The sequence below is a fragment of the Rhinolophus sinicus genome, linkage group LG06 (genome assembly GCF_036562045.2).
Source record: "Rhinolophus sinicus isolate RSC01 linkage group LG06, ASM3656204v1, whole genome shotgun sequence".
Taxonomy (NCBI): domain Eukaryota; kingdom Metazoa; phylum Chordata; class Mammalia; order Chiroptera; family Rhinolophidae; genus Rhinolophus; species Rhinolophus sinicus.
The window spans coordinates 75,830,096-75,974,274 of NC_133756.1; the positions used below are offsets into that span (position 1 = coordinate 75,830,096).

The 144,179-nt window shown below is 39.1% G+C and overlaps 1 protein-coding gene and 1 non-coding gene across 11 annotated transcripts; one reads left to right on the plus strand and one right to left on the minus strand.

Annotated features, from left to right (window-relative positions):
- Window positions 1–5,251: 5,251 nt before the first annotated feature.
- On the plus strand, window positions 5,252–112,070 carry MYLK4 (myosin light chain kinase family member 4). 10 transcript variants are annotated; one of them, XM_019752391.2, is made up of 15 exons: window positions 5,252–5,437; window positions 6,637–6,907; window positions 85,316–85,394; window positions 85,751–86,201; window positions 87,425–87,726; window positions 88,939–89,044; window positions 92,074–92,167; window positions 92,239–92,348; window positions 93,286–93,427; window positions 96,230–96,300; window positions 97,094–97,222; window positions 97,891–98,043; window positions 101,303–101,381; window positions 105,189–105,260; window positions 107,832–112,070. In XM_019752391.2, the coding sequence occupies exons 2-14, from the start codon at window positions 6,749–6,751 to the stop codon at window positions 105,234–105,236; spliced, it is 1,923 nt and encodes a 640-aa protein (XP_019607950.2). In that variant the 5' UTR covers window positions 5,252–5,437; window positions 6,637–6,748; the 3' UTR covers window positions 105,237–105,260; window positions 107,832–112,070. The 10 variants fall into 10 exon arrangements, with proteins under 10 accessions (XP_019607950.2, XP_019607952.2, XP_019607958.2 ...); XM_019752393.2 differs by having other exon boundaries at window positions 105,192–105,260; XM_074335308.1 differs by lacking the exons at window positions 5,252–5,437; window positions 6,637–6,907 and adding exons at window positions 11,062–11,358; window positions 47,135–47,215.
- LOC141572636 (U6 spliceosomal RNA) lies at window positions 17,192–17,295 on the minus strand. Its single transcript, XR_012497944.1, has one exon. It is a non-coding gene; the product is annotated as a U6 spliceosomal RNA (small nuclear RNA).
- Window positions 112,071–144,179: the final 32,109 nt, after the last annotated feature.

The following is a 144,179-nucleotide window of genomic DNA, read 5'->3' on the forward strand; positions in this document are numbered from 1 at the left end:
AAATTTGTATCTTAATTGCATATAACAGAAGGAAGGCTGAAAACCCAATAAAGACTTTTTAAAAACAGAAAATTGTGGGCCAGTCTCATTTAATAACCATAGATGTAAAAATCCTAAAAATAAAATATTAACAAACCAAAAAAATATTAATAAACCTCATCCTGTAATATATGAAAAGGGTAATAGATAATAACCAAGTTGAATTATCCAAGAAGCTCAAGGTTGATTTTGCATTAGTCAGTAATATAACTCACCACATTAACAGATTAAAGGAGAAAATCAGACAATCATTTCAAAAAATGAAAAAAAATAAAAGCATTTAATAAAATTTAACGTCCATTTATGATTTAAAAACTCTTAGGAAACTAGGAGTAAAAGGGAGGGAACATTTTAATATGATAATGAGTATTCATGAAAATCTTAGGGCAAGCATTACTTTTTTTATTAAATCTATTGGGGGTGACATTGGTTAACAGAATTATGTAGGTTTCAAGTATACAATTCTATGACACATCATCTGTATATTGCATTGCATATTCACCCCCCGAAGTCTAAATCTCCTTCTGTCACTCTTTACCCTTTTCTATCTCCCCTCGTCCCCCTTTCCCTCTGGTAATCACTATACTGTTGTTTGTGTCTGTACGTTCTTGGCAAACATTAGTCTTAATAGTGAAATAGTAAAAGCTTTCCTTTTGAAATCAGGAACAGAAGCAGCATGCATGCTATCACCATTTCTATTCAACATTGTGTGAGAAGCCCTATAAAGTAAGAAAAAGAAAGAAAGGGCAGAAGGATTACAAAGGAAGAAGAGAACTATCTTTATTTGTAGATTATATGATTGTAATGCAGAAAATAAAATTATGTGCAGATAAACTTTTGAACTGATAACAGTTTAGCAAGCTTTCTGAATGTACAGTCAATTAAAACATTCAATATTATTCTCATAAACAGGAACAGACATAAAATAAAATTTTAAAATAAAACATCAACATCAAAACTATGAAGTACATAATAATATATCTAATACAAGATGTGAAAGAGCTCTACAGAGAAAGAAAATTATAAAATCTTGTTGAGAGAAAGTAAACAAGATTGGAACACTCAATAGCATTAAAATGTAAGTTCTTTCTGTGCTCATTTATAGATTCAATGCAATCCCAATCTATGTCCCACAGGTGGTGTGAGTGTGTGTGTGTGTGTAACTTGACAAGTTGATTTAAAAATATTTTGTAATCTATCAAGAATAGCCAAGACACTCCTGAAGAATAATAGGTGAAAAGACTTGTTTTGCTAAATGGGAAGACTTAGCAGAAAGACAATAGAAATCAAGATGGTAAGATGTCAGCGTAGGGATCAGCAAATAGACATTGGAACAGAATAGACAACTCAGAAACATAGATATTTGATATATGACAGAGATAGCTCTGAAAATTACAGAAGGATAGACTTTTCACTAAATGATTCTGTGACAATGTTAAAATATAAAATTGGATCTACTTTATACCATAATAAAATCATCTCCTAAATATGACAGGCAAACTAAAAAAGTTTTTATAATATGGAAATTATACTTCAATAAAGTAATTAAGAAAAAAGAAAACCCAATAATACCATTAGTAAAAAAACATGTGTTAATAGAAGGGGGAAAAAAGCACTGCTGAATAGTTTATGGAATGTACAATTTGGCAATGTTTTAGGAAACTTAATGAGTTGTACAATCGTCACCACAGTACAGATTTTTAACATTTCCATAACGCCAATAAGATTTTATTTACAGTTAATCCCTGTTTCTACTAGCTTCAGGCTAATCTACTTTGTGTCTATAGATTTGCCTTTTCTGGGCATTTCATACAAATGGAACCTTACAGTATATAGTCTTTGTTCCTGGCTTTTTTTCACTTAACAGAATGTTTCTATTCATCCAAGTTCTAGATATCAGTACTTCATTATTTTTTATTGTCGAGTAGTATTCTATTTAAATGGGTATATCACATTGTCTTTTTCAATTCATCAAACCAATTGATGGACATTTTGATTATTTCCAATTTTTGGCTTTTGTGAATAATGCTACTGTGAATATTCATGTGCAAGGCTTTGTGTGTTCATATGAATTCATTTCTCTTGGAGATACCTAGGAGAAGGATTTTTAGGTTATATGGGAAATAACTTTAAGAAACTGCCCAACTGTTTTCCAAACAGCTGCACAATTTTACATTTTACATCACCAAATGTATGATGAGAGTTGTAGGAACGACATCCTTGCCAAGGTTTGCTTTTGTCTGTCCTTTTTATTATAGCTTTTCTAGTAGATGTGAAGTGCTATTTCACTGTGATTTTCATTTGCGTCTCCCTCGTGACTGTTTTTGGGCATTTTTCACGTGCTTATTAATCAATGCATTTGTGTATCTTCTTTGGTGAGATGTCTTTCAAATCTATTGTCCATTTTTTAAATTGGGTTGTCATCATATTGTTGATTTGTAAGAATTTGTTGTGTATTCAGAATATAAGTCCTTTATCAAATATATGATTTCACAATATTTTCTCCAAGTCTGTAGCTTGTCTTTTCATTTTCCTGTGGTGTCTTTCAAAGAGAAAGCGTATTGAATTTTAATGAAATGCAATTTAGTTTTGCTTTTATGGGTCATACTCAGTGGTGCTTTTTGAAAGGAGGAAAATTCAATAGTTATGTAGAAAACAGGGATATGTCTTTCATCTGAATTTTGGTATTTGTGAAGATTGCTCCACTTTTGTGAGGATTTGTTGTTCTGGAAACACTCAAAATGCTGTGTACAAGTAGAAGCTTAATAGCATTATCCAGCCTGGTTTGAATGCCAAGAGTGTAAAGGGTCATTGGCAATGCATAATCCTTTGACAGCACAGTCTTTTACTAGTTAACGGAAATGTCCCTTGAAAAGTATCCCAATTTTGATGGTTCTGTGGAATGCTGCTTTCCTGAGGTTAGTATTTTTTTCTTTTCTTTTTTTTTTTTTTTTAAGATCTTTAACTCCAAAATATCTGTGAAATCTGGGAAAAGCATCACTGAGCCTGCTCTTAGTCTCAGGGTGAACTTTTCCAAGCATAAGGGCATCTTTAAGACATTCCGAATATTTTATGGCTGTGGACTTAGGGTGTTGAGGCTAGGTGAAGGTAGACCATAATGAGTATGCATGCATTACTTGTTTATTTTTTTTTTCTTTGGTGGTCAAGTATTGTACCAGGCAACTTGTCCTCTGTGCTATCAAAAGCTGGAAATAGTATAACAGCAGAATTGGACTACTATCATCTACTTAGAACACAGGCAGTGTGGGGTTTTTTAATAATAGTTGATTCTTCTTTTTTTAAAGCAAACAGACACAATTAAAAATCTTCTCTCTAATAATTAATCAACAAATATTTATTGAGTGTATATTGTGCATAGAACAATCTATATGTGATGACTTCCAAATTTATATCTCCAACCTGGACCTCGTCCCTGAAGTGTAGATTTCTCTCTCTACAAGCTATTCAACTTGAAGTTCTAATTGACTTTTCAAAAACTGAGCTCCTGATCTTTCCTCCCAAATTTGCTCCTCCCATGGACTTTTCCATCTCAGTTAATGTCAACTCTCCCCTTCAAGTGCTCAGGAAATAATGTGGAAAGTCATCCTTGTCTACCTTCTTTCTTTGTACCCCATGTCTAATCCACCAAAAATCCTATTGGTTTTAAATGGAATATGAAATCCTGGATGGGATTCAGGAACAGAAAAGGAACATTTGGGAAAAACATAGGATCTCAATAAAGTATGGAGTTTAGTTAATACTAATGGATCAGCATCAGTTCATTAATTATGACAAGTATACCATATCAATGTAAGATGTCAAAAACAGGGGAAGTTGAGTGTGGGGCATAAGGGAACTCTCTGTGCTACCTTTTTACTTTTCACCTCTTCTGTGGATCTAAAAATGTTCTAAAATTATATATATATATATGAAGAATAAAAAACAAAACAGATTCTGCTGGTTTCTTGCTCACTGGAACCTGTGGCTGGTTTGCTGGAGCTGAGGGATGGAAATTCTGATTCTGCTGTTTGGACAGTCTGGTTAGAGGGTATGGTCAAATTGTCAGAAGGCCATACACACTGTATTATTCTTTCTGCGGGGGTATTTGTCACCTTATGAGCACTATTTTCACACTTCATTATGCCAAGAAAAATTAGTAACCTCAAATCAGTTCAGTCTTTTCATAGCAATGTTGTTGAATAATTTATCTCTAACAAACACATAGTTTTGCTTAGTTATTCTTCCTGAAGAACAAAGTTCTCTAATTCTAGAAAAATACCAAAAGTTCTGCTTTTTAAAGATTTTGCTATAATCTTTATATACTATCCAAATAGAAACATGTATTTTTCCTTTATATAGACAACATCATTTATCTGAATTAAAAATAAGAACCATTCTTTTTTGAAAACCAAGACAGCACTATAAGCTGGTGCTAAGGTTGGGAGTGAAGGGATCAGCAAAAGCTCCAGACAAGAGGGAAACATTTTCCAGGCCCTGAAGTATTGTAGGATTGTCTATATTACTAGTTTTGCTTTCTAAGCAACCCAGGTTTTATGCCACTTAAATAAATCTAGGGATATGCCACTGTTAGAATCAGGCAGCTGGGCTGTTTTCCTGGATTTTTTCTTGGCCTGCGATGGAAATTGAAGGGGAAAGGCACAGTGTTGCCTGTAAGGAGAATTTATGAAAATTCGTCCCTGTTCTTTTTGACTTTCTGCCTGCTTGTGCCTTTGATCTTTCCCTAGAGCTGTAAATAGTGGGAGATGTTGCAAATAATTTTAAGGACTGAGAAAATTAAAATTTGCTATGTCCTTTCAGAAGATCTCTTGTGCTCCAGTTGGATATGTTCAAAGTATAAGATGGGCTAACGAAGGTGGCTGTGGGGTTCCCTCACCCAGGCTCCTCCCTGCTGAGAATGAGCCCTTGTATAATCATGTGTATGGAAGGGGCAGAAGGGATGGGCATGTGACTGCCAAAGACAAATGCCACTTTGTAATCCTGAGAGTTGCCACACGGATGAGAGGAAAAGGTGAAGGTGATATTTCATCCTGCTCTGTTTGTCCTTTCCTTACCTGACCTCTGAAATGGAGCCACTGGCCTTGAAAAGCCTGGTGTCTAAAATTAATATTCTTTCCCATCTGACTAAGAAGGCAACAGCTGAGCAACATGAGATCGAGGACCATTTTAGCTTAAACAGGGGCTCAAAGCGGCATTTGAGAGGATGCCACTTCCTTTCATAGTGGAGACTTGCCTTTTCAGAAGACTTACACTGACTGAGAGTAAAGACATACCAAAGAATTGTGTAGTCATTTTGAACTCTGAAAAACTTCCCTTTCTCTGCCGGAACTTACAGTCTGCACTTGGAGTGGTCACAACCCTAGGATGTCCTCCATAAATGGTAATTACTCTAGTTTTAAAAAATTGTTATAACCTCTCAAATCTCTTCTCTTTCACTCTAGGTTGCTTTAAATGACAAGTTATACCAAACTCCAGGTAGAGCTTAACATTTAGTTTTTCTTTAAAAATCATACCTTGGACTTAAGCTTTTGTTTTAATGTTAATTTTTTTGTGGCTTTCTGATCCAAGTTGAGTACCAACTGCAATTACATGTTATATTTTAGTAACAGTTTGCCTTAGAAACAGTCATGCATTTTTCTCTTTATTTTAATAATGATTTTATTTTTCAGGGCAATTTGAAAGAATGCTAATAATGGCCTATAATGTATCTGAGAGAGCTCTGGTTGATACTATTTACATTTTAGTGTGTTTGAATGTAAGATCCTTATGTGACTAAGTGGAATTTTATAGAGCATTGGATTTTAAATAATTTGAAACTCAAATTATTTTGCTATATGAATTGAGAAAATGAAAGATGAAGTTTTGTGGAGATAATTATGGATGATTTTAAATTGAGAAAAAGCTGGAAGAAGCAATTTTCAGAAAATCTCCAGCAGGGGGCCTCAGAAGTTGGCGGAGGGAACCGGCCCCAAATTCAAACCCCCCTCCCATGTACTCGAGTGATGTCTAGATCCATATATGCTGCACATAGATCTCTAGTATCAGAGCAGCATTACGTGTATTACCTAATTTGTAAGGAAAGCATTTCAAGGAAAGCACAAGGATTTGAACTCTTTGGTACTGGGCTGTTAATGATGATGAAAAGAAAGGTACCTGGATATCTTAGGTATGTAAGAGGGCCGTAAGGAAACAATTTTTTTTTTTTTTAAATAAATACCAAACATTTTAAGGTGTAGGCAGAGAAGTGCTCTGGAAAGGACTAGTTTGGTGGAGACCACTCCTCAGAGAGGAGCAAAATTCCCAGGGGAAGCATGAGAGACCCATTATACAGGAAACTCTTCCTTCTGGGGATGGGAGGAACAAAACCTGCAATCCCAATTAAATCCAAAGAAACTTTATATTCTATATTTAAACTGGCCACTTTCATCCCATCGCTAATTAATATTAGCATTTCTCTTCCTATTTTTGGATCCTCTCTCCAGTTTAAATTAGAAGAGACTTCAAAATTCTCACTGCTCATTTTCCCAAAAAGTCAAATATGTGAGTAAGTGATGAGAACTTTGTTTCCTTTCTTTATAGTCAAGAGGAAGGCAAACTCAAAAGTCATGATTGCGTCTTGACTTACAAATCAGGGACAGAGGGAGATGAAAACTACACTTCAGATAGTAACTTGACAGGACTCACCACCAAGATGTTAAAAGTGAAGAGGCTGGAAGAAATCAACACGTGTTACAATAGTAAACACCTGGAGAAAATGGCCTTTTTTCAGTGCATGGAAGAGATTGAGAAAGTGAAATGTTTTCTGGAAGAAAGTTCTAGTGAACAGGATTCAAAATCTGGAAAGAATGAGGTAATTATGTGCTAATTTAGACTACTGAAAAGTATTAATCAATTCTACCTTATCATTTCTAACACACATCAAAGGTAGCTATTTATCAGATCCTTTTCAAATTATATTTTGTCACATGTGTGTATGATTAAGGAGTGGTGATGAACAGACAAACTTTAATTTTGTTTTCCTGAGGATTGTGCATTGTAAACGATACAGTTGAGTTTGGTAAGTAATTAGAAGGCCTTTGAATATGTACCTCTACCTGCAGGCTACTCCACATTGTGGTTAGTGGCTTCAAAGTTAACAAAAGTGAATTTATGGAAACACCATTTCTTAAGAAGGATCATTTAAAAGGATGGATTTGGGCATGAAATTCTGAGAAGCACTGAGAGAGGTACAATTGTTCCGTAGAAGAGGTTTCAAATTTCCTCAAGACCTTACGCTCCTCACAGGGTTGGTGGCAGGACTGTTGGCTGTGATGGTCAGAGACAGGGCTAAGCCAGCCTGGCCAGACGGACAGTGCGCCTGTGTCCTCATTCGTGCAGTACAAGGGCCTGAGCCTGACTGTGGCAGCTTGATCTTTGGCAAGTTACTAAACTTAACCAAGGGGCTGCCTCACCTAGATAATGGGATGATAGCTGATGTGAAAATTAAGTGTGATAATGTATAAAAAGCACTCAGCACAGTTATCTGTCACCATGGTAAGCACTCATGTCAGCCAGCAGCAGTCCCCTCTCCTACCCCAGCTTAGTCGATTCCCACTGATGGATCCATAGAAGAGCAGTTCCTGGCCTAGCATGGCCTCTCAGCATTTCGCCCATGCCTTTATTCTAGCACATGCAATTATTTTGAATGTGTTTGTCACCTCTCTCTAGTATCACTCCTCAAGATCAGGACCTCACATCGCTCATCCTTGCATTCTTAGTTGCTTTCCTGGTAACCGGCATGTAATAGGCTCCAAAAATGTTTGTGGGAGGAACAGATCTATTTAAGTGAACTCTGCATTCTGGTTCAGGGCTGGGAGTCATTGTTTTTAATAATCAGGGCAACTGATTCTTACTGGCTGGTTTGGGAGACACCTTTCTTTGTCCAGCTACTGTTCTGCAAAACACCATTCAGACAGGCAGGGCATTTCTAACAGCAACAGACAATGGAATAGAGCTATTAGGGTATGAAGGGCAGAGGAGTCTTTTTATTGTAAGTGAATAAGAAATGATAAAATGTACTAGAGAGATGAAATGAGCTAGGTTGAAACTTAGGTTTTTTGAGACCTCCACTTTCCCTAAGAGTTAATATCTTGTTCAGTATACACCAAGGAGAAATTTCCACAGGCAAAATTTTAGTCAGGTATGAAGGGCTTCCTTATTAGGGCTGTTTATAATGCAAACAAATAAACAGAAAGATTTCTTCTCCTGTTCATTAATTTTTGTAGGCTAGAGAAGACAAAATATTCTTCTTGTGTAACTTTGCAATAACCAACTATCTGTTTAGTTCATATGAATTTGATTATTTTTACAGTACTGTTTTTCTCCAGATTCTGTGATATAATTTTTATAAGTAAGCAATATCTTTGAAGAGTGAAATGGTGCTAAGCTGGAACATAAACATTTTTTGGAAGAATTGTTTTTGTGATGAACTGCTTCAGAATATAAGAAATCAAAAGATTTGGTGGTTAAATATTTGAGGGTATTTTTGAGGGACAGACTGAGAATGTCATTCCTCAGAAACCCTGAAAGAACATCCTTCGCAGTTAGTCTGATATCCTTTGTGTAACCTGGGCTTCCTTACGGTCGGCTGACGCTATGCAGAAGCTGGGAAGGAAGGACTAATAGCTTCATATGCCCCATTCAGTTTCTTCTTTGTAAATGGCGAAGGGCCCAGAGATGTCGGCAATAAATTTTCCTGTCTCTCTCTTGCCTTGTGGAGGACGGATGGGCACACAAGTGGGAGGCACAGAGCTCTTCTCCTTTCTGAGGCTGCCAAGGCCCCCGTGCTGGAGGCTCTTATGTGCCCAGTGAGGGAGTGCCGGGGTAGCCAGCGGGCCCTGGCAGTAGAGGGGTGGAGAAGGGCATTCCAGCAGCTCAGATATCTTTAGGAATGTAGATAGAGCTAGACTGACACGTCTCCATCTTCTGCTGGGACCACAGTAAATGCCACTCTTTTCTCTCGAGGGATTATTAAGAAAAAAAAAAAAAAGAAGCTTGCCATAATCTTCTCCACTTATTCACCTTTCTCTTTTATCCCCTCTCTCTTTGAGAAGATTAGCACTATTAATTATAGTAGAAACCTTCACTGTGGTGCACCAGAAAGAATTTACTCTGACTTTCAGACACTTAGTGATATGGGAGCTCCTACAGCAGGTTCAAAAGAAGGCTTGAAATGAAATTCTTTCTAGAAAAGTCTTTGCTCTCAAGTCCCAACAGTGAAAATTATCTATAAATTTAACAACTTATATTTGTTAACATGGTTTGGTAAAGCTCAAAAAGTTTTTTCCTGCTCTTAACCAGGTTTTTCTACTTCATTAATTTTTCCTCTCAGGGATTAATTTTTAGCTATCTTCTTTCTTTTCCTTTATTTTATCTTTTGTCGAATTTATTAAATACCACACATTCTACTTTTCTAGCATGTTCTGTTCATTTCATTTTTCTACTTTACTTTTTATCCTGTTTTCTAGTTACTTTTCACATTCTATTATTTTTAAAGGGTGTTCAAAATCACCTAAATAGTGTAGAACTCTAAAAGCTTTCAGCAGATATGCCATAATAAACTAGATTTAAACCTACATAATATGCTATTGAAATCAAACAAAACCTAAAAGAAATTAATCTGCCACATATGAATGATGAACTTAATAACTACTGTGTATATAACATGAATTCATAAGTGATAACTTTCATAACTATAATTAGTATTACTTTTATTTATTTTTTATTTTTTTAATTTTTTTTAGATTTTTATTGGGGAAGGGGAACAGGACTTTACTGGAGAACAGTGTGTATTTTTCCAGGATTTTTTCCAAGTTGTTGTCCTTTCAATCTTAGTTGTGGAGGGTGCAGCTCAGCTCCAGGTCCAGTTACCATTGCTAGTTGTAGGGGGCGCAGCCCACCATCCCTTGTGGGAGTTGAACCAGCAACCTTGTGGTTGAGAGCCCACTGGTCCATGTAGGAATCGAACCGGCAGCCTTCGGAGTTAGGAGCACGGAGCTCCAACCGCCTGAGCCACCAGGCCGGCCCAGTATTACTTTTATACAATCAAACCCAGGGCTTGTTTTGTTAGTTCTCTTATTTCCTATATGAATAGCCCCCATTCTGCATTTCCCTCAGATCTAATTTACTGTTTAATACAAACACACACACACTCTGTTTGCTTAATGAAAGACAAAAGAGCCAGGTAATTTTCTCAGGCAACCGGAGTTCCATTCTCCCATTTGCTTGTGTCTGCTTCCCTCTGCTTCCCCCATTTGCTACACATATCCCTACATTTTATACCCAACATTATCTATGCTCATCTCCTTGTCCTTTGGTTTTCCCCACCGTCCTATACATCCCAAGTTACCTATCCTCCATCCAAAGGCATGGTCCTACCCAGGGGAGTGGGGTGGAGCTGTAGGGGTAGAAAATAAGGATGACCCTAACAGAAGTGGGACCTCGCAGCCCCTGGGATGTTTAAATCCCTGGTACAAATGCTACGAAGATCAAACAAAACAAAATATTTGTTAACAGGATATGAATAGGACAGAGTGGGTTGGAGCAAAGCCTGGATCTCCCTATTTTGATTGCAGTTGGTGTATTTAACAGCAGGTGGCATTTCCTGACTAACTGCTATGAAATTGTACCGCTAGTGATGTTCATAAAGATTATAACTTACATCTCAAAATAACAGTTGAGGGTGGGGGTTTTGTGATTTTTAAAGTTACATTTCCCCACCCCCACCTCTTTGTGCCTCACCCCTTGGGGCAGGAGAAAGCTGCCTGGCGGTGGCCCAGCTATCCAGGCAGATGCCAGTTTCTGTTGAGCTAATCGTCCTTGAACCAGGGACAAGCGCATTCGCGTTGGTGTTAATTGTCGCCAGCAGGTCTCTTTCTGACCCTGCACCTGTTTCAGATCTGTCATAGACCATCATATTTTTCCTTTTAAAGAGGCAGATTATCTGTGGGTCGGGTAACTAGAAGCATCTATTGCAGGACCCGGAAAGAACCCTCTAGGATCCTGCCCCGCCTGCTCCTCAGAACGGAGCACGTAACAAGCGCAGGCCTGCAAACGTGCTTGTGGTAGGTCGGGAGAGGGAAGGAGCGTATAAGCAGTGATTTCTATAGCTGCTTCCAGAGAATGGATTTGTCACTTAGAAAGAAAGACATCTGGATTGTAGGCAGTGTGTGCCTCATCTCGTCTTCCTTACTCTGGCGTGTGTTCCGGTCCGTGATGACACGGGGAGGTCACAGACAGGCTCCTGCTCTTGAGGACACACAGGTAGTAACACAACTTTTAACTAAAACAGATTCACTTTACTGTTCTATTTGAATGTTTCCAGCTAGGGAGTGGTGCTTGCCAAAGGAGAGGGGATGTCATGCCCCATCTTGCTCCTTGCCCAAAACTACCGTCTTAGCAGGCATTGCGCTAATAATAGAGACGTGGCACGTTTCAACATTTCAAACACTTGCACCAAGTCTGGGGAACCTCTAAGCAGCCTTCCTGATGCATATTAAAGTTGGCAATCTATTTTTGTTTGTGAGAGTTAAAAATAATGACAACATCTCTTCATTCTCCTTCTTATATGATTTAATTAGGAAAATAAAATAATACAAAAGCAAAACTTCCTTTCCCCTTATAAAGAAGTCTATGGCAAAAACTGTATCTGAAGAGTGATGACCTCTGCTGAGAAAGCCGCCTAAGCTTTTTCCTTTGAACTGTTGCCTGATAATGCCTTTCACTGGATACCAAAGCTATTCCAGGAATGGAATTCAGCCAGGAAAATAATAGGATTCTGAAAGAAGAAAAATGATTCAGATTCTAAGGATTTTAGCATTTTCCAAGAGAGGGTATTTGGATCTGGGAAAACAGCTCCTTCCACATATTTAATTCTTTTATCAATTAACATAGAATAAATTATTTTTAAAACAATTTAAGACAGTTTAGAAAATGCTACAGAAAACAGTCTGAATCACTGCTCCTATAGCAAGTGGATTTACAGTGGAATTCCTCAACTTTTTTCCATTATCATCTATGCCACTTCCAGAGAATTTTGGCTTTTTCTCATAGTTGAACACCTCCTATAAAATCTTAATACCACAGTTGGACTGTATATCTGTTTATGTATTAAAGATTTATCTATGCTTTCTACATAAAAAGGTAAGCTTTTTTTTCACTCCTAAAGATCAATTTTCACCCCCTTGGAGGTGATGTCACCGTCATTGAAAATGTATGATTTAGAGTTAAAAATTTTTTCTCTGTGGGAGTTGGGCACTATATCTCTATGTCTGTATATAGATGCCTTATTTTTGTCTTATTAAATAAGAAACCGCCAACTCAGCATCTTGGTGGTGTTTAGAGGACTGAGAGCTCTGGGAGTCAAGCTTTCCTAATGGCTCTGAGCCTTTCCAGGGGACCCTGACACAGTAAGTATTTCCAGGACCATTAATTTCATTTTTAGAGGAATTGCCAAGCTTGGAATGATTTATCATCTGATCTATCTTGCTTGAGGACAAGGTAAAGGAGATGGGAGAATGATGGATAGACTAGAACAGACTTTTTTTTTTTTTAATAAGACATCATAAAACATTGTAAGTCTCTTTAGGTCTGACTTAATATCACAGTTAGGCCTGCATTTTCAGACTTGGTCGCTGTTGCCCAAGCATTCATCCTTTTTGGCTGTTTAATGTATCTCCTATGGGAAACACTAGGCGGGTTTTAGTCTTCCAAATGGAAAAGAATCAGTTATTTACCCAAGCTATGAGAATATAGCTCTCATAATATTTCCCAATGAAAAGGTCAATAAGATATATGAGCTAATTAGGAGTGTTGTTGGTGTATATTCTTAAAAGCTTTTGCAACTTTTTTTTTTAGATTAAAGTTTATTGGGGTGACAATTGTTAGTAAAGTTACATAGATTTCAGGTGTACAATTCTGTATTACATCATCTATATCTCACACTGTGTGTTCACCACCCAGAGTCTGTTCTCTTTTCATCATCACATATTGGATCTCCTTTACCCTCATCTACCACCCTTCTCCCCCTTACCCTCTGGTAACCACTAAACTATTGTCTGTGTGTATGAGGTTTTGTTTCTTCATTTGTTTGTCTTGTTCTTTTGTTGTTTTCAGTTTTACATACTACATATCAGTGAAATCATATGGTTCTCGACTTTTTCTGACTTATTCGCTTGACATGATAATTTCAAGATCCATCCATGTTGTCGCAAATGGTACCATTTCATCTTTTCTTGTGGCAGAATAGTATTCCATTGTGTATAGATAACACAACTTCTTTATCCATTCATCTTTCAAAGGACACTGGTTGTTTCCATGTCTTGGCCACAATAAGTAATGCTGAAATGAATATTGGAGCACATATGTCTTTATGGATAAATATTTTCATATTTTTTGGGTAGAAACTCAGGAGAGGGATTGCTGGGTCATATGGTAATTCTATTTGTAGTTTTTTGAGGAACCTCCACACTGCCTTCCATAACGGCTGCACCAGTCTGCATTCCCACCAGCAGTGTGTGAGGGTTCCTTTTTCTCCACAGCCTCTCCAACACTTGTTACTATTTGTCTTGTTGATGATAGCCATTCTGACCGGGGTGAGGTGATATCTCATTGTGGTTTTCATTTGCATTTCTCTGATGATTAGTGATGTTGAGCATTTTTTCATATGTCTATTGGCTATTCGTATGCCCTCTTTGGAGAAATGTCTCTTCAGGTCCTCTGCTCATTTTTCAATTGGATTTTTTGTTGTTGTTGTTGTTGAGTTATATAATTTCCTCATACATTTTGGATATTAGCCCTTTATCGGAGGTGTAGTTTGCAAAAATCTTCTCCCATTTGTTGGGTGCATCTTTATTTTGTCGATGGTTTCTTTTGCTGTGCAGAAGCTTTTAAGTTTCGTATAGTCCCATTCATTTATTTTAGCTTTTACTTCCCTTGACTTTGGAGTCAAATTCATAAAATGCTCTTTGAACCCAACGTCTGTAAGTTCAGTACTTATGTTTTCTTCTATGCAGTTTATTGTTTCAGGTTTTATGTTTAGGTTTTTGATCCATTTTGAGTTAATTTTGGTACATGGTGACAGATAGCAGTCTAGTTTCATTCTTTTGCACGTGGCTATCCAATTCTCCCAGCACCATTTATTAAAGAGGCTGTCTTTTCTCCATTGTATGTTTTTGGCTTCTTTGTCAAAAATCATCTGTCCATATTTATGTGGGTTTATTTCTGCGTTCTCTATTCTATTCCATTGGTCTATGTGTCTGTTTTTCTGCCAATACCGTGCTGTTTTGATTATTGTAACCCTGTATTACAAGCTAAAGTCAGGAAGTGTGATACCTCCATTATTGTTCTTTTTTCTTAGGATTGCTTTGGCTCTTCGGGGTCTTTTGTGGTTCCAAACAAATCTGATGGTTTTTTGTTCTATTTCTTTTAAAAAAGCCATTGGGATTTTGATGGGAATGGCATTAAATCTGTATATTGCTTTGGGTAATATGGCCTTTTTAACTATGTTGATTCTTCCAATCCATGAACATGGAGTGTCTTTCCATTTTTTTGTGACTTCTTCAGTTTCTTTTAAAAATGTCTTACAGTTTTTAGTATATAGTCTTTCATATCCTTGGTTAAGTTTATTCTTAGGTATTTTATTCTTTTTGCTGCAATTGCAAAAGGAATTGTGTGGTTTTTTTTATTTCTTTTTCTCAGATTTCATTGTTAGTATATAGGAATGCAATGGACTTTTTTATGTTGATTTTGTAGCTGGCCACTTGACTATATTTGTTTATTATTTCTAATAACTTTTTGGTGGAGTCTTTAGTGTTTTCTATATGTAGCCTCACGTCATCTGCAAAAAGTGACAATTTGACTTCTTCATTCCCAATTCGGATGCCTTTTATTTCTCTGTTTTGCTTGATTGCTCTTGCAAGGACTTCCAACACTATGTTGAAAAGCAGAGGTGATAGGGGACAGCCCTGTCATGTTCCTGAACGTAGAGCAAAGGGCTTCAGTTTTTCACCATTAATTATGAGATTAGCTGAGGGCTTGTCATATATGGTCTTTATTATGTTAAGGTATTTTCCTTCTATCCCTATTTTATTAAGTGTTTTATACATAAATGTATGCTGTATCTTGTCAAATGCTTTTTCTGCATCTATTGGTATAATCATATGTCTTTTTTCCTTTATTTTGTTTATGTGGCATATCACATTGATCGATTTGCATATATTGAACCATCCTAGTGCTCCTGGGATGAACTCCACTTGGTCGTGATGTATAATCTTTTTAATGTATTGTTGCATTCAATTTGCTAGAATTTTGTTTAGGATTTTTACATCTGTATTCATCAGAGATATTGGTCTGTAATTTTCTTTTTTTGTGTTATCCTTACTAGGTTTTGGTATCAGGGTAATGTTGGCCTCATAAAATGAGTTGGGGAGTACTGTCTCTTCTTCAATTTTTTGGAAGAGTTTGAGTAAGACAGGTATTAGATCCCCTTTGAAGGTTTGGTAGAATTCACTAGTGAAGTCATCTGGCCCCAGACTTTTGCTTTAGGGAAGATTTCAGATGACCAATTCAATTTCCTTACTGGTGACTGGTCTGTTTAGATTTTCCGATTCTTCATGATTCAGCCTTGGCAAGCTATATGTTTCTAAGAACTTGTCCATTTCTTCTAGGTTATTGAATTTGGTGGCATATAGTACTTCATAGTATTCTTGGATGATCCTTTGTATTTCTGTGGTGTCCGTGATAACTTCCCCTTTTTCATTTCTGATTTTATGTCTTTTCTTTTTTTATCTTAGTGAATCTAGCCAAGGGTTTGTCAATTTTGTTAATATTTTCAAAGTACCAACTCTTTGTTGCATTAATTTTGTCTATTGTTTTTTGTTCTTTATTTCATTTAGTTCTGCTCTGATTTTTATTATGTCCTTCTTTTTGCTGACTTTGGGTTTCATTTGTTCTTCTTTTTCTAGTTCTTCAAGGTGTAACGTGAGGTTATTTATCTGGGATTTTTCTTTTCTTGAGATAGGCCTGTAATGATATAAATTTCCCACTTAAAATTGCTTTCGCTGCATCCCCAAAATTTTGGTAGGATGTATTTTCATTCTAATTTGTTTCTATGTATCTTTTTACCTCTCTTCTTATTTCTTCTTAACCCAGTCATTCTTTATTAATATGTTGTTTAATCTCCACATATTTGTAGTTTTTTCCTGCTGTTTTCCTGCAGTTGACATCCAGTTTCCTGCAGTTGATATCCAATTTTGTGATCAGAGAATATGCTTGGTATGATTTCAATCTTCTTAAATTTGCTGATTTTAGTTTTATGTCCCAACATATGGTTTATTCTTGAGAATGTTCCATGTACACTAGAAAATAATGTATAGTCTGATGTTCTAGCATGAAGTGCTCTATAAATGTGAATTATGTCCCTTTCATCTAGTGTGTCATTTAGCACTGGTATTTCTTTATTTATTTTCTGTTTAGATCATTTTTTATGATCTAGCCATAGCTGTCAATGATGTATTTAGGTCCCCTCCTATAATTGTGTTTTGGTCGATTTCTCCCTTTAGTTCTGTTAGTAGTTACTTGGTATATTACAGTGCTCCATGATTGGGGGCACAAATATTGATGACTGTTATGTCTTCTTGTATAGTCCCCTTTATCATTATGAGATGTCCCTCTTTGTCTCTTGTTACCTTTTTTATCCTGAAGTTTGTTTCATCTGATATCAGTATGGCTACGTTTGATTTTATCTGGATACCATTTACTTGGAGTGTCAATTTCCACCCTTTCAGTTTGAGTCTATATTTGTCCTTGTAGCTGAGATGTGTCTGTTGGAGGCAGCATATAGCTGGGTTTAGTTTTTTGATCCAATGAGCTACTCTGTGCCTTTTTATTGGTGAGTTCAGTCCATGTACATTTAGGGTGATTATTGATATGTGAGGATATTCTATCATTCTGTCTTTGGTTTTCTGGTAGGACTGTGTATCGTTTCTTTGTCTTGTTGTTGCTATCTATTATTTCAATGTGGTTGTATTCTATGATTTTTCCCTCCATTTCTTCTTTTATTATGTTATATGTTTCAGTTCAGGATTTTTTTTTTTTTTTTAATATGGAACACTTCACAAATGTGCGTGTCATCCTTGTGCAGGGGCCATGCTAATCTCTGTATCACTCCAATTTTAGTATATGTGCTGCCGAAGTGAGCACAGGATTTTTTTTTTGAGTGGTTACCATTACGTTTATATAAAAGGAAGTTTTATATTTAAAGTATTCCATTTTCTTCAGCATGCTTATTTTCTCCATTCTCTTATGCCACGTCAGACCTTTACTCTCTCCCCTTTTAGGTTTTATTTTTTGTCACTAATTATCCCTAGTTGTACTGGTTGAATAGCCTCCTTCAGTATTTAGTAAAGTCAGTGCAGGTTGTATATTAGTAAATTCCCTCAGCTTCTGTATGTTTAGAAAGGTCTTTATTCCTCCTTCATATCTAAAGGATATTTTTGCTGGAAATATTATTCCTGGCTCCTAATTTCTTTCTTTGAGTAGTTTGAATATTTGCGTCCACTCTCCCCTGGCTTGTAGAGTTTCTGCTGAAAAATCTGATGATCAACTAATGGGCTTTCCTTTGTAGGGTTACTGTCTTCTTTTCCCTGGCTGCCACGAGGATTCTTTCTTTGTTGTCAATTTTTGACAGCTTCAATACAATGTGCCTTGGAGAAGGTCTGTTGGGGTTGAGGTAATTAGGTGTTCTATTTACTTCTTAGATTCGAATGTTTGGGAAATTCTCATTGACTCTTTGTTTGAATATATCTCTGTTCCCTCCTCCCTTTCTTCTCCTGGTGGCATGACCATTATTCTTACATTGCTCTTTCGTATGGAGTCAGAAAGTTCTTGTAGAGTTCTTTCATTTCTTTTAACTCTCAGGTCTCTCTTTTCTTTGGTCTGTGTCATTTCCAGATTTCTATCTTCGATCTCATTGATTCTTTCCTCCATCTGGTCAGCTCTATTACCTAAGCTGGCTATTTCATTCTTCATTTCTTTTGAGTTCTTAATCTCCAGAAATTCTATTTGGTTCTTTTTAAAAATTTTAATCTCTTTGGGAAAATGTTCATTTTGTTTTTTGATTGTGTTTCTGAGTTAATTAAACTGCCTATCTGTGTTTTCCTGCATCTCGTTGAGTTTTTTCAGAGCACCAATCTTGAATTTTCTGTCATTTAAGTCACACATTTCCATGTCTTTAAGATCATTTTCAGGAGATTTTTCATTTTCTCTCTGAGCTGCCTTGTTAACTTGGCTATTCCTGGCAATTAGTGAATTATTTTTTCTCTTCCTGGGAATTTACAGGAGTGGATTCTGCTACAGGTTGGGAGGAAGAGGTCTTTCCTTAGCTTTCCAGTAAGTGTTGGTAGAATGTTTTATTTTCTTTCCAAGTGCAGCCTTTAATTCTCTCTAACACTGTAGTGTTATATTTTCTCTGACTGTTCCAGCTTCTCACACAGTGGGAGAGTCCCTGGAAGATGGGCTTCTCCTCTGTGAGCACGTCGCTTGGGTCTCAGGGCACAGCATCTGTTGGGGGATGTGGAAAACTTTTGAAGTTCCGGAGTTCTTCCTGCACCTGTGTGTTTCAGAGTCTGTGTGTTTCAGTGGCTCTGTTTACCCCTCAGGGATCTGCCCAGGTAAATCGGGACAGGGGCTGGGTGAGTTGTGAGAGGTGGCCCAGAGCAATGGCGGCGACCACCACCACAACCGGTCCTGCTTCCACAGCTCCCTCCCCTTTGCCGGAACTAGTTGGGCTGTGAATCTGTGTCTGCGGACCACAGTTCTCAGAACTGCAAATATTCTGTTCTTTTGATCTGACACTGCTACTGTTCCGTTTCTAGCACCGGGCAGGTGGGGGCGGGGCGAGCTCTGGGAAGGGAGGGAGGGGGCGGCTAGTCTCAGTGCCTAAGGCTCCGTTCTCTGCTCGGCAGTGCGGGCTTAAACCTCCATTGTCACCCTTCTTCCCTAAGTCTATGCTCCGAGGTCTCTGCCGTGAGCGTTGGGTTCAGCCGTGTTATATGCTGTCCCCTCAGCCCTGTGGGCCATAAACAGGCTATTTTATGCGAGTTCTTCCCTCTCCCTCAGCTGCAGTAGCCCCAGAATGCAGGGAGCTCCCAGCTCCAGCGCTCTCACCTTGTGTCTCCACAATTCCCACTTTCCTCCTCCCCCGCTCCCCCAATTTGCCCTCCTTATATGATTTCAGTCTCTTAGTCTTGCCTGTCTGCTGTGCAGGGAGTCCTTTGTGGAATTATAGCTGTTCAATTTGTTGTAAATTCTTGGGGAGATTTCAAGAGGCTCACCTCACACCGCCATTTCTATGACGTCATTTCTTTTTTTTTTTTTGAAACTTCTTACTGTAAAGAAAATGTCTCTTAAATCAGATTCTACAACATATCCTCTTACTTTTTTCCCATTGCTAATGATTATTTAGAAATGTGAGCTTAGAAATTTCTATAAGCACAGCAATTTTAGGAACAGTCTTCATAGGGGTATCAGAGAATCCTATTTGTGATATTAATGTGCTCTGTATCCATTCAGGACATAAAACAATTGAACGGCCTTTCCAATACACTGGGTACAGGTACCTGCCTATATAGTTTTGGGTGTTTTGTACAAACACACAGATGAGTCATAGTATTATGTTTGTGCCATTTCAGGTTCTCAGAATAATTAAAATTCTGATAGTTCTGTGTTAGTTGGGATATTTTGAGAAAAATATCTTATTTTCTCTCTCTGAAACTTAAAGCAATGTAGTAAAAAATATAAATATTGCAAAACAAGTCTGTGTTCCTAAGTAAGAAAATGCATAACATGTTTGATAATGGAATTCCTAAATATAATTGGGCAAACTATGTCCTTATCCACTTACCTAAAACATTATGGTTGTAAAAAGCACATTTATCTATTATTGTTTTCCAGACTTCAATTTTTCACATTTCCACCTTCATGATTTTTTGCTATATCTGCATACTACTTTTACCCTTATTAATTAGTATTTTCATATATTAAGTCATTTAAAAATATTAGCAGAAGCAGTAACAGAGTTTTGATTTGCTTATTCTACATTTTCAAAAATGTGTACCCCCCCACACACAAACACACACACACACACACACACACACACACACACACACACACACATTTTTTAGATGATTTGTTAATTAATCCAAAATCCCTAGCAATGAGGTTATCCCACGTCAGCTTGTGGACACCTGGACATGGGAAGCTATTTCCAGGTCTCCATCCTGTGCCATTTGGCACTTTCAATTCCATTTCTCATTTTCTGCCTGCCATGTAGTGACAATAACAAATACCAGAGAAACTGGTGATAGCAGACAGCAATGGAGAGAAGAGAGATCTGAAGTCTCCCCTCTAGATTGCATATATACGGAAATCGATAACAGGTAACGTTTACTTAGTGCTTCTTATGTGCCTAGACCTGTGTTCTCCATGTTGTCCCTCCTGAGGTCTCATCAGAAAGCAGAGCTGAGACAGGAGCATGTGTGTCAAAGGTTTGTTTTGGGAACTGACTTCAGGGCATAGGAGCGGGGGCCTGGGGAGTGTGAAAAAGGGAAGGAGAGAAGCCCCAACAAGGTCACATTGCCAAGCTGACCACTGTTGGTGGTGACCTCAGAGCTGCTCACCTGTAGGACTAAGGAGGTTCTATCCACCGGTGACATTCCTACTGGTTAAGGCCTACGGGAGGGTGACTAACCCCATGGAATTTTCAGTAGCATATGGGTGAATGCTGGTTCCCATGGGGGTCCCAGACAGCACTTCTATTTCATTTACAACTTTTCATTAGGGAAAAGCATTTGATTTGCTAATCCTTTGATTGTATAAAAATTATCCCAGCACAAACTTGCGGTACAAGCCATGGCTCATTTCTTCATCCACTCAGGGATTCTGATGAGTGCAGGGTATTGTGGCATTTCTATAATGAATAGATAATAGATACTGAAGGCCTGTGTTCTCAGAAATTAGGGACATCAGAAGCACAGCTCTTGCGGGAACTTGGAGGTCAGCTTATCCAAATCCTTCTTTGAAGAGGGAGCCAAAGTCCAAGAGAGGTAAAATGGACTTGTCCAAGATTCGTGACATTGAGGGACTATGCTTTCCTAAAAGCAGAATTTTCTTGCAACCCTAGCTCCTGTGTTGCTTTTCCACATTTTGTTTAGTCAGAGCCAGCCTTCTTCACAGAGTGAGTGGGTGGGCAGCACTTGGCATGGTCGCTGTCAAGGTTCCCTGTTGGCCTTTCCCCACGTGAGCGCAGCTCACCAGTGACCAGGGCAGGCTTGGGGTCAGCAGTGGCCTCGCAGGGTGGCTGACCAGCAGCCGGGCCTTCTGGCCTCTTGCCTTAGTGCCACCTCTTTCTAGGTAGGAGCATCCTGCTTCTTCACTCCTACGTTTCAGCCTCCTCCTCTGAGAACAAATCCCCCAAGGCCTCAGTCTGGGAGCTGGGAAGACTCAGATTTAATGCTCTGTCAGTGGCCAGGTGTCAGGAAATCTAATAAAAAGGCAATGATGAGGCTAGAAATGAGGGGAGATTGTCTAGTTGACCTTTAGCTTCTAGTATTTGGATTCCAAATGTGAGCAGTGAACAAGGATGTAAAGTTTTCCTCTTCTTATATATGTTATACTGTTTAGGGTTTATCTGAACTAAATTAGGATAGGGATTAAGTATACAAATGAATTATAAAGGCAAGGTTTTAAGTCATGATGCATTTTTTCCTGTGTGCTTGAGAAAGGACTAAACCTTCTGTACAATGTAAATATTTTATAACAGCATTTTCTCACTTCTGGCCATACAACTCAAGGTGGAGTTCCCACTCCACTGTCTTTGGTATACCAGTGTGTGTTGCGTCTGGCGCAACATGGGCAGTGAGAGAACGAGAAGGGGCGGTGGAGGGTTAAGAAAGAAACAGAAATCAAGAAAGTTGGAAACAGGGGCCAAGGGTCTCACAGCCTCAAAGGACTGAGAGCCCCAAATCGGGCCACCTTGTGGGTTTTATTGATGCACATACAAGGAAGTAGCATTGTTTTTTCTAGGGTCTGTGAGTCTCATACATTATACCAGAAAGCTGGTTCAAACCAACCACCCTTGCCTGTCGAAAGTCCCATGATGTATTAGTAATTGTTGTTTGTACCTCCCCAGGGGACAAAACATTTATGCTGAAACTTGCTGAGACAGAGAACTGATGTTATCACATCTAGAATCACTTGCCAAGCAGTTTGTGGGAAGGAATACAGCCACAGAGGCAGAAGCTCTCCTTAGTCGGGGGATAAAGAGGGGCTGTGCCCACCTGTATCAACCCCGTGAGTTCTCCTGGTGGTCCCCACGTGACTGTGCCTGTCTTAGGTCGTTCCTCTCTTGAGGAATCTTACCCGTCATTGACTAACCAGCCATCTTTTGGGGCCAAACAGGAGACATAAGGTGTAAGCACAAAGGTGAAGCAAAGTCCCTGAAAGGATCCGTCTCACAGACTCTCCTTTCTTTTTAGGGGTAGGCATGAGGGACAGACGGGCAGGCAGCTGCGTGACAAGTGTGCAGGCATGGACCTGGCATTTTTAACGGCAGAGTTCTGACTAACAGAGTTCTAACGGCAGAATAATCACCCTCTGGCAAGTGTTGCTCTGTCAGCCTGGGCCTGCACCAGAGCGTCTGTCTTTTCTAGCGGCCCACTTCCACCTTGCATATCTTTGAGTCTAGCATATATTTAGTCTTCAGGGTGCTTTTGGATTCTGAAAGTGGTTTTGAGTTCCCTCAAACATCTAGGGGATAGGAGAGGAGGAAATGGCAGGAAGTGAAGATTTTATTTGGAGCTTCTAAATCTCCCAGTATCTGCCAAAGGCCTTGACACCCTCCTGAATCACTCAAGCCCCTTCAGTTCTCTGGGAGAGCTTCAGAGAGCCTCGTGAGTGTGACCTCAGAAAACGCTCATCACCCACTCCAGCCAGAACCCTAAGGAAGCTCCCAGCAGCTCTTGGTGTTTTCCCAAAGTGCCCAAGCAAGGAGAGGCTGGAACAGGCAAGAGGAACACAGGATGAATCTAATTTTCCAGCACTGCCTTTCACTAGACCATCATCCACTGGACCAGCAGTCCTCAAACTGAGGTCCCCAGACACCCTGGGGGAACATAAGACTCTTTCAGGGGTCTGCAATGTCAAAACTATTTTCAGAATAATTCTAATATTTTTGCTTTCTTCACTGCCTTCACATTTGCACTAATGAAGAACAGGCAGTGGGGGGTAAAACTGCTAGCACCTCAGCACAAAATAAGGCAATGGCACCAAATTGTGCTAGTAATCACAGCATTTTTTTCACATCTAGACCCTCAAACTTTTTGTTTTTGTTTTCAAAGAGCCAGTTTTCCTTAAGAATGTACTTGATGAAACAAGAACATAAATGTGTTTAATCAGCCTATGTCAATATAGATTCTATATTAACTTAATAAAGAATTACTGAGTCCTTCTACTGCATGACAGACACAGGCTTGGGTTTGCTGGGAGTCTCCCACAACTGATGCCAGATACGGCTGTGGCTTAGAGGGAAGATTCTTGAAACTCAAAGATGCAAGAAGTTTCATTTACTGACGGTCTCAAAAAGAGGCAGAATCTGATGAAACAAGATCATTTATTTAATGAGTAAACACAGGATACATGTTTGGGTTGCAAATGGCTCTTTCCTTTCAGCCTGCAGCTCAGCATATTTATATAGAGATGTTTTACGTTAGGGTCTTCCCTTAGACTACTTCCCTTAGACTACTCTCTAGGCATTTAGAAACTTAAAAATGGGTAATGACAAGTGTTAGGTCTCATTTATTCCTAACCTTCTAGAATGGGCATGTTGAATTGACATGATAATATGGATAAGTCTCTACATTCTAAAGGCTGTATTTGCATTCTACTTATTTATGCCTTTAACTTGGGTCTGTTTACTTATTTAACAAACATGTAAATGGTCCTCACTGTGCTCCAGACCCTGTGCTCAGCACTTTGCAAATGTGAACTCATTTAAACCTTGCAGGCACTACCCTGCTGAGCCCTGTGGATGGTAAGAGAGATTGCTAACAGTTATGTTGTGTTTATTGTGATCCAGGAGCTGAGATATGCGCTTTTCCTACCGGGTGTGAGCTAATCTTCACAATGGCCTTATGAATTTGGTATAATTATTACCTCATATAAGTGAACTGAGGCTAAGTGAGATCAGGAACTTGCCCAAAGTTATGCAACCATATACCATGATATTTCTTTTTGAATGATGAGCTGGCCCAACACATGAAACATGTGATGTGGTTTATTTATAGAAAATTTAACTAGAATTTATTTTTCCAAAGTAAATGTTAAATATTTGAAAACAAATCATCTCTAATGAATTTTTAAAGGGCAGTTTGTATTATCTTCACATTATCTGAAATATAGTTCACATTTGATGATTGTTTTGGTTATTTGTTCTAACTCTTTATTGAGTAAATTAACATTGGATCTAGGTACAAAGATATAAACACAACCAGACTGGATAGTTCCCTTTTCAGGGCAAATAGGCTTGTCTCTGGGACTGCAGTGTCACAGTGACCTCCAGTGGGCAGAAGTTGCAGCAGTTACTGCGGCGGCGCCACCAAGTGGGAGCCCGTCAGGCGAGTCCTTCTCATGGTTGAGATCAGTGCCCTCTGGCTGGAGTCGGCCGTTCTCAGCCGTGGGTTCCTGAACACAGGAAGAATACATTGGAACTAAGGATGATTTCAAGTACATAACAAGGTTGGAAAATAATACATTACATGCTGTTTGTCAGCACGCTGTAAAATTATTTTGTTATACATACAATAGTTTCTTCCCCCCCCATTTTTTATTAATTATAATGACGTCTCAACTATTGAATGAAATTGACTTTTCACTACAGATAGATCAGGAAGGTGGTTAATCCAAACTAAACTAATCGTGTTTAGTTTTTTTATAGTATTACTAGGTATTTTTTCAGGTTTGCGTACACACGTTTTACCTAAATAATGAGAAGTTACGAGATATTTTTTACTGTGTAATGTAGTTCATAAGACCACAATCTTGAATTTCATTTCTGCCTCTTGCTGCCTTTATGACACCGAACATATGATTTAACCTCTTTCAGCCCATTTCCTCATCTGGGGTTAATAATACCAACCCCCCCACCCCAGGGTTGTTGTATAACACAGTTAACAGAGTGCTTGGCATGGAGAAAGTTCTCCATAAGCAAAACAGTAAGCTTTGACTACTGATGGCAGCTAAACCTTTACACAACAGACTTAGTTTCCTGAGGGACTTTTCTCCTCTCATGTCTTTCCACCCCACACTTCCTTCCATGTTTCCCAGCAATTGCGTTGGAAACCTTAGGGATCCTGATACCTCTCTGTCCTGCCCTGTTGCCCCTCCCTTCTGTCACATCCTACCAGACACCAAAGTCTGTATGTGGCTTCTTGAAAGGTTCCTTACACCTCTCCTTTTTGTTCCCACTGGAATGAAGGCAAAATGGGTTAGTATTTCTCCCACTGTCACTGAAGGATGTGTAGAGATGAGTTATCTTCTCTTAGGAGGGAAAAAGCACTCCATCCAGTCCGCTGTAAATTCTCTTTCAAGATGCCCAACTATTAACAGGATCACAATGGGAAAGTGACTTGAAAAATAAAAAGATTAATGGTGGGATCATATTATTTGATATACAGAAGGATTTAGCCATATGGGCTTAAAAGAACATGAGAAAAGGCACATACTATTATTTTATTGAACACATTACCCAATATGCCATGGGAACTGGGCAATGAGCGGTTAGTTCAAGCCTGATGCAGATACAATTTACAAAGATTCATAGACTCAGAAATTACAACAATTGCTATTACCGATATGACAAAGGGAGCAGGAGAGATTCTATTGGTGTCCTGTCCAGAGCCTTTGTCTCTTGATATTTCAAATGATGAACAGTCAGACCTGACTTATCTAGCTGTTAGACACAACAGAGTAAGCAGCATTTACCATCTCCCAACTTTCTGTCCTTGTTCCCTGAAAACCATCCCTAGTCCTAAACTCAGAAGGCCACACACAATTTATTACAGATCTGTATATTCTAATAAAATTAACTGGGAATATAGGGAAGAATGGAAAGCTACCAGGCATAATTTCTAACACTTAAGCTTGTCCACCAGAAGATAATGAATTATAATTGAAGCCTGTCAATCTATTTCCAATTATTCTATTTTAATATTATGTGTTTGCGTGATTATTCTCCAACACATAACATTGGAAATTCTCATCGCACATTAATTTATTAAAGGCTCTGAGAGGTCCCCATGTTAAAACAACAGCAAAACTGTTTTTAACCAGGCACATGAGAAGCAGTCAATAAACATTAACTCATATCTGAAACATTATTAGCATTATTATTTAACCATCCCTAGAGCTTTCAAAATTTATTTGAGCACTGAACTCTTCTGTCTCCTAACTAATTTTCACATCTCGGGGCACCATTAAGATGTGCCTTAGGGAATGCTGGTTTACAGAGGACTGATTATTGACTTTGGTGTCAAATAGACCCAGATTCAAATCCCCATGGGACCAGCTGTGTGACCTTGGTCATTTAACTTGAGACGTGGTCCTGGGTTGATCAAAATGGTGTAATAACTCCAACCTTGCAGGATAATTGGAAAGATTGAATCTGTCTGTTAGCAAGTGGCTTGGTGCCTGGCACAGAGATGTGATCCCCAACATTTAATTTCTGTTCCCACTTTTTTACTTTTCACCACACCTTTCCCCATTCTCTCTCCTGTTCTGTGCCTTTTGAAACCCTTCCTGTCCTTCAAGCCAGGTTCAAATCTCACCAGAATTGATCGTAATCTGACCTCCCCAGTCTGCAGTGAGTACGTCATCATCTTTCTTTCTTTTTTTTTTTAGATTTTATTAGGGAAGGGGAACAGGACTTTACTGGGGAACAGTGTGTACTTCCAGGATTTTTTCCAAGTCAAGTTGTTGTCCTTTCAGTCTTAGTTGTGGAGGGTGCTGTTCAGCTTCAAGTTGTTGTCCTTTCAATCTTAGTTGTGGAGGGCACAGCTCAGCTCCAGGTCCAGTTGCCCTTGTTAGTTGCAGGTGGCGCAACCCACCATCCCTTGTGGGAGTCGAACTGGCAACCTTGTGGTTGAGAGACCACTGGCCCATGTGGGAATTGAACCAGCAGCCTTCGACATTAGGAACACGGAGCTCCAACCGGCTGAGCCACCAGGCTGGTCCAGAGTACATCATCATTTAAGTACCCCGTTTAACTACCCTGTGCCATTTCTGTGGATAGCTTTGGTGTCCTTTCTGGTAATTATTATTTCATGGGTTGGGCCTCCAGTCCTAAAAAGTTGGGGTTCCTCCCCTGTGGGGCTCATTCCCATACATTTCTTTGTATATTTCATAGCAACTGTGTTATGCATGTCCATTTTCATTTGTGTTCTAGTTATTACTAACAATTTTAGGAACAATTTCATATTTTAAATCTTAGAAGTGAGGATAATTATTAAATACTTATTTCAAATATTTAAACAAAGTAACAAATAGGGCCAGCCTCCAAACAGCAAAATACTGTATTTGGAATAGTGTTGACACTGGACATCTTTCCCAAGAATTCCAAGAGAATGTACTTGAGTGAAATTCTAATCATTTCTAGACTGGCAAAATCAGTTTTGAGAGGTGTGATCTGATGTATCCCAGCTTTCTTCATTTACTCACAGATCAGAGTATCCTCTATAAGAGAATACCTGTACTTCTGGGTGCTGTCTGCCCCTTTCTGCAGAATAAGGCAGTTTGCTACCTCTTTCTTTCAAGTCGAAATTTACCTATCAACTTGCACTCTGAAATGGCTCTAATAAAATTGAATGAAAATTGTTTATAATTATAGCCAAGACACATTGCATAGATTCTGAAGTCCCTTTTAGAATTAATAATCTAAGAAAGGGTAAGTTAATTTGAACACAATTTTAATGTATTTGTTTGTTTCTTTTATATGTTCTACTCTTTGAAAGTTACTATTTTATGTGTAGTCATTCATCACAAACCAGAATCTTACTACTCTGAGTGAGGTCCATGACTCCTCACATCACCTGGTCCCATCCAGGACGACTAAGTAGAAATCTGCTTTTTCACAAGGTCCCTGGACAATTAATGTACACATTAAGGTTTGAGAAGTGCTAGCACATTCATTATCTTCTGCAACTGAAAAATGAAGGATCAATTAAAGTGTACTGTGAAAAAATTGCTGAAATAAAAATAAACATTTACTACTGCAGTTCTGGCTATGTTTACCTAAGTATGTATGTATATTACATATATACACACACATCCAGAATGTGTGTGTGTGTGTGTGTGTGTGTGTGTGTGTATTCACCCAGGAGTCTCTCAGACTGTTCCTTGGGAACCAGGCAATATCCTTTCTTGAACATTTTAAGAGCATTTTTTTCTTGGTAAAATAAATATGTCTAATAATAGTTCTTTCATTAGATTTCACAGGCAGACAAAATACAAAACTTGAACTGTGACCAGTTAGATGAGCTGGGCTGAGAGAACATGTGAAGAGCCATGCCTGGAGGTCACACTGGTCCTCTCAGATGCGGGTCTGTTCATGCAGATCCTCGCCTATAGGTGAGGTGGTCGGTTGCCCTGTGCTGAGATGCTGTGTTGTGGAAATTCCCTGGTCTGCCCTTGTTGGCAAAGCAGGAGGCAGTTTACTTGAAGCCGCATATGAGCTGAGAAAAAGAAATAATCTGTTTTGTAACTCAGTTACTTCTGCGGGTGCTTTCTAGCATATAACTGTGAGCACGTGTGGTACGGAGTGGCTGAAGCCCTTCTACCTTTGCTGGCTTTAGGACGGCTTTTGGTTCAGAAACTCCCAGAGTCAAGCGGAAAAATCACTGGTATCTGGAGGTAGTGGGCTTTGCCACTCACATTAGTTAGATAAATGACCTTGACTTTGAGCAAGTTATGTGATTCTGATATTTCTTTATCTGGGATGAGAATCACTGATTTAAGGCAGCATTTCTCAAACTCTCCTGAAGATGCGAATCACCAAGGATGCTTGGTGAATATTCAGATCCCCAGTAGCCCTCCCCCGCCTCCAAAAAACCCCCCAAACTACTGAAGCAGAATCTCCATGAGTGAAGCTTGGGAATGTGTTTTTAATAACCATCCAGGGGATTCATTTTTTAATTTATTTTTCAATTACAGTTGACGTACAGTATTATATTAGTGTCAGGTGTATAGCATAGTGATAGACATTGATACAACTTATGAAGTGATCACCCCAATAAGTCTAGAACCCATCTGAAACATACACATTTATTACAATGTTACTGACTGTATTCTCTATGCTATACTTTACATCCCATGACCATTTATATGTCCTTCTTCTTCTTTTTTCTTTTATAATGAGAAACATTCTTTTTCTTTTTTTGAACTTCTATTTATTTAAGTGTGTTTTTCCAGGAACCATTAGCTCCAAGTAAAGTAGTTGTTACAATCTAGTTGTGAAGGGCAAGGCTCACAGTGGCCCATGAGGGGTTCGAACCAGCAACCTTGTTAAGAGCACTGCGCTCTAACCAACTGAGCTAACTGGCCGCCCCCAATTTGTACTTCTTCATTTTGTGTTTTTTTTAATTAAAGTTTTTTGGGTGACAATTGTTAGTAAAGTTACATAGATTTGTACACCTGAAATCAATTTGTACTTCTCAATACCTTCACCTTTTTTCACCCAGCCCCCAATCCCCCCTCCCATCTGGCAAATGTCAAAATGTTCACTGTACCTAGGAGGTTGTTTCTGTTTTATTTGTTTGTTTATTTTTTGAGGGGTAATGATAGCTTTTATTTTCTTTTTTACATTTTATTTTATTAGTTTCAGGTGTGCAAAACAACGTAATAGTTGGACATTTAAACCACTCATAAAGTGATAACCCACGCCAAAGCTACTACCCCTCTGACATCTTATATAGCTGTTACGATACCATTGACTATCTTCCCTATATTGAACTCCACATCCCGTGACTATATGTACCTATGTATTTAGTTATAGTTGACATTCAATATTATTCTACTTCAGCTTCAGGTGTATAGTGCATTGGTCAGGCATCTACACAGTCTATGACGTGATCCCCCTGATAAGTACAGTGCCCATCTGGCACCTTACATGATCTTTACAACATTGTTGATTCTATTCTCCCTATTGTATTAACTATCAATTTGTATTTCTTAATACCATCACCTTTTTCACCCTGCCCCCAACCCCATTCCTTTCTATCACCCTGATAGATCTAGTACCTATCTGGCACCTTACCTAGTTATTACAATATTATTGACTATATTCCTTAGGCTATATTCTACATCCCCATGACTGCTATGTAACAATGTATTTGTACTTAATCTCTTCCTCTTTCACCCATCCTTAACTACCCTCCCATCTTGAAGAAATCCCTCTAAGAGTCTTTGTAATACTGGTTTGGTGGTGATGAACTCCTTCAGCTTTTTCTTTTCTGGGAAGCTCCTTATCTGTCCTTCAATTCTAAATGACAACATTGCTGGGTAGAATAGTCTTGGTTGTATGTTGTTGCTTTTCATCACTTGGAATATTTCCTGCTGCTCCCTTCTTATCTGCAAAGTTTCTGTTGAGAGATCAGCTGCCAGTTGCATGGGGGCTCCCATGTAGGTAACCAACTGCTTTTCTCTTGCTGCTTTTAAGATTCTCTCTTTGTCTTTAACCTTTGGCATCTTAATTATGATGTGTCTCAGTGTTTATCTTGTTTGGGACTCTGCGCTTTCTGGGCTTGCATGTCCATTTCCTTCACGAGGTTAGGGAAGTTTTCTGTCATTATTTCTTCAAATAGGTTTTCAATTCCTTGCTCTGTTTCTTCTCCTTCTGGAATCCCTATAATGCAAATGTTGCTATGCCTGCTGTCATCCCAGAGGCCTCTTAAACTCTCCTCCATTTTTTTGTATTCTTTTTTCTTTTTGCTATTCTGGTTTGGTGTTTTCTGCTACCTTATCTTCTACATCACTGGTTGGATCCTCTACTTCATCTAGTCTACTGTTGATTCCCTGTAATATATTCTTCATTTCTGTTATTATATCCTTTATTTCTGACTGGTTCTTTTTCATGGTTTTCATCTCCACTTTTATGCTTCCCATCTCTCTGTTGAAGTTCTCCCTGAGACCATTGAGCATTCTTATAACCAGTGTTTGGAACTCTGTGTCGGATAGATTGCTTATCTCTGTTTCACTTAGTTCTTTTTTCTGGAGCTTTGTTCTGTTCTTTTATTTGGGACATGTTTCTTCTTTTTTTAATTAAAGTTATTGGGGTGACAATTGTTAGTAAAGTTACATAGATTTCAGGTGTACAATTCTGTAATACATCATCTATATATCACATTGTGTGTTTACCACCTAGAGTCTGTTCTCTTTCCATCACCATATATTTGATTCCCTTTACCCTCATCTACTTCCCCCTATCCCCCTTACCCTGGGACATGTTTCTTTATCTCCTCATTTTGGCTGCATCCCTGTGTTTGTTTCTATGTATTAGGTAGAGCTGCTATGTCTTCTGGTCTTAGTAGAGTGGCCTTACGTAGTAGGTGTGCTGTGGGGTTCAGTGGCACACTCTTTCTGCTCACCTGAGCCACAGACTCCAGGTGTGTCCCTTGTGTGGATTATGTGTGCCCTCCTCTTTAGTTGAGCCTTTGTTGATAATTGCACATCAATGGGAGGGTCTGACCCTTGGGCTCACTGGTTGTGAGGACTGGCCTTGACTACAGATGAAGAATGGTTGTGCAGGGGCTGATCCTACAGAGCAGTATCTGCCTCAGCAGGACTCTGTTGCCTGCCCAATCCGCTCCTTGGGTGTGTCATATTTGGAGGCGGCTCATTTTGAAGCTGGCCACCTTGGAGGGGATCTGCTGTAGGTCAAATTCAGCCACAGCCTGTGCCCTACCAGGGCCACCTGGCAGGAGCCACAAAGAAATCCACAAATGGCTGCCGCCCATGCTCTTCTTGGAAGGACCTTGAGAGCCCAAGCCATGAACAAAGGCTGGCTGCCGCTAGTGCCACGCTTAGGGCTGCTCAGCCAGAGGTACCAGACATGCTCAAGTCAGATGCTGCTTGTCTGGGTTCCACAAACATTTGAGAGACCTTAGGAAAGTCTGTAGCCTGAGCCAAGGCAGGTGGCTGGAAGTGGCGTGGGTGTGCCCGAAAGTTGGGTGGTGCAGGGTCTTGAATCACTAGGGTTTGGCAAGCGAGCGAAGGGGGTGCAGATTCAGATATGGCTGCCACCTATGTCCGCACCCGGGAAAGGGGGAGGGCTCAGTGAAGAAAAATTGGCCTCTACCAGCTCCCCCGTCCAGGAGAAAGCCTTCTCTCCAGCCCCTGTCCCAAGCCAGACAACTCAATGTCCCACCATATGTCCATGCCGCCTCTCCAGCTGCTGCCTCAGTGCTGGAGCTCACAGTGAGTGATTCCGTTGGTGGGTAAGTCCATGCTTAGTCCTTTTAAGAGGAGCACCTGGGAGTGCAGCCACACTCAGTCTCACTCAGTCACAATCTGCGCTGGTTTTCACAACTAGAAATTATGGGGACTTCTCTCCCTGGCACTGGAACCCTGGACTGGGCTGGGGCTGGGATCTCTTGCTCCTCTGGGGGATTGGAGGACCCCCACAACTGAAATATCCCTCTTAATCTTTAATGGTCATATGCGGGTGTGGGACCAGCCCATTCCATGTCTCTGCCCTTCCTACCAGTCTGGAGGTGGCTTCTTCTGCACATTGTTAGTTGAAAGGCTTCAGTACAGCTTGATTTTAAGCGATTCTCAATAATGGTTGTTTTGTAGATTAGTTGTAATTTTGATGTGGTTGTGAGAGAAGGTAAGCACAGCATTTACCTACTGTACCATCTTGGTTGTAATCCCTTATTTTTATTTTTCAATTACAGCTGACATTCAATATTATATTAGTTTCAGGTGTACAGCATAGTGGTTAGACATTTATATAACATTTATACATCTATGAGTTTGTTTCTGTTTGTTTGTTTTGTTTTTTAGACTCTACATATAGATGAATCCATATAGTATTTCTCTTTCTCTGTCTGACTTATTTCACTTAGCATAATACCCTTTAGGTCCAAATAGTAAGATTTCGTGTTTTTATTTTATTTTATGGCTGAGTAATATTCCATTGTATATATGTACCACTTCTGCTTTATACATTTGTCTTTTGACTGGAGCACCTAATCCATTTATATTTAAAGTAATTTTTTTTTTTATTTAAAGATTTTTTCTTTTCTTTAATGGGGAAGGGGAACAGGACTTTACTGGGGAACAGTGTGTACTTCCAGGCCTTTTCTTCCAAGTCAAGTTGTTGTCCTTTCAATCTTAGTTGTGGAGGGTGCCCTTCAGCTCAAGTTGTTGTCCTTTCAATCTTAGTTGTGAGGGCACAGCTCAGCTCCAGGTCCAGTTGCTATTGCTAGTTGCAGGGGGCATAGCCCACCATCCCTTGCAGGAGCCGAACCGGCAACCTTATGGTTGAGAGGACGCGCTCCAACCAACTGAGCCATCTGGGAGGTAGCGCAGCTCAAGATGCCGTGTTCAATCTTAGTTGCAGGGAGCGGAGCCCACCATCCCTTGTGGGACTCGAGGAGTTGAACCGGCAACCTTGTGGTTGAGAGCCCACTGGCCCATGTGGGAATCGAACCGGCAGCCTTAGGAGTCAGGAGCATGGAGCTCTAACCACCTGAGCCACTGGGCCGGCCCTAAAGTAATTTTTAAAAAAAGATTTTATTAGGGAAGGGGAACAGGATTTTATTGGGGAACAGTGTGTACTTCTGGGACTTCTCCAAGTCATGTTGTTGTCCTTTCAATCTTAGTTGTGGGGGGTGCAGCTCAGCTCCAGGTCCAGTTGCTGTTGCTAGTTGTTAGTTGCCGGGGGTGCAGCCCATCATCCCTTGCGGGAGTAGAGGAGTCGCACCGGCAACCTTGTGGTTGAGAGCCACAATCAACTGAGCCATCTGGCCACCTGGGAGCTGAGTGGCAGCTCATTGACTTCATTCTAGTTGTGGAGGGCACAGCTCGCTGGCCCATGTGGGAATCGAACCAGCCACCCTGTTGCCCAGAGCTTGTGCTCTAACCAACTGAGCCACCCATCCGCCTCTAAAGTAATTATTGATAGATATGTAGTTATTGCCATTTTATTAATTGTTTTCTGATTGTTTGTGTTGTTCTTCTCTGTTCCTTTCCTATCTTGCTCTCTTCTCTTGTATGTTGGTGACTTTCTGTAGTGCTGTGTTTGGATATCCTTCTCTTTATTTCTTATATATGTTGTAGATTTTGGGTTTGTGGCTATGATATGCTTCATATATACCAAGCTATGTTTGTACCAGTCTATTTTAAGTAAATGATCACTTAATTTTGAATACAGTCTAGAATCACTACCATTTTTACTCCCTCCCTTCACAGTTATGTTTCTGTCATTATTTTTTTACTACTTTTGTGTGTGTGTTTGTGTGTATCCCTAAATTTACTGTTGTGATTACACATGATTTTCCTACTTTTGCCTTTTAACCTTTGCACTAGCTTTAGTGTTAGTTGATCCACTGTTTACATTATGTGTTTGCCCTAGTCAGTGAGAATTTTTTTTTGCAATATTTTCTTACTCATATTTTTTATTATTTTCTTCTTTTTAGAGAAGTACCTTTAACATTTCTTGTAATACTGGTTTGGTGGTTATGAACTCTTTTAGCTTTTTGTTGTTGGGAAGCTCTTTATCTCTTCTTCAGTTCTAAATGATAGCTTTGCTGGGTAGAGTAGTCTTGATTGTATGTCCTTGCTCTTCATCACTGAATATTTTCTGCCAATCCCTTCTGACGTGAAAAGTTTCTGTTGAGTAATCAGCTGACAGTCTTATGGGAGCTCCCTTGTAGGTAACTAACTGCTTTTCTCTTGCTGCTCTTAAGATTCTCTCTTTGTCTTTAAACTTTGTCATTTTAATTATAATGTGTCTTGGTTGTGGGCCTCTTTGAGTTCATCTTATTTGAGACTCTCTGTACTTCCTGGTCTTGTGTGTCAATTTCCTTTGCCAGGTTAGGGAAAATTTCCATCATTATTTCTTCAAATATGTTCTCATTCTCTTGCTCTGTTTCTTCTTCTTCTGGTACCCCTATGATGTGAATGTTGCTGTGCTTGATGTTGTCCCAGAGGTGCCTTAAGCTATTCTCATTTTTTAATTTAATTTAATTTTTTGTTGTTCTGATTGGGTGTTTTTCACGACCTTGTCTTCCAAATTGCTGTTTCAGTCCTCTGCTTCATCTAATCAACAGTTAAGTCTTTGTAATGTATTCTTTATTTCAGTTATTATAGTCTTCATTTCTGACTTAAAAAAATGTTTTCTATCTCCGTGTTTCCTATCTCTCAGTTCTCACTGAGATAATCTCTTCATGCCCTATGTTCACTGAGCATCTGAATTAACAGTGTTTTGCGCTCTGGTAGATTGCTTCTCTTTATTTTATTTAATTATTTTCTCATGTTTTGTCCTGATCTTTCATTTTTGTTCTGCTCATTTGGCTCACTCCCTGTGTTTGTTTCTATGTGTTATGTACATCTGTTATATTTCCCAGTGTTGGCAGAGTGGCCTTATAAAGTTGGTGTCCTGTGGGGTCCAGTGGCACTGGCTCTTTGGTTACCTTAGCCAGGTGCTCTATGGGTGTCCCTTGTGTGCATTGTGTGCCCTTTTGCTGTAGTTGAGCCTTGGTTACTGTTGCAATGTCATGTGAGTGGTTGACTGTCAGGCTAACTGGCTGTGAGGAATGGCTGTGACTACAATGTGTAAGCTATTGTGCAGGGGCTGACCTCACTGAGTGGGATTTGCTTTAGCAGGGCTGTGGTGCTTAGTGTGTCTGCCCTTTGGGTGTGTTGTTTGTGGAGCTCATTGGGTGGTGTTTTGGTATGATCGGATGCTGGTCACCAGGTATGTTGGTTTTGGGGCTTCTTGGGAAGGGCTCTGGACTGGTCAACGTCAGCTGCTGCTTGTATCCAGCCCAGAGCCTGATAAGAACTACAAATTGATAGTTGCCACCTGTGGCGCTTGGAGGCATATGGGAGAGGCTAAGTTACGAACTGAAGCTGGCTGCCACTAGTGCCTGGCTTGGGTCCACTTAGCAAGAGGCATGCCCAGGCCAGATGCTGCTTGTTGGCGTTTGTGAACCTTTGAAAGATTTAAGGAATATCCACAGCTTGAGTCCAGACAGGTTGTTTGTGTGCAAAAGCCACTAGAAGGTGTTTTGGCTGTACATGCAAATTGGGTGGTGTGAGATCTCAGGGAACTACCAGGGTGGGATGAATGTTGTTATAGCCAGATTAATAAAACATTCAGATTTAGCACCCATCTGTGCCTGCATGCTGGGTAGGGGAAGGGTTCAACAAAGGAACAATGGCTTTTGGGAGCAGTTCTGTCCCCAGAGTGAGCTACCCTGACTCCTTCCCCTGTAGCCCTTGCCTTGAAGCTAGTCAGTTCAGCTCTTTCCCATATGTTCCTGATGCTTTTTGAACTGCTGCCCCAGGGGTGGAGCTAAGAGCAAGTGAGTTCCTGAGCAAATAAATCTGTGTGTGGGTCCTTTAAGAGGAATGCCTGGGACTCTAAGCTGCATTCCTTGCTGGCTTTCATAGCCAGATGTTATGGAGACTTCTCTTACTGGCACTGGAGTCCTGGGCTGGGGAACCCTGTGTGGGGCTAGGACCCCTCACTCCTCTGGGGTACCTCTGCATCCAACCTATTCCACCAGTTCTTAATCACCACACCGTTGGTGTGGAGCCTGCCCATTTCACATCTCCTCCTCTCCTACCAGTCTCAAAGTAGCTTCTTTATATCTTTAGTAATAGGATGTCTGTTCAGCTAGTCTTCAAGCAGTTCTCTATAATGGTTGTTCTGTAATTTAATTGTAATTTTGATGAGGTCATGGAAGGAGGTGAACACAGTTTACCTACTCTGCCATCTCGACTGGAAGTCTCTAGGGATTCTTATCAGAACTGTGAGTAGCACTGTTCTAGAGAAGCCATTTGATTACTGTCTAGCCAACTTTCCTTTTTATGTCCCTAAATTTGCTCATATCAAGAGTTGCAAATTGGCAACTAAGAAGATGATATTATGTCAGTGCTGAGGTTGTTTAGATTATAAAAATTACACTAAACTTTGAAATATTTGCTCTCTTCAGAGGATGAGTACTCATTACCATTTCCTCCTATAGTTAAGTTAGTCTTGTGACCACTCAAATTTCCTTATTTGTAGAATAAGACTAATAATAATACATACATATTAGCTGATTCTTTGTTCTGAGCCAATGCTACATAAATCAGCTGATATTATTGAGTTTCTTGTTCCTTCTATTGCTTGTTTTTATCTCTGAGGTCTCGTAGCCTCTAGAGATCATGAATTCATGGAAAAATGATGGGAACTCTAATTATTATGTACGAGATATGACAATTGAGTTCACAAACACATCCAAAAAAAGAAGTGCCACATACCTCATTGCTGAATATCACTACGGTCACCTTTGAAGTACTCCCTTTGGGAAGGTGTGTACCGATACCAGTGCCTAGTCCACCCTTTAAAGCAATTTTGGAACTCTTTTTCTGGAATGGCCATCAGAGCTGCCATCATATAACCCTTGATGTCCTGAATGTCATCAAAATTTCAATGTTTTCTTTATCTTTGGGTAAAGAAACAAGTCATTGGGGGCCAGATCAGGTAAGTAGGGAGGGTGTTCCAATGCAGTTATTTGTTTACTGGCTAAAAACTCCCTCACACGGCAGTGTCTTGTGAACTGGTGTGTTGTCACGATGCAAGAGCCATGAATTGTTGGTGAAAAGTTCAGGTCGTCTAACTTTTTCATGCAGTCTTTTCAGCATTTCCAGATAGTAAACTTGGTTAACTGTCCAGTTAGTAAAAATTCATAATGAATAATCCCTCTGATATCAAAAAAGGTTAGCAACATGGTTGCAACAAGTTCACGAACGTAATTGTCAGACCTCATATATATTTCCATTTCTGCCATTACTCTACTATATTTACATCAGTTGCATCAAGACCAAAACAAGAAATGTTTAGTGGGATTAAAAATTTGGTTCTCTCATACTCAATAGACTCAGAAACGTTTCTCTGAGTGAAGACTGGCTTCTTTCACAGTTTGATAGAAGAGAAATGATATGTAGTAGAGGTAGCCAAATAGAATTCATGCAGGATATAACTAACACATTAAAATAATGTTAGAAGAAGGATATAATGCAAAGGTTTAAAGAAGAATTGAGTGGAGAATCATTTTGAACTATGTGCAAGCACGTAGAAGGGCCTGTCTCTGAATAATTATAATATAGTAAACGTTGCTTGAATCTACTTGTGAAATGGAGTGAAATCCTACCCCAGTGTTGTTAGCCCTAAATGTATCCACAAATAGATGGGGACAGAGGGTCAAGGAAGGTTGTACATGAAAGAATGTTTGAGAGGAACAGCTAAGAGTAGGTGGAGCGAAGCCCAAACTTTCTGCAATATGAGTTTACTCTCAGCAGAAATGAAACACCAGTGCAGTCCCTTTGGCCATTCTTGCAAAAGCCTCTAGAGTTTCAGTTTTATGGCATTAGTGGAAGACTCAGCTAACCTCCCAGAAGGCTGATTCCATACTCTTCCTAGGCTCCAGCAGCTTCAAGATTCAGTCAGCACAACCTGGCACAGCACAGCATTCCCAGAGGCCACTGAGGAGCTGGCCAATAAACTCTGTCAAGACCAGGGTCTTGCTCCAACAACTTGGGCTGTACATGTGGGCCAAGGTGGGAACTACTGTGACCAGAAATACGAGGACGTCTATCGTTCTGCTCAGGCCAAGTGGAAAGGATTTATTAAATGTTTCCTGAGTGCCCAGATACCTGGTAAGAGCTAGGGAGGTGGCCAAAGAAATGGAATTTACAATGTCCATCATGATTAGCTGTTGGACCTCTATCAATTCATGTAGCTTGCTGAATAGGTTTTTGAATGATGAGGTTGATAATGTTGCTGTCATGTGGGCTGCTATGCAGAATACATAGAGATTGTATATAAAATACTCAACACTATACCTGGCACACAGTACGCACTCAATAAATGGTAGCTACTATTATTATTAAATTACTGCTACTGTTACTCTAGAAGCTTATCATTTAGTCGAGGTTAAAATGTCTGATTACTTGAATCAGGAAGAAAGCAAGACTGGGCAAATTCAAGCATGTTTTGGGGGGGCTATAATTCCCCTAGTGCAACCAGCAGCCTGGTCCAAGCTGACTTCTTGGGGCAGGCCTGCAGAAGACACTGTTTAGGGCTTTCTCTACTCTCACTGAGGTTTATGCAGAAATGGAGTCATCCACAGGCCATCAACCAGAATGCTTCTTGAAAACCTCACTACCTTGTAGAAGGGATAATGTATGACCATCTATTTCAGTGTTTACCCTCTCCTTGCTGCCACTTTCTCTTCTTTACCAATCCCCTTAAAACTCTAATTTTGGAGTCGAATCTCCAAGTCCTTTAAGAGTAAAAGATAAAATAGGCATATGATACTGGAATCACAGAGTCTGGCATTTATTCACTTCACCAGTATGCATTGAGCACCCAATGGGTAGGTGTTGGGTGGGTAAGTGGGAGAAGTTGGATACAGTGGTGAGTAAAAGACAGTCTCTCTCTGTCCCCAAAATCTTACAGAGAAGTCAGGCCATTGAGGGGGGTGCTGATGGTTAAAAGAAGAGCAGATGCAGGGGTTATTTTACCTAATCTGTAGGGACTGAGGAAGGCCTCTTTGAACAAGTGGGGTTTCGGTTTGCACCTGAAGGATGAGCAGGAGTAGAGCCAGAGCAGCAGAGAGGAGGCGCAAGCTCGATAAAGGTCCAGTCAGCTGGGGAGTAAAGGAAGGAGGCAAGGTAGAGAGAGAGAGTGAAGGGCGAGCGGTCAGGGGCTGCCGCTTCGTGGCTGCATGCCATTTCAGACATGACTAGCTAGAATCCAGAGAGAGTGGCACCTCTTAGCTGGCCCCAGAGATACAGAAGGGCAGGCTGCTTCCATCCCTTTGACAGGTCTGATTTCCTGCTAATATTCCTACCTTAATTTTGTCACCCCAAAAGTTAATTCTGGTGGTTCCAGGGCTCATTCCTGGGACTTCTTAGAAATGAAATTATACTTGGTGCCATTTCCTTTCCTTCTGAAATTACTATCGCTATATTTTCAGTATGTTTCAGGAGAGTAAAAAGCATTACTTACCTCTAGTTTTCCATATAACCACTTCTGATGACTACCCCTTTTAAATACTTCTTTTTTTCAGGCTATCCAGCCTGAATTAACTTTTCTGTAAGAAAAGGTCTTTTGTGGTTTATAAATTTTAATGCAGGATGCTAACTGCCAGGATATTTTTGGACCACAACCAGGGATTTAAACAGCCTCCCTTAAGAGATGCAATGAGGCAAGCCTGCACTGCACCTGGACACAGTGGCTCTTTCATCATTCACTTTCAAAGTCATGACACCTCCTGGTTTTAACCTCAGGACGTCAAGAATTTTCTTTTAAAACCTGTTTCCTGGAAATAGGTCTTTGCTGTGCTAATGAATAATTTTTCACTTTGTATTTTTTCAAGGTGCATAAATTCTATTTTTTTCTTCTTGCAAAAAACAAAAACAAAAACAAAAAAAACAGGGTGTGGGGGACCAGGGTAAGTGTCTTCTCTGTATTAAATGGTACAGGCCATCCCTGTCCTGGATTTTTAAATATTTCATTAGCAACAGGGGATTCTTACACTGCCCTATTCATTCCCTCTTCCTCCTCAGACACTGGACTGATTATTTTGATGAAAAGTGCTGAGTAAGAGAATGTGGCCTAAAAATTAGCCTCTTAAGTGAACGCCAGAGCCTTTAAACACATCGGGATCTCTCTGGTGGTTACTTAGAGTCCTTTATTTAGTGCTGCCATTAAGGAAACTGGTTTTTTGAGACTTGACTCCTACCTAGGTTTTCCCATCCTTTCTTCCCCTTAACTGGACAATTCTCCTAGAATTAGAGGGTTACTCCAAGCTAGCAAAGTACCGTTGTGCAAAATTTTAAAAAGTGTTTTCTCTACGGCAGTGGGTTTACAGGGCAACCTTCTGAATGCCCAGTGGGTTGACATCTTGGCCAGCTGACAACACTCATGGGAAAAGAAAAAGACATCCTTTCCTTGGGCTTAGCCCAGGGAGCACAACTGGCTTTTGGCTCATTTGTCTCCTCGAAGGGCAGTTTTGTTCAGTGTGTGGACAACCCATCAAATGTGGATGTCTTGCTGGAATGCAAAAATGTACAACTTTGTTCTTAGCTGGCTGTCCATTCATTCTTCCTGAACCACTGACAGTTTATTCAGAAGACTGCAAATAATACGTTGGAGAGAGCAGAGCAGTGAGTTTCCCAGCAAGGCAGTACTTTAGGGAGGAGAAAAGCTAGCATTTGAAGATTGCCAACTGTGTCTCCATCTGGATGGAGACAGAAAGTTGTCTTGGGCACAGTGGTCCTGCTGGGAGGAATTGCTTGAGTGATACTTCTGGATTATGTAAATGAGAAATATCACAGAAACCATTGCTTCCAGGATAGGTTTTAACATGGTCTTTTGTAGTTTGTCAAAAACTCCTTTCCCAATGGTCTTGGTGTGTAAACATTGAAAAAGGCCCCTGAGGAAGACTCTCCCAGAAAGACAAAAAATGAGGCCTTCACCTTCTCCCCAGTGAGGTTCAAAGTTATTGAACACATCTGATCTACTGAAGTCTACAGTCTGGAAAGTATCCCAAAAGACTTAAACAGAGACCCTCCTTGAAGGAGTCTGCAGGTGGCGGCTAGGGGAGAGGCACCAAATAAAGTTAAGGAACCCCAGTGAAATTTGAATTGCAGATAAATAATATATCATTTTTAGTATAAATATGTCCATGTAATATTTGGGACATACATATAACCAAAAAGTTGTTTGTTGCTTATCTGATTCAAATTTCATTGGGCATCCTGTATTTTTATTTGTGCAGAAACAGAGCATGGTCTGGAAGTTACTGTGCATGAGGTGTTTTGTGTGAGCTCGAGTGCTGGGACCTTGGGAGCCCACATGTGAGTGCAGTTGGACTGTATCACAGTATTGCTCGAGCACTCCAATAGGGACCTGCAAAGACGTCATTGCAAGAGCAATGACAGACTGGACACTGCAAGAGCCCAAGGGGGAGGCAGTAACAGAAGGCAGAGCTGCAGAGGCCCAGGACTCATGGCACTGTGGATGTTTTCCTGGTCCCTCTCCTAGAGACTGAGGGTGGGAAGGTGGAGGAAGCCAGAGTCTGATTGGGAGATGAGAGTTTGATGGATTGATTTGAAAATCAAGAAAAAGCAGATGTGAATTTATTGCATGTCTACATTGGGGAAGAAAAGCCTGCCAGATACAGAGGACTTTTGGTCACTGTGATAATGAGAAGATTAAGAGAATGCATTCCTTGGACCCCCAGTTTGTTCCCGGTCTCAGCCTCAGCTGGAGTCCCAGTCTAACCAGGCATGTCAGGAAGGGAGGAGCTAGTGGGGTGAGGGGACAGCAGGGCCCATTAGGCAGAGAGTAAAACAGGAAGTGGCAGAAAGTGAGAATGGAAAGGTAAGTAGGCTCAAGGCCACCACGAGTCTGATAAAAGAGTTTGAATCTCCTGAAGGGGGGTGGGGAATGCAGTATCAAACTTTTTTAAAAAAGATTTTCTTCAAACAGTACACGATGAGTTCAATAGAAGACATAAACATGGCCCTCCCGAGGGGTGAGTTGCCAACCTCCCATTCTGCAGTAAGGTTTCACAGCACTGCCTGTTCTGCTACTCAATGTCTGATGCCACTTGTTGGGACTTTGGTTTTCAATCTGTGGTACCTGGGCTACCTGTAAAAATCAGTACATCAGCTCTGCTACTTACCACTCAAGTGACAATGGACTCATTACTTAACTTTTCTGTGCCTTGTCTTACTTGTGTGTAGAATGGAGGGAAAAAGAGCACTTATACGATTGAGGTGGATTAAATAAGGGTGGTGCCAGATCATAAATCTTCAGTTAATACTAATGCTAATACTACTACTACTACTAATAATAATGTATGAACCCACCATGTTACTATTTATTTGATTTCTGAGCCCTACTCCAGACCTATGCAATCAAATTTCTGGTCCTCATGTTTAATTACAACCCCCAGTGATTCTTAGGTTTCCTAAAATTTTAGAAACACTGACTTTTGTTTTCTGTGAAAGAACAGCCATCCTTGGGGGACTTACTTCCTACTTATAGGGGAGGTTGTACCCCTGAGACTCTGGAGGGCAAAGGCGAGAGCTTTCTAGTGTCCCTGCCTCAGCTGCGAGCAGTCCTCTTTCCTGGTATGCTTCCTACCCTTCTCAACATGCATTTTTACCCCAAAAGCCTTGTGGGGTTTTCCAGTGTCTTGCTCCTTCCTTGTGGCCAGAATCTTAGAGTAGTAGCATCCAAACGTTTTGTGTTTGAGGTAGAGCAGTGGTTCCATTTTGTTTTAAAGGGTAGCAGCCTTCGACTTTGATTTAGTTAATGGAGCCAGTTCTTCAAAATTCATGAAGATTGACAAAGAGACCAGAAAAAAGCCAATTCTCAGTGTTCTTAGGGTTCTGCCCATCTGCCTGCATCTGTGCTCTCTGAAATGGCATAGTGGACTTTGCTAGGACCACATTTCAGGTAATAACAGAATTGGACATATTTACCATTCCAGAGTATTACGTATCACAAAATTGGTCTTTCTTGCTGTAAAGTAATAATCCAGTTTTAAGATATTTATGCAGAAATTTGCTTCAGCCTGAGTTACACTATCTGACTATAGTATATAGTTACACTACATAACTACTACTTAGTTATATAGTAACTAAGCTAAAAATCTGGGGGCATCTTGCCCTGGGTTTCCTTTGAGCCACTTCTACTTTTCACTGTGCTTTCTCATCTCTTGCAACGGCCTAATGATTCGGAGCATAGCTTTGTCTCCTCCAAGATGGAGTGAATAATTTTCTCAATGGCTAAAAGGAGTGCATATCGAGGATGGGATTTACTTAAGCAGACACCTCACACTGAGGTCTGGTTTCACTCAAATCCCTCACCTACAGTCTCAAAACACATAAAACCATTTCCTGGCAAATGGCTAGGCTTTGTGTGCTCAGACCTCCTTCCTTCCTCTCACCTACTACATCTTCTCTGCTCTCTTACATGTGTTTGTAACTTGAAATATTTTCCTTTTTTTGCAATTCTGCAGTTACAGTCTCAGTACCATCTTGGGACTTTTATAAGCAGTATACATTTCTGAAATACATTGGAGATGCTGATTATTTCATAGCATTTTTAGAAATGTTTTAATACTCCTTAACTCAGATGTTAGGAAATTCATGCAACTGATAATGAGAGAAGTCAGTGAAGAGAAGGGACGGCTCAGGGCCATTGGCCACTCCTTACTCCTGGGTAAACTCCGCAAATTCAGTGCTTTAAGAGACCAGAAGTGCTAACCTTCATAAATAAGAACAGACCTTCCAAGTACTGAGGAGATTCTGTATTGGAACAGGCTCATGTAGTCATCATAAGCTTAAAGCTGGCCATTCCTGACCGTTTGTCAGGAATACCATAAAAGGGGATTGAACGAGATGCACTCACATGTCCCTCCAAACTGTAGACTTCTTTGATTTTTAAAAAAATGTTGAATCCTGTATATATTGAATTCTGATGTATATTTCCCCAGTACACATGGGGTTATTTTTAAAAATTCTCTGCATATCGAAATTTAGTTTAAAACATGTTAAAATTTAATTTTAATTTTAACGTGTTTAAATTATCCTACTCAGCCACACAACATATTCTTAATTATATATGGTTTTAGGGAGCTTGAGTTGTTTGCTTTATGAACTTGAACTTAGGAAATTATGTTTCTTGAGTTAATAGAATATGAGGATCGCCATAAGGCTCTTCCTGTCAGATGTTCTTTATGGTCATGAAGACATTTACTAATTTCTCATTTGTGTGATGCTGTGCTACCTACATACTTAGAAAGTTAGACCAACCAGGTTGTGCTCTGCATGTTCATCCCATCATGCTGAAACAGATTCCCTCAAGGTATCCAGTAAATAACGAGCTGTAGGTTCAAATGTTTTGGACTACTTAGCAACTGACCACAAAGGTCTAAAGAACAAATTTCTACCGTGTGATTTTTCACTTGGCCAAAAAAAAAAAAAAAAGCTTTATTCTTGCCTCCATATTTCCCCCATAGCTCTCACTGACTCTTCACACCTTCATTCATCCTGTATGAAAAGACCTCTAGATGCCTCTCTGCTTGAGTTAGGGCTTGGCTTCTCCTCAGCTGGATCTAAGTCGGAGAACCTGTTTCATAGCTCTTGGAGATCTGAAACCTCTGCAATTCCTATTGTTAGCCCCATAATATAGCCCCATCCAGAGTAAACACCTGCTGGACCCTCAGGAGCAGGAACATCAGGGTCCACGGGTTTTGGTGGTGATGACTAAGCAGCTACTGGAATGTCCTTTACGTGTCTAGCTCATCCAAACGGGTGCTGGGTGAAAAGGAGAAATGTCATTCTTCGCTACAGGGGGACTGCAGGAGGACAAGGTCATTTTAAAAATGATCAGCCATAGAACTAGCATGAAGGGTGTTAGAAAGAGACAAAATAACTTTGCGTAGAAGAACCAAGCTGTCTCAGAGCCCAGAAATAGCGAGGCTCCTATGAGTGCTAGAACCTAATGACGGGCATCTGTCTACAGAGATGCCTGGAGCCAGAGGCACCCACAGCCCAGCCACTTCCACCTGAGTTCTTACTGAGGCTGCGAACAGCCAAAACCATAACTTTATGAGGTGCTCTGACTGGGCCATGAGTGAAGAGAAAATATGGAAAATTGATTCTAAATCAAAGAGAAAATGCAGACCCTGGGGTGCCAGTGAGTGCTAGAGAGCCTCAAGATAGCCCAGTCTGAGGGCAGTCACCTCGTTTTCTTGACAGACCTTTGAATGTTTTGTACTTCCAAATATTTGAATGCTGAATTGCTTGAGCAAATTTGTTTCAACTTTAAGCTTTAAAATAACTCTTTCTAATGCTCCACAGGGATGGGAAAGGTTACATCTAAAATCTTACTTAATCATCTCAATAATTATCAGAGCTCACATAGCTTTTATTTTTTTAAGTAAAGATGTGAAAATATAAGAAGCTGGTGTATCACTGAAAAATGTGAATTATTAAGTGTAAAAGTGAATTATCACAGTGATATAATAAAGTCTCAAACTGTCCTGCTAAAAATTGAGGCAGTCAATTAGTTGACTCATAATTAAAACATTTTATATATAAAATATATGAAATATTTTTACATAATATTTTTTATATTTTTCACATAAATTTGTCATACTCATTACACATTCACATAATTTAAAGAGTCATAAAATTCAACAAAGCTTCTGGTGAGAAACAGTACTCCCTACCCTTCTTATCCCCATTTCCTCCTTGTCAGAGGTAAACATTTTCATTTGTTTTAGCTGATTCTTTTATATCCTGAGTTTTATATCCTGCATTCTGCCCCCATTCTCTCAAGGTAGTTATATTATAATTTTTGGATAAATAAAAATTCATAGTTTCAGTTATTGTGATTCTGAAAATTCTGTTCATGCCTAAGAGCAATGTAGAGCACTATTGTGAATTTTCATTTCTTGCTCAGCCTTTCCTTTCTCTGGAGTTACTGGTTGCCTTGATTAAAACAAACAAACAAACAAACAAACAAACAAACTTGCTTATTTTTAAAAAGTACTTACATTGAAACTCCACTATCTACTACTTGTCTAAATCTTGTCTACACACCTGCAGATATATTAGGTATCCTATCAATTTTATCTTCTTGGAGAAATTTTCCCCAGAGGTTTCTGATCAATCTGAATTTTATTCCTCTCCACAGTGCTTGCCCTTTAATCCTGAAGCACATCTGATATCCTAGAATTTTTACTCCCCATTGGTCTGGAGAGACCTGTCTCCTATGGTAGGTATCCTCTGTTGGATATCCTTTGTTTTTCTTTCTTGTTTTATTCCTTTGTTTAAATGGAATACATCTTCCAACAGTTTCCTGAGAAGTGATGAAGGAATGTAATATTTTTGAGACCTTTCATGTCTGAAAATGTCTTTATTTTACACATGCACTTGGATGACAGTTTATCTGGCTGTATAATTCTAGGTTGGAAATTATTTCTTTTCAGAATTTGGAAGGCATTGTACCATTGTTTTCTAGCTTTCATGTTGCTGTTGAGACGTCCAAATAAGTTTAGAATCCCGATCCTTTGTATGTGGCATATATTTTCTCTCTAGAGGCTTGTGAGACCCTCTACTTGTGCCTGATATTCTGAAATTTCACAATGATATACCTTGTACGGCTGTTTCATCTATTGTGCAAGACATTTGAAGGGCTCTCATATCCTTCAGTCTTGGAAACTTTCTTGGACAGTTTTATTTTTTCTTATTTTTGTTTTGGAACTCCTATTATTTGAGTGTTGGAGCTAGTCTAGTCTTCTAAATTTCTTATCTTTTTTATTCTATTTTTCTTTTCTATATCTGGTTGCTCTGTTTTTAGGGGAGATTTAAAAAAAGAATGTTATTAAAAATATAGTTAACATACCATAATATTATATTAGTTTCAGGAGTACACCATAATTATTCAACATTTATAGACCTAAAGACGTTATCACCGTGATAAGTCCAGCAATCATCTGACACCGTACCACACTATAACAATATTATTAACTATATTTTTTTCCCCTTACTGTACATTCCATCCTCATGACTTATTTGTTTTATACCTGGAGATTTGAAATTCTTATTTTCCTTCACCTCCCCCCTCTTTTTTAATTTTTCAATTATAGTTGACATTCAATATTATTTTATATTAATTTCAGGTGTATAGCCTAATGGGTAGACATTTATATTTATATAATTTAAGATGTGGTCCCCCCTGACTAGTCTAGTACCCACTATACATAGTTATTACCATATTATTGACTATATTCTCTATGCTTTACTTTACATCCCCATGACTACTTTGTAAAAACAAATTTGTACTTCTTAATCCCTTCCCCTTTTTCACCCTCTCCCCAATACCCTCCCATCTAACACTGCAACAAATCTAGTACCTATCTGACAACATACATAGTAATTACTATGTTATTGACTATATTCTCTATGCTTTACTTTACATCCCCATGACTACTTTGTAACAACCAATTTGTACTTCTTAATTCCTCCCCCTTTTGTCACCCACACCCCCAAACCCCCTCCCATCTGACAACCATCAAAATGTTCTCTGTATCTATGAGTTTGTTTCTGTTCTGTTTGTTAAATTTGTTCTTTAGATTCCACATATAAGCAAAATCACATTGCATCTGTCTTTGTCTGACATACTCCACTCAGCACAACACCCTCCAGGTCCATCCATGCTGCTGCAGATGGCAAGGACGTATTCCCTTCCATGGCTGAGCAATATTTTATTGTATCTATGTACCACTTCATCTTTACACATTCATCCATTGATGCACACACAGGCTGTCTCCACATCATGGCTAATGTAGCAATGCTGCAATGAACATATGGATGCACATGTCCCCTTGAAGAAGCGTTTTGTGTTTCTTTGGATAAACACCCTGAAGCGGGATTACTGGGTCCTTCGTTGTCTCTTCTTATAGCCTTTGTTTTAAAGTCTATATTATCTGGTTTAAGTATTGCTACCCCAGGTTTTGTCATTTCCATTTTCATGAAATATCTTTTTGCATTCCTTTATTTTCGGTCTGTGTGTTTCTTTCTTTTGACCTGAAGTGAGTCTTTTGTAGCAGCATATGTAAGGGTTTTGTTTTCTTATCCATTCAGCCCTCCTATGTCTTTTGATTGGAGCATTTAATCTATTTACATTGAAAGTAATTGTTGATAGATATGCAGCTATTGACATTTTATTATTCATAATTTTGATTTTTTTTTTCTGTCTTAAGGAAGTCCCTCTAACTTTCCTTGTAATTCTGGTTTGGTGGTGATGAACTCATTTAGCTTTTTCTTGTCTGGGAAGCACTTTATCTGTCCTTAGATTTTATTTTATTACATTTTAAATTAAATCAAAATTTATTATTAGTTTCAGATGTACAAAATAATATAATAATTAGACATTTACACCCCTCACAAAGTGATAACTCCACCAAATCTACTACCCCTCTGACATCATACGTAGCTATTACACAACCATTCACTATATTCCCTATGCTGTAATTTACATCCCATGACATATATATGTATATATATTTTTATTTATATTTACATATATTTAAATTCAAGTATAATTAAATACATATATGTTTAATTATACTTGACATTCAATATTATTTTATATTAGTTTCAGGTGCACAGCACAGTGGTTAGGCATTTATATAATCTATGAATTGATCCCCCCAATAAATCCAGTCCCCATCTGAAACCCTACATACTTTTTACATTATTGATTATATCCCCCATACTGTATTCCACATCCCCGTGACTATTTTGTGACTACCAATTTGTATTTTCTAGTCCTTTCACCTTCTCACCCATCCCTCACCCCTTCCCATCTAGCAACCAACAGTTTTTTCTTTGTATCTGTGAGTCTATTTCTGTTTTGTTTGCTTGTTTATTCTGTTCTTTAAATACCACATATAAGTGAGATCATATGGTATTTGTCTTTCTATGTCTGACTTATTTCATTTAGCATAATACCCTCTTGGTCCCTCCATGTTGTCACAAATGGTAAGGTTTCATTCTTTTATTGTGGCTGAGTAATTTTCCATTGTATATATGTACCACATCTTTATCCAGTCATTGTATTTATGGATACTTAGGTAGTTTCTTTATGTTGGCTATTGTAAATAATACTGCAATGAACACAGGGGTGCATAAATCTTTTTGAATTAATGTTTTGCATTTCTTTAGATAAATACCCAGATGTGGAATTGCTGGGTCATAAGGTAGTTTTATGTTTAATTTTTTTCAAGAATTTTATTTTATAATTATTATTTTAAAGATTTTATTGGGGAAGGGGAACAGGACTTTACTGGGGAACAATGTGTACTTCCAGGTCTTTTTCGAAGTCAAGTTGTTGTCCTTTCAGTCTTAGCTGTGGAGGGCGCAGCTCAGCTCCAGGTCCAGTTGCCATTGTTAGTTGCAGGGGGCATAGCCCACTATCCCTTGCAGAGTCGAGCTGGCAACCTTGTGGTTGAGAGGATGCGCTTCAACCGACTGAGCCATCTGGGAGCTCGGCAGCAGCTCAGCTCAAGGTGCTGTGTTCAATCTTAGTTGCAGGGGGCAGAGCCCACCATCCCTTGTGGGACTCGAGGAATTGAACCGGCAGCCTTGTGGTTGAGAGCCCACTGGCCTATGTGAGAATCCAACCGGCAGCCTTCGGCATTAGGAGCACGGAGCTCCAACCACCTGAGTCACCGGGCCGGCCCTATTTTTAATTTTTTGAGGAACCTTCATACTGTTTTCCATAGTGGCTGCCCCAATTTGCAATCCTACCAATAGTGCACAAAGATTCCCTTTTCTCCACATCCTCGCCAACACTTGTTTGTTGCCTTATTGATGATAGCCTTCCTGACAGGTGTAAGGTGATATCTCATTGTCATTTTAATTTGCATCTCTCTGATTAGTGATATTGAGCATCTTTTCATATATCTATTGGCCATCTGTATGTCCTCTTTGCAGAAATGTCTATTCAGGTCTTCTGCCCATTTTTTTAAGTGGATTGTTTGTTTTATTGGTGTTGAGTTGTATGAGTTCTTTACCAATTTTGGATATTAACCCCTTATCAGATGTATCATTGGCTAATATTTTCTCCCATACAGTAGGGTGTATTTTCATTTTATTGATGGTTTCCTTTGCTGTGCAAAAACATTTTAGTTTGATGTAGTCCCATTTTTTTTCTTTTCTTTTGTCTCCCTTGCCCAAGGAGTTATATTGAAAAAAATATTACTAAGGGTAATGTCTGAGAGTTTACTGCCTATGGTTTCTTCTAGGAGTTTTATTGTTTCAGGTTTTACATTTAAGTCTTTAATCCACTTTGAATTTATTCTTGTATGTGGTGTAAGAAGGTGGTCCAGTTTCATTTTTTTTGCATGTATCTGTCCAGTTTTCTTTTCTCAACATCATTTATTGAATAGACTGTCTTTACCCCATTGTATATTCTTGCCTCCTTATCATAGATTAAGTGACCATATAGGTGTGGGTTTATTTCTGGGCTCTCATTTCTGTTCTATTGATCTATTTGTCTGTTTTTATGCCAATACCATGCTGCTTTTATTACTATAGCCTTGTAGTATAGTTTGATATCAAGTAGCGTGATACCTCTAACTTTGTTCCTCTTTCTCAATATTGCTTTGGCTTTTCAGGATCTTTCGTGGTTCCATATAAATGTTAGGATTATTTGTTCTAGGTTTGTAAAAAATGCCATTTTGATAGGGATTACATTGAATCTATAGATTGTTTTGGGTAGTATGGACATTTTAACAATGTTAATTTGTCCTATCCATGAACAAGGTATATACTGATGTTTATTTTTATCTTTTTAAATTTCCTTCATCAATGTTTTGTAATTTGCCAAGTACAGGTCATTTACCTTGTTGATCAAAATTATTCCTAGATATTTTATTATTTTTTTGATGCAATTGTAAAATAAATTATTTTCTTAATTTCTATTTCTGATAGCTTGTATTTGGTGTATAAAAATGCAACCAATTTCTGAATATTAATTTGTATCCTGCTACTTTACTGAGTTCATGTATCAATTGTAATCATTTTTTGATGGACTATTTAAGGCTCTCTCTATATACTATCATGTTATCTGCAATAATGACAGTTTTCCTTTTTAATTTGAATGCCATATATATATATATGTATATGTATATATGCCATATGTATATATGGCAAATTAAAAAGGAAAAAGGAAAACTGTCATTATTGCAGATAACATGATTATATATATATATATATATATATATATATATATATATATATATATATATGATTGCTTTGACTAGGACGTTTAATACTATGTTGAATAAAAGTAGTGAAAGCGACATCCTTGTCTTGTTTCTGACTTTAAGGAAAACACTTTTAGCTTTTCCCCATGTTTTACACCATATTGAGTATGATGTTAGCTGCAGGTTTGTCATATATGGCCTATTATGTTGAGGTATGTTCCTTTTATTCCCACCTCGCTGTGAGTTTTTTTCTTTTTCCCCTTTCTTCCATCTCTCACCTCCCCCCACTCCAGTTCAAGCCATTGTTTCTCAGTCTAGTTGTGTAGGATACAACTCCCTGGCCCATGCTGGTATTATGAGCCTTGTGCTCCCGCCTCGGTTAAGGCAGTCAGTCGCCAGTCATCAGCCGGCCACTCACAGCAGTTCTTGCTGGCTACTGGCCCCTCACAATGGCTGCTGGCCACTCACACGGACTGTTGGCCACTCACGCTGGCCACCGGCCACTCATGGTAGCACTCAGCAGCCCACAGCAGCTCACGCCAACCTCCAGCTGCTCATGGCAGCCCAGCTCCAGGTCGAGCCATAGTTCACAATCTTAGCTGTAGAGAGTGCAGCTCACTGGCCCATGTGGGAATCAAACCGGTGACCTCGGCATTAGGAGCACGGCACTCCAACCACCTGAGCCACCAGGCCGGCCCGCTGAGAGTTTTTATCATAAATGAATGTTGGATTTTGTCAAATGCTTTTTCTGCATCTATTGATATAATCATATGATTCTTATCCTTCATTTTGTTTACATGGTATATTATATTAATTGATTTGTGGATAGCGAACCAACCTTGCATTCCAGGAATATATACCACTTGATTGTGGTGTATGCTCCTTTTCAGTATTGCTGAATTTGTTGCTAATATTTTGTTGAGAATTTTCACATGTTGATAAGGGATAATGGCCTATAATTTTCTTTTTCTGTAATGTCTTTGTCGGGTTTTGAAATCAGAACAATGGTGGCCCCATAAAATGAGCTTGGAAGCTTTCCCTCTTCTTGAATTTTTTGGGACAATTTGAGAAGGATAAGAATTCTTCTTCTATTGCTTGGTAATATTCACCAGTGAGGTTGTCTGGTCCAGGAATTTTATTTGTGGGGAGTTTTTTGATTACTAATTCAATTTCATTAATAGTAATTGGTCTGTTCAGATTTTTGTTTTTTCTTGATTCAGTCTTGGAAAATTGTATTTCTAGAAATTTATCCATTTATTCCAGATTGTCCAATTTGTTAGCATATAATTGTTCATAGTATTTTCTTTTAATTCTTTGTATTTCTGCGGTGTCAATTGTCACTTCTCTTCTTTCATTTCTGATTTTATGATTTTACTTATTGGGTCCTCTCTCTTTTTTTCTTGATGATTCTGGTTAAAGGTTTATCAATTTTGTTTATCTTTTCAAAGAATCAGGGTGGGAGATGAGGGTAAGAGGGATCAAATGTATGGTGATGGAAGGAGAACTGACTCTGGGTGGTGAACACACAATGGGATTTATAGATGATGTAATACAGAATTGTACACCTCACCTGAAATCTATGTAATTTTACTAACAATTGTCACCCCAATAAATTAAAAAAAAAAAAAAGAATCAGCTCTTGGTTTCGTTGATCTTTTGTATTGATTTTTTTTTTTTTGTCTCTGTTTTGTTAGTTGCCACCCTGATCTTTATTATATACTTTCTTCTACTCATTTTGGGCTTTGTTTGCTATTCTTTTATAGTTCCTTTAGGTGTCTATAGTTAGATTATTTGAGATTTTTCTTCTTTCTTGAGTAGGCCTATATTGCTATGAATTTTCCACTTAGGACTACTTTCACTTGTCTGATAGATTTTTGGTCATCATGTTTTTATTTTCATTTGTCTCAATGATTTCTTCCTTGATCTCATTGTCAACCCATTCATGATTTAGTAGCATGTTATTTAGCCTCTGTGTATTTGTGTGTTTTTCATTTTTTTTCTTGTAATTGATTTCTAGTTTCATACAATTGTGGTTGAAGAAGACTCTTGATATGATTTCAGTCTTCTTGAATTTTAAACTTCTTTTGTCACCTAACATCTGGTCTATCTTGGAAAATGTTCAACGTGCACTTGAAAAGAATGTATATTCTGCTGCTTTGGGATGAAATGCTCTAAAAATATCAATTAAATTCCTCCTATCTAATGTGTCATTTAAGGCCACTGTTTCCTTGTTCTTTTTCTGACTGGAAGATCTATCCATTAATGTCAATGGGGTGTTAATGTCCCTACTATTACTGTATTACTGTTGATCTGTCCCTTTATGTTAGTCAATATTTGCTTTATGTATTTAGGTGCATAAATATTTACAAAAGTTCTATCTTCTTGTTGGGTTGATCCCATTATCATTATTAAATGTCCTTCTTTGTCTCTTCTTATAGCCTTTGTTTTAAAGTCTATTTTGTCTGATATAATTATTGCTACCTCAGCTTTTTTTTTTCATTTGCATGAAATACATGTTTTTCCATTCCTTTATTTTCAGTCTGTGTGTCTCTTTTTGACAGCATATGTACGGGTCTTGTTTTCTTATCCATTCAGCCACCTTTATGTCTTGTGATTGGAGCATTTAATCCATTTACATTTAAAGTGATGATTGATAGGTCCCTAGCTATTGCCATTTCATTAATCATATTTATGTTCTTCCCCCCGCCCCCTTTCTTCTTTTTAAAAAAATCCCTTTAACATTTCTTGTAATACTGGTTTGATGGTGATTAGCTCCTTTAGCTTTTCCTTGTCTGGGAAACTCTTCGAACATGGGTGAAAACCTTGCTGGGTAGAGGAGTCTTGGTTGTAGGTCCTTGCCTTTAATCACAATGAATAATTCATGCCAGTCCCTGCTGACCTGAAAAGTTTCTGCTGAGAAATCAGCTGACCTTCTTATAGGAGTTTCCTTGTCTATCTTGTTGCTTTTAAGATTTTCTTTTGGTCTTTAAACTTTGACATGTTAATTATGGTTTGTCTTGGTGTGGGCCTGTTTGGGTTCATCTTGTTTTGGGACTATTTGCACTTCTAGAATTTGTATGTCAATTTCCTTCACCAGGTTATGGAAGTTTTCTGTCATTATTTTTCCAAATAAGTTTTCAATCCCTTGCTCTCTCTCTTCTCCTCTGATTCCCTGGTGATGCAAATATTATGCTTAATTTTATGCTTGATGCCCCAGAGGTCCATTAAGCTATACTCATTTAAAAAATTTATTTCTCTTTTTGATCAGTTTTTCATGAATTTGTTTTAAAAGTTTTATTTTGTCTGCATAATCTGTTTCCTCCAACTTGCTTTGTTTCACTAGTTTTAGTCTCTGTTTTTCATATTAGGGAAGGGGTCCCAAATCCTGCCTGAATCACCTGAATCACCTGAATCACCTAGTAGAATCGCTTAGGAAATCTAAAAATTCTAAAGTCCAGGCCACATGCAAGACCAATTAAACTATAATCTCTGGGAATACAATATAGGGATCTGTATTTTTTGAAGCTTTCCAAGTAAGGTTATGGAGGTTTTGTGAGGCAATTCAAGTTGCTTCTCAACATTCTCTTGTCTTAAGATTCAGCTTTTTTGGCTATGCCTAGTTGACTACTACTTACCCATCTGCCTCCAGCTTCCAAAAATTCCATTGTTATTGTCTCTTCTCTTGCTTTTTTTTTTTGACCCTGCGTGTGTGTGTGTGTGTGTGTGTGTGTGTGTTTTGTGTTTGTGTTTTTGTGTATTGGCTATTTCACAAGTCCTTTATTGTTATTTTAATGGGGCTTAAAGAAGAAGCAGAGCATGGAGTAAGAGTAGGCAGAAAAGGATACTTTGAGGTGAGTTTTGAACTTGAAGGGTCCTATTGACCTACATACAAATATAAGCAATAATTTTGACTTCACTTTGTTTATTAAAAAGGGGGCTACTAGCTTAAAGACAATCTAAATTTTCTTTAAATATGAGAGCACTAGCATCCTAGTCAGTTACCCAGTAAAACCTCATGTAGTCAAACTTTGCTAATTGATAATTAGTTTACTAGATTACAATTAGTGATAATGAACTTGGTTAATATTTATCTTTGTTCTATTTGGCAAAGAGATGATTTAATTAAAACATACTAGTATAAACAAGATTGTAGATTGGTTACCTGAGTAAAAGAATGATATTATTATAAGTTATACACAGAAAGACAAACTTGTTCTTTGGATTACAAATGCTGCTTGTTTATATGAATCTGATATGATACACATTTGAACCACACTTTATTACCTATTAATTTGTATTACTGAATTAACAGAACTGGAATAAATTTGTACTTTTTTTTTTAACAAGTTCCATACTTTTTTTTTAACAGAGTTCTCATCTACCTGAACTTGGAATTGTTGAGGGCTTACCCTAATGAAAATAACAGAAAGACAAACTGTGAAATATAACATGTCATTTATAATAAATCATTAAACACAGGCAAGAAAAATTCAAGGCCTATAAAATGTCATGCATTTTCACAGTCAGTTAATACTAAATTATTTGGCAAATTGAATTCTATATGTAAGTGGGAAATAACTATATTTAATTGCTTTCAAATTCACAATTTTACCTGTGAAATGGTGGCCCTCTTTTCACAATCTCAGGGACTATTATAAAACGTGGGGGAAATTGTACCTCAGCCTTGCAGTTCATGGGAGTGTCGTTGGTCTTCCCTTCCCTCCCTCCCTCGCACTCCCTCCCTTCCTTCTCTCTTGATTGATAAATATTCAATGTTCTGGTCTTTATGCATGAAGCTGACTGGAGTGTTTTCTCCTATTTGTGGTTGGATGTGACTCAATGATATACCCCAAGATTTAGCCGCACAGCCTGCCCCTTGAGGAAAGTTTTTTTAATGTGAAAAGTGATGGCTTTCCTTAAGAAGAGTCCCCCAGTTTTGCTCACTCCTTGCTAGTATGGTCTCTGCAACAGCAGTCCAAAGTGATCTCAGTGAGATGGTGGCAAGAGAACTGTATCATGAGTCCAGAGAACTGGCCTTAGGAAGTCACTTTAAGGATCAAATGAGACTAGTGACTTCCACCCTTATTAATGTAAAAGAAAAAAATTCACAGACTCCCTTATATTTTCAGCTACACTTCTGTTATTTCCTGCTGAAAAAATGATATGACAAAAAGCTATTTTTTATTCAGCAATTCTTTCAAATAAGTTTGAATTTTACTAACCACAACAGTATAAACAATCATTTAAGCAATAATTATACATTCGGTACATGCTAATATTTAGTCAGTGTATCACTTAGGCTTCCTGGTGGATTAAATACATAAAGATCTAGACCCTCACAATAAAGAAATCCAGAGGTGCTGGTTTAAAGCCAAGGTCTCTGACATTCTCTGACCTTTTCTTCATGGTCCCAAGATGGTTGCTGGAACTCCTGCCAAGGTGGTTGCTTCTCCTGAAGCTTGAGGAAGGATGGGCATTGAAAGGGCAAGTTTTCCTTGAAAGCTTTTTATTCTTATGTCTCAATGGCCACCTCATTTGCAACAAAAGAGTCTGAAAAATGTGGCTTTTCAGCACAGCACATTATCTAGGTGTCTGTTAAAATGGAAGGTGGGGAAGGATGTTGGATAGGCAATCTATGACATGGTCTATCTATAGACAATGCTGAGAGTACATCTGGAATAATGGGCAATGAGAGGGTTCTCAGTGTGTGGCTTGGAGACTACAGGGCTAGATGTTCAGGATTTCTCACATTGCTAACACTCTGCGATTCCATGCTTCTAACATCTGGGGTGCTGAGTTTAAGGCATTTCTCAGAGGAGACAGCATGTAATAATGAACAGAGTACTAAATGTGGAGCTAGAAGACATCGGTACAAATCCTGAACTGCTGGTCAGGAATTTGGACAAATTGCTTAACTTCTCAGAAGCTCAGCTCTCCCCTTACAATAAGGAAATATTAATATCTACCCATAAGTTCCTTGGGAGAACTGGGTGAGATGAGGTTTGTGAAATCCTCTTAGTGCAGAGTCTCAAATACATAGGTAACTTTAAGTTGAGGAACCCAAGGTCACTGTCTAACCTCACATTTGGAGACAGCCAAGGAAAAGCGTGTGCTGATGGACCCATCACAAGGTCATTTCTCAATGCCAAACAGCCTACTGTAAATAACTGAACCGCAGAAGCAGGTGTAAATTGGATTGCGAGAGGTGTGAGTCTTGCTCCATACTGCATGTCTGTCTGTGCTCTGGAGGTCTGTGTAGGTATCTGCTTTATATTTCAGGATTTTCATTTTTTTTTATACTAGCTCATTTACAGATGTTTGATCAGGTGTGAACTTCTACCAAGAAGACTATAAAAAAGCAATTTAACAAGTGAGTCTGAAATGCCATACGAAGGGTCAGACTTTACACAAATTACGTACTGGACTTTAAAAATGAACAAAGTTGCCCTTTCTTTTTCTTGAGACTCTCCTGGAAGAAAAGTTCAGAGGTTCACATTGCCTGTTGTGGGCTGCTGTCCAGGCAGTCACATCTCCCTGCCTTTTCTCATACTGTTCTCTTTTCCTGAAGTGTCCTATTTATCTTTGAAGGTCTGGCTTAAGGAGCATCTCCACTTCAAGGCTTTGATAATTCAGGACCCAGGCAGAAAAAAATTCCTCTTTTTCCTATGCTGGTGTAATACCTTTCTTGTATCTTTACTATAATAACATCAAACATTTATGGAGAGCTTACTATGTGCTAGGTATTGTTCCAAGTGCTTTACATATGTTAATTCATTTAATGCTCATAAACACTCTACAAGGTAAGATCTATTATTATCTTCATTTTACAGATATAAATTGAGGCACTGGAGGTTATTTAACTGAAAGGTTAAATAACTTGCTCAAGATTACACAACTAGAAAATGGCCAAATCAGGATTTGAACCCTGGTTCTTAAACAGCAAATACGTGATAATTATTTTAATAATGTACTTATCAGTTTGCTTTACTAGATTATAAGGTCTTATTCCTCTGAGTGTACCCAGCATTTTTAAAAAATTTATTGGGGTGACAATTGTTAGTGAAATTACATAGATTTCAGGTGTACAATTCTGTGTTACATCATCTATAAATCCCATTGTGTGTTCATCACCCAGAGTCAGTTCTCCTTCCATCACCATATATTTGATCCCCCTTACCCTCACCTCCCACCCCCTACCCCCCTAACCCTCTGGTAACTATTAAACTACTGTCTGAGTCTATGAGTTTTTGTTTCTCATTTGTTTGTCTTGTTCTTTTGCTGTTTTTGGTTTATATACCACATATCAGTGAAATCAAATGGTTCTCTGCTTTTTCTGTCTGACTTATTTCGCTCAGCATAAGATCCATCTCAAGATCCATCCATGTTATCACAAATGTTCCTATATCATCTTTTCTTACCGCCGAATAGTATTCCATTGTGTATATATACCACAACTTCTTCATCCACTCATCTATCGAAGGACATTTTGGTTGTTTCCATGTCTTGCCCACCGTAAATAAAGCTGCAGTGAACATTGGCGCACACGTGTCTTTATGGATAAATGTTTTCAGATTTTTTTGGTAGATACCCAAGAGTGGGAAAGCTGGGTAATATGGTACTTCTATTCATAATTTTTTGAGGAACCTCCACACTGCCTTCCATAACTGCTGCACCAGTCTGCATTCCCACCAAGTGTATGAGGGTTCCTTTTTCTCCACAGCCTCTTCAACACTTGTTACTACTTGTCTTGTTGATGATAGCCATTCTGACTGGGGTGAGGTGATATCTCATTGTGGTTTTGATTTGCATTTCTCTGATGATTAGTGATGTTGAACATTTTTTCATATGTCTATTTGCCATTTGTATGTCCTCTTTGGAGAAATGTCTCTCCAGGTCCTCTGCCCATTTTTCAATTGGGTTCTTTGTTTTTTTGTTGTTGAGTTTCACGAGTTCCTTGTATATTTTGGATATCAGTTGCTTATCAGAGGCACTGTTTGCAAAAATCTTCTCCCATTCAGTTGGTGGCCTCTTTATTTTGTCGATGGTTTCTTTTGCTGTGCAGAGCTTTTAAGTTTCATATAGTCCCATTCGTTTATTTTAGCTTTTACTTCCATTGCCTTTGGAGTCAAATTCATAAAATGCTCTTTGAACCCAAGGTCCATAAGTTTAGTACCTATGTTTTCTCCTATACAGTTTATTGTGTCAGGTCTTATGATTAGGTCTTTGATCCATTTTGAATTAATTTTGGTACATGGTGATAGATAGCAGTCCAGTTTCATTCTTTTGCATGTGGCTATCCAATTCTCCCAGCACCATTTAATAAAGAGGCTGTCTTTCCTCCATTGTATGTTTTTAGCTTCTTTGTCAAAAATTATCTGTCCATATTTATGTGGTTTTATTTCTGGGCTCTCAATTCTATTCCATTGGTCTATGTGTCTGTTTTTCTGCCACTACCATGCTGTTTTGATTATTGTAGCCCTGTAATACAAGCTAAAGTCAGGGAGTGTGATACCTCCAGTATTGTTCTTTTTTCTTAAGATTGCTTTGGCTATTAGGGGTCTTTTGTGGTTCCAAACAAATCTGATGATTTTTTGTTCTATTTCTTTTAAAAAATGCCATTGGGATTTTGATGGGGATTGCATTAAATCTGTATATTGCTTTGGGTAATATGGCCATTTTAACTATGTTGATTCCAATCCATGGGCATGGAATGTCTTTCCATTTCTTTGTGTCTTCTTCAATTTCTTTCAAAATGTCTTATAGTTTTCAGCATATAGGTCCTTCACATCCTTGGTTAAGTTTAATCCCATCTATTTTTTTCTTCTTGCTGCAAGTGCAAAAGGAATTGCTTTCTGTATTTATTTTCTGAGATTTCATTGTTAGTATATAGGAATGCAATGGACTTTTGTACGTTGATTTTGTAGCCAGCAACTTTACTGTATTCGTTGATTGTTTCTAATAGCTTTTTGGTGGAGTCTTTAGGGTTTTCTGTATATAGCATCATGTCATCTGCAAAGAGTGATAATTTAACTTCTTCATTCCCAATTTGGATACCTTTTATTTCTTTCTCTTGCCTGATTGCTCTGGCAAGGACTTCCAATACTATGTTGAAAAGCAGAGGTGATAGGGGACAGCCCTGTCGTGTTACTGAACGTAGAGCAAAGGGCTTCAGATTTTCACCATTAATTATGAGATTAGCTGAGGGCTTGTCATATATGGCCTTTATTATGTTAAGGTATTTTCCTTCTATACCTATTTTATTAAGTGTTTTAATCATAAATGGATGTTGTATCTTGTCAAATGCTTTTTCTGCATCAATTGGTACAATCATATGAATTTGTTCTTTATTTTGTTTATGTGATGTATCACATTGATGGATTTGCGTATGTTGAACCATCCTAGTGCCCCGGGGATGAACCCTACTTGGTTGTGATGAATAATCTTTTTAATGCATTGTTGTATTCGATTTGCTAGAATTTTGTTTAGGATTTTTGCATCTGTATTCATCAGAGATATTGGTCTGTAGTTTTCTTTTTTTGTGTTGTCCTTACCAGGTTTTGGTATCAGGGTAATGTTGGCCTCATAAAATGAGTTAGGGAGTAGTCTCTTCTTCAATTTTTTGGAAGAGTTTGAGTAGGATTGGTATTAGATACTCTTTGAAGAATTGGTAGAATTCACTAGTGAAGCCATCTGGTCCCAGACTTCTGTTTTTGGGAAGGTTTTGGATGACTGATTCAATTTCGTTACTGGTTATCGGTCTCTTTAGATTTTCCAGTTCTTCATGGTTCAGCCTTGGCAGGCTATATGTTTCTAAGAACTTGTCCATTTCTTCTAGGTTATTGAATTTGGTGGCATATAGTCCTTCATAGTATTCTTGGATGATCCTTTGTATTTTTGTGGTGTCTGTGATAACTTCCCCTTTTTCAATTCTGATTTTGTTAATTAGTGTCTTCTCTCTTTTTATCTTAGAGAGTCTTGCCAAGGGTTTGTCAATTTTGTTACTCTTTTCAAAGAAACAGCTCTTTGTCACGTTAATTTTTTCTATTGTCTTTTTGTTCTCTATTTCATTTAGTTCTGCTCTGATTTTTATTATTTCCTTTCTTCTGCTGACCTTGGGTTTTGTTTGTTTTTCTTTTTCTAGTTCTTTAAGATGTAACATGAGGTTATTTATTTGGGATTTTTCTTGTTTCTTTAGATAGGCCTGTAATGATATAAATTTCCCTCTTAAAACTGCTGTCGCTGCATGCTAAAAATTTTGGTAGGATGTATTTTCATTGTCATTTGTTTCTATGTATCTTTTGATCTCTCCTCTAATTTCTTCTTTGACCCAGTCCTTCTTTAAAAGTATGTTGTTTAATCTCCATGTATTTGTGTTTTTTCCTTCTTTCTTTTTGCAGTTGATATCCAGTTTCAAAGCCTTGTGATCAGAGAATATGCTTGGTATGATTTCAATCTTCTTAAATTTGCTGAGGCTGATTTTATGTCCCAATATATGGTCTATCCTTGAGAATGTTCCATGTACACTAGAAAAGAATGTATAGTCTGATGTTTTAGGATGAAGTGCTCTATATATGTCAATTATGTCCATTTCATCTAATGTGTCATTTAGGGCTGCTATTTCGTTATTTATTTTCTGTTTGGATGATCTATCCATAGCTGTCAATGATGTATTTAAGTCCCCTAGTATAATTGTGTTTTGGTCAATTTCTCCCTTTAGTTCTGTTAGTAGTCGCTTGGTATATTTCGATGCTCCCCGATTGGGGGCATAAATATTGATGACTGTTATGTCTTCTTGTTGTATAGTCCCTTCACCATTATGAAATGTCCATCTTTGTCTCTTGTTATCTTTTTCACCCTAAGTCTGTTTCATCTGATATCATTATGGCTACACCTGATTTTCTCTGGGTACCATTTGCTTGGAGTGTCAATTTCCACCCTTTCACTTTGAGTCTATGCTTGTCCTTGTAGCTGAGATGTGTCTCTTGGAGACAGCATATGGTTGGGTTTACTTTCTTGATCCAATCTGCTACTCTGTGTCTTTTTATTGTTGAGTTCATTCCATTTACATTTAGGGTGATTATTGATATGTGAGGATTCCCTGTCATTCTATCTTTAGTTTTCTGGTAAGGCTGTGTCTCCATTGCTTCTTTGCCTTTTTATTGTCTATTATATCTGTGTGGTGGTATTCTATGATGTTTCCCTCTGTTTCTTCTTTTATTACAGTACATATTTCAGTTTTGGATTTTTTTTGAGTGGTTACCCTTAAGTTTATGTAAAAGAAAGTTTGATATTTAGAGTATTCCATTTTCTTCAGCACGCTTACTTTCTCCATTCCCATATTCCAGTTCAGGCCTTTACTCTCCCCCTTTTCATGTTTCGGTTGCCACAAATTGTCCCTGTTGATGGTGGTCGAATAACCTCCTTTAGTGTTTCTTGTAGTGCAGGTTGTATATTAGAAAATTCCCTCAGCTTCTGTATGTCTGGAAAGGTCTTTATTCCTCCTTCTTATCTAAAGGATATCTTTGCTGGATATATTATTCTTGGCTCATAATTTCTCTCTTTCAATAGTTTGAATATTTGGTTCCACTCCCTCCTGGCTTGTAGAGTTTCTGCTGAAAAATCTGATGATAATCTAATGGGCTTTCCTTTGTAGGTTACCGTCTTCTTTTCCCTGGCTGCCTTGAGGATTCTTTCTTTGTTGTTTATTTTAGACAGCTTCAATACAATGTGCCTTGGAGAAGGCCTGTTGGGATTGAGGTAATTAGGTGTTCTATTTGCTTCTTGGATTCGAGGATCCAGTTCTGTCCACAAGTTTGGGAAGTTCTCATCGACAATTTGTTTGAATATATTCTCTGTTCCCTTCTCTCTTTCTTCTCCTTCTGGTATGCCCATTATTCTTATATTGCTCTTTCTGATGGAGTCAGAAAGTTCTTGTAGAGTTCTTTCATTTCTTTTAAGTCTCAAGTCTCTTTCTTCTTCCATCTGTGTCATTTCCAGGTTTCTATCTTCGATGTCACTGATTCTTTCCTCCATCTGGTCAACTCTACTACCTAAGCTGGTTATTTCATTCTTAATTTCTTCTATTGAGTTCTTAATCTCCAGAAATTCTGTTTGGTTCTTTTCTAAAATTTCAATCTCTTTTGTAAAATGCTCATGTAGTTCTTTGATTGTGTTTCTGAGTTCATTAAACTGGCTTTCTGTGTTTTTGCATGTCGTTGAGTTTTTTCAGAACTGCAATCTTGAATTCTCTGTCACTTAAGTCACATATTTCCATATCGTTAAGTTCCTTTTCTGGAGACTTTTAACTTTCTTTCTGAGCTGTCTTGTTGCCTTGGTTATTCATGGCAATTACTGATTTATTATTTCTCTTCCTAGACATCTACAGGAGTTGCTTCTGCAACAGGTTGATAGGAAGAGGTCTTTCTTTTGTTTTCCAGTACTTGTTGGTAGAATGTTTTATTTTCTCAGACTGCAGCCTTTTTTTCCCCACTCACATGGTAGTGCTATGTTTTCTCTGCACTATTCCTGCTTCTCACATAATGGGGGGATTCCCTGGGAGACGGGCTTCTCCTTTGTTAATAGTTCGTCTAGGTCACAGGGCGCAGTGTCCCGGTGGGTATGCGGAGAGCTTTTGAAGTTCCAAAGCTCTTCCTGCACCAGATTCAGAGCCCATGTGTTTCTGCAGTTCTGTTTACTCTTGCAGGGATCCGCCCAGATAGGTGGGGCCAGGGGCGGGGTTACTTGTGAGAGGTGGCCCAGAGCAATGGCAGCAACCATCACCACAACCGGTGCTGTTTCCACAGTTCCTGCCGCTTTGCCGGAACTAGTTGGGCTGCAAATCTGTGTCTGTGGTCCACAGTTCTCAGAACAGCAAATATTCTATTCCTTTGATCTGACACTGCTACTGCTCTGCTTCTAGCACCGGGCAGGTGGGGGCAGGTCGAGCTCTGGGAGGGGAGGGAGGGGGCGGCCAGTCTCAGTGCCTAAGGCTCCGTTCTCTGCTCAGCAGTGAGGGCTTAAACCACTGTTTTCAGCCTTCTTCCCTCAGTCTTTTCTCTGAGGTCTCTGCCGTGAGCGTTGGGTTCAGCCATGTTATATGCTGTCCCCTCAGCCCTGTGGAGCCCAGGCGGAGCCCTAGGAGTCCGAGTTCTTCCCTCTCCCGCAGCTTCGGTAGCTCCGGGAAGCAGCGAGCTCGGCGCACTGAGCCAGGTCTGCGTCCTGCGCCCCCGAGGCTCCATCTCCGCACTTCTCCCTTCCCTCCTCCCCCATTCACACGATTCCCCCACCTGTAGGTGAATTCAGTAGTCGGCCTCTTCGTCTTGCGTGTTTGCTGTGCAGGGAGTCCTTTGTGGAGTTATTGTTGTTCGATTAGTTGAAAATTCCAGGGGAACTTTACAGAGGCTCACCTCACGCCGCCATTTTGATCCGGATCCCCCAGCATTTTTTCTTGAATGAATGAATATGTATACACACATACTAGCTTGGGGTAACAAATTCAAACTGTAAAGAAAACTCTAAAACGAAGAGAGATTATGGTCCCAATTCATGTTTTTCTCTCCATAGTAAACAGTGTTAATCCTTTCTTGTGATTTCTTCTAGAAGTTTTTATGCATATACTGGCACATATGTACATGTTTTAAATGATTTATCCCAACAGGGTCACACTTAAACACACTCTGTTCCTTGCTAGTACATACAGGTCTGTTTTCAACCTATAAAAAATGCAAAATGATCCATGATATTTTGATTAACTATGATGCTTTGAAAATTCCATTGACTTTGTGTCAATCATTTAAAATTTTGATAATTAAAAATTGTTGATCATTTAAAATTATTGATCATAGCCCAAAATCCAATTTTTAAAATGTTCCAATAATATGGTAGTAACCTCAATCCTTTGGTGAAGAGGGAAAGAAGTAAGGAAAGAGATAACTATCTATCTTCACCAATGTGCTAGTCAACAGTGCTCCGAGAATCTTTTTGTTTCTGTTACTCTTCTGCACTTATAAAGAAGCACTTACTGGAATTCTTTTCAAAAAGGACCTGGGGAGCAGAGAGCTTTGAGCAGAGTGTGAAGGCTCTAAAATCCATAGCAGACCTGGGGTGGGGGTTAGGGTGCATAAGAAGCTCCTGACTAGCACAGAAAAGTTTCCGTAAATCTTGGATTTTCCAAGGGACTTCAGTTTCACACACTTTCTGAGTTCTTCTACTGTGCAAACATTTCATCTCCTTTTTTGGCAGGGAAAACACCTTCATTTTCCATATGGTGCAAAAACATACCCTTCTCAGAAATGGAGAGAGAGCAAGAATTTCTACAAAGGTGTACCTGAGAAGAACATATGTGTTCATGATTTTGATCCTCACCCCCAGACCAAACATGTGAAGCACGACCCGCTCATTCTTGGAAGTCAGCAGAAAGCTTTGATTCAGATCCCGCAGGGATGTCCTCCTTTCCCCCTTGGTAAACACAGTGTCCAGTGCCTAGGCTTCTAACGCAGCAGGGAGGCCTGAACATGGATGGCCCTTCTCCCTGCCCACAACTGTCTGGATTGGCCTACTATCTACTCCAAAAGTTTCCAAAAAGCAAAACATGAAATTAGCTTTTATTACTTTAAAAAAACTGTGTTAAAATATAAATAACATGAAATGTACCATCTTAACTATTTTTAAGTGTATAGCTTAGTGGCATTAAGTACATTCACACTGTTGTGTAGCCATCACTACCTTCCATCTCAAAAGAACTTTTTCATCTTGCAAAACTGAAACTTTGTACCCATTAATCACTAACTCCCCAATCTCCTACCCCCCTAGTCCTTGTTAACCATTCTTCTACTTTCTGCTTCTATGAATTTGACTCTTCTCGGTACCTTGAATAAGTAGAATCACACAATATTTGTTTCGTTGTGACTGGCTTCTTTCACTTAATATAATATCCTCAAGGTTCATCCATGTTGTAGCATGTATCAAAATTCCCTTCCTTTTAAAAGATGAATAATATTCAATTGTATGTATACACAACATTATGTTTATCTATCATCTGTCAATGGACACTTGGGTTGCTTCCTTCCACCTTTTGGGTATTGTGAGTAACACTACTGTGAACATGGGTGTACAAATATCTCTTTGGATTCTTGCTTTTAATTCTTTTGGGTAGAAACCCAGAAGTGGAATTGCTAGATCACATGGTGATTCTATGTTTAAATTTTTGAGGAACTGCCACACTATTTTCCACAGTGGCTACACCGTTTTACATTTCCCCCAACAGTGCACATGTGGCCCAATTTCTCCACATCTTAACCAACACTTGTTATTCTTTTAAGTTTTCATTTTTTCGATAGTAGCCATCTGATGGGTATGAGGTGGTAGCCCATTGTGGATTTGGCTTTTATTACTTTTCACTCAAGAAAAATCACTCTTCATTCTGAGTTTGGGTGGAAGTGGCCAATGACTTATTTGTGCTTTGAAGAGGAGTAGTAAAAGCAAAGTTCCTTCCTGAATGGTAGCTCAGAGATCATTTGCCAGCGTATGCTTGGGCCTAAATACGGGCTACAACCTTTAAAAGGTGCTGCCTCGGAAACCCTGCACCACCTGGCCGTGCTGATCCTCCATGACCCCGCAGGAATTCCTGACAAGTAAGCCCTGTCCTGACTGAGGGTGAAGAACACCCCGTCTCTAACATAATGCTGCTGCAGCTCTGTGCCAACTCTTGTGTAAAAGGGAGAGCTTTTCGCCAAGTGTGAGGGTCATGCATGAGCATTCTTCCTATTTCAGCAGTGGTGATAGGCTTGACACAAAGACATGGAGAACCTCTTTTGGCGGCAGAAGGAGGATTCAGAGCAGACACTGTGCAGACATTTGAAAATGCTTGTTTAAGGAAGACTAAATTGAGTTAATGTTGTTACTTTTCTTTTTCCAAAACACTTCCACATTTGTCACTGTATCTTAACTCACAATAATCTTTGGAGCCAGTGGAAAGTAAGCCCATTTGATAGAGAGAAACACAGTCTTTGAAATATTAAATGCCTCCCTCAAGGGCACAGTTGGTTAGCAGAAAAAGTACTAGAACCCAGCATCCTAACTGTAGACTAATAATCACTTTTGATGGAGAAGATCCCTTATGGGAGTTAACATTTCATGGATTTGAATAGCCTGCTTTCTTCAGGACTTTTTATGGCTTGAAACAAGGTGCACTGTTGTGCAGTGGCAGAGAGTAGCTTATGTCTGGCCCTTTCTCCATGAAGTCTTGGTGTTAAAGCCCAATGCAGGAGTACAGCTCTCAGAAGACAGGTACATCTCAGCCAGGCCTTCTTAACCTCAGTGGGTACCACTGAGTCCTCTTCAAAACCCTAGAGATTAGATTTGGTTAATTTTGCTTAGCTTCAGTTCAAAATCCACTGCTTGTGACTTTTATGATCATTAAAATAAAAACATGAGTGACATAGACTAATGAATTTTCTGGGTTTTTGTTGTTATTGCTCTGCTTAGCTTAAGTCAAAGATCAGTTGAAATTTCATATCACTGATGACATTCTTTGAATAAATGGTGGCTTCCTACTAGATTTTAAGTGGCCTGAAGTAGATACACAGGTCTAGGCAGAGCTCATCAGGCTATTTGCAAACATGCAAGCCTGTGTATAAATGGTCCATCTTCTGGAATTTGCTAATTCGAGACCTGCATGTCGTCACAGAGGGCACATGTGTGTCCATGAACACAGAGGCGAAACCGTTGATAGAGAAGAGAACCAGCTGAGATTTGTGACTTCTCTCCACAGAGGTCATTTATTGGCTCAGATGGTTTCTGCTGCATATGAGGCCCAGGACATGATGAAGCTGTTGTTACAGGGAAAGTGGTGTCGGTGCTTCGGGTGTTAGATTACAGTGAATTTTCATGAGAACATGGTGATGATTTCTTGAAATAAACAAATAAGTTAACAGCAGTCCCTCTTCTGCTTTAAAACAAAAGATAAGGAAAACATACTTCAAATGGCCAACTCTGGTAAGTATTCTGATATTTATTTATCTGCATAATGTATAACTTTTATTTTTATTATTTATATCTTTATAGAAGCACCTTTTGTCAAGGATACTATGGTTGGAGGGAAGAGCTTTAGTTACTGTGAAAAATAATTATCATTTGTAACTTGCTTTTTGGAATGATATCCTCAGAGCCTACTTTAAAATTATATACCTTAAAGTTGGCCTTATTTTTTTAAACCAAAGATGTCCAACTTTAGCATTACTGGGATATTGTTTTTAATTAGCGGATAGCATTACATATTTAGTGCCTGTCTCAGCTGCCTTTCTGAACCATCTTTGTACCTCCAGCTTCTCAGATTGTACCACCCTGTTAGAGATTATTTTTGCGCAGCCATGTTCTTTCCAGGGGGCGGACACCCACAGAAAATCTTGTGCAGGACAACCAGAAAATTTCCTGTGTCATACTAAAACAGAGTTTAGTATAAAAAGAGAAGCTTCCCCTCATTTCATCTTTACTGAGCCATAGGCAAGAGAATTTAATGAGAAAATTTGGAAGTAACTAACTGGTAGCTAAGAATATTTAGGACATGGAACCATCTAGGGGTAGAGTTAAGAAGCTGCTAACACATCAAAAACACTAACAAAAATTTGTAACTTGCGTTCATTAAGAAAATGTCATGCTAAACTCACCTTACTCCCTTTTCTCCTGGGTTACTAAACTGGCTGATGTGGGAATGCCATGATTTAGATTAATTACTGCAATTAAGTTTCTTACCATGCCTTGTGGGAAATTCAGTGGCATGTAAACTGGATAACAGACAAGCTTGGTGAAGTTGTGGTTAATTAAAGAGCCATGCTCAATACATGTTAATTAATGGACTTACAGAACCTGTGTGGCACGCATGGAGGATGACCGTTTCCATCTGGGATTTGCACTGTATGCAGAGTTATGCACAGTCCAACAGACTGGCCACAGGTTCACCCTTTCTCTCCCACTCAAGAAAACACACCTGGAGACGAGACAGTGTAAGAGACATTATAATGAGAATAAACTTGCCACTCCGATTTGCAAAATGAAAGGCTTGCACATTCTGTACCTTGCACATTATCAGTAACAAACATTTTGTGATACAATAAGATACTAGCTCTGACTCAGCCCTTTGTCCCTCAGTCTCATCCTGTTCAACATTTTAAACACCAACTTTAAAGAATACTAAAAAGTGTGCTTCAAATCTTCTAAGGAACCACATGGCTTAAGAGCTTCCAACACCAAAGCTGAAAGCAGCCTGCAGGAGCAAGGCATCATTCAAAACCGGAAGTGGCTTTCAGTGCCAGAAAACATATACAGTGTTTCCCTGAAAATAAGACCTAGCCAGACAATCAGCTCTAATGCGTCTTTTGGAACAAAAATTAATATAAGACCCGGTCTTATAGTAAAGTAAGTATAGTATAGTATAGTATAGTATAGTATAGTATAGTATAGTCTTTAGTATAGTATAGTATAGTATAGTATAGTATTATAGTATAGTATAGTATAGTATTATAAGACCCGGTCTTATATTATTTTACTTATTTATTATTTTACTATAATACTATACTATACTATACTATACTATACTATACTATACTATACTATACTATACTATACTACCAGGTCTTATATTAATTTTTGCTCCAAAAGACTAATTAGAGCTGATTATCCAGCTAGGTCTTATTTTCGGGGAAACCGGTAGATGAGTGAAGTGTTAAAGCAATGGTTAAAAGTTGTTAATTTTTCAGAATGTACTTTTCATACTTCCATTTAAAGAGGTTTTATTTCTGTAATTCTTGTTCCAAACGACCTTCTTTTATAAACAGAAATGTCAACACAATCAATTTAGGTAAATAGTTTGAACAAATTATTTCATATTTTAATGGAATATATGTTCAAGTATGGAAGATTTCATTTTATTTTACATTTAGACTGTTAGTTTCTTGAGGACAGGGACAGTATCTCATTTATTTCTCTGTTGTCAAATACTAGCATGTCTTCAACACATACTATTAAAATTTGGTGAACCAACTCTGAAAGAGGAGTCCTTTCCACTTAATTCACTTTCAACAGAATTCACTTTCCACTTAAGACAACTTTGCAGATTAGAGGGATAGTACCGTAGGGAACTAACCTTAGGGCGATTGTTCCCACCCCTTGACTGCACTTTAGAGTCACATAGGTTGCCAGAGAAAATATACAGGGCACCATTAAAATGGAATTTCAGATAAATAATGAGTGATATATATATTTTTAGTACTGTATAAGTATGTCCCACATATTGTATGAGCCATACTTATACTAAAAATTATTTGTTGTTTATCTGAAATTTAAATTTAACTGGACATTCTATATTTTCATTTCATTGCTAAATCTGACAACTCTAAGGCTTTAGAAAAATACCAACGTATGGGTTGCACTCTAGAGATCTGCATATAATCAGTCTGGAATAGGACACAGTATCGATATTTTTCAAAGGCTCTCCAGGTGATTCTATTATGCAGCTAGAATTGAGGGTCACTGTCCTTTAATGTGTTTTTATTTTAAACCTTGTTCCCATGACTTCCAAGTGTAAGCTTCACCTTCTTTCCAAGGTATCTTGTGCTTTAGCTTCCCAGAGGCCAACCTCAGTGAGCTATGGACCCACAGGCTTGGTGTGAAGTAAATACTGCTAGTCAGCCATGACCTCTCTGTACTTTCTTAGACAGGGGAGCTTTTATTTTAGGAATTTCTCCATATTAGGATTTTGGGGAAATGAAGTGTCTCTGTACAGACACTGGGTTCCTTTCAGCACCTCAAGCCATCACATGAATCTTAAGCTGGTCCTGGCCTCTACATAGTTCACAAATATGTGGCTCACTCCTGTGGGCACCACAAGTTCTCGTAATGGGTCTCCAAGGCGAGTCCCTATACCAGAGCACCCCATCTCCCAAAGATGCCCCGGATATTAGGACTAGGCTCTTTTAGTCCCCACTTCAAGCTTTGGTTGTGTGTGTGAGAACTGAGTCTAAACTTGTCAGACTGTCTCCTAGAGACTGGTGCTGCATCCTTGCACCCGAGCTTGGTGTGTAGGGCCTTAATAACCATGGGTGGACCTTTCAAAATTTAGTCTTCCTGATTGGAACTTAGAGCAGTGTTTCTCTAGATTCCCATTTGTTCTGCTGTGTTCACTTGTCGGATTCCTGGGATCATGTACCTACCTAAACATTGTTGCTTGCCATGGCCTAAGGTGGGTAAGCCTCCTTCATGAACTATGCCCAATGGGAAGATGGAGAACTCTAGTGCAACGCCCAGGTCTGCTCCTGCCTTGCTCTGAGTGGGATTCCATGCTTCATTGGCAGATCTACAAATAAGAAGCAAGTATCATAGCACCACTGACAGAAATTGGAACAACAGAAAGGGAAGCCAATGTGAGATGTAAGATATTGAGTTTCATTTTAGATATGCAAAGTTCAAAATTCTTATAGCATGGCCAAATGTTAAGATCTAGTCATCACTGGGATTATGGGAATAAAGGCAGAATTTTGAATTCGTTTATATAGAGTTTAGTTGAAATGGTGGTGAACAATCCGAGAGGAATAAATCCTGTCTCAACGTCTGTGGATGTCAAACACTAGTAGATGAGTAGAGTGTTATTATGGCCAAAGTAGGAAGAAATGTCACACAGCTATCAGTTTCTGATTGTGCATAAATAATGAGTACCCCTAATGTGATAAGGCCTAAGCTGAAGAAATAAAATGATCTTCTAAGAGAATGGGGACCACCTGAAATCTATAGAATGGCACATGGCTTACAAAGGGAAGTTAAAGTTTTTAGATATTTTTTAAAGTGCCATAATCAAAGTTGCTCATTTCGAAAGAAATCAGGCAGTGTTTTCAAGGATATGAGCTGTGTAGGAAAATATTCTGAGGTGTAGAAGCCAGAAGATGAACCCAGGCCTTCCTATAATATAAAACTTCTGCATTGAGGGAACTATGAAGGGAGAAGACCAGAACTTTGAGTTATGAGTTGGAGTACAAAGTAACACGCCAAAAGATTAAGTGGACTGGAACATATAGTCCTGGGCGTAAATGAAACAACAACCCTGTGAGAAGCTGAGAGCTGACAGACTCCCTAAGCCTATTAGGAGTAGTCATTTTACTCCGGGGTTACCTAAGACTAATGAGACTAATGGCTTAAATCAAAGCAAATATACTTTTTTGAGATTGGATAATTCCTTCTGTTTTATTAGCAGAGGAAATGGAAAGGTGAGTCATTATTTCCATTTCCATGAATTTTTTCCATAGTCAAAATTCATGACAATGACGGCTACATTACATGGCAAATTTGTGGAGTTCAACTTTGATAAGTCAACTCTTTGGTATCCTCTGAAAAATGATCCACAAAATCATTGGAGGAGAATGTAACAAAATACAATACTTAAAGGCAATTTTTAAATAAAAAATGGAGTTTTCATCAAAGACTGTCACTTATAAGCACACGTTTCTATTATGTCTAAGCACTGGCATGTTAATAGAGGCACTGTCAACTTTTCCGGCTTCTATTTTGGAGCTGGTGTCTTTTTTTTTTTTTTTTTTTAGTTAATATTATATTAACTTTAGGTGTACAACATAGTGATTAGACATTTATATAACTTACGAACTGATCATCCCGGTAAGTCTAGCACTGCTGTGACACCATACACAGTTATTACAATGCTACTGACTATATTCCTTCTGCTGTACTTTACATCCGTGACTGTTTTTGTAACTGGCAGTTTATACTTAATCCCTGAGCTGGTGTTTTTGATTAGAACTTAAATTTAGTGAGTATTATAATAAGTTAATTATTAAAATCATTGTTTAGAGCAAGTATGTTTAGATATAAGGTTGGAATAATGCTTTCAAAATTCATATTTTAAAATTTTAATAAAGATATTAGATCATTTGGGGAAAGGTTATATACACACTGTATACATGAATTTGGTTAAATCAGTATTGATGGGAGCAATATTTAATAAAAATATGGATGATTATAAAATGTGTATGAATGGTATGCTATTTCATTAAAAATATATATCTATATTATATAATAAACTAATCTTAGTTATTTAATTACTTGAAAAAAATACAGATTTCAGGATTTTTAGTTAAGGAATTTTTTGCAGCTGGAGTCCCATTTTATAGAATGTGAATTTTCATAGGAGTTGTAATCCTCATCTGGTTAATTTTCTGTAAAATTCAAAATAAAAACTGCATTTGACTTTGATATTTATTGTAACAACTTTTAGTAGAGAAAAATTTTGAGGTGATTCTAAAAGTAGAATTCATAAAGTGTAGTTAATGCTTTTTATAACATCTACCTGGAAACTGAACTTACTTATTTTTACATAACACTACTTCTCTGTTAGATAGGAAAAGTTGTTGCCAATATGAGTAATTTTGTGGGAGTGAATAGAAAATGAACAACAGCAAAGTAATAGCACATGAAGAACTTCTCATGTTCAGATTTGACCGATGTTGCCTTAGTAAGTTATATATTTGTGTAACTGTACTCCACCAATAATGAGGTCAGTTTGAAAAATATATTGCTTATAACTGAATTAAATCAAAATGAAAAATTTTACAGTGATTGTTAAATGCCAAATTGAACTGATCTCATTAAATGTGAAATTCAAGTATATTTAGCCTATCGCCTACATTTTAATACATGAAAATAATGAGATATAGCCAGAATAGTTGGAAAAAATTACTTCTATTTTTTTTCTTTTAGCAGTTCTCATTTCACAGTTTAGATTTATTTCTTGGAATTTGATGAAATAGCTTAGCACGTGAATGTGAAGTATGCAGTACCTATTAGTTAACGGAGGAAGAGCAAATGTATATTGGCCTGTGTCGCTTTATATAAGTACTTTGCTCACAATATTTACTTAAGGTTACTTTTGTGTGTAAGTCAGCATTCACAGAACAGAAAAAGTTCATTAAGTACTTTGAGAAAGGCACAGCTGCGTGTAGTAAACATAGACGGAGCAGTTTTATATGAGGTTCGTAACTGAAAACAGACTTTAATTCTGTTCTTGGAATACCCACATCGTCGGCATTTTATTTATTGCTATTCTGGGTGTAGTCTAGCAAACGGTCTCCAGGAAGGTAGAAGAGCAAGTCTGCAGTGTTTTTTGCTTCCTATGGAAATACATGACATGCATGACACTGCTCCGTCCCGTCCCACAGAGAGTTCCAGGTGGGGCTCTCCACAAGCCAAGGAAAGTATGCCAGCCCCTCCTAGTTCTCAGGCGCTGCCTAGCCTAAGGATGAAGATTCACTTTACATACTTATGGCAGGTGCTAACAGAGTTTTCTGAATCTTGTCTGTTATTATGTCTTATTTGAGAAGGATTTGTTTTCCTCCAAACAAAAATAGCCACTTGAAAGATTACTTGACATGACTGTGTATTCCTCAGTATAGCAACCCGATGTTTATCCCTGTTGTGCGGGGCATCCGGCGGGGTCTCTGCTCCCGTTCCCCACATAAGAACGCAGGATGTGGCCAGGCCCAAAAGGAACACCCACAGAGCCATAGGTAGGGGAGTCATACCACCACAGTCTTGCTGGCGGCACTATAGTCTCACTGGAGGCTGGATCCACACTGTCCGCAACCGGCCATCCTAACTGCAATCGGCTCTTGCCAGCTCAGCCGCCATCTTCTTGCTAGCCCCCATCTTCTGCTAGCGTAGCCACAGCAGTTATATTAATGGCCAATGGCTCACTGGTTACAGCTGACGGCCAACTAGCCACAGCTGATGGCCATCCAATCACAGTTGATGGCCATCTACTACCCGAGCTAGCACTTTTCTATGTGAGGCTGAGAGCCTGGAAACTGCTCTTTGGGGCTCTGTTCCCACAATCCCCATACCTAACATAAATTATTCTGTAGTGTCTGCTTCTTCTAAACGTCATAGAAAACTTATGTATAATAATAAGTGGCATGTTGAGAACTATGAGCACATTTGAAAAATGTATTGTGGTGGGTAGCTGTCTAATGAGAAAAAATGAAGACCAAGACTGTATGTCACAATGTCTCATACATTTTTAAGGATGAAGATGTTGTGGAAAAAATCACCAGTATTTTCAATAACCATCCCTTTTAGAAGAAACATTGGAACAGTTATTAAAATCGCCTATAATCAGGTAAAACTGGGTAGAACTCATCTCCAGTTGAATTCTTTAAGGTCTCTTCAAATTCAAAATGGATTTTATGATTTATAAAGTTTTCTATTGCTTTGTCTTACTTGAGCCTTTTGAATATGGTGCTCTTTTGCAGTAAATTGTGTAATTGAGAATACAAAACACTTATGTATGTTCTGGATTTGGTGGCATCATAACACTTAGAGCTGAAGGACCATCAGGCAATGAATGTGATGTATAATTTGACTAGCTACTTAATCACCATTAGAAATATTGTAAAGGACTTTAATAGTAAAATGCAAAGACATTTATTTAGCACCTATTTTAGTGTTGGGTTAGGTGATGCACAAAAAGTTTAAGCAGACTTTTAAAGGAAATAGCGACTGCTCCTTCTTGCCTTCTGGCAAAATTAAATTCCATAACCAGAATGAAGTAAAATGTGGCAGCAAGAAAACCTAACTCAAACCTCTTCTCATTTTCCATCATTAAAAGTATTCATTAAGTGTTTCTCTGTGCTAATGTGTTAAAGCATGTTAAAGAACTCATGATCAATGCAGAAATATGAATAATAGATCTTAAATATGCACATTAAGCAAATGAATGTTTATAGTACATGTTCTGATTTTCATTAGGTGTAAGATGTGTTGAGAAGGTGGTCAAATGCTAAATTACTTCAGTAACCCACACGGAGGATAGGATATTATTGGTGACACAAACATTTGAATTACTAAACTCTCTGGGAAGACTATGAACTATTCCCCGGAGTACAGACCAACAAATTGCATTACATGGAAGAGAGAACTTCTAGATGCTACCTGGATATCAAAGCCTGATATTGAGGAGGATATCATAAAGGGCACACTGGCATCCCTGAAGAAAATATTTTATACAGGTGGATGAGGTGCTCAGTAAATACTGCCTGGCATCAGCCTCCTCCCCAGCTTACCAATCAACCAACCGATCAATCAATCAATCAGTATTTGTCTAAGAAGGGTCAGACATGCAGAAAAGAATTACAATACAGTAGGATAAATACATGACAAATGCATGGCCGAGAAAGGTGGGAAAAGATTGATTCCTCTTTTGATATAAGAATGGGAGTGGGGAGTTCTTTCCAAAGAAGAATTCACAAAGAAAAACGTTCTTGAGGAGGGTCTTGAATAATGAGTAGGAATTCCATATGTTTTGCCAAAGTATGATCCCTGGACTACTTACACCAGAACCACTTCCAGAGCTTGTGAAAAAGTTCTTGGGCTCTAACTCAGACCTACTGATTAAAAACCTCTTAGGCAGGATAAACTTCAGGACAACTGTCCCAAGGTGTAAGGAAGCCAAAGGTGTTGTTGGTTCTTTCTCACAGTTCTGGATACTGGAAGTCCAAGACCAGGATGCCAGCATGGTCTTGTTGTGATGCGAACCCTCTTCTTGGCTTGCAGATAGAGAATTTCTCATGTCCTCACATGGGAGACAGGGAGAGAAGGAGGTAGGGAGAGGGGGAGACGGGGAGAGGCGGAAAGGGAGAGAGGAGAGAGGAGAGATGGGAGGGGGGAGACAGAAGGAAAGAAACCCCAGCCTCTTTTTCTCTTCTGATAAAGACACACATCTCATCCTAGGGACTCCACCCTTATGACTTCATCTAAACCTAATCACCTCACAAAGACCCCACCTTCTAATACCGTCATATTGGAAGTTAGGGCTTCAGTATATGAATTTTGGAGGGACACCAGCATTCAGTCCGTAACAGAATGTTTACACCTAATGTTGCTTTTCTCTGAAGCCTGAATTCAGGCTTTTGGTAAACCCAGAGATTGGAAAAGTTCTAGGCACATGATATGACATCTTGCATTCTCTTCTGAGTCCCTGCCAGCACCACGGGGGTCAGTGTCAAGATTCTGGGCGTTTTGCGAAGCTCAGTAATATTATACATGGTGCTGAACTTCCATGCGCTACTGTTCTCAAGACCAGCTGACATCCAGACCAAGAGTATTGTGCGGGCTCCTTCCTCCTTTCTCCACTGTCCTCCCTCTCAGCTTACCCAAGGATGACGTAGCTCTTTGTGGATGGAGTCAAAATTGAAATATGTTAGGTTATGACAGATATTTTGTGAAATAGTTCTTCACACTAAGTTATTAAGTATGCTATCTAGGCCAACACTTCTCTAACTGTAATGTGCGTGTGAAGCCCAGGGATGGGTCAGAGCTCAGATTCAGACTGGGATAGGTGGGGAGGAGGGGCTGTGAGTGCGTCTCTAACAGGCTCCCAGGGGAGGCTGTTGCTGCTGTCTGTGGACCTACTTTGAGCAGAAGGGACTAGACAACTAAATGTTTGGGGATAGTCTTAACTTATAGTCTTATAGCTACAGAGTTTGTATTACATATTACAAATTCAGATACTTTGTGAGAGCTTTGCAACTTCTCACTGCTTTTCAGAAATAGCTTTTCAAAGCCACTTTGTAGTGTGTCTGTGGAATGTGCTGTAGAAGGGAAGATGTGGAAAGGTAAACCATTAGGAGGTTAAATATTTTACTCAGTGAATTTAAGTTCAGATCGCTGAACTTGCCTTACAACCCATGAAACCACACCTCACCTCACCTTAGGAAACACTGAGCTCCCGTGAGCCTCTGCCAGCATATGCCACCTCCGTGAGCCAGCCTGCAGGAGAGGCTGAACTGAAAGCTGACTGCTTACTTGGAGCAGGAGACAGGAGATAGAGTGATAAAAGTGAACCTAACATAAAAATTAAAAAGCATACTGAGAACACCATGTGAAATGAATGCTTATGAAACTGTCTGCGGCGGGAAGAAATCAGTTTTATTAGGTGATGAAAACCACTGTAAACTTCATGTGAAAACATTCCTAGGTTTGGTCTTGTGTAGTATAAAAGAGGAATTTTACTAAGTAAGACTGATTTTAATCAAATGAACATCAAGGAGCTGTAATCCTATTTATACCTGCATATAAAATGGGTTAACACACGCATACACCATTGCACTTTCTTAGTAACCTCCCTGCATAGTTTTTGAAGTCCCGAGGTGTTATTCTGGTGACAGAATCCCAAGAAGCCAAAGGCATGCCACAACTCAGGGTTTTCAGATACACTTTTGCGTGAAGTGCTATAAATAATTCTGTGCTCTGTGAGGTGGCGTTTCTCCACTTCAGCCCGAGTCCTCCCCTCTTCTGCTCACCTCCATTGTGGTCAAGGAATTGACTCACTTTCAGTTACTAAATTTTGACCAGGAAGCAATGCAGAGGATTTCAGGCTAAGGAACAGAGGTTTGGTTGGGAACGTTGGCTTTTTTATTGGCTTGCCCTCCCTGGATGGTCCTGAGATCACTTTTGGAGGGGGTGGGAGGTATGTGGTCTCAGGGCAGTATATCCTAAACTCACTGCACACACGTGTCCCTGGTGGGGGTGAGGAACCAGGGATTAAGAGAAATGTTATGTCTCCAGTGATGGTACTATCATTCAAAACAATTGTGGCCAGAGCAGAGTAGCCTGGGTAGCAAGAAAGACTCAAACAAAGCAAAGCAAAGCAAAGCAAAACAAAACAGAGCAGAACAAAACAGAACAAAACAAAACAAAACGTGACAGGAGCTGAAGCTGATGGAGGCAGTGGCTCTCAAACCTTGTAGTACAATAGAGTCACTGGGGTGTGTGTGTGTGTGGGGGGGCAGTGTAGAAGGGGTAAAAATAACCAGTGTCCAACTCCATCCCCTCTTTTGGGGTAGGACCAGGTATCAGTTGTTCTCAGGTGCCCCCGCCCCGCCCACAGGTGGTTGAGAACCTCCCTGTTAGAGCCAAGGAGTCTGGGCCGGGAAGACGGGAGATGGTACACAGGCTTGCAGGCCAAGGAAAGTCACGCTGGCAGTTTGAATGGGGAAAAGGAGCAGTTACAAGTCAGAGGGCGCAACATCTTCTGTCTGGGTGGGATAGGAAAGGTGGCAGTGAGAAGCAAATTAAAAAATAAATCCATCAGATGTCTTAGGTAAGCTCATCCAATGGGAATGAGGGAAAAATAAAACCTATATGATCAAAGTACCTCATATGACTAAATATTTAGGTGAAGATTCTTAATTTGTGCCAAGTTACTTCGAACTTGTTCTTTTAAAATCAACAAAGGCAGGCTGGGTAGAAAACTGGAGGACAAATATTTTTAATCGTTTCTAGCTGTGCTCCATAGCCTGGCCCCTGGTGATAGCAGGACAGAAATTAGGAGTCAGCCACTCCCTTCACCCTTGGTCTTCACATACCTCCTCAGGACTGAACATGTGGCCTGCACAGTCTAGGCTATATGAGGGGGTTATCGGGACAAAAAAACCTGAAAGTGGGTTTTAATTAAGAAAAATCAGTAGCCAATTAGGGATAACCTGATAGAGTCCATTTGACCAATGTTCACGCAGTGTTTTTTTGTCTGTTTGCTTGTTTTTTTTTTTGTTTTTGTTTTTTTGCTAGAGGAGGCTATAAAATATGGTAGCATACTTTTTTGTTTGTGGTACTGCTCGATACATCTTATAATCGAATACAAGTAAAATTAGCCATGTGTCTTCACTAGCTAGATGGTCCAATATATACAGAGAGTGTCAAAAAAAGTATACACATTTTAAGAAAGAAAAAAACTATTAAAATAGTAATACAATGAATGACACTAGCATTCATTTGATTAACGCCATCTTTTGAGCGAACGTCATACTACACATTACTACCGTAATTCAATTCAACTTCGAAAAGTAATACATAGATAACATCTCTTAAAGTGTGTACATTTTTTTGGTACCCCTGGTTTATGTCCTTGAGGAGTCCTGTTTACTTGATTTATGAACGAAGCACTGTCCGTATAATAGCGGATGCATCAAAAGACTTTAATTTTCCTGGCAGGGTTATTTTCTCAGGTGACTGATTATCCTTGATGTTTTCAGCAGCCCAGGGAGGGTCCACTTACTGAGTGAAGAGGTCAAGGTTAACACTTTCCCTTTCTGGATTCGTCAGTCAGATCCTGTTCTGCCTATTCCACACCAGTCCCCACAGGCCACGAAAGAGGTTATACTTTGTGAGAATTCCTTTTATCTGCCAGGAATTTTAGGGAGTTTTTCTCACTTAACACAAAGAATTTGAATGTGCCCTAAGGATGAAGAAAAATAGATTTATTTTATAAATGATCTCTAAAATCATCTTCTATGTTCAGACAAAGAAATGTATTTTTCATATTTCTTCTGAAAATTCCTCAGTATTCTTTTAGGCTCTATTTTTTCCCTCTCCCCCATGAGGAGCCTAATCAAAGTTTAGCAGATTCATTATAAATTGTTGTACTTTTGTTTTCATACTTCTAGGTATTAGGTTAAAATTATCAAGAAGTGTTCATCTTGGCATCTCCATAAGCAGTAATATGAAAAGCCCTCAGCTCAGGGTATGTAGTTACTCCAGTCATGTCCCGTTGTGATGTTAAAAAAACAATTCTCTGTAGCAACTATAATCCCCAAATGAAGAGCTGTGGGTATCATTTAATATAATATCAGTTAAGTGATGCAAAGAATATGAGAGCCAGTGACAGAGATGCATTTCCAATGGTGGCAAGGTCATCTGGCTTCTCCGTGATGCAGCCTGATGAGAGAATGTTCTCACACTGACTCTGGGTGGTCAGCACACAATGTGCTATATAGATGACGTGTTACAGAATTGTACATTTGAAACCTATATAATTTTACTAACCATTGTCACCCCAATAAATTTAATTAAAAACAAAAAAAGAATATTCTTACAATGAGAGCATCAGTCCTGAAAGCACTTCTTCCCTTCATTGCATATGGGTTCAACAAGCAGTTTTAGAGCTCTGACCCCGTGTGTGGTGCTGGGGGAACAAAGGTGAAGAGAAGGGTTCTAATATTCCCTTCACGCTCCCTGAGGATGACCTTGGACACTCTCTGGGTACATATGCCCCACTTAGGACACCAGTCTAGGAAACTGCACAGAGTGCAGGGAGCAGAACTGTGTTTTGAATAGTTGGGGATTTAGGCCAAGTCCCCTTTCTTCCATATGTCATTCAAAATTCACTGATATATTATTATAAAAGGAATGGATAAATGGTTTCAAGAGGAATCTATATGCAAATAGATTAGTATTTACTAAGTGAATGAATAATGAATGAATTTCGTGAACTGAGGCCCTCCTCCTGGTCTGTCATTGGTGTGAACTTAGCAGAAGGAACAATGTCTGACATGATTTTTACCAATTAACAGAGGGTGATAGGAATCCTTACAGGAACACCATGCTTACCAGCTCTGTTCTGTTCTCTTTAATCAGTAGAAAATAGGTTCAGTTTTCGACAACTCCCAAGATGTATCTATCCATGGACTTGCACTTCCTATGTTAGTGACTTCTACACATAACTTGGAAACAGAAAGTAAAAAATTTCATATTGAAGTTGTCCAGAAATAGGGAAGGAGAAACACGATGTCTGTGTTTTGGAATCCCTTCAGTTCAGAGTTCCTCTAGATGTCAGTATTACATAGGGAAATGAAAACATAATGGCCTGTGGCAACGAATAAAGACCTTACATTATTTAAGCGGTAAAACATATGTGATATATGATTGACGAAGACAAAAACAGCCTCATTTGGAAGCTGGTTTCTTATACCCCTTAGGATCAACAGCTGCTCCTGTTGCTCAATCAGACTGCTGTCCCCTGAGAATGTTGGCCCAACCTGGGAACATTTGCCACCAATTCTGCAGATGGCCTTAGAGGTGAATGCTAATCATTCATCACTCTGCAGAACCTTACAACCAGCTTCTCAATTTTACCTATTTTGATGGATTGAAGTTGACTGAAATACACCGGTTTTCATTATTAAGTCTATCTGTGCTTTACCATTGTGTTCATACCGTCCAGAATAAATCCAGAAGCACAGTGCCTATCCACCAGGAATTTTCATTTCTAAAGAGAAGCATCAGAAGACAAAGTTATAAAATATCTGAAAAACTACTTGTTGAACTATCTTATCTGATTAATTTGGATACATATTTTCAACATCAGACTTAAATTTTCTCTTTCTCATCTCTCTTCCATGTTAATCCTAATCTTTTGACCAATGAATATTCATTCCTTATAGAGACAGTGGAAATGTAATGGCTCTGTGCGAGGTCAGAGGGATAGTGGATAGGGTGAGGGGGGTTCACACAGTGTGAGGGATATAAATGGTAAACGTCTAAGTTTTGCTTAATCTTGTGCACCTGAAAATAATAAAAAAAAATATTCATTCCTTCACTCTACTAATGTGTTTTCATTTTATGCCCTTTTCTCTCAGTCTTCTTTCTTATCTGCAGCAGTGCCACCTGTGTGGTAGATATATTCAATAAACATTGACAATCTACTTTGGCTATAATCTCCCTTTTTCCCAGAGTGACAGTAAAGTGTGGTAGTTAAGAGCGCAGACTGAAGCAGAGAACTGAATTAGAATCCTGGTTATACCATTTCTGAACTATGTATCCCTGGAAAATTACCCAACTTCATTATAAAATGGAGTTAATAGTATCTACCCCCAAGTGTTGTTGTTGCACCTGAGTTAAAAATGTAACATGCTTAGAAAAGTACCTGGTATGTAGTCAGTGCTTGGTATGTATTAGCCATCATCATCGCCATCTTCATTATCACTATGTCCCAGTCTCTGAGGTAAGAGCCAGGAATTCAAAGACATATCAGTCTTTTTGCCCATCTAAGGTAAAAAGGAAAAATGTTTAATAAAATGTTGCAAGGGACACCAGCCTTGGGGGTACTATGTGCAGCGAGCTGTGTAAAGGATGAGGGAGCAAAGGGCTTTGCCTGAGGAAGTCGAAGGACCTTTTCCCTACGAAGGGAAAAGTATGCATATACCACCCCTGCACTTTCACTTAAAAGAAAAAATTATAATCCCTGAGGCTATAAACTCTAATTTTGTTTTTTAACAGATTTACTAAACATGCCTCCATATTTCAGGGTCCCCGTCTGAAAAATGGAAATGCTATGAGCCTATGAAATTGCCCTTTGGATTGTTTAAAAGTACATTGGCAATTTGTCTTCATATTTGTGAGCTGCACTTGCATGGCATTTCATGCTTTCAAGTCACCCTGAGGCAAATTTTGCTCTCTTGCCAAAGAAAAAAGACCGATTCTTTGGATATCCTTACAGTTTCATTAATTTATAATGCATAACTTTAGAATTTGTGATAATTTGGGTGAATTGGGCTAATGTTTACCTTTTATGAGGTATTTAAAAAGGTTTCGCTAAGCTAATTCAGAGAAGCTAGTTGTGAGAAGAATGTTTATCTGCTTAGGAAAAGGGCCATCTGTTCTAAGCAACGTAAAAGCTCCGTTTATAAAAGCTTATTTTAGTCTTCTACTTTCTGGTTTACAAAACCCATTCACAAATGTCCTCTCATTTTGATTTGATTTATATGTGAACCATATCAAGACAATATAAACGAAGGCCAACGGTGACTTACATATTATCAATATCCTTTAATCTATTCATGAAGATTGGCCTTCTTCTACAAACAACGTCAGAGTTTTACAGAATTTCTTTTACAATAGTGAGTTCATTTGTCTTCTAATACTGTAGTCTATATAGGGTTTCATTAATTCAGACTGTTCTGCCCTCTAAATACTTCTTTTTTTCTTCTGTGTTTGAATCATATAATATATGGCTCTCAGTCTGGGGCGATTTCATCCCCAGGGTGGGGCGGGGGAGCACTTAACAATTTCTGAAGACATTTTGAATGTTACAACTGGGAGCGCGGGTACTATTGGCATCTGGTAAACAGAGGTCAGAGATGCTGCGAAACATCCTGTGGTGCTCATGACATTCTTCACAGCAAAGAATTATCCAGCCCCAAGTGTCAGTGCTGCTGAGATTGAGAAATCCTGATGTAATATGTAGCTGTAATTATTCCATTGTATATCCACAGGCTAAGGAGAAGGTGTGGTCACACCCCGACCTGAAGGATATGACACCTGTCGAAGGTAAAAGGACATCGGCCTTCACAGGTAACATCTTTAGAAAACTACACATTTATGGGTAAAGAAAGCTCTGTTATAAAAGTCCTGTTATGTTGTTGTTCTTATTCAGAGGAAGTTACACATTGAGAAAGCCCCATATCGGGAGAAATGCTGTTTGAATACCTTTATTTGATTGGCTTTGGGTCCTACTAGTTACAAACTAGAAAATCTTTGGAAACCCAATTGTCAATCAATTGGTCATGTTCACTTCAACTTTGGTTTTCAAAAGCTTCTATCTGCTGATAAAGACAAACCTGAATAGAGATGCCATTATGTGAAGCCAAAATTATGCTGATCACGTACATCCGCCATTAAAATATTTTGTGTCCTATGATGGCTTTTAGAGAGATCTTCCCAGAAGGACCAGCCTTCCTCTGAGAAAGAAAAGGTTAATAAACTCATCAGGAAAAATGCTGAGAAGACCAAGTCCTCTCTAGTTCAGGGAAGTTTTGCCACATTTCATACAGAAAGACCTCCAGATGAAGTAGAAGATTTTGCTCTAAGGAAGACCATGGAGCCAAGAGAAAATACAGATGGGAGAGATATTTCATGCACAGAGAGACTGAATAGACAAGAAAATAATAGTGCTGGAGATGATAAGCAAGCCATTGTGGATAAAAACGCATGTCCAGTGTTCAAAGGAGAGAAAAATGGGCTTCATTCTAAGGAAGATACTAGTGAAAGAGAACCTGACAGAAATGGAGAGTCATCTATTGCAAATGAAACAGTGCTGGACAAGTGTTCAAATACAAAGCAAAATGCTGATAAAACTAATGGTGATCAGTTCTATGAAAGGTAGGGGTTAAAGCATTACACATCTTCAATTTATGTTTTTTGTAGATCTATGTGCCGTTGTAATTTAAGGCCATATCGAAAGGATAACTGAAGTGAGCTTTTAAAGCAATGGTTTAGAAACCAATTTCCCACTTGTGTAGATTTTTCTTGGCCATGTTTTCTTGTCACAATTTTTTCTTCATGCCTGCCTGTGACATTTTCAGGCATTTTATTGTTTCCTATGTCTCCTACCAACTGCATGACAAAGATAATGATTATTAATACTGACATCAATCAGTATTTTTAAAGATCAAGTACAAATTTCTTAGTTTTAGCAAAATGGAGCACATCCTTCCTAAGATCAAGAATTGAATAATAATCAGATTTATCTGTAGGTTAAAGACCTAATTCGTAAAAAGTTTACCTATCCCATTATACATGACAAGTTGGCTATTCCCCCAAAATATTGTGAAGATTGAGTAAGAAGTAGATTACTAAATGACTCTTTCTCAACTGTGCAAAGTTTCACATATAAATGCAAGTAATTATGTAGCCAATTAAAATAAATTATGTTGTGATGAGCTACAGAATCTATTTGAAATAGAAAGTATTCAAACATCTGTGGTCTTCTTTTTTAGGGACTTAAGATATCATTCTTATTTCATTTTTTAAATAAAATATTTGAAATCTACTCATGGAGAAGTCTAATTTTCCAAGAATTAAACATAAACACTATTGTTTACTAAGAAAGTCCATCACTGCAAAGATGTGCTCAGTAAGGTCTGAAGCTGTTGCAAAACTGAAACTATGTCAATTCTTTCACCAATAAAGGTTTACTCTCACTGCTGTTAATATTCAGAGAGATTATTACTTTTTATTATGCTTTAATTTAGTCATTTCTCTCTTTTATAAGGAATGGAAGTGAAAAAATAAAGATCAAGTTAGGCATTCATGAAATGAGTGCTTTTGTAAAGGGACAATGGAATAACGGGGTTACAATGAAGTCACTGTGGAGATTCCCTGGGATCCTAGTTACCTACACCCATCATCGTGTTGCTTTCGTCTGATGGGGAAGCATACCGCTCCATTTTATCCCCAAACACTGACATGCCATCTCTCTGTCATGAAGCTTAGGTCCCTTCACCTAAACACCATTTTAAGGAAGCTTTAGTTCTAAGAAATTTGACCGCCTGAAATTTTTCTCCCTGAAACTTTGAGAGCTGCAGCTGAATTTTATTTTCCAGGTGTATCAGCAATGTAAAAACCATTTCCACATCAGGAGTCCCGGGAAACTCAGCAATAGGACCCATTTTGCAGAATGCTGAACAAACAGAGCCTATTGGCAGTAGTAAGCGAAGAGTGGCGGAGGAGTGCTTCATCAAAGAGGACAACAAAAAGAGCAGAATAGATGTAGCAGGTACAGGTGAAGGACACACGTTGAGAAGGACACAGGAAACCAGACAAGTCCAGGGGAGTTTACAAAGCCAACCCCTAGAGTCCGCTGGAATTAAGACCTCCAGACAGCAAGATCTGGTGACTCCATTGGGTAGGACATGGCTTTTGTTTCAGACTTCTAAAGCTTCTTAACCTTTCTAGCAAACATTTCCAACTAAATTTCACTTAGCCTAACAGCCTGAAGGAGACATAATGCCGTATCGATGCCATTTGTGTATGTAACTTGATCACTCATTCATTCATTCATTCATTCATTCATTTGGTCTGAAGAGATGAATGCCACCAAGAGAATTCTTTCATGGCTTCTTGATTTTTCTGCATATTTATGGTGAATGTCCATATCAAAGCAGATTCCTGGCGATTTATACTGTCTGAATTGAGAAAAAAACACTAACACTTGGCAGAGTGCCTAGCACAAGATAAGTGTTCAAGAATTATATGTTGCATAAATGTAAATTTTTGAAAGCAAAGTTATTAGTCACCTCTGTTTGTATCCTTGGTATGCATATAAGAAGGTGCATGCAATAGGTGTTTAAATAATGAATAAAAGAGGAAATGAATAGGGTCATGGCAAGCAAATTTTAACAGCAGTAATCATGGAAAAATAAAAAGAATACTGGAAGAATCTTATTGGGTAATTGCATATTTTAGAACTGATCCTGAGGTGGATTAGAGTTTAAACACTTAGGATAGAAGGTAGAAAGTGGGAGAAATTTGAGAGCTGTGGAATATATACTTAGCCAGTTTTACTGGGCGTTTTATTTCCAGCCAGGAAAAATTCATCTTTGTGCCTTAAACGTGTCTTAAATAAAGCTAAAATATTTTGGAAAGTAATATATAATAATATCAAACATTTCAATGACATGAAGAAACTTTTCATTTTTTCTCTTTGCTTTAATTAAAATAATGGGCTATATCAGTGGTGCTTTAAAAAAATAATGGAACAAACTACTTCTCATTTTTTAATTTAAATAGGCTCAGGCTTGGAAGTATAACCTATTTGACTGTATTGGGGTTGTAGATTTTAATTATTTTGACATTTCTAAAAATTGTCCTGAAGATGGTATGAATCATAGTTTAGTGGTCCTGACATTCTATCTCAAAGATGTCAGGTGTCACTTTCATGAATCACAGATTATAATACGAAATGAAAATTTATATTCCTTGGCTCATCAGGAATAAAACAGATGACTTGTTATTTTATTATTAAATGAACAAATTTTCACTCTGAGGCCCAACGTTTGGTGCCATAAAGAGTTCTGACTGCTTAACAGATGGCCCTTCTTTTCCTCTCACCTTCTAGATGACATCCAGGCTCCTCCTGCCCCATTTAATCACCGGATTGTGATAGCCAAACAAACAGCAGTCAACAATTTTTATACTGTGAGCAGAACAGAAATTTTAGGAGGGTAAGTAATGCTCAATTTTAACACATTTTCAACAAAAGATGAGAACTTTCAAAGAGATCAATAAAGAGGCCTTCATAAATGTTTGCCAGTCTCCCTCTGAGAATAGAAACGTCACAAACAAACATTTCAAGAGATCTTAACCACTTCTGAAAGTTGTCACATGCCAGAAAGGTTGATGTGGTGACAGTGACTAAACTCCACATTTATTATCTGCTTTACTTCCCATGCTGTAAGGTCTGAAAGTGAGAGAAAACAGTGTGAATCCCCAGAAAGTTTAGAAGCTTTCCAAAGCTTGAATACTGAGAAACAAAATGTAGAAATGAATTAAAACTGTATATTGCTGGTGGCATGTGTTAAATCTTTCTCATCATTATTGTTAGTTTTCCATTTATGTTGTCATTGTATTAATTACCATTATCCATTTCAATCAGCTATTTTCTTCACTAAATAGCTTATTTGAAGGACATCTCAATTCAACCTCTCCCTGAAGAAGAAAGAGTCAAGTCCATCAGGAGATCATTCCTGGGGATGTTTGTTCCTCTTCTACTTCACTCACAATCCCCCTAAGGGGTTTTGTCGTCTAAAGCCTAAATTATAAAATTTACTGCCATCAACATATCTATATAAAATAGGAAGAGAAAGCAGAAAATTTATAGAAATATAGACAAATTTTACTTAACAGCACATAGGAAAATATCCATAGTTACTATAATGTATGTTTCTGCAACTGGCCATTGAGGGCATGGCTGGTATTTGTATAAGCCCCTTCTTCCTCTTCCCATTCCATGCTTCTTTCCCCCTCTGCTACGTAGAACCACCTGAATTTTTTCCTCCCTAGCTGGTTGATCATGAAGCACTCTCCTCGAAACTGAGGATGGGCTGAGGGAGAAATGGGAATTCTGAAACCTGAATAAATACCGTGTGAGTCTGAAGTTTTACTGCCTGCAGCAGCGTATTTGGGTCTTCAGGAAGTTCAGTGACAAACCAGCAACTGTTTCTCTAAAGAAGAGTACCTGTGGCAGAAGAGGCTTTGAAACAATCCGTAGGGTTTGTGCTGTGTTTCAGGTGAAGGTTCACCAATGACTCCCTTTTGGGCAGCATTGGTCACATCGCAGGGTGGACCACCTGCTGGGCATCTCCTGTCTGGACTCCACTCAAAACTGGCAGCTATAACTCACTCAGTAAATAAGTTAGAGGAGCACAATCAAATGTGTATTATTGCCTTAAGATGCAAAGTGATCATCAACAGGAGTACTTTCTGTCTAGTAATAAGAGAGTCTAGATGTAGCAAATTATTTTTCACTCTTGGCAGAGATAATACAACTTGCCAAGGATCACTGGGTCCCAAAAGACCTGCCTGCGGAGGCAGGCTCCTGAATTTTTCTGGGGTTCATCTCCCAACCTGTGGTCTCTAGTGTATTTATAATCCCTACTCAATATACTCAACTAGCATGAGGCTGTCAGTATGGAGGACAAGCAGGAATACTGGGGGGTGGCCTAATCATTCAAGGCACTTGCAGAGCAACTCATTTGGGAGAGACAGTGAGATAGTCCTAAAGTTAAACAGCCATGTGACACCTCTGCTGGGCCCAGCAGTTCTGGGGGCCTTTGATAATTAAGAGGAAAAAGGATTTTCTTAGTCAGCAGTGTCATGCGGGGCGGCCTGCAGGGTCTCTGCTCCCTCTCCCCACATAAGAACGCAGGACATGGTGAGGCCAAAAAGGAACACCCACGGAGCCATAAGTAGGGGAGTCATATCACTATATTCTCTCTGGCAGCATCTGCCTCTCTGCAATCCGCTTTTGCCAGCTCAGCCGCCATCTTCTTGCTAGCCCCCATTTTTTGCTAGCGCAGCCACAGCAGTTATATTAGTGGCCAATGGCTCACTGGTTACAGCTGACGGCCAACTAGCCACAGTGGATGGCCATCCAATCACAGTTGATGGCCATTTACTACCTGAGCCAGCAGCTTTCTATGTGAGGCCGAGAGCCTGGAAACTGCTTTTTGGGGCTCTGTCCCCACAAGCAGCCACACACAAGGTGCTGGGGGCTGTGTTCATGTGCTCCAGTAAAGAGGTTAATCTGGAACGGTGTTTGCAATTGAAGTCATCACTTGGTTGTTTATGAACCCATCTGCTTCTGCCCTGAGGTGTGTAGTTGAGTTGAATGGGATGGGGTGGCAATCACCACCCTTCCTCCATTTGGTGCCAGGACCCTCACCTCTGCAGTCCTTTAGGAATGTGGTAGCCTTAGGTGCATGATGTTGTTAGGGAAGCATTCCCGTCACTCCTGCCGTGATAGCCGCCATTGCACAGGCTGCTCCCTGTGTTCTATTTTACTCAATCAGGAATCAAAGTAAGCAAGCAAATTTAAAAATTGTTCACAAGGGTGTGCTTTTTTGTGTGTGATTGCATTTGTCAGAAGCTGTCTGACAAAGTATATATAAGTTTATGTCCAAGCTGAAATGTTAAAAAACTCACAGATGATTATGTGATATGTGTTTTGATTATATGTGTCTATATGCAATATTGTCATTACTTCTTATTTATTTATATGCAGTTTCCAAAAATAATTTGATGTGCCTGATTCATAACCTGTATTTTTCACATGCTTACAAAGCCTCACTTATTACATTCATACGAGTGTGTATTCAGAACAATTCTATTTTTTCTTTAACAGATGTTCTCAAATTTTAGGGTGCATATGAATTACCCAAGGCACATTGTGAAATGCAGATTCTGGGGCCTCATCCCAGATTCCTGTCTCAGTAGAGTTGGAGTGCGGCCAGGAAACATGTGTTCCTTGTAACCCACCCCCCTCCAGGTGATTCTGATGCTGGTGACACACAGACCAAACCTTGACACTGTCATAGAAGTTTATTGGTTAGAGTAGATGCACCAATAGGTTTGCTTATTCAAACTCACAAAAAGAAATGCCCCGGGAAACTTCCTTGTCCACTTGGCAGTGGCTGAAGCTGGGTCCTGGTGGGGGACAGAATCTCACACTGCACCTCATCCTCTTCTTTGTCAGGGGGCGCTTCGGCCAGGTTCACAAGTGTGAAGAAAAAGCAACAGGTTTGAAGTTGGCGGCTAAGATCATCAAGACCAGAGGCAAGAAGGATAAGGTAAAGGCGGTGAGTGTGGATCTCTCCTTGCTGTTCTCTTCACCTCACTAAGCCTCTTTCCTTCTTCTCAGGATGAAGTAAAGAATGAAATCACGGTCATGAACCAGCTGGATCACGTGAACCTCATACAGCTCTACGATGCTTTCGAGTCTAAGAATGACATTGTCCTGGTCATGGAGTAGTATGTGTGCCCTCCTGCTCTCTCTTCCGCTTCCCCGCAAAGCTTGCACACACATCCAGAGAGTCCCGCAGCACCCGTGACCGTGGGGTGCAGCTCTGTCCTGCCTCAGAAGTTGCTAAACACACTCTTGGTGCACCAATGATTCTGACTTGTGTGTATGAGACAATCAGTTTCAGGAAGGAAATTACTTAGAAATAGACATCTCCATATATGATTTTATTAATAAGAAGGAGAATGACAACATAGATCTAACTTTATATGTAAGTTATACTGTCAAAAATCCAGTTTAAATATTATTCTGGTTAACCTGGAGGAAAGTGATTTTTGAACTACATTTCACTTTCAACTTAATCACTAATACAGAGTTCATGTCAAACTCTTACTAGTTACGGCTAAGGAACTTCCATTTAAAATCACCTTTATAAAAACGTTTAGTTAGAAAGTGAATATAACTAACGCAGAATCAGTATTGCGATTCAGTTCATTTTTTCTTCATTTTGGGTTTTGTTTATCATTGTTCAATAAGGAATTTCGAATACTAAATATCTAGCATTAGCCACATAGAAGCATTTTATCACTGAAATTAGTCTGAAGAGATCCTGTCTAACCCTCACTTGGTGTTTGGAATTCCCCTCCCTACCTTCTTAAAATTCTTTTTATCTTCCATACATGTTAGAAAATGGCAGATGTGGACTCACTCCGAGCTGTAGCCACTGGATAAATGGGGTTTTGAGACTTGCCATTTGTGAAATTGATGGTAGCTGAGACAAGGTCCTTCAACCTAAGAGTCATCTAACTGAGATAGCAAAGAAGGCAGAGAAATAACTATGCATACACCTCTGTTGGAAGAGTTAGAGGAGCCTAAACACCAAGCTGCCACAAGAAAAATGTGTTGATTAAGGAATGACTCAGGACTTCACTCCTCTTCTCTCTGTAGTGTGGATGGCGGTGAGCTGTTTGACCGGATCATTGATGACAACTATAATCTGACTGAGTTTGATTCCATCCTGTTCATCAAGCAGATATGCGAGGGGATACGATACATGCATCAGATGTATATTCTCCATTTGGACCTGAAGGTAGAGCATGGTTTGTATCCCAACCTCCGCCCTTGTGTGGATCAAAGGACCCTGTCAGGTACTATACACCAGCTTGGGAAATTGATAGTGTCACTAGGTACATATTCAGGAGTTAATAAAAACCTAGATTCTTAACCTCATACCCCCACTCCCAACTTCTGTCATGCCCTAATATTTTCATGTCTCCTTCTTTACGGATTACTATTCAGATTCTTGTAACATGCCTGTGTGAAAGGAATCCATGTGGGAGATGGCTTCCCTAAAAGTTTAGGATTAAAACCACCACCACCACCACCACCACGACCACCACCACCACCACCACCACCACCACCACCACCATGGCATCCTTGTGTCCCTGTCATTATTAGGGAAAGTAGGTGGGAGAATTTTAACTAACTGAAAATACCCTGGTAGTAGCCAAACTTTCCAGCTCTCCAAGAGTCCCCAACATTCCCCTAAAATTCTTTCAGGAGGCTCTGGACTTTAGGGATTTGTTTTTCTATTGTCATGCTAGAGCACTGAGGAGAAAACTATAGCAGAATGGGATATGGAGCAGCCAGAGAGTGCTGAAATACTAAGGAACAGGAAAGGGTAGTGGGAGTGGGACTGGACACCATGCTGGAAATGGTGGAAAGCTTTTGTGAGCAGCCAGGAGCTGAGATGCCTTCCTTTCTTCTCTTATTTAACGACTCTTCCTTTTTGATCTCTCTCCCATTACGAAGTCTCTAGAATTGGACTATACCTAGTAACAACCAATGAAAGGCCCAGGCCCTGTAAGTCTGACTAGCTCTACTATTGGGGTTAAGAATCATAAAGTTCATCTTCTTGTGTGGCTCAATCATTTTCTTATTTCCCTGTTTGCACAGCATGGCAGTGAGATAAAATTCTATATAAAATACCACCTACTGCAAGTCATCAGGGATTATAGAGCTAAATGAATTTAACTTCCTCAAATAATTTTCCATGGGCCTCTCTTCCTATAACTTGGCTTTCTTCACCGTCTTGGTTTATGTACATTGCCTCTCACATACACAGGGCAGGAGGAAGTGGTGTATAAAATGGCAAAGTGAGAGGTTAAAAATCATTAGCAAAGCCCTTGGCTCTGAACTGAGTTTGATAATGCGTATTTTCATGGAGCATTTCATTGAGTGTAGATATTCTACAGATATCCCTAAAGGGATTTGACTGGCAACTGGAACTAGGGCCTGGCCTATCATAAGTCAAACAACTCCATATGTGGCTTCATAATGTTGATTGAGGACTTGTAATGGGTAATTTTAGTTATGGCTTGTATGTAAAGATAATAATAAAGGTGACAGCTGGATGGGTCATTAAGGACCACTCATCCCTTTTAGAAAGCTCCTTGGGAGGAAAAGGGCCAAAAATATTTAGTGCTTGTCACTATGTAGAGGAAATTAGAGGTGACTTAAAAGTGGTCCACTTTATATTTTTCTGTGTTTTACAAGTCTCGTTTAATGATTATGCTTTAATTTCATAATTAGAAAAAAATTAACCTTTTGAAGTGACCTCAAAGCTGTTTCTTTACATTCTGCAAACAATTTTTTTTTATGACATAGTATTCTTTGACAACTGGACAGCTTTATACATGATTGATCAGTTATTTAAGCATAAAACCAAATGTTCTTATATAGCACCCACTTCTCTATAAGTAGCTTTTACTTATAGACATTTGTTTTAGAGCTATTTTAGAAAAGAGCTTCCAAAGACATTATGTGCAACCAGACAGCCTATTGAATATTGATAAGGACACTATGTCATTTCATAGAGTGTTCCTGAGTTTCTGATCTCATGGGAGCCTCCTCTCCATCCAGACAGATGTGTGTGTGGGTGGGGGGCAGCCAGGATAGCACCTAAAGGATGGGACATGGGATCCTGGGGCTTCAACAACTCAGCTAATGCCCCTCAACTCTCAGAGAAGAGTCAAGATTAGAGCTTGAGAATTCTAGGCAATTTGTTGAAAATTTTATCTTTTATGGATGGCCTTAACTTTAAATCAAATCTCTTATATTTCTCTGACTGCAGTTTTTCTGTCCCAACAAATGTAGGTACACTTGTCAGACATTGTATAAACACTAAGCTGCAATGCTACTATCTACATTTTTCCCTCTTCACCCCAAGATTGTCAGATTGGCAGGGCAAAATCTTCCCAGAGTCAAACTCCAAGGGAACCTGCAGAAAGTGTTTTAGGCATTGAGACCAAACTGAGTAAAACTTTGGAACTGCAGAGAATGAAGAATGAACGAGGGAAAGCCTTCCCTTTGACGTATGACTTTCCCTAGACTAATCACAAAGGAAAATCTGGAGGTCAGTAGTGTTCACATTACATTGCATATTCAGTGTGGCCGTTTACATGAATCAGGCCATTTCTCTTGGAACTCATAAATCCTTGGGAAAAATATTCCCCCAAGAAGGGGAAATTCATACTTAATAATTTTAGGGGGGCAGATGTCAAGTCTGAGACGGCCTTCACCAGTGCATTTAAAAAGCACTGAAGCAACCCCTCTCTTTCTTCCCTCAAGGAGGCCTCTGCCTGAACTCACATCATGGTAAACTGCAGAACCAGGGAGAGGAACAGGCAGGGTAACGCAGGGTTGGCATGGTACCCACAACCTCATCTATCACATAATTAAAGGAGAAAATACCCACACAGACAAGCCAGACCCAAAGTGAAAGGCCTGATATGTTTTTCCTGAGCATCCTTGTATTTTCAGTTGTGGTTCGAGGACAATTTGAGTGAATGATGGTTGTTTTCATTGCTAATATGTCTCTTTCTACTGGCAGCCTGAGAATATCCTGTGTGTGAATCGGGATGCTAAACAAATAAAAATTATTGATTTCGGATTGGCCAGAAGGTATGCCTATTTGAACATATTAATAGGTGTATGAATGGAGTTAGGTAGCATGATGGGTGCTCTTTCTTTGCAAAGATAAATCTGTTATATCCTTTGGTTTCATACCCTCATTTACATTTAACTTAACAAATGTTTCAGCTTTACATTGCTGACTGTGGGATTTGAATGTTCAGAAGTTTCTATAGTGCATGCAAGAAAAAATTAAAACTTAATACAATGAAGTTATTAAATTTGAAAACATTAATTTTGAATTTGTAAGAGTTTGTCTTAGTCTTTTATATTTGTTCCATCTGTAAAGAGAAGATTTAGTTAAAAAAAAATTAATAGCGTAAACAAGATTGCAAAGGGTCCTGGCACATGTAAGGTTTTTAAGGGGACAAAGAGCACATTAATGGTGAATATAAAATAGATGTAAACTATTGCATTGCATTTCTTCATTAGGATGGGCTCATTCAATACATTGACATGTCAAGGATCGTGTCAGTTTTTACTTTTTCTTTCTCTTTTTTCTTTTTTCATATTCTGTAATTCATGTTTCTAATTATTCTGAGTGGCTTTTGTTACAACTGTTTCAGATTATTAAGGTTTTACTGTATGAATGATGACTTAAAACTCCTAGGGCTTCTTCACAAATTTTGACACTAAGTTTTAAATATGTGATTTCTTTTAAAGTCTATTTATTTTAAATTTGTTGTCTGGCTGAAGCTTTTTTTGTCTTATATACTGCATCATTTCAATTTCCATGATTTTTGATTGACATTCTCCATCCCTTCACTTGTCTCCTAAATTTCAGATACAAGCCCAGAGAGAAGCTGAAGGTGAACTTTGGAACCCCAGAATTTCTTGCCCCTGAAGTTGTGAACTATGATTTTGTTTCCTTTCCCACGGACATGTGGAGTGTGGGGGTAATTGCCTATATGCTGTAAGCAGATCTTTCTGACATTCTCAATCATCATGCATATTCTAAAAGGTTTTGCTATTTTGCATAAAAGCCCCAATTTAGGTCCTTTAAAAATAAATAACACTGTACCATATTCAGTTACTTTCTAGGCTCTATTGAATCCTGTGGGTGAAAGGAGTAAATTCTTTCCCAGCACATCATCTGAAAAAGTAAATGTATGTCTTTTTCACTAATCATTTGAACAGCTACAATATCATCCAATGCCTCAAAAGTAACTAAAAAAAAAAAAAAAAAAAAAAGAAAAGAAAAGAAAAGCCAAACCTTTGTGTCCTGATCTCCTAAATGACTAATGTTAGCCTCACTCCTCAGAGGCGACAGTCCTGGTGTTGGCCCTCTCAGCATATGGCAGATTTTTACCAGCTGTAAATGCTTTAAAGAGAAGTTGTATTAGTCTTTGAGATTCATATTCAAGAACAGGTGCTGCCATCATTGCTGTAGTTATTTATTCAGGAGTTGGGGTGGGGGAAGTAAGCATCTTATTCATTGTAAAAATCTATTATAAAATTATGTTTAATTATTAGGTTATTTGCTTTCTTTCAGTTTTAAATGACAGAACCAAAAAAGCAACCTATCAATAAAGGGTTTGAAGCTGTTTAAAAAATAATCACTCTGGACACTGTGTCTTACAGACTTAGTGGTTTGTCCCCCTTCCTGGGCGATAACGATGCTGAGACCCTGAACAACATCCTGGCCTGCAGGTGGGATTTAGAGGAGGAAGAATTTCAGAATATCTCAGAGGAGGCCAAGGAGTTCATCTCCAAGCTTCTGATTAAGGAGAAGAGGTAACCCAAGTTCCTTCTGGGCTCTGGAAGCAGTAAGGATAAGAGTGGGGCCGCCCACTTCCGGGATCATTAGAATTCTTATCAGATAACTACTGAAGTCCCTCAGTGAAATCTCTGATGCCTGTGCAAGGTTGTAAATAGGATGAGTTTGACGCTCTTGATCCAACTTACGTATATCTTGGACTGCTCTGGTCATGAGTCTGAATGGGGCAGCAGAAACTCCCCTCCTTCTGCGTTTTGCAATAAAGCTCTAGCAATTAGGGGCTCATGCTGGGCGTCAGTGGACTCACCCTCTAAATGAAGGGTTTGGGATAAGTTATTTCCATGATGCCTTTCACATCTACAAAGCACATATATAGCTCTGTGTAGCTGTAGACTTAACTATCATTTCATTTGAGAACCTAGAATGGGTCAGACTGTTCCAAGTCCTTTATGGACATGATCTTTTTCAATCCTCACCCAACTCCATGAGCTAGAAATTATCATTACTATTTTATGGATGAGACTCTCTCTAAGTAGTTTGCCCAAGGTCATACAGCTAGTAAGTGGGAGGACTTATAATCAAACACAAGCTGACCTTCCCGCAAAGCCATCACTTAACTGTTTGTTATGCATTACATGGTCTTCTGTTTTCTGTCATGCTAAGACCACAATAATTCAAAATTCGGTGGGTAAAGAGTGATGTTGATATATACGGGCTTGCATTTTAGAATTATGGACAGGAAATGGACACTGCCCTTAACCTGTCACACACAGTTTTAGATGGTTTTATGTCTAAGACATACTACAGTAGATAGTATTTAAGATTCTCAGGGACAACAATATTTGCTTTATTATTTCATCATCTTTATGCCTTTTGAGTTATTAATAAACATGACCATGAACCAATACATAGGAGGGTGCCATGGAGGAGGGTGATAAAGAAACAACATGGGTAATGGGTGTGGCTCAGTGCCTGACACACAGGAGGCACTTTTCCTCAAGCAATTAATTAATTATCTACCATCTGCCAGGAAATGTGTCTTGGGCATTGAGAACAGTTGTAGAAAACCCAGTCCCTGCCTTTAGGTAACTCATGAGCTAATAGAAAAGATAGGTATTTTAAAAAAGCTACAATACAATGTGGTTCATGCAAAGACAGAGTATATGGAAAAGGGCCAGAACTGAGTCCTAAAGTGGGAAGGAGGACTTAGCCAGGCTGGAGGTCTCAGTCTGAGAGGAGGGGCCATGAACAGACTTTGGTTTTATCTTTAATACTGTTTATTATAAACAGTATGTTTAATACTGTTATTATTATTTATACAATACTTAATGCCAGGCAGAGAACAGATGGAAAAGGTTAACTCTATCAAATCTTTGGTGGATGAGAAATACACATTTACTGAGAAACTATTTTACAGATACAGTAAGTCCTCACTTAACATGGATAGGTTCTTGGAAACTGACTTTAAGCAAAATGATGTATAACTAAACCAAACTTAACCACAGGCTAATTGATATAAACAAGAGTTAAGTTCCTATGACAAATTTCTGGTCACAAAAACATCACCAAACTTATACGTAATGATCTAAAACACCAAAAATAAAGGTGAGTTATACATATAGTAAGAAAAATTACTAAAAATTAGTAAGATCATTTTTTTCCACCCCACTTATTCCAGTGTAGGACCCCAGTTGGCCTGAACCCATCCTGGCAGCTCAGGGTGCAGGCAGGCCCCACCCTGGACAGGACACCTTCCATCACAGAGCCACTCACACACACCCACAGTCACTCAGTTGGGGACAGTGTGGACATGCCATTTCACCTCATGTGCACATCTCTGGGATATGGGAGGAAACCGGAGTCCACAAAGAAAACTCGTGTAAACATGGGGAGAGAGTGCACATTCCACAAGGACAGTGGCCCCAGCTGGAATCAATTTTTCTTCTCATCATTATAAGGAAATGACACTGAACAAAATAATGTTATCCGAACACTTTTATGTGTTCTCTGATTTAATCATCTGGATATCCTGTGGCATATGGATATTATCACCATTATTTTATAGATGAGGACATTGCGGCTGAGAGCAATGAAGCAGTCACACAGCTCCTCAGGGCAGATGCAGAGCCAGGCCTGTTGGGCTCCAGCCCCCACGTCCTGCCTGCTCCCTCAGTCTGTGGCTTTCATTAATACCAAAGGAGCAACAAATACACATTTGGGCGGAATGACAACTGGCTAGGTACTCAAGTCAATACTTGATGAAACTAAGGCCAGTGCCGAATCCCACTATCATAGAGCATAAAATACTCTCTCTCTCAACTTACATTAATTTTCCACCTATTTCTCTATTTACTGGATTTGCCATGTATAATGTGCACTATTTGGCCCAAATTTGTGAGAGAAAAATAAGGATGCTCATTATACATGGGTAGTACTAATTCTGTATCTATATAAATGTTTTTAATTCTTTCATCTATATTTATAAGTTAAAAGTGTAACTCTAGAAATCAATAACAACATCCATATGCAATATAATACCCTGGAATACGATCATCAGTTTTGTTGAACTTACGATGAACTTGGAACAACAAAGAGTTCTTGGCCTTCTATGATGCGTAAATATGGTAAATTTGTTACCAGTACATAAAATTCCTTAAACCATAATATATTAAAAAATAAATGCTAAAATTCCTTATAATAAAAAACAAGTACCTAAATGTAAACAAATAAAAATTTGAATTAAAAAATTAAAACAAAAGATTTTTTTCTCTGAAAGTTTGGACCAAAAACATGGTTGCTCATTATACAAGGCAAAATACGGTAACTGTTCAAAACTTCTTAACTCAAAAGTTAGTAAATACACATTATTCAACAGTTTTAATACATAAATTGCTTTTGCAATCATCAAGAATCGTTGTAGCATTCTGTTCTTATAATAATAAATATACATTTATTCTTTAACTGACTGACAGAAGTTCAATTTATAAAGCTTAGACATTACATCAAGAGCGGTTACTTATATTTGAAAGTATATGTTCAGTCATTAACAAAGATTTTAAATTTTTTGCCTTACTTTGTCTAACAAGCCATGTTGTTACCCTGGTTGGATAAAATGGTAACACAACACTGATAACAATTCCAGAGAAGGCAGCATTAACTGTGAATTTGACATTTGGCACCTAGTCTTCCAAAGGCAGTGGCCAGAGCTGAGGTTGAATGGCATAGGCAGGCCTCATTTGGTGCATTCCCACTAATGACCTTCTGAATTTCCTTTAGTTGGAGAATAAGTGCAAGTGAAGCTCTCAAGCACCCTTGGTTGTCAGACCACAAGCTCCACTCCAGACTCAAAACACAGGTGACCAAGGCTCTTTGTCTTTCCTCTTCTTTTCTAGTTAGCCTTAGTCTTTTGACGATCAGATGCCAGAGGCATCTTAGCCTTAAGTGAATTTCTTTCTAATTCCTTTTCTCACAGCCTTCAAATCTTGTGCTAGTGTTAAATTGCTTAAAATGCTTTTATTGAGCAGTTTGTGTTTTTAAAAATAAATGTTACTTGTTATTATGCTTATTATCAAATCATTGTACCCATTATAAACTGTATTATGCACACATTCTTAAATACATATATAGCCTAGATATATAAACAAGTTCAGACGAATATATGCTAATGTATGTTATGCCTCCTTAAAATAGAACTCAGAATTCTAATGTCTATGCTTACCTGATTTAGTCTGCTCTGGGTACCAAAAACTATAATACTTAGCTTGGTCCAGATGTTAATCTAAGTTTATGTGAAGGATCCTCGTACCAGAGACTAAATGGAGATGACTGAAATGTTTGTTGAGAAAAATTGAGCCCACACTCCACAATAACTTCTTAGAATAAATTCCCTAACTACTCTCATTGCCTTAATTACCATTTATATTCTGACACCGCCATATGTCCCTTCAGCACAGATTTCTTTCCTAAGCTTCAGGTACATACATCCATTGGACATTTCCAGTTGGATTTTCTCAGTCCTAAACCGAACTCATGTCCCCCCACCTCACCTCATCCTCAACCATCCTCCCAGAATGACCCCCACTCAATAATGGCCTACACCAGATCCCAGGAAATTTATTTGTTTCCTCTTTCTTCCTCAATTCCCCATCTCACGTTTAATTTATCTCTGAGTTATTTTCCCTAATTACTTCTGGAATATGTCCACTTTCTCCATCCCCATGGTTATCATGGCCCTGGACACCCCTCACCTGAATTCCACAGTAGCCTTCTCTAGACTATCTCCATCCAAATCAAAGTGGATTATACAAAGGACATAAAAGCAGATGTGTAACATTGATACAACTTTTTAAGTAACATTTAAGTAACTTTTAAGTAACTAACATTTAGAATGTTCAACTGGGCAAGATACATATAGAAGCAATAAGCAATCTATGCCTTCAGGCCTCGTTGAGGATAGATCTGACATGAGCATCAGTTAAGATGGCCTCCGTCAAGCCCTGGCATAGTTTGCATTTGATATACATTCATTCCCTCCATCTCTGCTCCTCATCCTCCTCATTCCTCGGGGTTTTGGAGTGCAGCTTTTCCACTGACCAGCAAACTTTGGAATGACTGTGCTTCCAGGTACTCATTTTTTCCACATTCAGTTTTTATTGAAATTAACTTTGCTTCTAAATTCAGCATCAGTACTGAGTTTTATTTGTGTCTGAATATACCTTTCCTTGATAATTGGTACTGATGTCAAGTAAAAATAGACTTATTACCTAGTTGGTACCTTACCCAGACTACATAAACTGCTTATTAGGGTTACCAACTTATTTTGGGGCAATTTTCCACCAATGTATTTTTATCCAAGCTTATTGGTGTCTAAATACACTTTGACATGGTAGGACAATATGGAAACCACAGCAGATAATTAATGACATTATACAGTTTAGAAAGTGTTTAAAAATATTTTAAAAACCATAAAACAGAAAGAACAAAAATCACCTTTTTGTTACTCTATACAACTGCTGGTACCTAAGGTGAATAGATATTTCAAGAATGGTGAGGATTTTTTAAAAAATTCCATTGTATAAATCTAGTCAGTTATCATGAAAGTTATAATTTTATGGCACTGTTCCAGGCACTATTCTAACTGCTATACAAAACATTAACTCATTTAATCCTCATATCAATCCTCTGAAACAGGAACTGTTATTATCCTAATTATGTAGATGAGGAAACTGAGGACAAGGGTTAAGTACGTGTACAGGATCCCATGAGGAGCAAGTGAAGGAGCCAGCATCCCAACACAGGCAGGCAGGCCCTGGAATCTGGGCAGAGCTTCACCACTCTGCTATCCTGCTTTATAATGGGCTGCTGGGTGAAGGGGACCTGATGATGTTTCCAGAACGATTCATGTACCGTAGAGTTTCAGTGTTTTGAGAGCCAATACTTGAGTTTAATATATTTCATTTTTCAATGAAATACTGAGGCTAAATTTTTCCAGAAGATTCATTTTTGGAAAAATCTTGGTTCTAATGTGTTCTATAAAATGAGAATTTAACTTTATGTTGAAAATTTAACTCTTATCCAAAACTACTTACTATTTAAATCTTAATTCTATTTTTAAAAGTCATTTATAAATTTTTACTTATTTCTTTTAATTGTTCCATGCTTAAAAGGACTTACTGCTTCTTAACCACTGAGCATGCCTCTACTCAGTCACTGAATTTGAGAAGATTTTTTTTTTTTCTTAAAATTAAGGTCCTGAAGGTCTCTGCCTTCTGTATTAAGCTCAAGATGACAGCTGTGATTCTCAGCTTTTCTTATGACCCCAACCACCCTCCATCAGACACAGCTCTCAGCTGGGGTGGAACAAAGCATTCCCAAACTACAAATCTTTTAGAACTTGGCAAGCACCTACCGCAGACTTAATAAATGCTTTGGGGCTGAAGGAAGTGACACTGAGCAAATATGACGTGGTTTCTATTCTCCCAGAGCTAATAAGCCTTCTACCTTTCCCTCTCATTCCCAGAGTTACTCCGTTAGCTCATGCCTTTCTTTCAATTTACTGAACTAATAACATAACCTACGAGCTGGTATTCAACCTCCATTGACTCTCTTCTCTAATTCACCAAATCATGATTCTTAAAATTACAGTTCTGATCATATTCCTCCAATCAGACAATCTCCAAGTGTTCCCTGTTGTCCACACCAAACACACCCAGCAGTCCAAGCCTGCTCCCGTGCACCCTGACCTTGTTTTCCAGTCTTGTCTCAGCTGCTCCTTCTGTAGCAACCCAAATCATAGTGACGGTCAAGGCCTATTTTAAATGCCACCTCCTTTAAGATGGCTCTACTCAGTGCCCAAACTGGAGGTGTTTTCTCTGTTTCCTTGAACCTCTCTTGTGGCACTTAGATCTAACTCTTTTCGACTAGGTTTGAAAACTTTTGGAAGAAGCCTTTTCTGTGTCTGACTCATATTTGTAGTCACTGCAGCCCCAGTTTCAGTCTTGATTCTTGTGCTTTGTCTATGTGAATTATGTTGCAGGAAGTTCTGACAAAACACATGTGTAAAAATTAAGTGTCATTATGTGCCAAGCTCTTCATCTCTGAATCTGAGGAGAAGGGTAGTGATGACAGGTGTTCTAGAGGAGGGTAGGGGTGTGTTTCGCTGGGCTCTTTTTTAAAATTAGTTTCAGGTGTACAAAACTATGCAATAATTAGACATTTCACTCCTCACAAAGTGATAACTCCCCTCCCCCAATCTATTGCCCCTCTGGCATTGTATGTATCTATCTATTACAATTCCATTGACTCTATTCCCTATACTGAACTCCATATCCCATGACCATATATATATATATATATATATATATATATATATATATATATATATATATATATAAAATGACAGTTGACATACAATATTATTCAGCTTCAGTGTCAGGTGTACAGTGCAGTGGTCAGGCATCTACACCATCCATGAAGTGGTCTCCCTAGCTAGCTGGTGAAGCAGGTCAGGATATCGGTCAGAGGATCGTCAGCAATTAAGCTTCAAGAACTCCTGAAGAGCATTTTCTACTCAGTAGCAAGTTATTTTCTCAAGTGTTTTCATAAGTCAGGAACTGATGAAACAAGTTCTAATCCTTCCAAAAATGTCTTCTGGTTTTCCTAGAAGAAGAAGAAATGCTGCTCTGATGCTCAGAACCCTGTGACCAAATAGTGTACGGAAGGCGCCCATTGAAAGGTTGGTCTTGGGTCTTTCCCTGAAGAGGTGTTTGTACAAGCCTTCAGAGAGAGGAGCAAGAAAGAAATCGAATGTTTATTGCACTGACTATGTGGGAGGCAAGGCAGTGTTTTGGCTAAGAGGGAGGGCCCTGTAATCAGACTGCTGCATTTGTAACCTGCCTCTGACATTTTCTGGCAGAGAAACCTCAGTTTCCTGATTTGGGGGTTGGGGATAGTCTTACTTCCTAAGCCTTTGAGTGGCTCCAATGAGATAATCCAAGCAAAGCCCTTAGACCAGGACCTGGCACATAGGAGAAGCTGTCTCTGGTAGTCCTTGCAAAAATTGTGTTAGATCAGAGGAAGTAATATCCTTCTTAACAGAGAGAGAAACCAAATCTCAGAGACTCAGAGACTAAATAACACTAGTCGATGGTAGAGTGTGCTTCTCTCAGGTGTCTCTGAATCCAAAGTCTACTGAGCTGCCTCCCGGTCCTGGCCCCATCTTGGACCCCAAGGACTCATCACTTCATACAAAGTCTCTACCCTGTTTAGAATTTTGTTGAAATTCTTAAGAGATAGTTTTACAAATAAATATTTTTTTATTATATCAGTCAGCCAGCCCGATGTATGCCTTCAAGGAGAAGCCTAAGAAAATGCAGTTATTACAGACACTTTTAGGAATCCCGACATTTATGTCCTTGTTGGGGAGCCATTCACCCGCCAGCAGGTCAGCTCCCTAATCTTGACCAGTACGTCCATGGCCATTGTTGGAGCTCAATTTTAATAACTATCTATATAGGACTTACGATTTGTGTGAACCTGCATTCTTGCTGCTCACTGGTCTTAAACTTTTATTCTGATTTGTGTTTATTCTGGTCCTAGGTTTTGTTTGTCTCTTTGACTATGTATGTTCTTGTAAGCTGCCTTGAATCTTTTGTAGAATAAGATTAGGTAAAAATAAATCTATAAATCATAATAAATGTCACAAACCAGCATTAGAAAAGCATTCGGCCTTTAGTGTAAGGGTTGCTTATGAGTCTATCACTTATTGAGAAATATATGACCAGTCAGCAAGAAGGCTTGTGCTTTCCACACACAAGGACCATTCCTGTTTGTCAAAAACAGCACAGACATTAAAGTTTTGGGAAGAGTAAAGTATGCAGAAAGGGCTCTCCGTGCTCCCAGGCCTGGTTCGGAGTGCTCACTGAGGGGTCGTTGGCCTTTGCTGTGAGCTGAGTGAGTCTCCAGGCAGTGGGCCTGTGTTGTTCCTTCTGTCCCCTCCCCCATCCCTTCCCTAAGTTGTTTGTCCCGTTACCACAAACCCTGAGGGTTTGGCACAAACCACCTTCCCACCATAAACACTGGAGTCATTTTTGAGGCCTGGCGGGAATGAATTCACTGGGTGGTAGGAGGTTGCATTGCAAACCAGACCTTGTCAGGGAAGAATGAGGAGGAAATGGCTGGTGGGAGGTGGTAGAGTTCTTCCACATCAAGCTGGTGCTTTGAACCCAACTCTGTGGAAGATAGTGGCAACCCAAGCAGTGTAGTTAGGTACCATCTTTGTTGGAATAGCTTAATGAGACCTCTCTCTGAACTCAGTCAGGTCTGCCTCCTGATGGTCCCTTGGGCTGCCTGCCTTCCTTTCCTGGGTCCCTCAGCTTCATCTGGCCACAGAAATTTGCCTTGTTCCCACCGCAGGCTGGGGAGAGTTATTTCACGTCCACACAATGTGGATACTTCCTAGTTTACTTTCTTACTTTTCTTTTTCAAATTAAAATTTAAGCTTAAGATAGTAACTCTGGGAGCAGCCTCATTTAAGAAGAATGCTTTAAAAAATAGATTATTCTTCACAATATTTCCTGCCAGAATAAGACGGGGTTTTGGGCAAGATATATTATGAGTAAAACCAACTTTGAGATAATATTGATTTTAGAAATCTGGTGGTTGAAGATTATTTCTGCGGAAAAACTACAGCTTCCAGGACCTATGAATAAGGCATAATCCGCAATGTAAATTGTGGCGTATAAATCTCCTGCAATTTGTTAGAGGTTTTTTGATGTGTTGAGGAAACACTCTAAAAATTACTCTAAAAAACGGTGACATTTCGTTTTGTGTTTCTGTTGCATCTTTTGCCAGCCTGTAAGATAAATTTAGGGTACCTCTTCAGATCCATAGGAATGATGTGGGCCGCAGACTGTGCGGGCCCCAGGTCAGATGTGGTTCTAAAGCAAATGCAAGTATTTCCACGCGTGACCCGCAGCCTCACTTTGATGCCGAGATCAAGCTGACAGAATGGATGGGTGGCAGCAGCCTTGGGAGCTGGCTGTGCTTCAGATGAAACAAAGAGGCCTTGTCCTTCGATATTGCAAATAGTACTAAAATATCTTGCATAAACTGAAAAAAAAACAAAAAAAACCCAACCCCACTCTGGGAAGCATTTGGAATCCTTCAAGGAGTTTCTTTTTTTCTCTCACATATACACATACATTATAAAAAATCGTGTGTGGTTTTCCTAAGGGGCACAACCAACTAATTACAATTTTAAAAGCCCTGTTGAATTAACAAGAGTCATATTTTGTTTGCTTTGCAGGAAAACTGCTGGGGTTGCTGCTGCCTGAGAAGATTTTTGGAAAAATCAGCAGTTCTGATGTCTTGACCCCTATGATGACTGGTGGCCTTGGGGAGGTGGGGGCCACCGCACTTGAACTCAGAGCACCCAGTCCCAGGGGAGACTCCCAGTGCTTTGGTCCTGGGGGCACAGGCAAAATCCCTCCCATGGGTCCCCTCCCCATACCTCATGGTAGCGCACACTAGGCAAGAGGTTTCCCTGCCATCTTGGGTTTTTTAGTTTTATTTTTATTTCTTGATTTTAGTCACTGGGGCAAGGGATGTATTCTTTCTGCTATTTCTCAGTTTACTAGTGCAGTCATACTGGAGATTTATTTTGAAACCTGGATGATGCATTTGGAGGGAGAAAACTGCTTCCAGTTATTAAACTATGCCTTTCAAAGGGGGTGATAGTATCGCCAGAAAAAATTCTAAGTCTGTGCACTTGAACACTTAGTTTCTCACAGTTTATTATTTTGATTTGGTCTCCAATCAGGTGAATCCAATTGAGAAATAATTTGCTTTCTGGAACATAAGCTTTCTTTGAATTCTGAGGCAAGAGGCAGCAGACCTTCTATGTTCCATTTATGCTGTGCTTTCCTCCAAGTGCATCAGTTTCTCCCAAGTAGCAGATTCTCCTTCTAATGAATGACGTGCATTGTCACAAGGCCCTCTCTGCTCTCTGCTGATTGAACATTCATGTGTGAAATACGTTGGTTTTGAGAGGTGGTGCGAGAGATACATGTTTATGCTTAGTCTTTAAAGACAAAACCTTTGGAATAATGTTAGCAGTCGTGGGAGCTTCCCTGTGCACTTGTCCATGAGGAGAGATGGGTCTGTGCATCCTGCCAGAAGACAGCACTGTGCTTGCAATGACATGACTTGGGAAACGGCACTCAAGTAAACGTGAACATTTCTGCAGACTCGTGATACTACTTAACCAGAGTCTTGTGCAGCTCAGGGCTGTGAAGGAAGCGCATTCCCGAGTCCAAGGTGAGGAGGGGAACACCTCTACTCCCTTTGTGGACAGGAGAATCATTTCCAGTTGGAGGCTTCTGCTTATTCCTGAGCTGCTGTACCATTTCATTCAGATATTTAAGAGGGAAGTGAGCCCTCCTGAGATGGCACCGAAAGGCACAGGGCCTGTAAAGAGTGGTTTCTTTATGAAGAGAAAATGCAAAGCCACATTAACTCCTATTACACATGCAACACCACGCTCACCATTCAGCTTTTCCATTTCCAAATAACTGTTCTGTTGAGATCAGCTGGAGTAATGTCTTTATTTTTTGCTGTAAATTGTTTTAGGCTCTTGTTGTCACAAAAGCAATGAAATGAAGGAAGAATAGCTTGGTGGCTGTATTAGTGAGGGCACTTCTATCTTGCACTGATTGGCTTTTCACCATTATTTCTCATATCCACCCAGTGAATCCTTATAGCATGCCCATGAAAAACTCCTACCTGTGCAATGCCCTTCTTCTCATGTGTAAGGTAAAGAGAAAGTAGAGACAGGAGAGATGTTTAATTTAGTTAAGGCCACATGCCAATTTAGTGGTCATACAAGCTATAAAACTGACTCCTTTTTAGCCTCTGCTCTTACATTATAATGCGTTTTCTTTTTTCCTTTGGCCTATGCATTTATCCAAGGCTGGTTTCTCTTGTTCCTGTTATGTGACTATGCTTAAAATGTTTAATTTAGTTTCCTTAAAAAAAAAAGGCCTGTGACTGAAGTGTTATATTACTGTGCTATCTTTAGCTGATGGTATTCACGGAGCCTGGAAAAATACAAGCCAGTGCATGCATTAATACTCAGACCACAGAGAGCTGGCGTTCACTCAAATGCTAAATAAGACACAGGGGTCTGATTTGAAAGCCCTCACGGAAGACTTTTTCTGTCCGGTGCTGTGCGTTCTCTAGCAGATAGAGCAGAGGCCTTTTGCGTGATGTGCAGCTTGCATCCAGTTCCCTTTCTGACTCACGTTGGCAGATAAGCTTTGCCTAGACCCCACTATACATGGAAGAAACAGCCTATGCCAAATAAAGGAATTATTTCTTTGCCAAATTATTCCACTGATGACCCCGCAGTTAGTGGGTGTGATTTTTTTCAAAAGAGGTTTAGAAAGGAGACTCTGCTTTGAAACAGGATCTCCTTTGAATCTGTAGTTAAATTTCCACATTTGGATGGGAGGCATCCCCCTGCCAGCGGGGTGCCTTTAAATGAGAGCTGAGGATGGTTTGCATTGCAGAGTTGATCAACTACAGTCTAGAGTTACATGACAGGGGTGAATTTCAGTCTCTGGCTCATCCCCTCACCTCCCTCCATGGCCATGTGTGGCTGCTCCAGCAAGAGCCCTAACTTGGTAAATTGCCTCTCTGATGGGAAAGGGGGCTTTGCACAGCAGAGGGGTCAACCGGCACAGACCCCAGAAGCTCAGTCTGGCTAGACTGGGCTATTGTGATCGATTTTTCCAAGAAGTCATTAGGATTTGAGAGACTGTATTTCTCTTGCACCCTCTTAATGGACATTATATAGCTTCGCTCACGTGCATTAGGCATTTGCTATTCCTTTAGTAAACGGAGGAAATTAAACACTGATGTGGCACTTCTCACTGCCTGGAGAGAAATAAACCTCACAAACTATTAAGGAAAAAGCATGCCCAAATTTGTAATTTATAAGGTACCACACTTACCCAGAATCTCTTGTTATTTCAAAAGCAGGGAGAAAGGGCTCATGCCTCAATTTGTAGCACAGAAACCTCTGAAATGGATTCTCACCTGAACTAACTTAGAGAAAAGATTTCTATGTTGAAATTGGGTCATTCTCATGGTTGTTGAGTACCATAGGTTTGTTTTTAGTTGCTTTTTCTCTGACTTAATATTATTGTGCTTTTTTTTCCTCAAAAATGTAAATAGGCATGCTGCCATTGTTGTGAAATACTTTGATGTGAATGTGTTTTCAAAGATGAATACTTACATTTTCACCATTTCTACAGAAATTAATGTAGCAAAATTTTTCTTGTTTTAGAATCAAAATGTGGATTTGATATTAGGGAAAAAAGGGTCTTGCCTGTATTTCATTCCTTGTTTGTCCCTCCTGCCCCACTACCCCACTGCAGCCACTAGGCAAGGGGAGCCAGTATGCAGCAGTCCTTGTTCAGTTTGGACTATAGGTCAGTTCAGGGAACCTCACTTGGAAAATCCATTTGTGAAAGTGTAATGAGAGGGAGACACAGGGCACCTCCCGGCTGTGGGCAGTAGGCTCAGTTCGGCTCTCTGCTCCCTGGCAATTCTGTCATGGGTATAGGGTGCATCACCACTGGGCCTCAGTTCTCCCTAGGCATGCTGCTCCCCACTTTGCTTTTGTGCTTTTTTATTTTATTTTTACTTCTTTTTATTTTTCTTAAGTTAGAATCAAAGTCCATTTTCTCATCCATCATGATACTACCCTAAAAGCCTTTTGGGGATGAAAATTATACTTCTGAAAGGCAAATTGTTTTCTGTCCTAAAGGAAACTTGATGCTGAACTTACTACCGTGTTTCCCCGAAAATAAGACTGGGTCTTACATTAATTTTTGTTCCAAAAGACACATTAGGGCTTATTTTCAGGGGATGTCTTATTTTTTCATGTACAACAATCCACATTTATTCAAATGCAGTCATGTCATCTTCTTCTGGAACATCATCATAACGTACTAAATGCGTCTGTCTGGCTGAGGAGTTTAACTGGGGCTTATTTTCAGGGTAGGTCTTATTTTCGGGGAAACACGGTAGATGTTCAATCCTAGATTAAGATTACTTCCTTACATAGCATGAGTCTACCGTTTCTAATACTAGAAGTTTTATATACTGAGGGTGCCAAAAAAACGTATGCAGATGACCCGTATTCATCATTTGTTATTAGTGTATATTGAGTACTACAATTTTAATACAGTTTTTTCCTTTCTCAAAATGTGTACACATTGTTTTTTTGACACCCTCTGTATTTCTCCTAGCTCCATTTCAGTCGGTGTATTTTCCGTAAGTGGTCTTTGTCTGAGCAGTTTCTCCTTCCATGAAGGCTTATCACTCAACTAATACTTATTCAAAAGAGCAGAAAACATCTGATACCTGAGTGTTCATATGTTGACTGATACATATTTTGTAGTTGTCTCAGCTGATAGATGTCAGTGAGTCCTTTTGATGATGTGTATCTGTGTAGATAATAAATAAAAATGGATTCATAATATGGTGATTGCATCTATCATGTATAGTTTTTATTTCTGAACATCCTTTCATTCAGCTGTATTTCTTTGCCTTATAAAGATGTTTAGCAGTCATATGCTCATATGTCTTATATTGAAAAATAAACAAGGACCTTATTTATCCTTTGGTTAATGAGCTAAATTATTCTAAGAAGTGGGCTTGGCAAATGTAATATAAACTTTCTCCTTTATGACAATCTTGTGACATTAAGAACACTAGCTGCCTTAAAAGACTGATGTCACACTTATAGGAGCTCCAGAACCACCCTCAGGAATATGACCTAGTCCAACGGAGGGAAAACAACTCCCCTATTTGAACACATGGTGGTTACAATGTATCAACACAGGTTTAGGATTTTTTTCCTATTACTATAAAAATATTTACTGAGATAGTACCAGAACAGTGTTTAATAAATTATTAAGACAATTAGCAGCAATTTAATCCCTTAAATGTATCTTAGCAAATATTCCTCAGACCCTAAAAAGTGTTTGCCTCAGAAAAATCAACCACTAAAAAAACTACAGTTTCAAATGGCTGCCCAGCCATCAACTGCCACATTGCATCTTGGTTGGAAATGCGGCTGGGACTGGTCAGCTCCAAGGCTTGCCCATGGATCTGAGGAAAACACCGGGTCCATGTTACCATTCACATGGTAGCCTATCAGTGACTGACTCTCACCGTCAACAAAATCTCTGCCCCAAACCTGGTTTGCCACAGTCCCACTGAGTTTTCCCTTGTCTCAGTTGTAGGCAGAAGGGAGGCCTTTGTGTTTTCATGCAAAGCAATGCTGTCCCTCTCTTTGGAAGTCCAGTTTTTCCCCACTTGACCCTCTAGGTGAGGCAGTCATTCTGATTTGTTCCCCAAAGTGAGGACACCTTATTGAGCCTCTGTGATACTGTGATATAATAAGAACTATATATTTGGTCTGTGTCTCTAGTTCTTGGCACAGATCTCCTAAAACCCTTGGAATTTCCTGAGTGATAGAAGTGAGAGGAGCATCTGTTGTTATTCATAATCTGCCCCTTTCAACCATACCTCAGTTTACACCTCTGAATTGACTCTTGGAGGATGTGGCTGGTTGCCAGAAGAAACAATCACGTGATTAGAGAGTTGGAACTTTCAGCTCCTCTACTGCCAGGGAGGGGAAAGGAGCTGGGGATTGAGCTAACCACCAATGATTAAAGCTTATGTAATGGAACCTCTATAAAAATGCTAATCAAAAGGGTTTGGAGAATTTGAGGGTTGGTGAATAAGAACACATGCACGTGCCAGGAGGTTGGCTTACCCCAGACTCCACAGGGACAGAAGCTCCTGTGGTCAGGACCCTTCCAGGACCTCACCCTAATAGCTTTTCATCTGACTGTTCGTGTGTATCTTTTATTATATCCTTTATAAGAGACTGGTAACAGTAAGTAATGTTTTTCCCTGGGTTCTGTGAGCCATTATAGAAAATTACTGAGCCTTAGAAGGGGGTTGTGGGAAGCCCTGATTTGCAGTCAAGTCTGATGGAAGTGTGGGTAACCTGGGACCCCATCGCTTGTGATTGGTGTCCAAACTGGGGATAGCCTTGAGGGACTGAGCCCTTAACCTGTGGGGTTGCTGCTAACTCCAAGGATTTAGTGTCAACACTGTTTAATGAGAGGAATAAAACCCCACACATTTGGTGTCAGAAATGGTGTAAGTAGAGCAACAGTTTTCCTTTCCCTTCCAATACTGGCACAAGGTCGGACCCCATGGATAGTTCTACCCTTTCCCAGATTCTTGATGCCAGAGTTTTAGGGCCTGGGACTCAGAGAGAAGAATCAGTCATCTTCCTCCCTGGCCCTTCTCCTCACCCTCTCCTGGGGTAATCCCCCACCCAACCCCACCATAGGGAGAGACACTGAAGCTCACTTCATCACTTCCCCTGAGTACTCCCTGCTCCGAAAGGGACACTAACCCCACCTCAGGATCCAGACCCATTAGGAAGGTAAGTGGTTCCCAATGCTTCTCCCTCAGTCACTGATTTCTACTACTCCTCATATAGGGCTCCCCCAACAGCTTGTAATATATGTTCCCCAGACACTGCTGTGGGTACAGTGAGGGTTTCATGAAAAATACTAACCTGTATTTAGCTGGCTCATGGCCTCAACTGCAGAGCTTAAGGCCTCTGAGCCCCCTCAAAACTCACCCAGTTATTTCAAGACTTCCAAAATATTTTTACACAGGTTTAGGAGCGGGTGTGGCAGGGAGAGTGACCGCTTCTGGCAGGACAAACTACTGCTGCTCTAGTCCACCCCAGCACCAGCTGGCCCAGCCAAGGTGTTGCCTTCTCTTCCCTCAAGAGGTCAGCCCTTTAGGCACCAGTGATGCGGTATTTCTTGGAGCTCCATCACTGTAATGCTATGTGCAGTCACACAGTCACCTGGAAATACAAAGAAAGCTCACTGCTCTGTCAGCCTCATTCTTCATGCTCAGGCACACCTAAGAAAATGAGGTCATCACAACTATCAGAATCTTCTCCTGAGCTATGACCAGTTTCCCGTAGGTAGAGATAAGAGAAGCAGTAGTTTCCCACCTCACAACCTGATTGTTAGGTGGTATTTGGTACAATGAAATTCAGCCAGGTTCAGGTTGAATGATGAACAGCAGATTCAGCCACAGCTACACCAACTGTTGTGTGAGCTGGTGAGGCTCCTGCTGTCGGGCCTTTTAGGCCTTCTGCACGAAAGGGTCATTTAAGGAACGTCATGATGATATTCTTATCGCAAGATCCAGGTAATTGTTTAATTAGATCAGATCACAACATCCTCTGTAAGTAGCTGAACATAGAACCCAGGGGAATTCTTGGGTCTGGGGCCACTGCCAAGCACATGTGCTTCTGAGCTTGCTGGATTCTTATATTACTATATAAAAATTATTACATTATTATTCTAATATTATGTTATATTCTTAGTCTTCATTTAAGAATGGAATATCTGTACATTTCTAGGCAATCCATATATTTTAAACACTACTTGTTAAGGACTCACCAGTTAAAAAAAATCATTTTCTAATACCAATTATGCTAATTTCAAATTCTTCTGGTGCTAAATAGACATAAGGATAGGAAATAAGATTGCATAAACCAGCCTTCTTATGCTAATTTTAAATGCTACCTACAAAGCCATGGCATATACTATATTCTTGATTGGGTTAATACCCTTTAAATGTTAACTAACTTCTATGCCAGTGTAACTAGCAGACAAAATCATACTAGTTGGCCACAGCGTCTCACACAATTCTTCCCAGCAAATGCTCCTTCAGCTTCTCCCTTTGGCCCCTCATTTAGCTGGTTGAGGAACATACAGGGATGGGCTAGATCCTCTCCCTCTCCCCTCTCTTCCATGAGAACTGTCTGCTTCAAAACACACACCTCATAAAGCCCGTGAAGCCTGTCTGAGTCCCTGAATCCCTGCCTGTTCTCTTTAGTGACATCTCTGCCTTATGGAGTTAGCTAATGCTTACGAATCATCACGGGGCTATTAACCGGGAATATTTTCTGTCCCTCTTGACAGTCTAATGAAGCAAGTCCTTAAAGTCGATATGGGACAGCAAAAGAGACTCTTGATGCTCTAGGGGACTCTAGGGTCACACATCCTTCCAGACGGATGGACCTTCTGTGTTTACATTCCTTTTAAAACTAAGAGCCTGCAATTTTCTGTGGAGAGTCGAACCGGTGGTGAGCAAAGCCCCTTCTTAAATAATCATCTGCTTTGTACCTGCCCACCCCTCATCCCCAAGTTTGTACTGTGAGCCCTAGCTGTTCCATACTTCACACTTCATACATTTCCTTGGATTTCATGATGGATCTCCTGGGTTCCAGTCTCTTTCTTCTCTAATCTTCCATATTGATAATTTTATTTTTAAAACACAAATCTAATTATATCACTTTAAAATTTAAAGTTTAGAACTTTAGCCTCCCCCTGCCAAAAAAAAAGAAAAAAAAAGAAAAGTTAAGCCCCTTACTGTCATGTTTACGATCCTCATGCACTAGTGTGGCTGACCTAAGTATCAGTACTTTTTGACATCATTCACCACACTTTGCTCACCCCCTTCTATTGTAAAGACACAGGAATCATTCCTAGGCCTCCAGAAGGGTAATCATGTGGCATTGCTGACAAAATTAGGCCTATAGACATGGGTGTTTTTGGATAAAAACACCAAAGTTGCTAAAATTTTTAATGTAATGCCTTTAGACCATTCAGGTACTAATAAAGGGTTCAGATTATTTGTGCTGTTATTTCTCTTTATTACAGACAACTAGTGCTAGAAAAGACCATGACTGGGGCTGGAAGATCCATTTCCTCGATGGCTGACTTGCAAAGCTGGCAAACTGATGCTGACTTTTGATCAAAGGCCTCAGTTCCCTGCCAGCTGAACCGCTCCATAGGGCTGCTCCTGTGACAGCTGGCTTGTCAGAGAGAGTAGTCAAAGAGAGAATAAGAGCGATCTCAATCTCTTCTGTGACTTACTCTCAGCAGCAGTCATACTCCCTAATTCCCATAATGCCTTATAAAATGTGGAAAGGGACTACACAAGGCAAGAATAATAAGAGGTGAGGGACTATTTTGGAGGCTAGTCCACCCTATGACTCCCCAATAGTACATGTCCCTCACACATGCAAACACACTCACCCATTCTAACTGTCCGTCAAAGTATCGTCCTATTACAACATCAGCTCAAAGTCAAGAATCTCATCCTCTACCTCTAAATCAAGGCTATTTGTGGTTGAGTCTTCTTGACTGAAGTGCCTTAAGTATAGCTTCCTGTGTACAATTCCTCTTGGTCCAAAGATGTGTAAACTAAAGAGAAAAGTTATCCCTTCCCAGCATACCCACACCTAACACATGATGGACAGGCACTAAAAATATTCCTATTTAAAATGAGGGAAAAGGGACAACACCCCCCAATCATTCGTCCATAGCAATTATGAAATTCAGCAGGGCAAATGTTGGGAGTTCCTTGTTAAGGACTCAGCCTTGCTCCTTCCCAGGATTTATGCACCATGACTCTTGGCCCCACCCTCCAGGCTCTTGGTTTTACCCTCTGAGCCACTCTTCCTTCTCCATGGAAGCTAGTCTGTGTGTGCAGCTGTTTAGGTTTCTCAGCTTAGTTCCTGCCAGTAGAAGTTTGAAAATACGAAGCCCTCTTTTCTCTTTGTGTCCAAGCTGGTGGTGCACCTGGCAACATTAATTTTTTTAAAAGTTTATAGGTATTCTGTGAATTTTATTGGGTTGACTCCATTAGACAAAGACCACACCCACAAATATCTTCGAGATATGTTCTTCTTTTTTTTTATAGGAAAGCCTTATTGTTTAAATGATTCCTTGATGCATTGTTTTGGATATTTCTGAAGCCCTAACCCCAAAATTTTAAACTCTTGGCTTCATGATTGGACAATGTTTTCTTCAGAGTGCCCTAGATTTGATCTTTACCTGGAAGCCTTTCCTTAATTATAGTATGTTGTCTTCAGATGCTGGAATTTTTAAGTTTCTTTTTGTTTAAAAGTCCTTCCTTTACTTTATCTCTCTCTTCTGACATTTCATTATAAGCAGTAAAAAGAAACCAGGAAGTACTTTCAATAGTCTGTGGAAATCTCCTTAGCTAGTCACACAGTTTGTTAGGTAAGTTTTCTATTTTCCCCAATGTTGCAGGTGACAGTGACTTTCTGACACTAAATGACAAAGATCGTTTTTCTCCGGTGTCAAATAACATTTTCTTCACTTTCCTTCTAGCCCTTACTCACATCCTCCTCAAAGGTCATTAGAATTTCCTGAAACACTCTTCAAGGCTCTTCAGGCTTTTTATGAACACTCTTCCCAAAGTCTTCCCAGCGTCTTCTCACAACTGTTTCTAAAGCCTCTCTCTCCTTTTGGGTTTTTGTTATGGTAGTGCTTTACAACTTCTGATAGCACTACACAAAAGTCTCGTTTATAATTCTGAAGCTTTATGCATCCTCTTCCCTCTGAAATGTTTCCTGCTAATCTTGTCTACCTGATGAAGACCCACATCCCACCATCCTTCCCAATCCAGGGCCAATTCCTTAGGTCCTTTTGACATCCTCTATATGTTTCTCATAATAGCTGTCACATTACTCACATTATTTACTAAACTTATGCTGTGTTTTTTCCCCCCTAGCTTCCATTCTCCTGTAAGTTCCTTAAGTATAGGACTTGGGGTCTTATTTTTAGCAAAATTATAATTTTCTCTCCATGTTTCAACAGAGATATTCTTTGCATGCAAGAATCCTTATTTTGCTGGATTTGGAATGAGAACATTTCAACACTACTAGCAAGACTTATTGAATAAACTTCCAAAAATATTTAGAATCATATTTTTCTTTTGGTTTAGACCCTTTAAAAATTTTTTTGTTTTCCTTTTATGTCTCATCAATTGATTAATGGCAAAAGTGCAGAATATTATAAATACAATTTTATTTTCCATGTGTATTCATAATTAAAAAATATTTTCCCTATATATGCTTAAAATATGTCAACTTAAGAGAAAACAATTCAACAAGGATATTCATAATTCTTGCTAATTAATGTCTAAAACTTTTTTCCTCTCAATTACTTCACACACCTGTGCACTGTAAATTTCGTTAGCAATTTTATACCATATTAACATTGCCCAGAACTTGGACGCACACATGAGGTTTTTTTGAATTTTAATTATTTTCAAATTAATTTTAATATTCTGAATAATTGCAAACTTACCCACATGTTTAATAAAATTGAACTTTAAATCTCAAAAAATTATGAAGTTTTCCTAAGGTTTCAAAAGAAAATGTATGGCCTGCTTTTATAAATGCCTTAGAAATACTTAAAAAAAAATTCTTTCACTGAAAAATCTTTGTATTTGTCTCAAATCTTATCATTCTATAATTAACTTAGTAGTTTTCTCATGTGCAGTAGTTCGCAGCTTTCCAAGGTGAAACACAGGTTTTGCTGCTCTGCCAAGCCTATCTTCTGCTAACTTCCTGTAAGTCAGATTCCACAGTTTTGATCACTGTTATGGCAATACCTTACACTTACTTCCTGTCTCATTCAGCAGTCCTTTCTGTCTAATACAGCTTTAGGTTGTATTATATCTCATAAATTTAGCTAACATCCAGATGCTTCTTAAAACATTAAATATTTAAGGTACTTCACAACATTAGGACATTACTAATAACAAAAGAGGAAAGAAATCAGATGATGATCGTTCCTGCTGTGATAATGTAGATGGACTTGTAATTTTCAAAATAATACTTTTTAAAATATAGTATAGGAGGCGATCTTGTGTATATTGGCAAAATGAGGTTTCCATTTTTTTCACAGTAAACAGTGCGTAGTGTTTATCCTTTATGTAGTAGTTTGTGTTGCATTGTAACTTAGGCATTTTTATAAGTTATTGGTAGTTATTATACGGTAACACTATAGAGGTGGAGGGGGACAAAATAATTAGGTTTAGATGGGCATATATGGCACATGGACTTTATGACTTTAAAAATGATCTACGAGGTCTGACAATTTCGCGAACTTGTTGCAACCATGTTGCTAAACTTTTTTGATATCAGAGAGATTATTCATTATGAATTTGTACCAACTAGACAAATAGTTAACCAAGTTTACTATTTGGAAGTGCTGAAAAGGCTGCGTGAAAAAGTTAGACAAAAATGACCTGAACTTTTCACCAACAATTCATGACTCTTGCATCACGACAAAGCACCAGCTCACACGGCACTGTCTGTGAAGGAGTTTTTAGCCAGTAAACAAATAACTGTAAAGGAACACCCTCCCTACTCACCTGATCTGGTCCCTAATGACTTCTTTCTTTATCTGAAGATAAAGGAAATATTCAAAGGAAGACATTTTGATGACATTCAGGACATCAGGGGTAATACAACATCTCTGATGGCCATTACAGAAAAAGTGTTCCAAAATTGCTTTGAAGGGTGGACTAGGTGCTGGCGTCAGTGCATAGCTTCCCAAGGGGAGTACTTCGAAGGTGACTGTAGTGATATTCAGCAATGAGGTATGTAGCGCTTTTTCTAGGATGAGTTTGTGAACTTAATTGTCAGATCTCATATGTTTTGTTTGTGCATGTATGCACACACACACATCCCTAGACTGACGAACAGATAGTTTGTTGTAAAAACAATAAAAAAATTAAATTGAGATCCAATAGGAATTCATTTAATCAACATAAACTTGACCAAACCCTAGGTCAGTTCTTGCCTATTCACCATTTCCATTGTCCGTTATTGCAATAGAGGCAGATATAATGATAACCATCTAGAAACAATGAGATACATAATTAATGAGCTACTGAAGATACTTTAGAAATATGCCTGAAACCTATACGGTTGAATGACTGTTATTCTCAAAATAATCATCCTCTATAGCTATGCATTTATTCCAATCACGTTTTCTTTACTTTACACATATTTGGAAATGCCCACTGTCCTGTTTTGCAAATGCCTCTATGGAAATCAGTATCACTTCTTTAACTACCACTTTGCCTTTAGGCCAATGAGATCATTTAGCCTCACCACTCACTTTATTCACTAATGTGGCTCTAAATGACTTCTGTTTTCAAAAAAATTACATAAAACCTTTAAATTTAAAGAACTATTTCCATTGAAGATGTTTTGAAAACTATAATGGATTACCTAAAAATTATTCCAGAAAAGTTCTAAAATGGTTTTGTGACATGGTAGCACAATTGAATAGATATAACTCTCAAGTTACTTTCATGAAGATGAGCACACCAATACAAATTTGACTATGATATATAGTGTTTTCATTTTAATTTATCTCAAAGTATTTTCTAATTTCCCTTGTGATTTCTTCTTTGACTCATTAGTTATTTAGGAGTGTCTTGCTTAATTTCCACATATTTGTGAGTTTCCCAATGATATTAAACTGGTTTCCAATTTAATACCATTGTAATCAGAGAACATATTTGTATGATTTCACTCCTTATTAATTTATTCAGGCTTATTTTATGGCTGAATATATGGTTTATCCTGGAGAATTTTTCATGTGCACTTGAGAAGAATTTGTATTCTGCTATCGTTAGGCAGAACTCTATAGATTTTTATTAGTTGTAGGTGGTTCATAGTGTTCCTCAATTCTTTTGTGTCCATATTGATCTTCTGCCTTCTGTTCTATTCATTATTGAAAGTGGGGTATTATACTCTCCGACTATTATTTTGAATGTCTATTTCTGCCTTCAATTCTGTTTTTGTTGCATGTGTTTGGGGGCTCTGTTATTAGGCACATATATGTTTATAATTTTTGTTATGCTAATGGTTGACATTTTATCATTTAAAAAATTTTAATTTGTTGCTAGTAACAATTATTATCTTAAAGTCTATATTATCTGATATAAGTATAGCCACTTCAGCTCTCTGTTTGCATTTGTTTGTTTATTTGTTTTTATGCAAACTGACTTTGAATCCAAAGTTTGTCACATGTATATAGCATATAGTTAGATCATGTTTTTAAAATTAATTTTGCCAATATCTGTCTTTTAATTGGAGTAGTGAATCCAGTTACAGTTAATGTAATTATTGGTAAAGTAGGATTTACATTTGTCAGACCTTTTTTCCATATGTCGTATCTTTTTTGTTCCTTTATTCCTCTATTACTGTTTCATTTTGTATTAAATAATATTTACTAGTGTATCATTTTAATTCCCATGTTCTTTCTTTTACTGTACTTTTCCAATTATTTTCTTAGAGGTATTTCTGGAAATTACAATGAATGTCTTAAGTCAAAACAATCTACTTTGTGTTAATTCCAAATTCATTTAAATTGTATATAAAACTTTGCTACAAAATAACTCTATTCCTATTCTCTCCTTTGTGCTTTTATAATCACAAAATTATATCTTTATTATCAGCCCATCAATATAGTTTTATAATTATTCCTTTATGCAGTTGTCTTTTAAATCAGATAGAAGATACTGTGTTTATCTATGTACTTGTACTAGTGTTGTTTATTTCTTCATATGGATTTGAGTTACTATCTGGTGCCCTTTCATTTCAGCCTGAAAGATTGTGTTGTTATTAAAACCACTTTATTGAGGTATGATACTTCTTGTAGGGAAGGTTGGCTAGCAATGCATTCTCTCATTTTTGTTTATCTTAAAATGTCTTTTCCTTTATTATACTTTAATTTTTTTACTTTCCCTTTGTTTACTTTCCCTTATGTTTACCAGGTATAGAATTCTTGGCTGACAGTCTTTTTCCTTCAGCACTTTGAATATGTCATTCCATCGCTTCCTGACCTCTATGGTTTCTGACAAGAAGTTAACAGTTAACCTTATTGAGGACTATTTGTACATGATGAGTCATTTTCTTTTGATGCTATTAAGATTCTTTGTCTTTTGGCGGTTAACTATATTTTTAGGTATACTATATTTCTAGGACCTCTTTCAGTTTATTCTATTTGGAGTCCACTGAACATCTTGATGTTTGCCATCAAATTTGGGAAGATTTTAGCCATTATTTTTTCAAATATTTCTCTCTCTCTCTCTCTCTCTCTCTCTCTCTTCTTTCTCTCTCATCTCTCTCATCTTTCTAAGTCTCTCATCTCCTCTGGGTCTCCCATTGGGCATATAATGGCATGCTTGATGGTGTCCTACAGGTATCTGAGCCTCTGCTTATTTTGCTTCATTTTTTTTTCTTTTTGTTCCTCAGACTACATAATCTCAATTAACCTATTATCAAGTTTTTTTTTATTATTTCCTTTAACAATTAAAATCTGCTGTTGAGCTCCTCTACTGAAAATTTTACTTCAGTTATTACTAGTTTTCAACTCCAGAGTATTAATTTTTAAAAATAATTTCAATCTCTTCATTGATAGTCCCTATTTGGTGAGACATTATTCTCATATGTTCCTTTAATACTTTGAACTATTTTCCTTTACTTTTTTGGATAAATTTGTAATAGCTATTTACAAGTCTTCCTAATAAGTCCTCAAATTTGGCGTCCTCATGGACAATTTTTATTGATTACTTTTGTTCCATTTTATGAGCCATACTTCCCTATTTCTTTTAGTGTCTCATAACTTTTTTTATTGAAAATTGGACATTTTAGATAATATATTGTAGATAGTCTGGAAATCATTTTCCTCTCTCCTGAAGGTTTATTTTTGTTGCTATGTTGTTGTTGTTGTTGTTGTTGTTGTTGTTGCTGTTGAAGATGATGGTAATGTCTGTTTAGTCACTTTATTGGACTAATGTTGTAAGGTCTGTAGTCCTTGTTATATGTAACCACTTAAGTCTCTGTTCAGTTAGCTTAGTTGTCAATTAATGATTAGATAGTGATTTTTGTAAATGCCTTAAACCATAAGTATTCCACTCTTTGCTGAGGGGCTGTGTGGGGGCAGAGCCCCAGAAAGTAGTTTCCAGGCTCTCGGCCTCACATAGATAGGTGCTGGCTCAGGTAGTAAATGGCCATCAACTGTGATTGCATGGCCATCAGCTGTGGCTAGTTGGCCGTCAGCTGTAACCAGTGAGCCATTGGCCACTAATATAACTGCTGTGGCTACGCTAACAGAGGGAGAGAGAGAAAGAATGGGGGCTAGCAGGAAGATGGCAGCTGGGCTGGCAAGCGTGGATGGCGGTTTGCGGACAGTGTGGATCCATCCTCCAGTGAGAGTATAGTGCCGCCAGAGAGAATATAGTGGTATGACTCCCCTACCTATGGCTCCGTGGGTGTTCCTTTTTGGCCTGACCATATCCTGCATTCTTGTATGGGGAGCGGGAGCGGAGACCTCCTCGCATGACAGGCTGTCTTTGGGAGTTGGAGCATGTCTTCAATGAAAGACAGTTTTGAACTCTGCTTTGCTTTCAATTTCTGCTTGCACAGGGCCTAAAGTCAGCCATGATTAGAGACCATGAGAGATTAGTGTTTTCCCAACTCTTTGAAAACTTTTTATGTACATAGCCCTGCACATGTGCTTGGCTTTCTAGATCCCCTGAGATGTGTCAGAGATTTTCAAAACCCCCTATGAACATCTCATTCGCTAGACCTTTGTTTTAAGTTTTTGGCCAGTCTCTTGTTTGCCCCAGCTGGTGATGCTGCCTTAGGCAGCTGAGATGTTAAACAACAGCTCTTGGTTGTTTCTTGATAAATGCCCTGGGATAGGGTTTTCCTAACTGAATGAGTTCTGAGTCAGTCAAACAAGAACAAGCCCTGAAAATGGGAATTTCCCAAGAAGCTGACAGACAGGTCTAATAGTGACAGTGCTCTCAGGATAAAACTTTTTGAAGAACTTCAAACCCAGTATGCCTCCCAGTATGACTGCCAAGCTCATGGAATTCAAGACTACCACAGAGCTGGGGAGAAGGGAATATGAATAGGGCAAGTTAAAATGCTGCAAACCTGACTGTACTTATAATATTCAGTCATTCTTGAATAAACATTCTTTGATTGTTGCAAGTCTTTCATTAATTTCTAGAGTTCTGAAAAGGTTGATTTTTATACTTTTTTCCAGTGGGTTTGTGTGTGTGCGTGTGTGTGTGTGTGTCTGTGTATGTGTATTGTTTTTGTTTTTTCTAATGGGGCAGTGGATATTCAGAGATCCTTATTCCACCATTCTGGCTCACACCCATTTTGATATTGTAACCTCAGATGTGATGGGAGTTGGTTGCTTCTCTTCCTTTCCCAAACTATGTTGTAGCTAGGGCATGAATATGTGACCAAATCCTGATTAATAGAGAGGAATTATGCTAGAGAAGTGTTTCTCAATCTATAGGTCAAGAAATACCAGGTTTCTTTGGGTTGTTTGTTTTAATTTTCAATCAACTTCAAACTGATACTTTTGCAAATTACAATAAAAATTAATTACTAACACAATGAAATAGAAAAACCAAAACATTCAAAATACAAGCCCTAATTTTTCATTAGAGTCAACAGACATAAAATTATACTTTAATAAATATAAACAAAATAAAATAAGAAGTAGATGTTCCGGAAAAATGGCGGCGTGAGGTGAGCCTCTGTAAAGCTCCCCCGGAATTTACAAAGAATCGAACAACAAAAACCCCACAAAGGACTCCCTGCACAGCACACAGGCAACATGAAGAGGCCCACTACCGACTGAAATCACCTACAGGTGGGAGATTCGCGCGAGTGGAGGGAGGAGGAAAGGGAGAAGCGCGCGGAGACGGAGCCGCGTGGGCGCAGGACGCAGACCCAGCTCAGTGCTCCGAGCTCGCTGCTTCCCGGAACCACTGCAGCTGCGGGAGAGGGAAGAACTCGGACTGCTAGGGCTCCGCCAGGGCTCCACAGGGCTGAGGGGGCAGCATATAACACGGCTGAACCCAACGCTCACGGCAGAGACCTCGGAGAAAAGACTGAGGGAAAAAGGCTGAAAACGGTGGTTTAAGCCCTCACTGCCGAGCAGAGAACAGAGCCTTAGGCACTGAGACTAGCCGCCCCCTCCCTCCCCTCCCAGAGCTCGCCCCGCTCCCACCTGCCCGGTGCTAGAAGCGAAACAGTAGCAGTGTCAGATCAAAACAACAGAAAATTTGCTGTTTTGAGATCTGTGGACCGCAAACACAAATTCACAGCCCAACTAGTTCCGGCAAAGGGGAGAGAGCTGTGGAAGCAGGACCGGCTGTGGTGGTGGTCGCCGCCATTGCTCTGGGCCACCTCTCACAACTCACCCCGCCCCTGACCCCACCTATCTGGGCGGATCCCTGCAGGAGTAAACAGAACTGCTGAAATATACGGGCTCTGAATCAGCAGCTGGAAGAGCTTTCGAACATCAAAAGCTCTCCGCATACCCACCGGGACACTGCGCCCTGTGACCTAGACGAACTATTAACAGAGGAGAAGCCCGTCTCCCAGGAATCCCCCTTTGCGTGAGAAGTTGGAATAGTGCAGAGAAAACATAGCACTACTGTGTGGGAGAAGAAAATAAGTTGCAGTTGGAGAAATAATAAAACATTCTACCAACAAGTACTGGCAAACAAAAGAAAGACCGCTTTCTATCAACCTGTTGCAGAAGTCACTCCTGTAGATGTCTAGGAAGAGAAATAGTAAACCAGTAATCGCCATGAATAACCAAGGCAACAAGATAGCTCAGAAAGAAAGTGAAAAATCTCCAGAGAAGGCACTTAAAGATACAGAAATATGTGACTTAAATGACAGAGAATTCAAGATTGCAGTTCTGAAAAACTCAACGAGATACAAGAAAACACAGATAGGCAGTTAAAGGAACTCAGAAACTCAATCAAAGAACAGCATGAGCATTTTACGAAAGAGATTGAAATCTTAAAAAGAACCAAATAGAATTTCTGGAGATTAAGAACTCAATAGAAGAAATTAAGAATGAAATAACCAGCTTAGGTAGTAGAGTTGACCAGATGGAGCAAAGAATCAGTGACATCGAAGATAGAAACCTGGAAATGACACAAATTGAAGAAGAAAGAGACTTGAGACTTAAAAGAAATGAAAGAACTCTACAAGAACTTTCTGACTCCATCAGAAAGAGCAACATAAGAATAATGGGCATACCAGAAGGAGAAGAAAGACAGAAGGGAACAGAGAATATATTCAAACAAATTGTCGATGAGAACTTCCCAAATTTGTGGACAGAACTGGACCCTCGAATCCGAGAAGCAAATAGAACAACTAGTTACCTTAATCCCAACAGGCCTTCTCCAAGGCACATTGTATTGAAGCTGTCTAAAATCAACGACAAAGAATGAATCCTCAAGGCAGCCAGGGAAAAGAAGACGGTATTTTACAAAGGAAAGCCCATTAGATTATCATCAGATTTTTCAGCAAAAACTCTACAAGCCAGGAAGGAGTGGAAGCAAATATTCAAACTATTGAAAGAGAGAAATCATGAGCCAAGAATAATATATCCAGCAAAGATGTCCTTTAGATATGAAGGAGGAATAAAGACCTTTCCAGACATACAGAAGCTGAGGGAATTTTCTAATACACGACCTGCACTACAAGAAATACTAAAGGAGGCTATTCGACCACCATCAACAGGGACCATTTGTGGCAACCACAACTCAAAAAGGGGAGAGTAAAGGCCTGAACCGAATATGGGAATGGAGAAAGTAAGCGTGCTGAAGAAAATGGAATACTCTAAATATCAAACTTTCTTTTACATAAACTTAAGGGTAACCACTCAAAATAAATCCAGAATTGAAATATATACTGAAATAAAAGAAGAAACAGAGGGAAACATCATAGAATACCACCACACAGAAATAATAGACAACAACAAAAAGGCAAAGAAACAATGGAGACACAGCCTTACCAGAAAACTAAAGATAGAATGACAGGAAATCCTCACATATCAATAATCACCCTAAATGTAAATGGACTGAACTCACCAATAAAAAGGCACAGAGTAGCAGATTGGATCAAAAACTAAACCCAACCATATGCTGTCTCCAAGAGACACATCTCAGCTACAAGGACAAGCATAGACTCAAAGTGAAAGGGTGGAAATTGACACTCCAAGCAAATGGTACCCAGAGAAAATCAGGTGTAGCCATAATGATATCAGATGAAACAGACTTCAAGGTGAAAAAGATAACAAGAGACAAAGATGGACATTTCATAATGGTGAAGGGACTGTACAACAAGAAGACATAACAGTCATCAATATTTATGCCCCCAATCAGGGAGCACCAAATACACCAAGCAACTACTAACAGAACTAAAGGGAGAAATTGACCAAAACACAATTATACTAGGGGACTTAAATACATCATTGACAGCTATGGATAGATCATCCAAACAGAAAATAAATAACGAAATAGTAGCCCTAAATGACACATTAGATGAAATGGACATAATTGACATTTATAGAGCACTTCATCCTAAAACATCAGACTATACATTCTTTTCTAGTGTACATGGAACATTCTCAAGGATAGACCATATATTGGGACATAAAATCAGTCTCAACAAATTTAAGAAGATTGAAATCATACCATGCATATTCTCTGATCACAAGGCTTTGAAATTGGATATCAACTGTAAAAAGAAAGCGGGGAAAAACATAAATACATGGAGATAAAACAACATACTTTTAAAGAAGGACTGGGTCAAAGAAGAAATTAGAGGAGAGATCAAAAGATACATAGAAACAAATGACAATGAAAATACATCCTACCAAAATTTTTGGGATGCAGCGAAAGCAGTTTTAAGAGGGAAATTTATCTCATTACAGGCCTATCTCAAGAAACAAGAAAACTCCCAAATAAATAACCTCATGTTACACCTTAAAGAACTAGAAAAAGAAGAACAAGTAAAACCCAAGGTCAGCAGAAGAAAGGAAATAACAAAAATTAGAGCAGAACTAAATGAAATAGAGAACAAAAAGACAATAGAAAAAATTAATATGACAAAGAGCTGGTTCTTTGAAAAGATTAACAAAATTGACAAACCCTTGGCTAGACTTACTAAGATAAAAGGAGAGAAGACACTGATTAACAAAATCAGAAACGTAAAAGGGGAAGTTATCACGGACACCACAGAAATACAAAGGATCATCCAAGAATACTATGAAGGACTATATGCCACCAAATTCAACAACCTAGAAGAAATGGACAAGTTCTTAGAAACATATAGCCTTCCAAGGCTGAACCATGAAGAACTGGAAAATCTAAACAGACCGATCACCAGTAACGAAATTGAATCAGTCATCCAAAACCTTCCCAAAAGCAAAAGTCCGGGACCAGATGGCTTCACTAGTGAATTCTACCAAACCTTCAAAGAGGATCTAATACCAATTCTGCACAAACTCCTCCAAAAATTGAAGAAGAGACAGTACTCCCTAACTCATTTTATGAGGCCAACATTACCCTGATACCAAAACCTGGTAAGGACAGCACAAGAAAAGAAAACTACAGACCAATATCTCTAATGAATACCGATGCAAAAATCCTAAATAAAATTCTAGCAAATCGAATACAACAATGCATTAAAAAGATTATTCATCACGACCAAGTGGGGTTCATCCCGGGGCACAAGGATGGTTCAACATATGAAAATCCATCAATGTGATACATCACATAAACAAAATAAAGGACAAAAATCATATGATTATATCAATTGATGCAGAAAAAGCATTTGACAAAATAGAACATCCATTTATGATTAAAACACTTAATAAAATGGGTATAGAAGGAAAATACCTTAACATAATAAAGGCCATATATGACAAGCCCTCTGCTAATCTCATAATTAATGGAGAAAAACTGAAGCCCTTTGCTCTACGTTCAGGAACACGACAGGGATGTCCCCTATCACCTCTGCTTTTCAACATAGTGTTGAAAGTCCTTGCCAGAGCAATCAGGCAAGAGAAAGAAATAAAAGGCATCCAAATTGGGAATGAAGAAGTTAAATTATCACTCTTTGCAGATGACATGATGCTATATATAGAAAACCCTAAAGACTCCACCAAAAAGCTATTAGAAACAATCAATGAATACAGTAAAGTTGCCGGCTACAAAATCAACGCACAAAAGTCCATTGCCTTCCTATATACTAACAATGAAATCTCAGAAAAAGAAATACAAAAAACAATTCCTTTTGCAATTGCAGCAAAAAGAATAAAATACCTAGGAATAAACTTAACCAAGGATGTGAAAGACCTATATGCTGAAAACTATAAGACATTTTTGAAAGAAATTGAAGAAGACACAAAGAAATGGAAAGACATTCCGTGCTCATGGATTGGAAGAATCAACATAGTTAAAATGGCCATATTACCCAAAGCAATATACAGATTCAATGCAATCCCCATCAAAATCCCAATGGCATATTTTAAAGAAATAGAACGAAAAATCATCAGATTTGTTTGGAACCACAAAAGACCCCGAATAGCCAAAGCAATCTTAAGAACAAAGAACAATAATGGAGGTATCACACTTCCTGACTTTGGCTTGTACTACAGGGCTACAATAATCAAAACAGCATGGTATTGGCAGAAAAACAGACACATAGACCAATGGAATAGAATTGAGAACCCAGAAATAAAACCACATAAATATGGACAGATAATTTTTGACAAAGAAGCTAAAACATACAATGGAGCAAAGACAGCCTCTTCAATAAATGGTGCTGGGAGAATTGGATAGCCACGTGCAAAAGAATGAAACTGGACTGCTATTTGTCACCATGTACCAAAGTTAATTCAAAATGGATCAAAGACTTAAGCATAAGACCTGACACAATAAACTGCATAGAAGAAAACATAGGTACTAAACTTATGGACCTTGGGTTCAAAGAGCATTTTATGAACTTGACTCCAAAGGCAATGGAAGTAAAAGCTAAAATAAACAAATGGGACTATATGAAACTTAAAAGCTTCTGCACAGCAAAAGAAACCATTGACAAAATAAAGAGGCCACCAACTGAATGGGAGAAGATTTTTGCAAACAGTGCCTCCGATAAGGGGCTAGTATCCAGAATATACAAGGAACTCATGCAACTCAACAACAAAAAAACAAACAACCCAATTGAAAAATGGGCAGAGGACTTGAAGAGACATTTCTCCAAAGAGGACATACAAATGGCAAATAGACATATGAAAAAATGCTCAACATCACTAATCATCAGAGAAATGCAAATCAAAACCACAATGAGATATCACCTCACCCCAGTCAGAATGGCTATCATCAACAAGACAAATAATAACAAATGTTGGAGAGGCTGTGGAGAAAAAGGAACCCTCATACACTGTTGGTGGGAATGCAGACTGGTGCAGCCGTTATGGAAGGCAGTGTGGAGGTTCCTCAAAGAATTACGAATAGAATTGCCATATGACCCAGCAATCCCTCTCCTGGGTATCTACCCAAAAAATCTGAAAACATTTAGAGATAAAGACACGTGTGCTCCAATGTTCATTGCAGCTTTGTTTACGGTGGCCAAGACATGGAAACAACCAAAATGTCCTTCGATAGATGAATGGATAAAGAAGTTGTGGTATATATACACAATGGAATACTATTAGGCAGTAAGAAAAGATGATATAGGAACATTTGTGACAACATGGATGGATCTTGAGAGAGTAATGCTGAGCGAAACAAGTCAGACAGAAAAAGCAGAGAACCATGTGATTTCACTGATATGTGGTATATAAACCAAAAACAACAAAAGAACAAGACAAACAAATGAGAAACAGAAACTCATAGACACACACAATAGTTTAGTGGTTGCCAGAGGGTAACGCGGGCCGGGAGTGGGCGGTGGGAGATGAGGGTAAGGGGGATCGAATATATGGTGATGGAAGGAGAACCGACTCTGGGTGATGAACACACAATGGGATTTATAGATGATGTAATACAGAATTGTACACCTGAAATCTATGTAAGTTTACTAACAATTGTCACCCCAATAAATTTAATTAAAAAAAAAAAAAAAAGAAAAAAGAAAAAAATAAGAAGTAAAAAAAGTGTTATAAAAATATACATATACTCTTCATTGAAAATGTGCGTATAGGCAATTCATGTGGAAAACAGCTAATATGCTCATAATTTTAACAGCCTTATTGAGATATAATGGACATAAAATAAACTGCACAAACTTAAAGCTTACAATTTAATAAGTTTTAATATGTGTATATACCCATGAAATCATCACTACAATCAAGATCATGAACATAGCCATCATCATCCAAAATTTCCTCATGCCTCTTTGTAAGCCTTCCCCACCCTTCTAGCTCACTTCCACATTCAATTTTGTGCAAGAGTTTGCTTAGAATTGATATTATTTCTTCTTTAAATGTATAGTAAAATTTACCAGTGAAGCCATCTTGCCCAGAGTTTTCTTTGTGGAAACGTTTTTTAACTAAAAATTCAATTCAATTCCTGTAATAGATATAGGACTGTTCAGAGTCTTGATTTCTTTTTGAAATAATGTTTGTAGGTAGAGTCTTTCAAAGAATTTGCCTATTTCATCTAAGTTTATTTTCATAAAGTTTTTCATAATATTCCTTATGATCCTTTGACTATCTGTAGAATCTGTGATGATGCCACCCCTCTCATTTCTGATGTTTATGTATCTTGTCTGTTTTTTCCTGATCACCCTAACTTGGAGTTTATCAATTTTATTAATCTTCTCAAAAAACTAGCTTTTGTTTCATTGTTTTTTCTATTAATTTTTGTTTTCTATTTTATTGATTTCTGTTCTTATCTTTTTTATTTTCTTAAAAAAAATTTTTTTTTACTCTGGTTTTCATTTGCTCTTTCCCTCCCCCCCCCCCCAATTTCTTAAGGTGGAAGCTTAGGTAATTGGTTTGAAATATTTATTCTTTTCTAATCTAGGTATTTAGTGTTAATAATTTCCCAAAGTACTGCTTTAGCTGTAACTCCAAGGAATTCTGTGATACAGGTGGGAAGCTGCCCAGCTTGCATCATAAAATAAAGTACCCAGCAGTCTCCTTACGGCATTGCATATGACTTCCACGCCTTTGGATATCCTTGCAGTCAAAACTGCATTAGCTTCTTCCTGGCTCGATTCCCTTTGATACAATCCATGCAAGATCAGTGTTACTGAGTTTTATGCTCTCACCGTATTAAAATGAGGTTCCAGCGTGCTGCCCAAAGAAGCACATTGGCTCCAAGGCAGAAACAAAGAGAGGAGGTATTCAAGCATTGGTGCTTATGTGCACGAGAAGTCAGCTGGCATACAGTGTTCATCATCATCAATTTAGAAGATTATTTGTGCGTGGCACTGTGCTAAGATATTTACCCTTATTAACTAATTTAATCTCCACAGTAAGCTGTGTAAATTGTGTGTCCTGCTATAGTACAAAGAAACTGAATCTTCTACAGCTAAGTAATGTGTTGAAGGTCATTCAGTTAAAATGTGGCCAAGCTGGGGATTACTCTCAGGTCTTTCTAACCTAAAAGCCACAATGGAACACTACCACACTGTCTCCACTATCTGTTCGTAGGCATGTCTTGACTACGTGGGTGCTGATTTGGTGAGGATGGCACCAAATCATTGGGGAAGGGGGAAACAATGTGAAAGAGCCCATTTGAGAAACTTTGCAATTCTCTCCATTGTGAAAAATGCATCTTTGACTTACGGGTTACTGAGGAGATACTCGTTTGACACACATGATTGTAGCAATAGTGGCTGTGGTCATAAAGGTAGCAAGCACCTTCTGCATCATAAAGAAACTCTCACTATGCCTCTCTTCACTGGTATTATTTTCTATTCTCTATGAATTCACACAGACACACACACACACACACACACACACACACACACACAGACACAGACACACATACACACTTCCATCCTCAGGGAAACCTCAAACAAATGTTTAGATAAATAATCACAAATTCATATGTAATACATCAGAATGCAGCCAAGTTGGCTTAAGGCTGAAAAATTGCTTAAAAATACACCACACAAACACACACACACACACACACACACACACACACACACACACAAAGAGGCAGGGTTTCCTGCACATTACCTTGTAGCATCTGCCATGAAAGGCCACAAACCTAAGGGAGAGACATGGAAGCACATTTGGAATAACCTGATATTCCAGTCTTTTCACTAGGCTAGGTCAGTATTTACCAGATAATCATTCATTGTAAACATGTCTGTGAGCTTGACTTATTAGATAGTGTTATCTAGCATCTCTGTTTTAAAATTGATCTGTTCACTCAAAATGAAAGCACTCCATTTCTTTTATACTTTTACTTCTAGTCTAAAACTTTGTTCATATTTATCAGCTATTCTGGAACTGTTTGAATTTGTGCAGGTTTTTTTTTTTTTTTTTTATTGAGTGTCAAATACACTCTGGGGATACGCTGGCCTTGCAGTTACCCAAAGTATGTAGCCAGGTCTTGGAAATTTGTGATACAGGGAAACACCATTGTTAATAAAAGGCTTTCGTTATTAAGAGCTTATCTGAAATCCCATCTCTTGCCTTCTGATTTCCCCTCTATGAGCTGCTTGAGGGTTTGGTTCTTCTCCTTTGGGAGGACAAGAGTTGTGTTCCAGGATGTGAGCTTCTTGGAGAATTAGAGCCATTTCCTCAAAGCTCCAGGGTGGAGTGACCTCCATAGAGCAGGCCGGGCATATTCAGCTGATATTTCAAAAATGGCAGAAGGCTGCTGATCATCAAAAAGCACAGAAAATCCCCCAGGCCATTTGGCAAGTGTCTGGTCGCTCCTGGAGCTCTTATTACACAGGTGCATATTCTGTCCACTTACCCCAAGAATAAGGCTGAGGTATCACATTATCCCCAAAGCACCTTGTCTTTCATTTAGATCTGTGGCCCTGGTTGCAGGTGCAATGCATAGGGCAGGAAGTGCACCCCTGGCTTGCCTTGGAAGAATTAGGAAACCGTTAAAGTGAAACCATTAAACCTTCTCCACATGTTTGTTTTTGCAATGGCTTAGTCTAATTCTTAGGATGAGCAACACGTGGTAAGAATCTCACACCTCCAGTTCCTCCAGAGTCAAGGAGACAACGTCACAGGATCAAGGGCCAATGGCAGATTGGGAAGCTCTCCAAGTTTACCTTCCTGCCGCTGAGCAGTACTGAGGAGCATCACTAGCATCTCACAGAGTGAAATACCTGCCCTGCCCCTTGAGTCTCTCCAAGGATTATGGGTTTATGTTCTCTTCTGCCAGAAGGACTGGCACTGTCAGCTGCCCTGCTTTGCACCTTGACCTGCAGCGGGCACCATAACGCTCAATCCACCTGAGTTCAGTGCAGCTGTAGTCAGTGGGCATTTCCAAGCCCACACAAATGTCTGCTCCACCTGCCCCCTGCTTTTCAGCTGCAGAATTTCTTCCTAAGCCACAGAAAGCAGCTTTGTCCAGCTAGGCATAGACCTAGAGCAAACACCCTTGGGGACCCCGAACCCCTTGGATCTAGGAGTCAGTGAGAAATGTCAGCTTCCTGTCCACTGGATTGAGGATGGTGACGCACATCCTGCCCTGTTCCTTGGGTGATCCCAGTGGAGCTGAGCTCAGCTGCCCACTGTCTTGCTGGCCTTTTCTTCCCTTTTGTTTGTTCTCTCTCTGTCCCTCACTGTGCTTCCTGGGGTTGCTTTCCCCATAAACTACCTGCATCCAAACTCATGTCTCAGGCTCTGTTTTCAGAAATAGCTCAAACTAAAACAGACAACCTCCCAGCATCCTTGAGGTTGGGTCTATAAGCAAACCAAATGACCAGTTGGCTAGGTCATTTCAGCTAATTTTTCACCAATCGACAAAGAGGAAAGGATTTATTTAAATAAACAACTCACCTGGCTATATGAATGAATGTATGGCCTTGTATTTATTTTTAATGCAATGGGAGCATGGATGCCGCTTCCTATCAATGGTTTTCCTGGCTGCGAGTTCCCGCATCGGATCTGAGACCTCATCCGGGACTCTTTCTCACTCAGGACCCACCCTTTTGTTCAGCCTGCGCCAGTGGCTCCCTGTAAGGCTCTCCCACCCAGGTAGTGGGCAGGGCTCTCTGAGAACAGTGAGGGGCGCCGGAAGTGGTCTCTGCCACCAGCCTCTGTTCCCTGAGCTCTGTCCCAAAGGGCAGGCAGCTTCACTCCTACAGCTGTTTGGTTCTCCTGCTGAAAACAGAAGGTTCTCACATTGCTGTTGCTCCTCTGGCCAGTGAAAGAAACAGCCACCCCTTTAGAAAGTGCGGAGGTGATGGAGCTGGACTGAGGCTGATCCCTGAACTCGGTCAAGTGTCGCATAAGTGGGAGATGCAGGTCATGAGTGGGACTCGGCAAACACTGCCTGCCCCAAGGATCACGTCATAGTGATAGTATTAAAATGGATGATGCTGCACGAAGTCTTTAAATTTTTTTCCTAGCTTTATTGAAGCATTATTTACATATGAGGAAATTCAGGCATGTTAAGTGCACACTCTGTACACTTTATGCACACCGTAGAGGACAGTGTGATGAACTTTGGTCATATTACACAGCAGCATCACCACAGTCAAGGGATGGAACATTTCCATCACCCTAAAAATGTCCTTGTGTCCCTCTGCAGTTGATCTCCTCTCTTGATCCCCAACCCCTGGCAACTATTGATCACCTTTATGTCACTATAGTATTGCCTTTTCTGGACGTCCATATACATAGAATCAAGCAGTATGTAATTTCTGAGCTCTGTCCATGTTGGTGCTTGTGTTAATATTTTGTCCCTTTCTGTTGCTCAGTAGTTTTCATCCTATGGATATTCCAGACTTTGTTTATTCATTTAGCATCTGAGAGCATTTGAGTTGTCCCAGTTCTTGGTTATCTGAATAATGCTGCCATGTAATGCGGACATTTGAATATCTCTGTGGACATACGATTTATCTCCCTTAGGCAAAGCCCTAGATGTAGGATTTGGCTCCCCACTCTCACTAACGTGGTGCGATCAGCCTCTCTCACATTACCCATTGTGGGAGCTGGGAGGCGGGGGGAGTGGTTTGCATTTCCATTTCTGTGATGAATAATAATGTTGGGCACCTTTCTAAGGGCCGATTGTCCAGATACGATTGCTGCTAAGCAATATGCTAAAATGTTTTTAGGGGATGCCTCAACTCGAACGTAGATGTCATTACCACTAATTTACAGGTGAAGCTCTAAGGACAGTAGTGGCTGAATCACTGACCTAGTGTACTACCTCCTAACAGAATTGGAGGTAGAGGCCTCCTGCCACAGTATGTTCTCCACGAGGCCTCATGCTCCCAGTTGCTTCGAACAACTGTTCTTATAGGGCTTTAAGACATATTAATAACCCGAAACTGTGACAGGCTGGTGGCCTATTTTGACATTAACATTTTGTTATAGTTTGACATTCATATCACAATTACTCAGCTATCCAACATCGCCAAGTATTTAGTTCCTTTAAGCTGTTCAGCCTCTAACCATTTCTACCAGATTTAATAAATGGCATTGTCGCATGCTTAATTAGTAAGTGCTGAAATTTATTCTGCATGAAGTATTCCCCTCCACCAATGTGGCCCTTTTGGGGTTTGCAGGAGACAAGCCTTCCATTTGTCTGCCACATCCTGGGGAGCAGGTGGAAAGACCCATGCTACTCCATTCTCCCTCCCCTATTCATTGATCCCCAAATACTTTCTGCCCTAGAAAATTAAGTCTTTGAACTTAAAAGGGGGGGGGGCTAATGAGCCCTGCAGGACTTAGGTACTGAGTTTTGGGGGAAGGGAATCGAGTTGAGAGAAGTGTGAATTTTACTTTCAAGAATCAATTCAAAGACCGGGGCTCTCCAGCTTCCTGAGCCAGCCATTGGGAAACACAGAGAGAAGCCAGAGATAGGATAATGTTCCAAATCACCTAAAAAAGACAATTAGAAGTGTGGGAGTCATGATTCCAGAATTTTCTATATTGTTTGATTCTGTTATCTCCCATGGTTGTTATTTCTGTGGCCTTGTCTATTTCCCTGTATTATTATAAAAATGAAACCCTCTAAATAAAAAAAAAAACCACACCCTCATATATTTTATTTAAGAACTGTAAGAGTAGGGCCCTGAGAAATAACTAATCTTAGGAAAAAAAAGAAAAGGCTTTTAAAAGGCAAAAAGAAAACTTGAGGGAGATGGAGATTCATTCATGCAGTAGTGATTAGTGCATGTGTGTGCAACTGTGTACCAGTGTGTGTGCGTGTATGCATGTGTGTTTGTACATGTTGAGTGCATGTGTGAGTATGTGAATGTGTGTGAGTGTATGCACGTGTGTGCATGTGGGTGTTAGTGTGTGTATGTGTATGTTAGGGGTCGTAGGGAGGAGAGATCAAGTTCAAGTGCTCCAGGGAAGGGCATCACTTTGGTTCACTGTAGTCATTTACTCCTGGGAGTGAATTAATTAAATTCGTACATTGAGAGCATGTTTAATGAGGAGGGAAGTACTGGGTAAAAAGGGGGTTCACAAGATTCTACGCTCAGTTCTGATTTCACATCTTTGTTGATGTGTTTTGTGCTTTGCTTTACTTTCAAACTGCCAAAAAAGTCACGGCTCTCTCAGAGGTCAACTGCTCACTGCCTCAAATCAAAGAATCTTTGGTACATTATCTCCTATGAAATGGCTTATAGCTGTAGTTCCAGCCTGCACGATCAGATTAGCCCTGGAGTGAGTGCCACAGGTTGTGGTCGCCTACCTTGTGAGAGTGGGAGCTTTCATAACTGCTGCCCCGGGTCCACCCCCGGCGACTCCAACATAATCATCTGAGGCGCAGTCTGGGCACAGAGATCCTAGAAATCTCACCAGGTGATTCTCATGTGTAGCAAGCTTGGGGACCACTCACTGGGAGAAGGAATGGGGATAAAAGCAGAAGTTGCAGGATCATAGAATCTGAGGAAATGACTCTAATGATGGGAAAGTTGGCAACTTGGCAACTTGGGTTTTATTTTTCCCTGAGTAATGTTACTCAGTTTATTACTCAGGCATTTTTTATTTTATTTTTTTTTTATATTTTTTTTTACTTAGCCCACTCTTCTGGTTTTCAGATGAGAAGCTCTAACCACAGTAGGACTTCCACACTGCCCCTAAGAAGACAGTTCCTGTGACTATGGGATCCTAGCTCTCCCAGTATTCCCATTCACAACACCTTGAAATGGGTGCATAACTAAGGTTTGCAACTCTTTCCATGAGTGAAGAGTTAATATAGACTTTTCAGGAAGATGAGTATTGAGATATAAAAAGAGAGATGATTCCTTCAGATTATTTTTATGTTGTTTTAAATATTCAAACACCAAAACAGGCAGATAGATTAAGCTTTCATGGGAAGCTGTGCATGTCTTCAAACCACAGCAACAGTCTCAAGTTATAATTCTCTGCTACCTATAGTAAAATCATTCCAAGAGCAAATAAAAAGCCAGTAATAAAAATGACCAGTGTAGAACAATTGTGCTATCTTCACCAACTTTTATACAAACAGTGCCTGAGAAAGTCAGATCATGTGCCATGTTTAGATGACTTCCCATCTCAGCTCATTCCCCCAGACCTAGTCAGGGCCACAGCAACTTCCTACTTGCTTATTTTAGTCTATCATGGTCTTGTTTCTTTATTATCTGGGGTCCCTCCCTTTCCCCAGGCCCCCATGGAAACCACTTTGTGGATGCCAATTGGCACACTGCCCCACCCAACCAGGTCTATTGAGTAGACTTTGACTAACTACATCCACTAAGGTATTTTCTTTTCTGGGATGTTATGAAAAGAAATCACCATTCCATTAAAAAAACTTCTATCAAAGACATAGAAAACAAGTGTTGGCAAGGATGTGGAAAAATTGAAATCCTTGTGCACTGTTGGTGGAAATGTAAAATGGTGCAGTTGTTATGGAAAAATAGTACAGTGGTTCCTCAAAAAATTAAAAATAGAATCACTATATGATTTAGCATTTCTGCATTCCCCACAGAACTGAAAGCAAAGATTCAAAGAGTTATTTGTACACCCATGTTGATAGCAGAATTATTCACTGTAGCCAAGAGGTGGAAGCAACCTCCTTGACATATGAGTGGATAAACAAAATGTGGTGTATACATACAACAGAATATTATTCAGCCTTTAAAAGGAAGGACATTCTGACACATGCTACAACATGGATGAAACTTGAGGACATTATCCTAAGTGAAATAAGCCAGTAACAAGAGGACAAATACTGTGTGATTCCACTTATATGAGATTCCTAGAATAGCCAAATTCGTAGGGTCAGAAAGTTGAATGGTGGTTGTCAGGGGCTGGGGTAGGGGGAATGTGGAGTTAGTGTTTAATGGGACAGAGTTTCAGTTTTGCAAGGCGAAAAGAGTTCTTGGATGGAAGGTGATGATGATAGCAGAACAACGTGAATATTCTTAATACCACTGAATTGTACACTTAAAAATGGTTACGATGGTAAATTTTATGTTGGTGTATTCTACCACAATTAAAAAAAAAAAAGAAGAAGAAGAAGGCAACTCTAAAACCAATGAAAAATGAGCTCTCAACGAGGAGGAGATCGTTTCCCTCCTCACTTGGGGGACCCTTATTATTGAGTGCATACACTTCATGGAGTCACTAACCTCCCATCATAACAACTGGTCTTTCTCTCATCAGCATTCTCCAGGATCTAAGGTGAGAATAGCATCCAGTGTGTATAATACAGTTTGGGCCTTTGCTTATTTATTTTTGCATATGCTTGTTTTTTACAATTGATCCTCGAACAGCATAGGAGTTAGAAGTGCTGGCCCCCGTGAAGTTGAAAATCTGTGTATTTTGACTCCCCAAAATCTTACCTCTTCCCATTGTTGACTAGAAGCCTTCCCGATAACAAAAACAGTCCATTAACACATATTTTGTATGCTATATGTATTATATACCGTATTCTTATAATAAAGTAAGTTAAAACAAAACATTATAAAGAAAATCATAAGGAGGAGAAAATACATTGACAGTATTAACTGAAAAGAATCTGCATGTAAGCGGACCTGCTCAGTTCAAACCAGTGTTGTCAACTGTACTTTTCCTAACTGTGATACTTCTAACACCCTTAGAAAACATCGTTCTCTACAGGCCAGTATTTCTATTCATCTGGCACTTAAGCATCAGAAAATAAACGTGCAGGGCCACTTTCATGTTTCCTTGAAGCTTATATCAATTTATTTTGGGGTATGTTTGATCTATAATGTTCAGAGCACTTCCTACTTTGGAGTAGCATATGTAAATATATGTCTATTTTTGCTGCTTTACTAAAGATAACTTTCATAAAGCTGTTCCCTTGAAAGGAGCTCAAAGTGCTTTATAAAAACCATCTTATTAATCTTCCCACACAACAATGGGGTAGAATGGGAAACACTAAAATTCTTCCAGTTAAAAATAAATAGAGAGATTACGTAGCCAGGGAGTGGAAAATACCAAAAGGAATATGCCTTCTTGGACTACAACACTCCACCTCAATTTCCAAGTATGCTACAACTTTTTCCTTAGTCTAGACTGGAGATATTTACAACGAGTGGTTGAAGCTTTAATGAAATGCCTGTTAAAGACACCTTCACCAACTCTGGATTTTTAACTTCAAGCATGTTGTTCTCATGGGGTATGTGGATGAGTGCGGAAGCCAGGTTTCTGGCTCACAGAGGACTTAAAATTCTGAATTTATAAATAAAATTCACAGTCTGAATAATTAAACATAAAAACTGGCATTTGTACTTAATGCAAAAGAAGTACAAACTTTCATTCCTTTAGAGAATTTCACAAACAGTTTTGGCCAACAGTAACAGAGATAGCATTGGCTTAAATATTCTGTTTATAAAAAGCAACATTATGAAATGCCTTAAAAAGTCTGGGCTTCTTTAGCGAGCTCTGAACTATTCAGAAATTCGGCTCACTGTCTGGAGACCAAAAAAATTAAAAAAAAAAGAAAGAAGAAGAAGGCAACTCTAAAACCAATGAAAAATGAGCTCTCAACGAGGAGGAGATCGTTTCCCTCCTCACTTGGGGGACCCTTATTATTGAGTGCATACACTTCATGGAGTCACTAACCTCCCATCATAACAACTGGTCTTTCTCTCATCAGCATTCTCCAGGATCTAAGGTGAGAATAGCATCCAGTGTGTATAATACAGTTTGGGCCTTTGCTTATTTATTTTTGCATATGCTTGTTTTTTACAATTGATCCTCGAACAGCATAGGAGTTAGAAGTGCTGGCCCCCGTGAAGTTGAAACTCTGTGTATTTTGACTCCCCAAAATCTTACCTCTTCCCATTGTTGACTAGAAGCCTTCCCGATAACAAAAACAGTCCATTAACACATATTTTGTATGCTATATGTATTATATACCGTATTCTTATAATAAAGTAAGTTAAAACAAAACATTATAAAGAAAATCATAAGGAGGAGAAAATACATTGACAGTATTAACTGAAAAGAATCTGCATGTAAGCGGACCTGCTCAGTTCAAACCAGTGTTGTCAACTGTACTTTTCCTAACTGTGATACTTCTAACACCCTTAGAAAACATCGTTCTCTACAGGCCAGTATTTCTATTCATCTGGCACTTAAGCATCAGAAAATAAACGTGCAGGGCCACTTTCATGTTTCCTTGAAGCTTATATCAATTTATTTTGGGGTATGTTTGATCTATAATGTTCAGAGCACTTCCTACTTTGGAGTAGCATATGTAAATATATGTCTATTTTTGCTGCTTTACTAAAGATAACTTTCATAAAGCTGTTCCCTTGAAAGGAGCTCAAAGTGCTTTATAAAAACCATCTTATTAATCTTCCCACACAACAATGGGGTAGAATGGGAAACACTAAAATTCTTCCAGTTAAAAATAAATAGAGAGATTACGTAGCCAGGGAGTGGAAAATACCAAAAGGAATATGCCTTCTTGGACTACAACACTCCACCTCAATTTCCAAGTATGCTACAACTTTTTCCTTAGTCTAGACTGGAGATATTTACAACGAGTGGTTGAAGCTTTAATGAAATGCCTGTTAAAGACACCTTCACCAACTCTGGATTTTTAACTTCAAGCATGTTGTTCTCATGGGGTATGTGGATGAGTGCGGAAGCCAGGTTTCTGGCTCACAGAGGACTTAAAATTCTGAATTTATAAATAAAATTCACAGTCTGAATAATTAAACATAAAAACTGGCATTTGTACTTAATGCAAAAGAAGTACAAACTTTCATTCCTTTAGAGAATTTCACAAACAGTTTTGGCCAACAGTAACAGAGATAGCATTGGCTTAAATATTCTGTTTATAAAAAGCAACATTATGAAATGCCTTAAAAAGTCTGGGCTTCTTTAGTGAGCTCTGAACTATTCAGAAATTCGGCTCACTGTCTGGAGACCAAAAAAAAAAATAAAAAAAAAAAAAAAAAAAAAATTTCAAACTCCAAAAAATGAGCCTATGCTTCTTCCTGGCCCTAAAGCTTCCTGGGGAATTATTTTCATTGCTCGATTATGGTTTCTTTGGAATTAGTGGGAAAACTTGTCTGAGTTATACAGAAACCCAATGCTGCCTGCTCCAGTGCCTGCACTATCTGGGTTCTAGCCTGGGTTGACCACAAGATGGCAGTGTTGTCATTCACGAGCCGCGTCCTGCTGCTCCCGCGTCCTGTGGGGATGACAAACCATTTCCACCCTCCAGTGCTTACAGTACCCTTCATTATTATTTTCTGATTTATAAAGCGCCATTCCTCCGCAGATTCCCCACCCCCCAGCTGTTTCAGGAAAAGCTCGCAGAAGCATTAACGAGCAAGGAGAACAATCCCTGCAAAGCCTAAGGTGGTATGATGGAAGTACACAGGTGGACATCTGGAAAGAAATCTGCTGATAGAAGGGCCCTGGTGGGGAAGGCACTTGCCAGGGTGGGGGCATTTGGCAGCAAGGCTTCACGTGTCTGCAGCGAGCAGGGAAAACGGCTCTGTCCAGTGGGGCGCAGGCATGCATTTGTTCCCATAAAAGACCAAGGAAGACCAGCTTTGGACGTTAGCAATCTGTAAACATTCCCAGCTAAGACCTGCTGGGCCCAAATCAGTCCTTGTTCTCAGTCCAGCACTGTGACTGGCTCCGGAAAGGCCCGGCTCAGTAGGCGGGGAGCAGAACGTGCTTCTCATTGTTTAGGGAACTGATGCAAATGAACCCTCGAGCAGGGCCTGGGGACTCTGGGAACCGCTGAGTCCCGAGACAACACTCGGAATAGGGCGGAGGTTACAGATGGAGACTTTTAACCGACAGCTGAAAGAAATTATAAATACAATGTACTGGGACATTGAAAGGGGGTTAAGTCATTAATGGGGGCAAATCAGAGGGGAGTACGTTGATGGCATAATAATCAAAATAAACAAGCTTGATAAAAATGACACAGCTTTTGGAGTCCAAGAGAAACTATGAGAATTGGCAGGTTCCTATAGCACAAACTGGAGCCTCTGCCCATCTCCAGCATGGCCTGTGCATATGCTAATTTTGTTCTTGAACATGCTGCCACTGCACCTATTTTATTTTAAGCAATTCTCCCAACAATCTAGCAACATAGGCATTTTCGTCACCATTTTACAGATGAAGAAACTGAAGGTCAGATGTTCAAGGTTACAAGGTGAGTGAGATGCGTACAAGAGCTG

Coding starts and splice junctions, on each gene's coding strand:
- MYLK4 (XM_019752391.2), top strand. CDS start 6,749: ATGTTAAAAGTGAAGAGGCTGGAAGAAATCAACACGTGTTACAATAGT. Junction 92,168..92,238: donor CCAGAGGCAAGAAGGATAAG/GTAAAGGCGGTG, acceptor CCTTCTTCTCAG/GATGAAGTAAAGAATGAAAT. Junction 98,044..101,302: donor CTTCTGATTAAGGAGAAGAG/GTAACCCAAGTT, acceptor AATTTCCTTTAG/TTGGAGAATAAGTGCAAGTG.